This window comes from Nomascus leucogenys, chromosome 9, assembly GCF_006542625.1.
Source record: "Nomascus leucogenys isolate Asia chromosome 9, Asia_NLE_v1, whole genome shotgun sequence".
NCBI lineage: Eukaryota > Metazoa > Chordata > Mammalia > Primates > Hylobatidae > Nomascus > Nomascus leucogenys.
Genome location: NC_044389.1, coordinates 2992629 through 3114524, shown reverse-complemented (window position 1 = coordinate 3114524; position 121896 = coordinate 2992629). Strand labels below are relative to the sequence as shown.

At 38.6% G+C, this 121896-nt stretch overlaps 2 protein-coding genes and 1 non-coding gene across 8 annotated transcripts; 1 reads left to right on the top strand and 2 right to left on the bottom strand.

The window, feature by feature from the left end:
• Positions 1-245: 245 nt before the first annotated feature.
• Positions 246-70832, bottom strand: CCDC169 (coiled-coil domain containing 169). Of its 4 annotated transcripts, none has more exons than XM_030818525.1 (8): positions 70653-70735; positions 68819-68898; positions 56353-56463; positions 56230-56270; positions 28426-28524; positions 28173-28226; positions 22983-23059; positions 246-354 (listed from the first exon to the last, which is right to left on the bottom strand). In XM_030818525.1, the coding sequence occupies exons 1-8, from the start codon at positions 70733-70735 to the stop codon at positions 246-248; spliced, it is 654 nt and encodes a 217-aa protein (XP_030674385.1). The 4 variants fall into 4 exon arrangements, with proteins under 4 accessions (XP_030674385.1, XP_030674384.1, XP_030674386.1 ...); XM_030818524.1 differs by lacking the exon at positions 246-354 and adding an exon at positions 3557-4073 and having other exon boundaries at positions 70653-70824; XM_030818526.1 differs by lacking the exons at positions 246-354; positions 68819-68898 and adding an exon at positions 3557-4073 and having other exon boundaries at positions 70653-70832.
• On the top strand, positions 41639-41745 carry LOC115836870. Its single transcript, XR_004031862.1, has one exon. It is a non-coding gene; the product is annotated as a U6 spliceosomal RNA (small nuclear RNA).
• A 5205-nt stretch (positions 70833-76037) lies between the features above and the next one.
• On the bottom strand, positions 76038-113075 carry SPART (spartin). 3 transcript variants are annotated; one of them, XM_030818522.1, is made up of 10 exons: positions 112609-113075; positions 105611-105682; positions 104356-105167; positions 100759-100956; positions 98752-98907; positions 95952-96075; positions 89523-89717; positions 85650-85808; positions 85476-85566; positions 76038-77651 (listed from the first exon to the last, which is right to left on the bottom strand). In XM_030818522.1, the coding sequence occupies exons 3-10, from the start codon at positions 105163-105165 to the stop codon at positions 77384-77386; spliced, it is 2001 nt and encodes a 666-aa protein (XP_030674382.1). In that variant the 5' UTR covers positions 105166-105167; positions 105611-105682; positions 112609-113075; the 3' UTR covers positions 76038-77383. The 3 variants fall into 3 exon arrangements, with proteins under 3 accessions (XP_030674382.1, XP_003270321.2, XP_030674383.1); XM_003270273.4 differs by lacking the exon at positions 105611-105682; XM_030818523.1 differs by lacking the exon at positions 105611-105682 and having other exon boundaries at positions 112624-113075.
• Positions 113076-121896: the final 8821 nt, after the last annotated feature.

Genomic DNA, 121896 nt, shown 5'->3' with positions numbered 1-121896 from the left:
GAAGTCAGCTTGAGGAGAGTTGGAAGAAGTTTCATTCAGTTTGAGAGATGGAGCCACACTAAACCAGCAGAGTGGGTCCCAATCTTTTCTGCACAACTTCCTGGGGGAGGCTTAAAGAAATACATGTGAGATCACAATGCTGGGGGTGGGGCACATGTCTGAGTATTTTACTTTAAGCTCTTCAGGTGAGTCTGACACACAGCCAAGGTTGAGGACCCATGTAAGCAGGCGGGCCAGAGTGCTTTTTATCCGAGGCACGTCCTGTTCTCTGGTCCAGCCATACCTGCAGCACTGAAACCCAATGTCTCCAAGCAGCTGACCCCTAAAGGGTCCAATTCTTCTTTTAAGAGGGGGCTGTTTGAAGCGATGTGAATAGAACGTGAATAAGGGCAGAGAAGGTACAAATATGCTAATAAGGCAGATATTCCAACCAGTTTATTGTATTTTTACACACACAAACACACACATATACACAAAAATAAATAAATAAATAAATAAAGTAAGCTCTATACCCAGTAATAGCACTAGTGATGATGCATTTTTGTATTTTTAAGATCATATTTTTGAGAAAGATCAAATAATATTTCATTAACATTTATCTACTAATTAATATTTAAATGTTAATGTATATTTAACATTTTTTACAACAATGTTACTGAGGTATAAATCACAAAACATACAATTAACCCACTTAAAGTATACAATAGTTTTCATTATTTTCACAGTTGTGCAACTGTCACTGCAATCAATTTTAGAACATTTTCATCACCCGAAAAAGGAATCCTGTACCTATTAGCAGTCATTCTCCATTACCGACCCTTCCCCCAACCCTCAGCAACTATTGATCTGTTTTCTGTCTCTATGGATTTGCCTATTTTGGACATTTCATATAAATGGAATTATGCAATATATGGTCTTTTGTTATTCCATTATTTCACTTAGGATAATGTTTCCAAGGTTTACCCATGTTGTAGCATATATCAGCATTTCATTCCTTTCTACTGCCAAATAATATCCATTGTTGGAATATACTACATTTTATTTACCCGATCATCAGCTGATGAACATTTGGGTAATTTCGACTTCTTGGCTATTTGAATAATGGTGCCACAAACCTTCCTGTACATGTTTTTACGTGGACATAGGTTTCCATTTTTCTTGGGCATACACCAAAGAGACTTGCTGTGTCATATAGTAACTCTATGTTTAACCTTTTGAGGAACTGACAGTTTTCCAAAGTGGCTGTAACACTTAACATCCCCACCAGCAACATATGAGGTTTCCAGGTTCTTCACACTCATGTCAATACTCATGATCTGTCTTTTTTATTATGGCAGTATTTGTTTATTCTTTGAGACAGGGTCTTACTCTGTTGCCCAGGCTGGAGTGCAGTGGCTCATTGCAGCCTCAACCTCCTGGCCTGGCTCAAGTGATCCTCCCACCTCAGCCTTCTGAGTACTAGGCTACAGGCACGTGTCACCACAACTGGTTAATTTTTGTATTTTTTGTAGAGATGGGGTTTTGCCATGTTGCTCAGGCTGGTCTGGAACTCCTGGGCTCAAGCAATTCACTCGCCTCACCCTCCCAAAGTGACAGGAGGTGTGAGCCACCATGCCCAGCCAGTAATTGCATTTTCTTTATGACAAAATTATTTTCAGAGCTTAGAACTGGATAAAACTTTTTCTCTACTTGTATATTCCTTCTACAAAGGAAAGCAGTCATTGCTTCTTTGCACTGACTGGTAGAAAGCTTAAAACTAAAACTTTTCTTGGTTGGAAATTCTTGCTAAATTTTAATTTTTATTTTCATCTTTTATCTTGGAGGTATTTTTTGATACCTCTATATTAGTAAAAGCTAATTCACATCCCTTCTAGTGAGAAAGAGACTATTAAGAAGTAACGAAATAAATATGTGGTAAGTACCCTTGATCTGCACAGCAATCTCAAGGCAGTAATTATAAAGGATAAAACTGAGGATATGAAAAGTTATTTACCAAAGTCAGAAGCTTATAAGTGGCAAAACTGGTATTAGAATACAGATCTTGGAGTCCCTCATTTCAGTTCTTTATCCTCTCTCAGCATTCCATTATTCTGTTTAATACAGACATTTTATGGTATCTGAAAAGTACCCCAAAGTAGCTCCTGAAGAACCAACACTTAAATGTAATACAGTCCCTGTGATAAGATGTTCAACTAATATTTTATTCCAGTGATTGAGATAACTTTAAATGTTCCTCAATAGTCCCCACAATAGCTTAGCTCTGTATGAAAGAAAAAAATGTGTTTATTTTTCACTGATAATTATAATTATTATAATAAGGATTTTTTTTTTTTTTTGAGATAGAGCCTTGCTCTGTCTCCCAAGCAGGAGTGCAGTGGCATGATCTCAGTTTACTGCAACCTCTGCCTCCCGGGGTTCAAGTGATTCTCGTGCCTCAGCCTCCTGAGTAGCTGGGATTACAGGCATGCACAACCACTCCAGGCTAACCGTATTTTTTGTATTTTTAGGAGAGACAAGTTTTGCCATGTTGGCCAGGCTGGTCTCAAACTCCTGGACTCAAGTGATCTGCCTGCCTTGGCCTCCCAAAGTACTGGGATTACAGGTGTGAGCCACCACACCTGGCCTATAATTATTATTTAAATTATTAATTTTCTACTAATGCTGAGAAAGATGGTATAAGACATAAAAATCTAATGTTTGTCTAATGATATGGGTCAAGGCACCTAATATCAATAGTTAGCTAAAGAATAGGGGAAAATATTTGCAAATAATTCCAATGTAGAATAATTTATAGAAAGTTACTTTATATTTTTCCACATTACATTTTAAAGTAACTTAAAATATTTTTGGCTATATGAAATTTATATATTCTTCCTTAAAGAAAGAAAATAAACTTTTATGGAAGTAGTTACAGAAATGCACTTGGTATTCATTACTGGTGATACAGAATAGAATTTAGGTTTAGTGCCAGATATAGGGTGAGAACACCATTACCTGGAAACTATACTTACCTCTAGGTGATTTCTGTAAATTTGAAGTCCAATGATTTCACTTATTAAAGTGGACAAAAAAGTTATATGTTCCGGACCTAGGTGACAGTTACAAAAACTATCTAAAAGACAAAAACAGTCTAACCATGAATGAGAGGATTCAATACATTTTATAAACGCCTCAAAAAACTATTTTCTTACCCTCATTCTATCTCCACATCTGGACTTGAGTATTGTGAACAATTGCAGTTTGATCTAAAGAATTAGTCCATCACTATGAATTACCACACGTCACAAAATGACTTAAATCACCAGTGTTAAGTAAGTGGTAGGACCTTATGATTGAATAAATATTGGTTTTCTAGAATTGTAAAAACCTCAGAAAACGTATAGTTTTGCCTCAATCATTTTATAGGTGTAGGAAATAAACATGAGGGGAAGGGACTTGCCCAAGATCTCCTAAGTTCATGGCAGAGTGGAGACTACAAACAAGTTTATTTATGATCGAAGGTTGTTCTACGATACCATAATATTTCAAGTCAAAACTTAAAATGGACTTGATTTTTGGCTTTGTTTAAACCTGCAATTTAAAAAACTGAGCAAGATCCAGCCCAAAATGGCAAAAAGGTTTTATGAATACACACTTTTTGCTAACAGTCAACTAGAAACCAAATAGAATAGCAATGTTACTATCAGAGCAGATCATGGGTATATTATTAAAAGCAAGTGTAATGATGCTAGCCTTCAGATTCCCTAGGATATTTTAAAACTCTCAAGCACTTCTATTACATAGTTTAGGGTCACTGGAGAAAATTACTTTTATGCAGACAAAGGAACACACATCTGGAAAAGGAGCTAAAGAAAAATTGGGCAGTTCTTATCTATTTTATTCCCTGAAGAAATGTGCTGACCATTAACTTCATAAGTTGAATATTATAAATGAAAAAAAAAAGGAAGAAATAGAAATCCACCCAGTTCTGGAATCATGGATGGAGTTCTGGAAGATGGTTTGATCTTGTAATCTTTTTTACTGGTCCTCTCTTGGCACTCACTGTCTTCTGCTTAGTTGGATTATATCTTCCACTGAAATAAATAAGTGTTAATCATAATTTTTCAGTCACCATTATGTACAATAAAAACATTATAGGCCACACAGGGAGAAATGTATATTGCACCTTGTTCTCCCCCATAGACCTTCACATGGAAACCTTCCTGTGAATAGTTTCTGCTTACAGTGCAAATCTTAGGCAGCTTTCTGTTATAGCACATCATCTCCACAGCTACAGAGGCATACAGCTTAAGGGCAGATAATTCAAAGGCTGGAAGAAGCATGTCAGGTGCCCTAATGTGGAAAGTTCTGTCTAATGAGGGATAAGACAGATCCATGAATTCCTTTTCTTAGATTTCCATGAGATCCTTTTTCCATGAATGACTTATGTGGCATTAAAAAGCCAACCTTCCTTACACTCTGACTTGAGAGAGTAAAAGGCCACTTCAATTTCCTAAAAACTTTCTTAGGAGGTGATGGCAGCAAAATGACAGAGTAAGAACTTGTCATTTTCTCCTCATTAAAATGAAGGATAAAATTCTCTCCTCCATAAAAGTGATGACAAATTGGCAAATATGGTTAGAAGCAACTTTATCAAAACCCTGGAAATTAACTAAAGTGTTGCAACAATCCTGGAGAATTTATAAAATAACAACAGCAACAAATGGCTGAAACTTCAAACACTGAGCTTTGTAGCATTTTAACTTGCCCTATGCCTATCCCCTGCTCCCCTGGCTCTCATCCCCAGCTCCATGGTAGCCTTGAAAACCAACAGCACACAATTGCAGTGAAAACTCAGTAGCCTGGCGGATACCATAAGAGGCGGAATAGGGTTGGAGCTCCTTTAACACCTATTTCATTCCAAGAGGAATTTCATTATTTAAACAGTCTGGTGATTACTTGAAAGACCACTTACAAAGCTATCTTTATCTGACCTGACATGGAGATGGTCCAGTGTAAATAGCCTTTTCCCTAGGGGCATTTGCTGGAACAATAAGAAACCATTGTTTAATTTCAGAGCTGCCAGAGTTAGTAGATAACAATTGAGGCAAAAAGTAGGCTAACCAGGAAGCTTAAAAGGAAAAGCTGAGAGGCCAGGCTCAGTGGCTGTCACCTGTAATCCCAGCACTTTGGGAGGCTAAGGGAGGCAGGTGGATGACTTGAGGCCAGGAGTTTGAGACCAGCCTGGCCAGTATGATGAAACCCCACTTGTACTAAGAATACAAAAAAAGAAAAAAAAATTAGCCAGGCGTGGTGCTGCGTGCCTATAATCTCAGCTAGTTGGGAGGCTGAGACATGAGAATCACTTGAGCCTGAGGCAGAGGTTGCAGTGAGCCGAGATCAGCCTAGGCAACAGAGTGAGACTCTGTCTCTAAAAAAAAAGGAAAAGCTGAGAAATGAGTGTTAATAAGCTCCATTATATTTCTTGGAATCTAGAAGCCCATACACATGTGTAACTGTGGGTATGCATAGGACTGGGTGCATACTCAGGAAAGGCCTGAAAAGGCCCTAAGCTCTTGCCTCTGGCTCACCTTGAGTCTCTGCACAAGCGGGAAGTAAAGAATAAGGTAGAGTTGTAATTTGCCTGGCCGACTGTTGAAGGCATGCTCCAACACACACACAGAGCCCATCAGCAAAGGCTAGGAGATTTATTGATGATAGGCATTTAAATAAATCTGTTCAATCATTAGCTGACCCCTAAGCTAACTCAGCAGAGACTTCAGTGTCTATCCCAACAAAGGATACAGATTTTACATAATTATTTTAGAAAAGTCACTAAACAAGCAGCTGCAAAAACAGTGACGACAACAAACCCTGGGGAGGAAAAAGAAACTAATATACAGAGTGGCCATGTTATATTTTTTAAAACACCCAGTTTTCAAAAAAAAATTACAATATATGAGAAGAGACAAGAAAACATGGCTCTTATACAAGAAAATAAGCAACTAATAAACATTTTCTCTGAGGAAGTCCAGATGTTAGACTTAATAGACAAAGACTTTAAATCTACTATTTTAAATATGTTTAAAGAACTAAAGGAAAGCATATCTATAGAGGAAATTATGAGAATGATGCCTCACCAAATCAAGAATACTAATAAGAGATAGAAATTATTTAAAAAGAACCAAATAGGCATTCTGGAGTTGAAAAAGAAAATAACTGCAATGAAGAATTCACTAGAAGAGCTCAACAGCAGATTGGAGCAGACACAAGAGTCAGTGAAGTTAAAGATTTGTCAATTAAGATCGTCTGGTTTGAGCAACAGATAACAAAGAATAAAGTGAAGGAAATTAAAATATTTTCCCCAAAATACATTTCTTTGACATATTTTAAAATGTCAGTCTCTTGGCCAGCAGGCAGAAATGGCCTTACAAAGCTGTCTTAAGTGGGGAAAGTTTGCATTAATGTGGAGAATCTCCACTAATGCAGCTGTGCCACCTCCCCTTTCTATGCTTTTCCCCAGATGTAGGAGAGATTGAAAGTCTGACACATTTAAAAGTCTGAGAAGAAACATTTACCGTCTATTCTCTCTGAGGGTGGCTTCACCTACATAAAAAGTCCACCTTTGTTCGCCAAACCTTTTCTCCCTGCCCCCAAAACCTTTTTTAAAATCAGAATCTAAGCCCCCACTCTTTCTGTAACCTCAAAATGGTATATAAGTTTCTATAACTCATTGGGAAGTTGGGTCTTCATTCTGAAGACTCCCATGTATACATATTAAATAAATTTGTGTGCCTTTTCTCCTATTAATAAATCTGATTCATGTCTGTGATTTTTAGCAAACTTTAGGGGCCAAGAGCCTATGGCTCCCACTAAAGAAAACTGAACAGTCTCAGAGACCTGTAAAACACTATCAACTATACCAACATATGTATAATGAGTATCCCAGAAGGAGAGGGAAAAGAGAAAAGGACAGATAGAATATTTGAAAAATAATAGCTAAAAATTTCCCAAATTTCATCAAAAATATTGATTTACAAATTTAAGAAGCCTAATAAATTCCAAGATGAATATCCAGACACATCATAATTAAACTATCAAAAGCCAATACAAAGAGGGAATCTTGAAAGCAGCTAGAATGAAGCAACTCAGTCTGCATAAGAGATCTTCAATAGGAGTAACAACTGATTTCTCCTCAGAAACTATGAAGGCCTGAAGACAGTGAGATGAAATATTCAAAGTGCTATAAGGAAAAAGACTTTCAACTAAGAATTCTATATGCAACAACACTATCCTTCTACAATAAAAGAAAAATTAAACATTTCCAGATAAGTAAAAACAGAAGGAATTAATCATCAGCAAACCTGCCCTATAAAAAAATAGTAGAGACTTTTGTGTTGAAATAAAAGGACATTTGATAGTAGTGTAAATTCACATGAAGAAATAAAGAAAACTGGCAAAGGTAACTACATAGGTAAACATAAAAATAGGATAAATGTGGTTTTTGTTTGTAATTCTTTTTAAATCTCCTAACTGATTAAGAAAATAACTGCATGAGCAATAATTGTAAATCTGTTGATGGAAACAAAATGTATAAAGTTGTAATTTGTATGACAATAACAGCACAAAGTAAGGTGGAGGGAATGGAGCTACATAGGAAAGAACTTTTGGTACACTATTGAAATTAAGTTGTTTTGAACCTAAAGTAGATTGTTATAAATTAATATCTTAATTGTAATTCCCAGGCAACCACTGAGACCAAGACCAGATGGCTTCACTGGTAAATTCTACCAAACATTAAATCATACATATATAAAACCAATTCTTCACACACACTTCATAAAAATGAAATAGGAGAGAACACCTTCCAACTTATTTTATGAGGCAAATATTACTCTTATTTTCTTGTTTCTGCTTATTTGGGGTTTAGTTTGCTCTTCTTTTTCAAGTTTCTTAAGGTAAAAGATTTGATTTTTTATTTGAAATGACTTCTTTAAAAATATATTTACAGCTATAAATTTCTCTAAGCACTAAACCTGATAAAGAAAATCTATGAACAAAATTTACAGCTAACATTACATTTAATGTAAAAATCAAAAGCTTTCTCTCTAAGATAAGGAACAAGTTAAGGATGTTCACTATTACCACTTCTATTCAACATTGTATAGGAGGTTCTAGCCAGGGCAATTAGGCAAGAAAAATAGATAAAAGGCATCCAAATTAGAAGAAAAAAAAAAGAAGTAAAACAATCTCTATTTAGGTGACATGTTCTTATATATAGAAAATACTAAGGCATACACATACACATACAGACACAGACACATACATGCATTTATGAGATCTAATAAGTTCCTCAGCATTTCTAGATTTAAGATCAATATGCAAAAATCAACTGTATTTCTAGACACCAGCAATATACCGTCCTAAAATGAAACTTGAAACTTAATTCTGTTTCAAACTGCATCAAAAAGAATACAGTATTAGGAATAAATTTAGCCAAAGAATTGCAAGATTTGTACACTAAAATCTATAAAATATCTGTGAAAGAAATTAAAGAAGATCTAAATGAACAGAGAGAAATTCATGTTCCTGGATTAGAAGACTTAATAGTTAAGATGGCAATACTACCCAAAGTGATCTACAGATTCAACATACTCTCTCCATCAAAACACCAGCTAAATTTTGTGAAGAAATTGACAAGTGGATCCTAAATCCACATGGAAATAAAAGGGACTCTGAACAACCAAAACAATCTTGAAAAAGAACAATAAAATTGGAGTACTCACACTTCTTGATTTTAAACTCACTAAAAAGTCATCCAGACAGTATGGTATTGGCATAAGGATAGGGTTATAGATCAATGAAATACAACTGGGAGTCTAAGAGTAAACCCATATGTTATGGTCAATTGTTTTTTTACAAGAGTGCCAAGAGCATTTAATTGGCAAAGGATAATGTCTTCAACCTATGGTGCTAGGATAACTGAATAAATACAGGCAAAAGAGTGAAATTGGACGCCTACCTCACATCATATACAAAAATGAACTCAAAATGGGTGAAAAGGGAGCTAAACTATAAAACTCTTAGAAGAAAACATAGGTTAGGCAATGACTTCTTATGTATGACACCTAACACACAAGCAAGCAAGAAAAAGTAGATGAAGGTCTTTATCAAAATTGAGAACTTTTGTGTTTCTAAAGATATCATCAAGAAAATAAAAAGACCATCCATAGAATGGGAAAAAAATTGTAAATCTTTTATCTGATAAGGTCTCATACTCAGAATATAAAATGCTCTCAATGCAACATAATAGAGACAAACAAACCAATTGAATAATAGGCAAAGGACTTGAATAGACATTTCTCCAAAGAAGATACAGTTGTCCCTCTACATCCAAGGGTGACTGGTTCCAGGACCCCCATGGATACCAAAATTCACAGATGCTCAAGTCCCTTACATAAAATGGTGTCATATTTCCATATAATGTACACACATAATCCAGTATACTTTAAATCATCTCTAGATTACTTATACATAACACAAAAGTAAATGCTACATAAACAGATGTTATAAAGGATTTTAAAAAATTATTTATTATTATTGTATTATTATTATTATTATTTTTGATCCACAGTTGGTTGAATTCACGGATGCAGAATTCGTGGATATGGAAGGCTATCTGTATAGAAATGGCCAACAAGTACAAGAAAAGATGTTCAACGTCATTAGTCACTAGGAAAGTGCAAATCAAAACCACAGTAAGGTATCACTTCACATCCATTATGATGGTTAAATTTTTTTTTAAATAAAGGACAATATGTGTTGACAAGGATGTGGAGAAACTGGAACCCTGATACACAGCTAATGAGAATATAAAATGGTACAGCCACTATAGAAAATAGCTTGGCAGTTCCTCAAAAAGATAAACAAAATGGAATTAACCCAGCAATTCCACTTCTAGGCATGCACCAAAGAGAATTAAAAACATTTACACACAAAACTTGTACAGGTATGTTCATAGTAGCATTATTCATAATAGCGAAGAGGTGTAAATGTGTAAATGTTCATCAGCTGATGATTTGGTAAATAAAATCTGGCATATCCAAAAACTGGAATATTACTCTGCCACAGAAAGGAATAAAGAATTCGTATATGTTCCAACATGGATGAACCTTGAAAATGTTATATTAAGCAGCAGAAGTTAAACACCCAAGTTCACATATTGTATGCTCCCATTTACAGTTGGAAATGTGTCACATAACATTTCGGTCAGCAATGGACTGCACATATGACAGTATTCCTGTAAGATTATAATACTGTATTTGTACTGTACCTTTTCTATGTTTAGATACACAAATACTTCCCATTCTGTTACAATTGTTAGAGTGTTCCCTACAGTAATATGCTGTACAGGTTTGTAACTTAGGAGCAAGAGGCTATACCATATAGCTAGGTGTGTAGTAGGCTCTACCATCTAGGTTTTTGTAAGCACACTCTATGATGTTTGCACAATGACAAAATTGCCTTATGACACACTTCTCACAACATGTCCCCATCATTAAGGGACACATGACTGACCGTATATGAAATAACAAGACCAGAGAAAATCATAAAGATAGAAAGCAGATTAGTAATTGCCAGGAGTTTAGTGGAACGGGGTTTGGGAACTAACTGCTCATTCATATAGGCTTTCTTTTTGGGGTGATGAAAATGTTCTGGAATCAGTTAGCGGTGATGCTTGCATGACCCCATGAACATACGAAAAATCATTGAGTTGTACACTTTACTTTATTATTTTTATTTAAAAAAATTTTTTAAATGGGGTCTGGCTCTGTTGCTCAAGCTGCAATGCGGTGGCACGAACATAGCTCACTGCAGCCTTCAACTCCTGGGCTCAAGTGATTGTCCTGCTTTGGCCTTCCAAAGTGCTAAGGACATAGAGTTGTAGGCTAAAAGGATAATTTTTTTGGTATGTGAATAATATCTCAATTAAAAAAATTTTCTAAATGTGCTTTGGGAATAATCCATTTCCTGTTAAAATTTTATTTAGTTTATTAATCATGTCTAAAAATGATTTCTTCTGGTGAAATATGGAATTAACCACAATCATTCAATTATTATGTCTAATTAATATAGCTCATTATAGATATTTATTATTTATAGTACTAAATGATTTTCTATTACATTAAGGATGTTTTGAGTAGCTTCCAAAATATGGCCCATTTCTAAAAGATCTAACTAACATGATGACACAAATGTCTGAATAATAACTGACTAATGACACTAATGATGAAGCTGAGGTACTTCACTGGTAAAAGATATTTAATCTCCTAGATGTCTTTTAGAGCAGTGTTTTCCAAACTGCAGAATGCAACTCATTAGTGGATTGATTTACTGAATTACAATAGCAGTATAAAAATAACAGAAAAGGAAACAGAACAGAAGAGGAAAAAGAACATATATTAATAAAAAGAACAGAAAAGGGGCCAGGTGTGGTGATTCATGCCTATAATCCCAGCACTTTAGGAGGCCAAGGTGGGAGATTGCTTGAGCCCAGGAGATTAACACCAGCCTGAAAAACGTGGCAAGACCCTGTCTATATTCTCTACAGAAAATCAAAAAATTAGCTGGACATGGTGGCTCATGCCTACAGTCCTAGCTACTCAGGCGGCTGAGGCAGGGGGATCTCTTGAGCCTGGGAGTTTAGGGTTACAGTGAGCAATCATTGTACCACTGCACTCTAGCTGGGGCAACAGCACAAAACCTGTCTCTTTAAAAAAAAGAAAAAAAAAACAGAAAAAGAAATATCAACATGCATCACACATAGTAAGAGAAAATATTCTTTCATAAATTGTAAAATATATAAATATATGTGTGGGTATAGGGATGACAACATGGTGTCAGTCATGGTCAACAAAGTTTGGAAACCATTCTATGCTCCTGAGTATTATGGTTTTTAAATAAATAATAGTGGCTAAGCCTCCAGCAAGTTTATGTTATTAATAGCAAAACAGTCACTTGCAGTTCCAAATTACTGTCATATGTATTTTTCTGTCCTCCCAAATCAATACATTGTTACTCTGCTGATTCTTTATATTCAATAAAGCACTATAGTAATGATAATAGTTAATGTTTATTGAGTTAGGGATTTTTTTAAATAATCTCTAATTCTCATACCAATCATTCATTTTGGGTTTCAACTCTTCATCTTATGGGGGAGAAAATGGAATCTGAGAGTGGTTACTTATATAAAGCCACATTAAATAATAAGAAATGGAGGCAAAAACTGATTGGTCTATCTGCTCCAAAGTCAGTGCCAATTTTCATTTACACTTGTCCCCCCTTTATCCATGGTTTTACTTTCCACAGTTTCAGTTACCTGTGGTCAGCCACGGTCCGAAAATAGGTGATTACAGTATAATAAGCTATTGTAGAGACACCACATTCATATAACTTTTATTACAGTATGCTGTTATAATTAAGTTGTATTATTAGTTACTGCTAATCTCTTCCTATGCCTAATTTGTAAATTTAATTTTATCATAGATATCTATGTATGTAAAAAAAACTTAGCATACACAGAGTGCTGTAGTATCCATGATTTTGGTATCCACTGGTGATCTTTGGAATGTATCTCTCTTGGGTAAGAGGGGACTGCTGTACCACCCTGCTTCTCACTATGTTTTTAAACACTCTACTCTATTAGTTATACAGTATTGATACTGCTATTTTGACTTAAGAATTTCCATAGTCTATCTGGACTGTCTCTTGACTTTTCTCTTTTAATATAAAATTATTTAAAATGATTATAAAGTATACATATTCTTATATAAAACCTAAGAGGCATAAATATAAATCATCCACAATTTCACTAACCTATTTTGTACTGCAATTTTTGTTTACTATTATAGGTAAGCGTTTTTCTATGTCAGCTGTGTACTTTCCTAGAATGTAATTTTTGCAACTTCCTAGTATCAACAGAGTTATTGACTTACTCTTTTAATGTTGGATATTTTGGTTGTGTTATCTCTACTGTAGCTGCTTTTTAAAAAAATCAAAATCAGAAGGATGCGCCCCTAACAATCTGTCTCTTACCGAGTCCTAGCATCAATTTCCCTCAGGTTCTTTTGCTCCAGGGTACCAACGGCTCCTGGTTATTTTCTTCCTTTAGGGCTTTTAGTCACTTTAAAACTGTTCATAAGCAGAAAAAAATGAGGCTTCACACTAAAGAAAAAAAATAAACTTTGGTTTTCTATTTTTAGGAACTATTCCTGTGGTATCAGTTTTGAGCTCCTTGCTTTCGGGAATATGATTTTTCATAGTTAATACACACCATGGGCCACAGTCAATAAAGTTACCTATTAACTTGTCTAGACTTTTTTGGCAACTTACAAAACTTATCCCAAAAAGACTGTTTCTCCTATTTAATCTTAAAGAGACTTTTGTCCAATTGGTATACGTAAAGATCTCTAGAATACATCCTTCAACAGCAGTATAGATATCTTGTTCATTTGTGGTCATAATACATAGTATTATGTCTACACAGTAGGACTATAATAGCTAATATTAAATCTACATAGTCTACACAGTAGGACTACAATAGTTAATATTAAATCAGGCACTATCCCTTTCTGCTAGATTTTTAAAAGAGAATTTCACATTTACATGGGTATTTTCTAATGTTCTGATTTGTTCTGAATGTTAGGAAAAATGGGTAAGTCAATATTTTAATATTAGTACATATGAGAATATCAACCAAAGCAAATATTAAAAGCCATGGAGACTTGATTAAAAGTTCACAAATCATAAATGTACCAATCCATAAATTATAATAAAGCAAATACTGATGTAACCACCACTTAGGTCAGTCACTAGAATATTATTATCATACTGGAAGATGCCATCATGTCACTCACAATTATTATTCACTTCTTCCTTTCCATTGGTATTAATAATTACTAGCCTGTCTTCTGACATCACAGTTTAGTTTTGTCTGTCTTTGAACTTTAAATGAATGGGATCACATTGTACATATTCTTTTATTTCTGACCTACTTCACTCAATACTGAGAATTATCGATAATGTTGTATGAGTTATAGTTTGTTTTTATTGCTGTTATTATTCATATATGTATATATAATTTTTATCCATTCCATTACTGATGGACATTTAGGCTATATTCAGTTTTGGACTGTCAAGAATAAAGCTGCTATGAACATTCTTGTTCTTTTGGTGTAAATGTATGCACCATTCTATTTGATATACTACTGGAATTGTTGGGTTATAGAGAAGGTATATGATCAGCTAAATATAGAAAGTAATGCTAAAATGTATTTGATATGGTTTGGCCCTGTGTCTCCAACCCAAATCTCATGTTGAATTGTAATCCCTGGTGCTGGGGGAGTGACCTGGCGGGAGATAATTTGATCCTGGGGGCGGAACTCCCCCTTAGTGTCCTTCTGATAGTGGGTTCTCATGAAATCTGGTTGTTTGAAAATGTGTAGCACTTCCCCATTCACTCTCTCTCCTGCTCTGCCATGTGAAGAAGGCGCTTGCTTCCCCTTCACCCTTCCACCATGGTTGTAAGTTTCCTGAGGCCTCCCCAAACATGTTTCCTACACAGCTTTCAGGACTGTGATTCAGTTAAACTTCTTTTCTTCATAAATTACCCAGTCTCAGGTAGTTCTTTATAGCAGTGTGAAAACAAACTAATACAGTATTCCAAATTGGTTGTATAAATGTATACTCCTACTAGCAGTGTATGAGAATCCCCTATTCCTCCAGATCCTTGACAACACTTGGAATCATCAATCTTCGAAATTTGTAGCTGTATCTTGTAATCTTAATTTGTATTCTGCTGATGAGTAATGGTGTTGAGTCTCTCTTCACATGTCCTTTGGCCATTTGGATATCCCATTCTGTGAGGTGCCTAATACCATAACTTCCTTAAAAGACTCAAATTTGAGTCATCAACAAAAGGAGGATACTAACTTCCAGAGTTAAGCCAGTAAGAAACACAATATTTTGAGGTAGTACCGATTATATATACCTAATTTGGATGATTAGGGAGATATTTCTATGTTTCTATTAGATGAGTGATTTGCATTGTTTATAGTTTCAGAGAGTGAACAGGGTTTTTTTTTTTTTCCGTTTGACCATTTATTTAGTCATAAATTCATTCAAAAATTATTAAACACCAACTTATGCCAGGCACTCTATTCAACATTAAGTTTCATCAGAGATGGAGGTGATTGATCTGGGATCAAGCACAAGCAGTGCTGGAGGGCACAAACCAGCTGAATGGGCAGGTACACCAGACCGTGTCATCCACCTCCATGCACCAGCACCTTAAGCCCAGTTCAGACCTGCGGTGTGGAGGGCTTCACAGACAACCTGATCTCAGCCTGATTCACAGCTGCTGCTACATAAGGGGGTGGGGAGGAATGAGTTTGGCACCCAGGTGATCTACTTGGTTGTCCTTTGGTAGTAACTTGCCCAATTTTGACAGTAAGTGGACAAGTATCTTAGCCATGACTTGGAAAGGACATGATAAACAGAAGTTCAGATTCCCCAGGGATAAGAGTCTGGGTCATCCTGCCAGAGGAAGAAAAGGCCCACACTTGAGTCATGGATAAATCAGCTTGGTACATGGGACTGCAGCTGCGCTATAGCCCTACTCCCTCTGCCCAAACCTGGTTCCTAGCCTTCCCCCACAGGTGTTGATCCTAAGAACCCTCACTAATAAACTTCCAGGCCAGGTGCAGTGGCTCATGCCTGTAATCTCAGCACTTTGGGAGGCCAAGGCGGGAGGATCTTTTGAGGTCAGGAGTTCGCGACCAGCCTGGCCAACAAGGTGAAACCCTGTCTCTACTAAAAATACAAAAATTAGCCAGGAATGGTGGCACACACCTGTAATCTCAGCTATTTGGGAGGCTGAGGCAGAATAATAATTTGAATCCAAGAGGCAGAAGTTGCAGTGAGCAGAGATTGCACCACTGCACTTCAACCTGGGTGACAGAGCAAGACTCCATCTCAAAATAAATACATAAATATATAAGGCTGGGCGCAGTGGCTCATGCCTGTAATCCAAGCACCTTGGGAGGCCAAGGCAGGCGGATCACCTGAGGTCGGGAGTTCGAGACCAGCCTGACCAACATGGAGAAACCCCGTCTCTACTAAAAATACAAAATTAGCTGGGCATGGTGGCATGTGTCTGTAATCCCAGCTACTCGGGAGGCTGAGGTAGGAGAATCACTTGAACCCAGGAGGCAGAGGTTGCAGTGAGCCAAGATCGTGCTATTGCACTCCAGCCTGGGCAACAAGAGCTAAACTCCATCTCAATAAATAAATAAATAAATAAATAAGTAAAATAAACTTCCTACATGCTGATTCCTGTTTCAGAGTCTACTCCCTGAGAGATCCAACTCCCAGTAATATCCAGTGGAAAACCAAACTGCCCTCGTAGACCTACATTCTGGTGACATACATATGTGTATGTGCTAACATATGATTAGAATAAAGAAGTTTATTCCAATTCTGTGAAGAAAGTCATTGGTAGCTTGATGGGGATGGCATTGAATCGATAAATTACCTTGGGCAGTATGGCCATTTTCACGATATTGATTCTTCCAACCCATGAGCATGGAATGTTCTTCCATTTGTTTGTATCCTCTTTTATTTCATTGAGCAGTGGTTTGTAGTTCTCCTTGAAGAGGTCCTTCACATCCCTTGTAAGTTGGATTCCTAGGTATTTTATTCTCTTTGAAGCAATTGTGAATGGGAGTTCACTCATGATTTGGCTCTCTGTTTGTCTGTGATTGGTGTACAAGAATGCTTGTGATTTTTGTACATTGATTTTGTATCCTGAGACTTTGCTGAAGTTGCTAATCAGCTTAAGGAGATTTTGGGCTGAGACAATGGGGTTTTCTAGATATACAATCATGTCATCTGCAAACATGGACAATTTGACTTCCTCTTTTCCTAATTGAATACCCTTTATTTCCTTCTCCTGTCTGATTGCCCTGGCCAGAACTTCCAGCACTATGTTGAATAGGAGCAGTGAGAGAGGGCATCCAGAATCTACAATGAACTCAAACAAATTTACAAGAAAAAAACAAACAACCCCATCAAAAAGTGGGCAAAGGACATGAACAGACACTTCTCAAAAGAAGACATTTATGCAGCCAAAAAACACATGAAGAAATGCTCATCATCACTGGCCATCAGAGAAATGCAAATCAAAACCACAGTGAGATACCATCTCACACCAGTTAGAATGGCCATCATTAAAAAATCAGGAAACAACAGGTGCTGGAGAGGATGTGGAGAAACAGGAACACTTTTACACTGTTGGTGGGACTGTAAACTAGTTCAACCATTGTGGAAGTCAGTGTGGCGATTCCTCAGGGATCTAGAACTAGAAATACCATTTGACCCAGCCATCCCATTACTGGGTATATACCCAAAGGACTATAAATCATGCTGCTATAAAGACACATGCACACATATGTTGATTGCAGCACTATTCACAATAGCAAAAAGTTGGAACCAACCCAAATGTCCAACAATGATAGACTGGATTAAGAAAATGTGGCACATATACACCATGGAATACTATGCAGCCATAAAAAAATGATGAGTTCATGTCCTTTGTAGGGACATGGATGAAACTGGAAAATATCATTCTCAGTAAACTATCGCAAGGACAAAAAACCAAACACTGCATGTTCTCACTCATAGGTGAGAATTGAACAATGAGAACTCATGGACACAGGAAGTGGAACATCACACTCCGGGAACTGTTGTGGGGTTGGGGGAGGGGGGAGGGACAGCATTAGGAGATATGCCTAATGCTAAATGGCAAGTTAATGAGTGCAAGAAATCAACATGGCACATGGATACATATGTAACAAACCTGCATATTGTGCACATGTACCCTAAAACCTGAAGTATAATAAAAAAAAAGAATAAAGAAGTTTAACTTTCATTTTCAAAATATTTCCCTCTTCACTATTTAAGCAAATTTGAATAACAGAGGTAATATATTTTTAGAACAGATATGAATTGGAAAATAAACCTGAACTGCAAGATATTAATAAAAATATTTAAGGTGGTTGTGCAGAAAAGTCAACGTAGCAGGCTTTAGGCTACTGTCTTTGGAAAAGCCTGCTTGCGAGGTTGGCCCTTGGCTGGTATCTGGAAACTTACTGGTAAACAGTTCCCTACACAGATATAAACCTTTTCCCAAATGAAAAGAATGATTCACTGTGCCTATGCTGTTTGTACAAACAATGTGGTTTATATTGAACACCTGTTTTCCTTCTGGGAGTCTGGAATTTTGGTGCATGCCAGGCAGAGGAAGCCTATGTGATCTGCTCCCAATAGAAACATTAGATGCTAAGTATCTAATGAGCTTCTCTGGTAGATAAAACTTCATGTACTGTCATACCTGTTGTTGCAATTTTTTGCTGGAGGAATTAAGTATTTCTTATGTGACCCTAACTTGGAGAAAACTTTCGGAAGCTTGAGCCTAGTTTTCTGAGAATTCATCCCATGTGCCTTATCCCTTTGTTGATTTTGCTTTGTATTCCTTAGTTATAAATTCCCTGTGAGGCACATGGATTAGAGAAAGAAAGAAAAAAAGAAAGAAAGAGAGAAAGAAAGAGAGAGAGAGAGGAAGGATGGAAGGAAGGAAGGAAGGAAGGAAGGAAGGAAGGAAGGAAGGAAGGAAGGAAGGAAGGAAGGAAATATATATTAGCCATAAGTACAAATATATGCCAATCCTTATGAATTCTTCTAGTGCATCATTGAATATGGGAGTGGTCTTGGGGACTCTGAGAGTGTATGAATTCTTCTAGTGAACCACTGAATATGGATGGGAGTGGCCTTGGGGACTCTGACACAGTGGCATAATAGTTTTTCCAGGGAAGTCCTTTGTCAGAATTTATTTTAATACTTAAACTACATTATATTTCCAATAATGAAAATGTATAAAGGTAATTAACAATAATTTAAAGAATTTGACTATTCAAGAAAGAATATACTTTATCTAGCCAAATATTGGACAAAATGTTGCTACCTCATTAATCTCCACCAAGGAAACTTGCTATACTTGAGTGGCTCTTACCTTGACCTATATTTAAAAAGGATGCTGACTTATAGCTGATGCACATTTTGGATTAATTTTTTATAGGGTTAAGTTACATATTAATGTTTTTCCCTACATGGGATAAAGTTACTCAGACAAGGATTACCTGAGTAATTCTTCTGTATTTAGTACAGGACCAGGGAAAATTGTGTGTAGATACAACCTTCTAAACTCACAAAACATTCCTGTGTTTTTGGGTTTTTTTCTTAAGAAACAGTGTCTTGCTCTGTTGACCAGGCTGGATTGCAGTGGTGCAATCGTGGCTCACTGCAGCCTTGAACTCCTGGGCTCAGGCGATCCTCCTGTCTCAGCCTCCCAAGCAGCTGGAACTACAGTGCACACCATCACACCCAGTCAATTTTTCTAATTTTTTGTAGAGACAGAGTCTTGCGATGTTTCCCGAGTTGGTCTTGAACTTGAGGCCTCAAGCAATCCTCCCACCTCAGCCTCCCAAAATGTTGTACGACAGGCAAGAGCTACTGCACCAGGCCCTCTGTTCTTTATCTATCTTAAATTGGTTTTATTTGCATAGAAAAAACAGTTTGCACTGTCACCTACATTTATTTTAGTGTCCACTCCAGTGAACATATTTCCCGACTAAAAAGGGTAGAGCAGATGCTGTAATTATTCAGGCATACCTTGTCTTATTATGCTTCACTTTATTGTGCTTCAAAGATACTGCATTTTTTACAAATTGAAGATTTGTGGCAACCCTGTGTTGAGCAAGTCTATCAGCACTATTTTTCCAATAGCATATGTTCATTTCCTATCTGCATCATATTTTCGTAATTCTCACAATATTTCAAACTTTTAAATTATTACTCTATCTGTTAATGGTGATCAGTGATCTTTGATGTTACTACTGTAATTGTTTTGGGGAGCCATAAACCATGCCCACATAAAACAGCAAACTGTTTAATAAAGGTATGTACATTCTGACTGCTCTACCAACCAGCCATTCCTGGGTGTCTCTCCCTCTCTTTGGGCTTCTCTATTCACTGAGACACACACTATTGAAATTAGGCCAATTAATAACCCTACTGTGGTGTTGAAGTAAAAGGAAGAGTTGCACATCTCTCACTTTAATTTGGCTAGAAATGATAAGCTTAGTCATTTAGTGAGGAAGGTATGTTAAAAGCTGAGATAGGCTGAAAGCTAGGCCTCTTGTGCCAAACAGTTAAGCCAAGGTGTAAATGCAAAGGGAAGATTTTTTTTTTTTTTTTTTTTATTATACTTTAGGTTTTAGGGTACATGTGCACAATGTGCAGGTTTGTTACATATGTATCCATGTGCCATGTTGATTTCCTGCACCCATTAACTCGTCATTTAGCATTAGGCATATCTCCTAATGCTGTCCCTCCCCCCTCCCCCCACCCCACAACAGTCCCCGGAATGTGATGTTCCCCTTCCTGTGTCCATGAGTTCTCATTGTTCAATTCCCACCTATGAGTGAGAACATGCAGTGTTTGGTTTTTTGTCCTTGCGATAGTTTACTGAGAATGATGTTTTCCAGTTTCATCCATGTCCCTACAAAGGACACGAACTCATCATTTTTTATGGCTGCATAGTATTCCATGGTGTATATGTGCCACATTTTCTTAATCCTAGTGAACATACAAATGATAAGGAAGCAAAACAGCTTTCTTGCTGATATGGAGAAAGTGTGAGTGGTCTGGATAGAACACCAAAGAAGCCACAATATTCTCTTAAGACAAAACCTAATCAAGAGTAAGACCCTAAATCCCTTCAATTCTATGAAAGCTGAGAGAAGTGAGAAAGCTGCAGAAGAAAGGCTGGAAGCCAGCAGAGGATGGTTCATGAGGTTTAAGGAAAGAAGCTCCCTTCATAACATAAAAATGCCAAGTGAAGCAGCAAGTGCTGATGTCACACCTGTTGCTGCAATTTTTTGCTGGAGGAATTAAATATGTCCTAAATGTTGCAGCAAGTTATCCAGAACTAGCTAAGATCATTGATGAAGGCAATTACACTAACCAACAGATTTTCAATGTACACAAAACAGCCTTCCGTTGGAAAAAGATGCCAGCTGAGAAAAGTGGGAAATTCTGGCCTTCTCCATTATTATCAAGCCTCTAAAGATTCTGGAAATACCCCTATCTCAGCCCCACAGTCCATGTGACTTTAAAAAAAAATACGGAGGAAACTGTGAAAACCATATCACCCAGATATTCCTAGCTAGAGAGGAGAAGACAACGCCTGGCTTCAAAGCATCAAAAAACAGGTTGACTTGTCTAATGCAGCCGGTGACTTTATGTTGAAGCTGATGCTCAATTACCATTCTGAAAATCCTAGGAATTATGCTAAACCTACCCTTCCTGTACTCTATACGTGAAACAACAAAGCCCAGATGACAGCACAAGAGTTTAGAGTTTACAGCATGGTTTATTTAATATTTTAAGCCCAGTGTTGAGACCTACTGCTCAGAAAATAAGATTCCTTTCAAAATATTACAACTCTTTGAGAATGTACCTGGTTACATCCAAGAACTCTGTGGGAAATACACAAAAAGATAAATGCTGCTTAAATGCCTGCTAACATAACATCTATTCTGCTGCCCATGGATCAAGCAGTAATTGTAGCTTTCAAGTCTTATTATTTAAGAAATACATTTCATAAGGTTATACCTGCCATAGAAAGTGATTCTTCTGATGGGTCTGGAAGAAAACCTTCTGGAAAGGATTCATCATTCTAGATGCCACTAAGAACATTTGTGATTTATGGGAGGACGTAGAAAAATGTCAACATTAAGAGAAGTTTGGAAGAAGTTGATTCCAGCCCTCACAGATGACTATGAGGGGTGCAAGACTTCAGTGGAGGAAGTAACTGTAGATGTTTTGGAAACAGCAAGAGAACTAGAATTAGAAGTAGAGCCTGAAGAGGTGACTGACTTGCTGCAATCTCATGATAAAATTTGAATGGATGAGGAGTTCCTTCTTACAGATGAGCAAAGAAAGTGGTCTCTTCGATGAAATCCGCTCCTGGTAAAGACGCTGTGATGTCATTTTTGAAATGACAGCAAAGGATTTAGAATATTCTATGGACTTGGTTGATAAATCAGCAGCAGAGTTTGAAAGGACTATGCCAATTTTGAAAGAAGTTCTACTGTGGGCAAAATGCTATCAAACCAAAACACATATGACAGAGACATCTTTCATTAAAGAGTCAATCGGTGCAGCAAACTTCGTTGTTGTCCTATTTTCACAATTTGCCACAGGCACTTCGGCTTTCAGCAACCACCACCCTGATCCATCAGGAGCCGTCAGCATCGAGGCACGACCCTCCACCAGCAAAAAGCTGATAACTCGCTGAAGGCTCAGATGACCAACAGCATTTTTCAGCATAAAATCTTTTTAAATTAAGATATTTACATTGTTTTTAGACATAATGCTATTGCACACTTAATAGACTACAGTGATGGTATAAAAATAACTTTTATATATACTGAGAAACCCCCAAATTTGTGTAACTCACTTCATTGTGATACTCGCTTCATTACAGTGATCCGGAACCAAACCCATAATATCTCCAAGGTATGCCTGTGTTTATATCGTTGTTAATGGTGTAGTTTTAAGCTCTCCTAGGTACATATTATTTTAGTTTAAAAAATAATATATTATCATGCTTGAGGACCAAAAATGTATCTGGGATCTAAAAAAAAAATGTGTATAAATAGTGGAACAGATCACAACTTCTTTAAGTTCTCTTACCATCTGCAATTTTATATTGTTGCTATAAAACCTAGAAGTTCAACTTCCAAAATATAGTGGACACCTGTTTTGTCAGTGGCATTTATGTGCAAATGTAATTAATTAGAAAGAAAATATATAGCTAGACTTACGTTTTCACTAGATTCTCTTGCATCCTAGGCAGTTGATCCATCTGTTGCCTTTTAGAAACTTGATGTAAACCAGAACCCTGAAATACAAAAATTTGAGTGTTTATCCTCTTAGTTCATAATTGATTTCAGAAATAAGATAGTCAATTCTCAGTTAACTCCCCCATAACCAGGTTCTTTTGCAGCATGTGTAAGAGAAGCTGAGAAAAATGGGAAATTCTGGCCTTCTCCATTATTATCGAGCCTCTAAAGATTCTGGAAATCCCCATATCTCAGCCCCATAGTCCATGTGACTTTAAAAAAAAAAATACAGAGGAAACTGTGAAAACCATATCACTTATGTGGTATAGATCATTAAAACTTCTTGTAGTAGACACTAAATATAGATAATGCATGCACCCTGCCATTACAGTAGATAAGACAATAGAAGCTATAGTATTTTGAGGCAGAAATAGAAAGACAAGATAATATTTTCATTTTTGCCTATCTTGAAATTCCTCCAGGATATAAAAGTGGAGATTTCTAGTGGTCAGTGTAAATGTAATCTGCAATTCAGAAACAATTGAGAATGATGATCTTAGAGATGGCAAATGAAGCCAAGAGTGAATGAGATCATTCATTGAGGGTACACAGAGAAGTAAGAGAATCAATAACATAAACTTGAGAAAGCAACTTTTAAAGGATAGGACACTTACCAAAGATAGACAGGCTATCATTTAAACAGTAAGAAAACCCAGGAAAAAATACTATCATGGAAGTCAAGTCAGGGAGGGTGGGGAGTATTCAAAGAAGTGAGCATGGTTAGCAGTGTAAAATGCCTCACAGATGCTTCACCAAACTTGAGGAGTTGCTGTATTTGGCTATTAAGAGATAAACTGGGTGAAAGCATGATGGCAGGGTCACAAGAGAAATGAAAAGAGATAGAGAACTAAAAAGCAATGGCAATGAGTATATTCTTTTATTCATGAAGTTTGGCTGAGAAAAAGAAAGCTAAGGTGGTAGTTTTATGAGGACAGTTAATCGTAAAGTAAAAGTTTGTTTTTATTTTGTTTTGGTGGAAGAGTTGAGCATGTCACAAGCAAAGGATAAGCCAAAGGCAGTAAAAGAGAGATTAAAAATATGAGAAGGGATATTATTAAGTAAGTCCTAGAGGCAGCAGATAAGACTGGGGAAGAGGTTTGGGATCATTTTCCTTTAAGACAGGAAGAATAGGATAGTGAATTTGAAAATAAAAAGGAGGAAAATTGGGTTTCACACCTGATTCTCTTTTTGTGTGTGAGCTAAGATATTAGATCATTTGATATGAGTGACAGGTTTGGGTATATTGGAACAGAAAATAGAATTCATTCATTCATTCAGCTAATGTTATTGAGCATCTACTATATGCTGCCACTACATTAAGCACTCAGGTACAAAGACAAACGGGTTATGGTTCTATTGGGGAAACAGCAAAATAAGTAGGTGATTACAATTAAGTGCCTTGATGGAGATGTGCACAGGTGCTTTGCAAGCATACAGGAGATGTAGCTAATTGAGAGTACGGGGGGCTCCACCTGGAAAAGCAGCCAATTAAGAACCAAGGAAAGGATGTTCTAGGTAGAAGGAACAGTAAGGACCTTAGGTATAAAGCAGCAGATACATCCAAGCATAGCACATAGCATTTGGTGTAACGGCAGTCTAAGATATTAGCAGGGATAAGGCTGCAGAGACAGGAACAGCCAAGTTGAAGAGTACCCTGCAGAGACCACACCACAAGAGCTTTGCTGTGATCCTCTGGGTAATGCAAACTGCAGGTTTTTAACAGGAAACAACACTATTGTATCTGTATTTCAGAATGATAGGCAGCAGAGAAGAAAAATGGGTGTGGCAGAGTTAGTTAAGACTTTGGTAACTACGCTGTTGACATTATATCTAAAGTGCTAAATTTAAACCCAAGTACTACATTTAAACCTAAGTACTACATTTAAACCTAGGGAGCCACATTTTTAAATGAACAGTAACAGAATTGTCCAAAAAGGCAGCTGAAATACCTGGTCAGTCTGGAACCTATGTTATGAGGAATGGCTAATGTAACTTAATGTTTTAGCTCAGAAAACAAAACAAAACAAAACAAAAAACTATGGGAAGACTGAGAGTCATTTACAAATCTTTGAAAAACTATCTTGCAGGAGTGTAGACTTGTTCTTATTCTTCAGAGGATGTAACTAAAACCAGTGGATTTTAAGGAAGTTTCAGGAAAAGAGAATAAGAGGCATCATATGATGTTTTAACAATTTTAACAATTAGAACTCCCCGATAATGAAACAGAAAAGCCTCAGATTCCTTATCTGTGAGCTAAAAGCATTATATTCCTCAATCTCTCAGAGCCATTGCTAAAATCCTATGTTTACGAAGATAGAAGCTAAAACTTAAGTTTATTGTGTGTTGCGAAAAGCTCTAATCAGTCTTTCTGCCTGACTTTTAAGTAATGCAACATACCTATGTATTAAAAAGCAATGTCCGTAGTGTACTCATGTTGTGCATATCAGAAGACTCCCAAGAGTGGGAAACTCAGTTTCATTCAAAACAGTGAATCAAGAGTGAGACAAGGCTACAGAGAGGACAGCAGCAGAAGGATAAACAGCACACTCAGCAAATAGCTCTAGTTATCTACCAATGAATCAATTATTTATGTATTCAGCATGGGAAGAACTGCAAATCATCCATTAATCTTTCCAATCACCGTAGTATCCACATGGTTAGAACTGTCCTTCACTATAAAGATTAACAATTCACTCTAGAGTGAAAATCCTTATTAACATTTATACTGGGGACAGGATTAACATCTTCCTGGGAAGCTGTTAAAATAGGCTTTTCTCATATGTTCAGTGATCCTGTGGAGTCAGAGTAGGATTATTTCACGTAAGTGAATTTTTCAGATAAACAAAGGTAAATGAATGATTTGGGGACAAAAGACTTTACTTTTAACCTTAAAAAAAATCCTCCAACAATGTTTTATATATCACCTTTTTCTTAATAATTTGGGCTTATGATTATGAACGTAAATTTCTATTTTATGTTCAGTTCAGTAAATAATTTTTGCATATTTGCTTTTCGCCACTCTTTGTGAAAGAGAATAGAAAGCATGAGTCACCCTGACTGACCTCAGGGAGGAACCTACAGCTGAGTGAAGCAAACAGATATATCAGCAATAAGGGACCAAGAGGAAGGCTAAGGCAAGTAGAAATTCTGGTGCCCCTGTCACAGAGAGAGGGGCTAGGAAAACCAGAAAAGAAACACAGGAAAATGATATTCACCATTTACTGAAATTTAAAACCTATTACGTGTCAGAAACTTCACCCAGCACTTCACATACATTATTTCTCTACATACTCACAAAACCCCTGCAAGATACTGATATTTCCTTTTCACAGGTGAGGAAGGAAATTAAGTCCCAGAAAGGTCACACAGTAGTAAGTGCAGAGCTGGGATTCAAATTCAGATTTGCAATGCCACTATAGTCTGGTCTTTTCATCATGTCATGGCCCCATAAAGAGGTAGTGTTTGTGCTAGACCTTGAAGGAAGTGGAATTGGCACGTATGAGAAGGAGCACATTCCAAGCACATAGTCTGAGGAAAGGCATAAAGATGCCTGTGTTCTAGGAGGAATCAGTGCCTTCAGCCCAGTATCAAGGACCATGAAGTTTGAGCTAATCATCCATTTTACAGACAAGAGACTACAAGAACTGATCCTATCTTGTCTCAATTTCTTACTTACCTTAGTCAACACTACAACACATACTTCCCTTTACCTACAATAGAACTGACTTTCTCAAAATTTTCTAAATATCCCTCTATTGGCTCTAATCCCCAAACCTAATGCCCTTCCCCTCAATCCTTTCATTAATCCCTCTAGATATTCTGGATCAGTGACTAGCAGATTATTCTTCATGCCACTCCCATCCTCAAAATCCTCTACCTCCTTGTCTGACCTAGCTATGTCTTCAGGACTCCAACCCTCTTTTCGGCTCTTCTTCCCTTGACTGTCACTGTTGAACTTCTTCAGAGCAATATCCTAGACTATATTTTTCTTTTCCCACTGTATGTTCTCCCCAATGCATTTCATTCATTCAATGACTTCAGTTTTTATATGTTAATAATTTTCAAATCTTTGTTTCTTGAGATTCATATATCCAACTGCTCTTTGGACACTTCCATTTGGTTAACACACATTGAAAACTGAGTTTACATCCTAATCTTAAAACATATGCCAAAATAAGATTAATATTGATTAAATATTTAAATGTCAGACATTATGCTATACAAATACTAAAATATGTGGTGAATGCTATGAAACATTGAGATGGCCTTTTTAACTGTAACATTAGAAATCATAAATAAAAGAGCTGTGACAACCTCAAAACAAAAACGCTACAATACCAACAATATCATAAATAAAACTGAAAGGCAAATGAATAGCTTGAAAATAGATGCAACATCTCTCATAACTTACTGATCACCTCTTTGTCCTGTATTTATAAGTACGCACTTCTACCAGCAGCAATTCTGATCTCTCAAGATCTTACCACGCATAATTATAAAGTGAAGTGCCTTGAATTTCATGATAGCACAGAGATAGCAGCTACCTGTTTGAATTCTAGTGATTAGGGGTGAAACTAAAAGGATAATTAAGGAAGCAAATATGAAAAATAACCTCTTAATTTGGAAAACGGTTATGTCCTTTTTACTTTTTTTTTTGTTTTTCTGAGATGGAGTCTTGCTCTATCACCCAGGCTGAAGTGCAGTGGTGTGATCTTGGCTCACTGCAACCTCTGCCTCCCGGGTTCAAGCTATTCTCCTGCCTCACCTCCGAGTAGCTGGGACTACAGGCGCCCACCACCATGCCCAGCTAATTTTTGTATTTCTAATAGAGACAGGGTTTCGCTATGTTGACCAGGCTGGTTTCAAACGCCTGACTTCGTGATCCGACCACCTCAGCCTCCCAAAGTGCTGGGATTACAGGCTTGAGCCACCGTGCCCAGCCCCTTTTATCTTTTATATAAGTTGTATATTTTCCAGTCTACCCTCCATATTTAGAAACTTAATTCCAACATCTGCTTCTCTCCCAAATCAAAAACAAAACCTAGAAAAGTGAAAAACGTAATTTATAGTAAGAAGAAGCACTTAGAATTTGGAAATAAAAAAAGAGTTAACCTGAGACATTTCAGCTAGGTATGTACGGCGTTCATTGTTGATCTTCTGGTAAGCCTGTGTGAAGATACAAAAGCAAAGGGTCCAACATATGAGAAGATTAGCAATACTAGCAAGACTAAGTTAAGGTGTATGTCTCTATAGTATAGGAAATAGTTTTGTAAGCATTTTGTGATAATTATAGAGTAGGTTTGTAGATAACATTAGAAATAATGGCAGTTTCAAAGGAATTGCTAAGTATAGAGTAAAAACAAACCTTTGATTCTTGTTCCAGTTGAAGTGCATAGTATTTCACTTGACTTTCAAGAGTCCTCTTTTCTTTTTCTAGCTGTTTAAGTAATGTGTTTAAGGATTCCTAAAAATATAAATAGTAAAATTTTATATGTACTCATGTTCTAAACAAAGTAAGAAATGACCATCAATTTCTTCACTAGCAAATGCCTTGTATACCTAATATTCTGTGATTTCATAATTCTATGATGTGTACTTTTTTTTTTTTTAGACAGTCTCACTCTGTCACCCTGGCTAGAGTGCAATGGCGTGATCTGGCTCACTGCAACCTCCGCCTCCCAGGTCTAAGCGACTCTCCTGCCTCAGGCTCCCAAGTAGCTGGGATTACAGGCACCTGCCACCATGCCAAGCTAATTTTTTGTATTTTTAGTAGAGACGTGGTTTCACCATGTTGGCCAGGCTGGTCTCGAACCCCTGACCTCAGGTGATCCACCCACCTCAGCCTCCCAAAGTGCTGGGATTACAGGCGTGAGCCACTGTACCGGGCCGATGTGTACTTTTTAAGTAATAGTAATAATCACAATATTTATTAAACCCTAACAATATGTCACGTATTGTACTAAGTGTTCTTCTTTTTTTCATATTAAACTATCTTTATTTGAAAAACGGTATCGTACAAGCCTAACACTCTCTATCAAACTTCAGTAAGGGCAATTTCAACATCAACTAATGAATAGTAGCTAAACTAACAGGAGATCAATCAAAAGCGCTTTCAAAGAAGCAGCACCGGCTGATGTTCTGCTGAGGCTGTGGGCATTCAGGACCTGGCTACAGAGAAAACAGAATCAAACCAGCTGGTGCTTTGGACCCAAACCCTCACATCGTGACCTGCCTCCCTCCTGGGGGCCCTGGCACTTCCGGGTTCCTTTGGCACTTCCTGGCCCCTGTGGGGGCAGGAACTTGGCCTCACAGTTAGCTGGCTTCTGCCTGTTGTGGTCATTTTTTTTTCCAGAGTGCCCAGAGTGCTCTCTCAGTGGACATGGCGGTCATCCAGCTTTCCTGAGGTGTTTTCTCATAGAAGAGTCTTGCTATGAAAACTGGAAGTGTCTTTCTTCAATTCTTGGGCCAGTTCTTGGAACAACTTGTAGCAGTCTGATACAAGCAGTTCAAGTTTTCATGCACCTTGTGAAGCCTCTGGTTGGAGTCCAGGCAGTAGGTGTCCTCCTCCGTGGACTGCTGCTGAGGCCCCATCACGTGTTCTCCATGCAGTTCAGATAGAGTGGGGAGGGTCAGCTACAGCTTCAGGAACTCTCCCACAGGCTGTGCCCTTGCACCCTGCAGAAAGGCCTGCTCCCTGGCGTGCTGGCTTACACCTGTAATCTCAGCACTTTGAGAGGCTGAGGTGGGTAGATCACTTGAGCTCAGGAGTTCAACACCAGCCTGGCCAACATGGCGAAACCCTATCTGTACTAAAAATACAAAAATTAGCTGGCATGGTGGCGCATGCCTGTAATCCCAGCTACTCGGGAGGCTAAGGAAGGATAATTGCTTGGAACCCAGGAGGCAGAGGTTGCAGTGAGCCAAGATTGTGCCACTGCACTCCAAGCTGGGTGACAGAGCAAGACTCCATCAAAAAAAAAAAAAAAAAAAAAAGGAGAGGGCTGCTTGCCGATCAGACTTTGGACTTGTCCTGTGAGTTCTTTCCTTCTTTGGATTTCTTCCCATAATTGCATTCTGCTTCTCCAGCTTCCCCTCAGGAAATAAGAAGGATGCACCTAAGCTACCATTGTCATCCACAGTCTTCAGAGGAACTTGTGGCCGAGACACTGAAGAGGACCCACTATGTCCTGCTTCCCCAATCCCCATTCACTGCCAAGTCCCCATCCTCCACGTAGTCTCTTACCACCCTTGAGCAGATGCAGGGCGCTCAGCACGGTGTGGGCCAGGGAGGTCAGTTGTCTCACTCCAATATTCATGTGGGCTGTTTCATTCCTGTCTTGGCCTGCTCCAGCCTTTCCTTCTCCTTCTTTGCCTGCAAGCGTTGCTTCCATCTTGCAATTTCTTGGCTGGGCAGCTGTGCAGGTTGCTGATGGTCAGTGCTGTCATTCAGATCATCTGCAGTTTGCCTTTGAAGATCTCCAGCATGCTGTGAAATGTGAGGGACGTGATTTGCATCAGTCACTTGGGGAAGTTCAGGAGGCCTGTTTTTCCACGCTTTTCTCATAAGCTCACTGTTTTAGTTCGTTCTCATGCTGCTATGAAGAAATACCCTACACTAGGTAATTTATAAAGAAAAGAGATTTAACTGACTCATGGTTCTGCATGGCTGGGGAGGCCTCAGGAAACTTACAATCATGGTGGAAGGCACCTCTTCACAGGACGGCAGGAGAGAAAATGAGAGCAAGCAGGTGAAATGCCAATTATAAAGCCATCAGATCTTGTGAGAACTCACTATCACCAGAACAGCATGGAGGAAATAGCCCCCATAATCAATGACCTCCACCTGGTCTCGCCCTTGACATGTGGGAATTATTACAATTCAAGATGATATTTGGGTGGGAACACAGAGCCAAACCATATCACTCAGTCACGTCCTGAAGGGAAGGCCTGCTCATTTCATTTAGAACCCCTCAAGCAGAGGTTTTGGAGTGATCAAGGACTGACCTCCAGCATGGGTGATATGAGGTCCCCACGGGCCTGGTGTGCTGGCCACAGCTTGGTCCTGGCCTCTCTGTGGACCTCACCCCGGCTTGAACCCCTCTGGGCCGTCTCTTCCCTTCTTACTGCATGTCATCTCCTGACCATAAAGGCCACCACGGCAGCGCATGTCTGATCACCCAGAGTGTCCATAGGTTCCCTGGCACTAGTCCCAGGATTCTGCACATCACTAATTACTACTGCCCACAGGTAGGCCAGCAGCAGCTGGGTAGGCACTGTGTGGCAGGCAGAGGTGCTCTCTGACTCCTGAGGGCTCTGCAGCTCTGCTTCCATTTGCCAGTGGCCTGTGGGCCACAGCTGACCACTAGTGTTCTGTCTTTAACATAAACAAGGGCCTAATGACCAGGTAGAACACCCATTGAGCTGGGGATAGGGGAGGTACCCGGTGTTATAGAAAACTGTGCTCTTGATTCGGCTGTACAAACAGAAAGTGACATTACTTATGCAATGCCTTGGGGGAGTGGAAAGAGCTCATGGCCGCCCCTAGCTCAGGCCACTCCAGGCCCCATCTAGCCCTACAGCACAGCTAGAAGGTTAAAGCAGGGCTATCTCATAGCCCTGTGTCCACACATAATCCTCTCAGGGCACTGTGGTGGCCCATCCCTGGTGAGGTTCATTACCCTAATTTCAAGTTTCCTTCTGCTTCAGGGAAGCCTGGTCCTGCCTACAAAGAGTCTGTCTACCGGCTAGGCGTAGTGGCTCATGCCTGTAATCCTAGCAGTTTGGGAGGCTGAGGCAGGCAGATCACGAGGTCAAGAGATCGAGACCATCCTGGCCAACATGGTGAAACCCCGTCTCTACTAAAAAATACAAAAATTAGCTGGGTGTGGTGGCACGCACCTGTAGTCCCAGCTACTCGAGAGACTGAGGCAAGTGAATCGCTTGAACCCGGGAGGCGGGGGTTGTAGTGAGTCAAGATCACACCACTGTACTGCACCCTGGCAACAGAGCAAGACTCCATCTAAAAAAAAAAAAAAAAAAAAATCTTTCTACCTTACTAGATTGAGCTGCTTTACTGTAAAAGGGACTATGTTTTCTTCATCTCCATATCCCCAGTAGCTAGCCAGTGCCCAGTATACACTAAGGGCTCAGTCATTGTCTTATTTTGTTGTCTACTCTGACTTAGGACATGTCACTTCCCCTCTTGACCTCTATATTCAGATCTGTGAATGAGTAAGTGGGTAAAGTCCCTCTAGCTTTAAAACCCCTCCAATATAGACAGAACTCAGAAACCAGAACCAGAAGCTGAGGAATGGTGAATGGAACATTTTCCCTGGTGTGATGGATGAGACCGTAGATCTGGCTACTAGGGTGATTTTTTTTGCCACTTGAAAGCCTCTACAGAATTTGACCCTAGTTTTCAAATCAGACTCTAGAATGATCTTCAGTGTTGGTGGTTTTGCTTTTGAGACTGTTATTGACACAACAGCTTCTGGAAATCTTTTTCACGGAGTGTATGGGGGCTTCTTTGGCCAAATTGGGTGGGTGCAGGCTCCATCATCTTGGCAGCTGCTGTCTGGGCCACAGCCTGTCTGCTGAGTCCTGCTCCCCTACAGAGGTTTTTGTCAGAGGCATTTGAACTAGAGCAACTCCATCTTGAACAGAGGCTGGGTAACATAAGGCTGAGACCAACTGGGCTGCATTCCCAGGAGGCTAGACATTCTCAGTCACAGGATGAAATAGGAGGTTGACACAAGGTACAGGTCAATAAAAGGATGCAGTAAAGAAATGGGGCAAAACCCACCAAAACCCTAGATGGCAACAAAAGTAACCTCTGGTTATCCTCACTGCTCATTATATGCTAATTATAATGTATTAGCATATTAAAAGACACTTCTATCTGCACCATGACAGTTTACAAATGCCATGGCAACATCAGGAAGTTACCTGTATAGTCTAAAAAGGGAAGGAACCCTCATTTCCAGGAACTGCCCACCCCTTTCATGGAAAACTCATGAATAATCCACTCCTTTAGCATATATAATCAAGAAATAAGCACAAAAATAGCCAACCAACACCCCTGGGGGCTGCTCTGCTGATGGAGTGTCCATTCTTTTATTCCTTTACTTTCTTAATAAACTTGCTTTCACTTTACACTATGGATTTGCCTCTAATTCTTTTTTGTGCAAGATCCAAGAACCCTCTCTTGGAGTCTGGATCGGGACCCCTTTCCGTTAACAGTTTCTCCAGACATTACAGTGTGACTGGCCATGTCATCTGTCACAGGTGTGAAAACAATCAAAACCAAGAGCCTGAAGCTGCCGGGATGAGTGCCTGCAGAGGAATCCTGCTCCCTGCAGACATATCTAAAATGTGTTCCTGTGCTGGGGCCTGCTCTTTCCAAGAAGGCAGGCTCCAGGGACTCCCAGGATCCTGCTCCCTCGGATACCATGGCCTATGTAGGCAGCAGGACTAAAGTGGTGAGAGCCGACATGATAGTGAGGGCTGAGAGCAGGATGGCGGAATTAGAAGGCAGTGTCCTGCTCCCTGGCGATGAGCTGAGTCACTTGGTCCCTGTCTCCCCCTCAGAGCCACCATCTTGTCGTGGCTTCCCTCAGGAACATTATGAGCTCTCCCCCAGGAAGCGCTTCTTGGTTTCCCATTGTTACTGGATGGAAAGTCTTGACTGCCAGTTGTCCAGGTTCTTGGTGTATTGAACAAAGACTTGAACAAAATGCTCAAAGCAATGGATGACAGTGACATACATTTATTTAAGCAAAAGGACACTCCACAGAGTGAAACAGGCTTAAGTAAGTGGCTCAAGAGGTCTGAGTATGTTCCCTGGGGTTACTAAAAGAACTTGATAACACCCTTTAGAGGTTTCAAGTTGGTTACACCCTACGCAAATGAAGACAGCCCACGACCAACCAGAGGCTGAAGATGTGGCCTGCAATCAATCAGAGGCTGAAGTGGAGTTACACTCTATGCAAATGAAGGATAGGCCCACGACCAATCAGAGGCTGAAGTGAAGACTTGGCCCACGACCAATCAGAGGCTGAAGTGAAGACTTGGCCCACGACCAATTGGAGGCTGAAGTGAAGACTTGGCCCATGACCAATCAGAGGCTGAAGTAAAGACTTGGCTCGTGACCAGTCAAAGGTTGAAGTTTTCCTTTAGGTTTAATTCCAAGAAGTCAGAGACAGGTTGGCTTTAGGCTCCCTGTCTCCAGACCCTATTCTCCTGCCTCATCTTCTCCAGACTCCCACTACATGGTGGCCTCTCTGGCCCTGCCAGGGACTGGGTGCAGGGAGGGGAGGGGTGGCTGACAGGCCTGCCTGAGGCAGGTGGGCAGTTTGTGGCCTTCGGGCATGGCCTGCTCCAATGGTGGTGCCTCCTCGGCCTGCCCCAACACAGTCCATCTCCATGCCTCTGGGAGCCCTGGGCCTAAATGCTTTTCATAGATTATTTCATTTAATCCTTATTACAGTTGAAATGGCCAATATATTTCTATTTAACTGTTGAGAAGATTGCAGCTTATAGAGATTACATAACTGGCTCAAAGACACGCAGCTAATAATGGTAGATCTGGAATGTGAACCCAGGTAAAATGACTCCAAAGGCCACAGAGGGTAAACAATTATTATATGCCTGTTCATTTTATTGTTACCATTGTAACAAAAGCGGTACAGGCAAAGACATTTAAAGAGGATGTCCTATTGTTAACTGTATACTCTAAGTCGATTTTTACTTCCTGGTGAAAACTAACTTAGAAATCTACAGAAACAGGATCAAACAGGCATCCAAATATAGGAAAAAGTATATGGCACCTTTTTTATAAAAAGATGGAATGTAGTGAATTATCTTGATCCACATCAATAATACCATACATATACATAATTATAAATTGTTAGAGAAATATACAATTAAAATGTATAATTTTTATCTTCCAATCTGAGTTACACTAGTTTCCTGGTATTAGTGAAATAAATGTAAGCAAACCCTTATGTAAAAAACTCCAGCTATTTGTGATGAGGAGTATCTAGGTTAAGGTCTTACTTTCTACAACTGGTTTACTCTGTAATATCCTCACGATTCTCCTGATTACCAACCTTTAGTGCCTATTCTACCACTCTACTTCTTTCACTTCTTTGGCTTGATAAATAATCTCCTTTTCCTGATCATATTGTTTCTTTTTTGTGTGTGTCAGTGCATCCCTCACAAACTCTAGAACTTTCTTTTCTGAATCCTACTTTTCATAAGAGCCTCCTACCCCCATCTGTTTTAGCTTTTCAGAGAGGACCTAGAAGTGCACGGTTTCCTGGGTATCACATATAGAAATGTAGAAAAGCTTTCAAGAATCTAATAATCCTTCTACCTGGCCAACATTCACTGAGGGCAGAAATCTGTACTGATTTGATGACTGGGGATGAGGAAATCCGGGAAAGAGGTATGTGGATGGTCCTATAAAAGTGGGAACAAGGGTGAAATCTCTGTATTGTGCAGTAATTTTCACCAGAGAGCACCCACTATGTAAGAGGCATTAAACCAAGTGGACCAAAGGCTTAACCAGGAGATAGCATCTGGTTTCTGTTCTTGGTCACCCCAGTGGGTGGACAATGAGCTCATGAACAGTAACCACAGTGGCTGAGATGGCAACTTTGCATTGGCTCAACAGCATGGGTTCCTTCCCACCAAGACTAATCTAGTACTGCTGCTGCTCAATGTCTAGCCTGCCAACAAGAGACGACAACATAAGCTCCTGTTACTGTGCCATCCTTCAAGATCAATCAGCTGCTTGGTGGCAAGCTGATTATACAAGATGCCTTCCAACCTCAAAAGAGCAACAATTCATCCTGACAAGTGTTCCTGACAGTTTTACCTTTCCTACCACAGTGCCTCAGCCAGCAACATAATTTGGCAATCTATCAGTTCTGAGAAGGGAGTTTGTTTGTTTTTTCACTCAAAAGGGCTCCTTTAGGCCAAAAAGACAATCTTACCAACCTTTTCAGGTGGGACTGGCTGGACAGTCAACTGGTTGATATCCAAGACTGGCAGCCTAGCATAATTAGTGGCTCAAAGTATATGAGTTGAAGGCAGAATGCTAGGCATAGAGCTAATCTGTAGCAAAGAAAACCCACACTACCACTAGAAGATAACATGTGCCTGTTCTGTAGGAAAGCTGTATTCTTTATGATTAGACTTGCCTCCAGAGCCTGCCCTGTGATCACAGAACTGAACATTAGAAACATGCCACTGGGAACTTGCTGGTTGGAACTTATTGCAGTGCATTTGTGAGTTCAGGTAAATTTGTCAGTTGATTTTAGCTCAACAGACCCAGATGCCAATTTACTCTAAATCTGCTTAGGTCTGGGTTGTTTAATCATCCCACACTTTTTAGTTTTTTCTTATACTCTGGGAAAACCATTAAGAGGTGCCACTGCTGAGAGACTGTCACATGTCAAAAACTTTTTCAGGAAGTTCATATATAGGAATAACTGTCTACCCCTCTAGTGCTGCCCAGAAATGCTTGGCCCCACCCAACTTGAATCTACCACTCAGAAATGACTTATGTTAACAATTAAACCTCTTCTGCCAACACTTCAACACATAGTGTTCAGATTACCAAATACACAGCCCTTGGGGAGGTATATGATCTCATCCTTAGACAAAAAGGAGATGAGTGGCAATAATTTTCTAAGGCCAGCCTGATCAACTCTCACATAATGCTATTTGAACTGTACCAGCATGACTGCCAGCACCTGATGAATGATAAACACCTCCATCTCCTTCTAGGTGTGAAAGTACATTATATATTGATTTACTGCTAGATCTAGTCTCCTACTGGCCCTGTCCTGTTAGTCTTGGACTCCTAACATGTGCCACAAAGATTAGTTCTAATACCTAAACAGAAGTACTACTAGCTTTGAACTATACCTAGGAATTCAAGTCATGCTTCAAATATGCTTTTAATTGTGGCTCAAGCCTTCAATCATGAAAACCTGAAGATCCCCTGCCCCAACTGAAAGGATAAAGGTGGCTGGAGGGGTGAAGATTGGTATATACTGGATAGCCCAACATAGCATCTTTAAAGAATGATTTTTACCTAGGAAGTATGTTCTGGGCTCTGCTCTGTGCATAAAAGGGCCATCTAACTATAGGTCCAGAGCTAGTGGGCTTGCTTTCTTGAACTATGTCTCTGTGCCCAGCTCTGGATCAGTGATGGGGGTATCTCCTTTCTAAGAGATACTGTGGTTGGCCAGTCTATGTAAGGTCTCCACCTCTAGACTAATGAGCTCTGGGGACATATAAAGCAGTGAAAACTCTTTTGGTATAAAGCATATGACTGAAAGAAGGAGAAAATACAATTTGCAGAAGGAGGTGAGTTCTGTCCTAGAAGAAGCCAGAGGGAATGCTGATCAAACCAAATCAAAATGCCCTCTACAAAGGAGATGTCAAAGCCCCAGGTTTGGCCATGGTATCTGGGTTGCTGAAAAGGAGTAGGAGAGGGAGGGATTAATAGAATTAAGCAGTTCAAGGAATTGCGAGGCTATAGTATGTGTTGAATTTACAATCAAGTTCCCCAAAACATTGGTAGGAAAGTAGAGAAAAAAAGGGCTAGATAGAGGTCAGAGCAATAATACAGTCATTTGGTTTAAAATTTAATCCCCAACTGATAACTGATCATTTTCAATAACTCCAATTAGTTCTCACCTTCTTGCAAATTAAAGGGAAAAAATCTTCAAGTCAAATTCTCTCAATTATATTGGTCATGATCTAGGTCACTAAATCTATTAAAAGAATCATTCAAAGAAAAATGGAAGCAGCTGATTTAAATCTCCACAAAGCAAAACTGCAAAATATTTTAGAGTTCATACCTTCCTGAAACACAGCTACTTCTCTAAACACTTTATTCTCTCTTAGATACTTCTTAACAATTATTAGAATTTTAAAAATTATATTAAGAGAATAATTAGGTGAAACAGGGCAAGTTCCAGTCTCTGAAAATAATTCTAATGATAAAACAAATCCCTCAGAAATGACACATCCTCACTATATATATTTGACTAACATCCCTGTTAAAACATAATTGGGTGATATTTCTCAGGTAGGTATTATTGTTCTTCAAAAATTAATTACACACTAGTATCATGAATAGTTTCCAGTTCCCTTCCTCCAAACACAAATTTGCTCCAGAAGAAAATCAATAAAAGGTAAACATATGCAAGAAGCTAAACTGAGTCATTTTATAGAAAATTAAAGTCCTATGAAATAAACTGCTCAATATGAAGAGCTTTTGAAGGGATAATCAGGGGGTGAGGGAGGTAGTTCAAAATTCTGCCACATGGACGCTTGCTCCAAGAATTCCAAGTTTAGGCTACCATAGTAACGTAGATCAGTTACATAATTTGTTAAATACATTTATAGATGTAAAATGAATCCAACCCTTTTTAGTATAGTTTTAATGGAAAATGTATTCTAAGTTCTAAAAGAAGTTAGCTTACAAATAACTCTCTGGAACACAAATTATTTTTGTATTAAAGATGACCTGAATTAGATGGGATTCAAAACTTTAGAAATTCATACCCAAAAAAAGTACATTAGAAATAGCAGTTAAAATTACAGGCAATATATGATTAAAAGCCAAAATGTGAAACATAGACAATAAATACTTCAGAAGTTTTTAAAAGAAGTTGATCAACATGGGCTACAGAGTCCCTAAAATGAGAAGGATTTAGATGGAAAAAGTGAGATGAAAGAGCTATATATTGGTCACAGGCTTGAATCAGAAACGATTATTTAATGGGAGTGATAGAGCTGAAGCAAAATATTTGAGCAATAAATAAAAGACAAAGTAGGATACCTAGGGAAGGACCTGGATAAAGAAAGCTTAACATGTTAGGCTCAGGAGTCTAAGAACTGGGAGCTATTCCAAGTTATTAAAGAAGAGACATAATGAAAATAGGGACTTAGGAATATTAATCAAGTGGCAGTCTCTATGACAGAGGATGTTTTCTGTTATTTTCAGGTGTGAATTTGCAATTCTAACTCTTGAGGCTTAAAAATTTTTAATATACCTGTACTTCCTTTGTGACTTAGACTATATCTTGCTGCTATTCCCAACCTGACTAGATTCCTTGTCTCGTAGCCTAATTTTACAATTCATTCATTTATTAAAAAACTACCTATGAAGCACCTCTTATGTGTCAGGCATTGTGCTAGGGATAGCACACTAAGAATTACAAACCCAGACCCTGTCCTCATGAAGCTGAGAATCTAATAGGGGATTCAGAATGTGGTCTATCTTGATGAATGTTACATGTGAGCTTGAGAAGAATCTGTGTTCTGGTGGTGTTGGATGGAATATTCAATAAATGTCAATTAGATCAAGTTGATTGGTAGCACTGTTCAGGTCAACTGCCTGCTTGATTTATCAGTCACTGACAGTGGGATGTTGAAGTCTCCAACTTTCATAATGGATTTGTCTATTTTTCCTCCAGTAATTAATCAAAATTACCATTTAGATGCACCTACCAGTTTACAATTTTAGCAGCTCTCATTTTAGGTAAACAGATCTCAATTGTGACTGTCCACTTTTGTCTGTTTATCCAGATTTCAGGGTAGGAGTTTGCCCTGCAAATTCAATTTTCTAATGGGTCCAAGAAAAATCATTGATTTTCAGTTTGATCACCATTTTCTTGTTGTAATGACAAGACTGACAACTTTCAAGCTATATTCATGTTCTAGTTGAAACAAGGAGTCACAAACTTTGATCACCTTTTCTAACTGAAATGAAAAGAATGTATTCTCCAAATCAATGGCTGCACACCCTGTAACTAAAACCTTATTAATCTGCTCTGGCAGTGATATCACATCAGGCAAAGTAGCTGCAATTGAGGCTACTAATTGTTTAAGTCTGCAGTAGCCTACAGTTTTTCCCCAAGAGACATCCAGTTTCTGCAGCCATTAGGCTGGCAAATTAAAGAGATCTATGTTAGGCACCAGTATATTTGCATCTTTTAGGTCTTTAATTATGGCACTAATCCCTACTGTCTTCCCTGGGATAAGAGATGTTTTTGATTTACAATTTTGATCTGATGAAGGGAGCAGTTTCAGAAGGTTTTTTTTGGTCTTTTCCCTACCATGATAACTTTTACTTCAGAGATTAGGGACCATAGGGGGTAACTTTCAACTGTCAAGTATATCTATTTCAATTATGTACTTGGTGATGGAGATAATTATCACTGCAGGGGTAGGGGAGTCTGTGGGCACATTGAGCCCACTGTGATTTGGAATTTGGTCATAGATTTCCACTCTGGGAGTCAACGTCAACTCAGACTCTGTGCTCAATCATCCTTGAGAGATCTAGTTATTTCCTTTTCATCAGTGTACGGTCGCCTGTGTAAATGGCCAGAGGTCCCTTTTGGGAGGACTGTGGATACTGTCATAATATAAACTTTGACTAGTATTGCAGGGCCCTTCTTAGGAATCCAGCCACTTCTTTGGTCAGTAGTTTCTGGTTCTGGAAATTGGTTCAGGTCTGGGAAATGAGTAAAGAATTATGCTTTCTGCTGGGCTGACTGTCCTCAGCCTCCTGCTCCTCTGTTCTTGCTTTTCTTTCTTTAATTAGAGATGCTGAACAGCACCATTCTTAATTGGCTTGGCAGCCAGGGGAGGAGGTGGGTGCAGCTCCTGAGGGGGAAACCAGTTGTCTTGTTGGGAAGAGGCCTCCGCAGCATCTTCCAGCACAGTGGGTACTCTTCTAGCCCTTATTAGGGAAGGGTGGGCCACCTCTGCACACCCAGAGGGTTCAGGTAGACCTGTAGACTCCAGATCCTTAGGGGCACCTATCCAGATGTCCTGTCAGAGTTTTCAGGATCCCTGGTCATCCCTATCAGGGCCCTGCCCTTCACATAACAGACCTACCTGGGCTGAGCATTCAGATGCCTCTGGAGCTCTGCAACTCTCACAATTAGGTCTTTAGCCTGTTGTTTTACCCTGTCTACCCTTCCACTACTAGTATAGAGGGCCTCTTATGAGGCTACCACCAAGGCTTTCTGGTTTCACATACTTGTTAACAGTTCTCAGCCTCTCATTATCCTTATGTAGGGTGTCAATACAACTTAGCAGCAAATGCCTGCATCATGGCTTCTTCCACGGTATTCCACTCCAACAGGACATTTTCCAAGATCATCATCAGTGCAGTCTTTATGAAGTGAACTGCCACGTTGGGCCAGGATCTATTGCTGTCACATCTACCAATCAGAACAGATCCTGCTACATGGTGAGTGAGCCAGTTACAAATTACCTCCTATTTTCTCATATCACTATCCATACTCCTAGTTTTAGACCTGGTCTTCTGAGAAGCAGACACTAAGATGGGATTACATGTACAAGGATCATGTTATCAGATATGCCCATGTAAAAGGAAATAGAGAGGGAGCAGGAGGAGGCCAGGAGAGCAGTCTGACAATAATGCAAGTCTTAGTCCTAGTAAAGGACAGTGAGAGAAGGTTGGCTGAAAGCAGAAGCGTCCTAGGCTGTAATGTAGTCTAGGAAAAGTTTGGCAAAGCCAGCCAAGAGTGCTCACTTCTGCAGCACATATACTAAAATTAGAATGATACAGAGAAGATTAGCATAGTCCCTGTGCAAGAATGACATACAAATTCATGAAGAATTTCACATTTTTACAAGCCAGAAAACATTAGAGTCCTATCTTCAACCTCCTTAAACAGAGTAACTCTCAGCCAATAATTTTGTATCCAGCAAAACTAAGTTTCATAAATGAAGGAGAAATAAAGTCATTTTCAGACAAACAAATGCTGAGGGAATTTGTCACTACCAAACCAGCACTACAAGAAATGCTAAAAGGCGTTCTAGACCTTGAAACAAAAGCTCAATAAGTACCAAAACAGAACCTCTTGAAACCTTAAAACTCACAGGGACTATAAAACAGTAACACAATGAAAAAAACTGTTTAGGTAACAATTAATATGATGAAGAGAACAGTGCCTCGTATCTCAATATTAACACTGAATGTAAATGGTCTAAATGCTCTGCTTAAAAAATACAGAATGAATTTTAAAAATCACAAACCAAATATCTGCTGTCTTCAAGAGACTCACCTAACATGGAAAGATTCATATAAACTCAAGGTAAAAGGGTGCAAAAAGATATTCCATGCAAATAGAAACCAAAAGTGAGCAGTAGTAGCTATTCTTATATCAGACAAAACAGACTTCAAAGCAATAACACATTAAAAAAAAAAGCAAAGATGGTCACTATATAATGACAAAAGGATCAATTCAACAAGAAGATATTTCAATTCTAAATTCATATGCACCTAACACTGGAGATCACAGATTTATAAAACATTTAAAAATGTTTAAATTTTAAAAATTACTACTAGATCTAAGAAATGAGACAGCAACACAATAATGGTGGAAGACTTCAATACACCACTGACAGCACTAGACAGATCTTTGAGACAGAAAGTCAACAAACAATGAACTTAAATGACACTCCAGAACAAATGCACTTAACAGATATTTACAGAACATTCTTCCCAACAACTGCAGAGTATACATTCTTCTCATGAGCACATGGAACACTCTCCAAGACAGACCATATGATAGGCCACAAAATAAATCTCAATAAATTTTTTAAAATTGAAATCATATCAAGTATATTCTCAGACAACAGAGGAATAAAACTAGAAATCAACTCCAAAAGGAACCCTCAGAACTATACAAATACATGCAAATTAAATAATCTGCTCCTGAATATCTGGGTTAACAATGAAATAAAGATGGAAATTTAGAAATTCTTTGAAATGAATGATAATAATGATACAACTATCAAAACCTCTAGTATACAGCAAAAGCAGTGCTAAGAGGAAAGTTTATAGCACTAAATGCCTATATCAAAAAGGGTGGAAGAGCACAAATTGACAACCTAATGTCATACCTCAAGGAGCTAGAGAAACAACAACAAACCAAACCCAAAGCTACAAGAAGAAAAGAAATAACAAGATCAGAGTAGAACTAAATGAAATTCAAACAAAAAACCCCAAAAGATCAACGATACAAAAATCTGGCTCTTTGAAAAAATAAACAAAATAGAACATTAGCTAGATTAACCAAGAAAAGAAGAGAGAAGATCCAAATAAGCTCAATTAGAAGTGATCCTGAAAACATTACAACCAACACCACAGAAATAACAAAAGATCATTCAAGCCAGGCACAGTGGCTCATGCCTGTAATCCCAGCACCTTGGGAGGCTGAGGTGGGCCGATCATTTGAGGTCAGGAGTTCAAGACCAGCCTGGCCAACATGGTGAAACCCCATCTCTACTAAATATACAAAGATTAGCCAGGCGCGGTGGCGGATGCCTATAATCCCAGCTACTCAGGAGGCTGAGGCAGGAGAATCACTTGAATCAGCAGGTGGAGGTTGCAGTAAGCTGAGATTGTGCCACTGCACTCCAGCCGGGGTGAGAGAGCAAGACTCCAACTCAAATAAAAAAAAAATCATTTGAGACTGCTATGAATACCTTTATGCACAGAAACTAGAAAACCTAGAGGAAATGGATAAGTTCTTGGAAACATACAACTCTCCTAGGTTAAATCAGGAAGAAATAGAAACCCTGAACAGATCAATAATAAGCAATGAAATTGAATCTGTAATTTAAAAGTTGCCAACAACAATAAAAACACCCAGGACCAATGGATTCACAGCTAAATTCTACCAGGCATTCAAAGAAGAATTGGTATCAATCCTACTGAAACTATTTCAAAAGACTGAGAAAGAGGGAATCCTCCCTAAATCATTCTATGAAGCCAGTATCACCCTGATACTAATACCTGGAAAGGATACAACAAAAAAAGAAAACTACAGACCAATTTCCCTGGTGAACATAGAGGCAGAAATCCTCAAAAAAATACTAGCTAACTGAATCAACAGCACATCAAAAAGATAATGTACCTTGATCAAGTGGGTTTCATTCCAGGGATGCAGGGATGATTTAACATGTGCAAGTTAATAAATGTGTTATATCACAAAAAACAGAATTAAAAATAAAAACCATATGATCATCTCAACAGATGCAGAAAAAGCACTGGACAAAATCCAGCATGATTTTGTGATAAAAACTCTCAACAAACTAGACATAGAAGGGACTTACTTCAAAATAATAAAAACCACACATGACAAACCCACAGCCAACATCATACTGAATGGGGAGAAGTTGAAAGCATTCTCCCTGAGAACAGGAACGAGACAAGGATGCCTACCTGCACCACTCCTATTGAATATAGTTCTGGAAGTCCTAGCCAGAGCATTCGGGCAAGAGAAAGAAATAAAGGGCATCCAAATTGGAAAAGAGGAATCCGAACTATTGCTGTTTTCAGACAACATGATCGTATACCTAGAAAATCCTAAAGACTCTTCCCAAAAGACTCCTAGATTTGATAAACAAATTGAGTAAAGTCTCAGGTTACAAAATCAATGTACACAAATCAGTAGCACTGCTGCACAACAAAATGACCAAGCTAAGAATCAAATCAAGAACTCAATCTCTTTTACAATAGCTGCAAAGACAAAACAAAACAACTAGGAATATACTTAACAAAGCAGGTGAAAGATCTCTACAAGGAGAACTACAAAACACTGCTGAAAGAAATCACTGATGAAACACACAAAAAAGGAAACACATCCCATGCTCATGAATTGGAAGAATCATTGTGAAAAGGATCATATTGCCCAAAGCAATGTATACATTCAATGCAATTCCCATCAAAATACCAACATCATTTTTCACGGAATTAGAAAAAAAAAATCCTAAAATTCATATTGAACCAAAAAAGAGCCCAAATAGCCAAAGCAATCCTAATCAGAAAGAACAACTCTGGAGGCATCATATTACCAGACTTCAAATTATACTACAAGGGTATAGTTACCAAAATAGCATGGTACTGGTATAAAAAACAGGCACATAGATTAATGGAACAGAATAGAGAACACAGAAATAAAACCAAATACTTACAGCCAGCTGATCTTTGACAAAGCATACAGAAACATAACTTAGGGAATGGACCCTCTTTTTAATAAATGGTGCAGGGAAAACTAGCAATCCACATGTTGAAGAATAAAACTGGATCCCTATCTCTTATCTTACATAAAAATCAACTCAAGATGGATCAAAGACTTACATATAAGATCTGAAAGTATAAAAATTCTGCAAGATAAGGTTGGAAAAATTCTCATAGACATTGGACTAGGCAAAAAATTCATGACTAAGATGCAAAAAGCAAATGCAACAAAAACAAAAATAAATACATAAGACCTAATTAAACTAAAAAGCTTCTGCACAGCAAAAGACATAATAATCACAGCAAGCACACAACCCACAGAACAGGAGAAATTATTTGCAAACCACACATCTGATAAAGAATCTAGAATTTACAAGGAACTCAAACAAATCAGCAAGAAATAAACAATCCCATCAAAAAGTGGGCAAAGGACATGAATAGATATTTCTCAAATGAAGATGTACAAATGGCCAACAAACATATGGAAAAATGCTCAACATCACGAATCCTCAGGGAAATGTAAACTAAAACCACAAGGATGCTACCTTACTCCTGCAAGAATGGCTATTAAAAAGTCAAAAAAAAATAGATGTTGGCATGGATGTGGGGAAAAGGGAATGCTTATACACTGCTGATGGGAATGTAAATTAGTACAACCTCTGTAGAAAACAGTATGGAGATTCCTTAAAGAGCTAAAAGTAGATCTACCATGTGATCCAGCAATCACACTACTGGATATCTACCCAAAGAAAAAGAAGTCATTATACAAAAAAGACACTTGCACAGATATGTTTATAGGAGCACAATTCATAATTGCAAAGATGTGGAACCAACCTAAGTGCCCATCAGCTAACAAGTAGATAAAGAAAATGTGGTTATATATACACCATGGAATACTACTCAGGCATTAAAAGGAATGAAATAATGTCTTTTGCAGTAACTTGGATGGAATAAAAGGGTAATATTCTAAGTGAAGTAACACAGGAGTAGAAAACCAAACACTGTATGTTCTGACTTACAAGTGGGAGCTTTACTGTGAGTATGCAGAAGCATACAGAGTGATATAATGAACTTTAGAGACCCAGAAGGGGGTGGCTGGGAGGGAAGGAAGGGATAAAAAAACTACACATTAGTGGCCGGGCGTGGTGGCTCACACCTGTAATTCCAGCACTTTGGGAGGCCAAGGCGGGCGGATCACGAGGTCAGGAGTTCAAGATCAACCTGACCAATATGGTGAAACCCCATCTCTACTAAAAATACAAAAAAATTAGCCTGGAGTGGTGGTGCACACCTGTAATCCCAGCTACTCAGGAGGCTGGGGCAGAAGAATCGCCTGAACTCAGGAGGCAGAGGTTGCAGTGAGCCGAGATTGCACCACTGCACTCCCGCCTGGGTGACAGAGTGAGACTCTGTCACCAAAAAAAAAAAACCAAAAAAAATAAAACTACACATTAGGGACAATGTACACTACTCAGGTGATGGGTGCACTAAAATCTGAGAATTCACCACTGTATAATTCATCCATGTGACAAAAAAAAAAACCATCTGTACCCCAAAATGTATTGAAATAAAAATTTTTTGAAAAAAGACATCAGGGAACTTTAAGTCGAAGTCAGCTAACAATGGAGTCCCATGTTTTGCAGGAATGGGTCTGCTTTAGTAGCTCCACTGCACTTAATCATAGGCAGAGAACAGCCCTTAGGAAGTATAAACCTGATCCAAAAGTAGTAACACATGTAAAAATTTTTTGAAGCCCAGCACCTAGGGTCCTCAATTAACCTTCCTGTCCTGGGAAGTCTGTGAGGTTCATTGTTGGGTCACCACACTAACTTTTCTATTATTTTTTTTTTTTTTTTTGAGATGGAGTCTCGCTCTGTCGCCCAGGCTAGAGTGCAGTGGCGCAATCTTGGCTCACTGCAAGCTCCACCTCCCAGGTTCACGCCATTCTCCTGCCTCAGCCTCCCAAGTAGCTGGGACTACAGGTGTCCGCCACCATGCCTGGCTAATTTTTTGTATTTTTAGTAGAGACGGGGTCTCACCGTGTTAGCCAGGATGGTCTCGATCTCCTGACCTTGTGATCCACCTGCCTCGGCCTCCCAAAGTGCTGAGATTACAAGCGTGAGCCACTGCGCCTGGCCTTCTATTTTTTAAAAATTATTTTTCTCTCATTTTTTCTTCCTATTTCTTCCCAATCAACACACTAACTTTTCTAAAGGGCATTTCAGGTTTTTTGCTGAAGAATCCTCCAATCGCCTACCGCATAAGGTTTAATCCTAGCTGCTGGTTTATGGAGTAGGGCAAGAGAAGAGAGCTGAGAGTTCCATTATTCAAACTGCATATTTTCATTTGATCCCATCATTCTTAGACCTCTATCTCACTCACACTTCTCTGTCTGAAACTCCAAAGTACAAGAGCTATTGCAGTTTAATTTCTCCGGAAAATAGACTCCTAACTGAAGGAGAGTATCCCAGCTGCATGGGATGGCAGAGGGGTCCCAGTGACCAACTGTTCCATGTGTTCATCTTCAACTGTCTCCCATTTTCAGCTCCTTTCTCACCCCCACCTTCTTCCATACCTGCCAAGTTCTAAAGCACTAAGCAGGTCAGAAGAGTGAATGCATTATTTTCACCGATATTCTTCTCTGCAGGCACTCTGTTGTTGCTTCCTCAACTTCTATCAAGTCAATTTGTATTCTTCCAGCTATGAGCCTTCCAAAATGTTTAAATCACTCACCTGCTGAGATTTCTTCTTATCCATTAATTTCAATGATCAGCTATTATGCCTTGTCTAATAAATATCATATCCAAATATAAAAGTAGGCCCCTGGGTGCCTATTCTTAACATTTTCTTCACAATTCAAACTCAACTTTACCAAAATAAAAATTATGATTTTACTTACACCAATTATACCCACAATTTTCCAATTTTACATTTGTTATTGGATTTTGTCAGGTGGGAGTACTTTAGGAATTTTATACACGGGAAGAATATGGGTTTGTGAGACAGGAGCATGTAAGAGTGAACACACCAAATGATGTAATAGTCATAAAAAAAATTTCCGGAGGCCCCACACACATACTGCCTTACTTACTAGTTTCACAAGCAAAAAATGTTTTGACTAAAATGGGGAACATTCTAATTATGTGCATTTGCATTTTTTAAAGCACAATAATACTATTGCTTCAATAATATTTCTACTATTCTACTAGATTTAAAAATAATAATTTTATACTCAAAAACTGTCAATTCTAAAACAGATCATATTTGAGATTGTTAACAACCCACCCTGGTATTTGAGTTAGAAATTCCATCAATGTTTTTATTTAAAATTTTTTTTGTAATGTACTAATTTATAAAGCTTTATAGGCACCATGTGGAAAATGTATTAAGCAGCTTCATAGCAGTTGTGGTCTTCGTGCCTTGTCCTTCGTTCTTTCTTCACTATTATCTTTAAGCTTTAACACCTTGGTTTCTTCTTCCAGCCTTTAACACATGACTTTGTCTCCCAGCTCTGTGCGTGTTCATTCTCTCCAGGCTCAACAGAGAGACACAAAGTATTTTCTCTTCTGCAGTTAGCCTCAGCATTGCCCCCTCACACAGTTACAGCTGGTGTGGCCCAGAATTCCCAGAATAACCCACTTCACTCTCCTCTGTACCTGCTTCCTATGAGTTGCGTTTTAGACATACTATGCTTTGAAATTATACTATAACTCAGGAAGTTAGGATGTTTCATTGTGGCAATCTCATGGGAATAAGGCCACCATAAAAATAAATTATCCTGGGGAGACGACAAAAACACATTACAGATTTTGCAAAAACTACAGCAATCATGAAGTAACCTGGACCATTAACAAGAAGATATTTGTAATTATCCATTTATAAATATACATACCAGAGATCCCTGAAAAGTATAAAATTGTACTACAATAACTTTAAGCTTCCCTCTTATTTTACTGACTCCAAAATGAACTAGATATCTTTAAAACAGAAGAACAGACTCTCATTCCATCACTTCCAATTCACTGGACTACTCATAACTTAATGTTCTTGATCTTCCCAAGGAGCTGCTTTTATCTGATTATATAAATCAATGGTAATATACTAGAAAACTGCAGCCTGGAAAGACAAAGCAACGCCACAGTTAAACTGAAAATTCTACTAGATATTAACACAAACGAAAATCACATACATAAAGCTAATTCTCTATTATCATAAAAGAGCTGTTTTGTTTTGTTTCTGACACTAATAACTTCTTAGCATTCCAAGCAATAACATATTTCACCTACGATCTTGTTTTAATTTGCTTTTTAAAGGTCATTTTCCAAGAGTAGATTGAAACAACAGGGTAAGAATAAGAAATTTCAAGACAGTTTACACACCTGAAATAAAATATACTTAGGTTTTTAAAAAAGTCCCTCACCTCTATCCAAAGCAGAAAGAAAATTCCATTAGCTGCATATTTTTCTTTCTTTTTTTTTTTTGAGACGGAGTCTCCCTGTCGCCCAGGCTGGAGTGCAGTGGGGCGATCTCTGCTCACTGCAGGCTCCGCCCCCCGGGGTTCACGCCATTCTCCTGCCTCAGCCTCCCGACCAGCTGGGACTACAGGCGCCCGCCATCACGCCCGGCTAATTTTTTGTATTTTTAGTAGAGACGGGGTTTCACCGTGTCAGCCAGGATGGTCTCGATCTCCTGACCTCGTGATCCACCCGCCTCGGCCTCCCTAAGTGCTGGGATTACAGGCGTGAGCCACCGCGCCCGGCCTGCATATTATTTTTTAAACCAATAATTGCTAACAAACACAAAAAAACAAAAGTAAAAAAAAAATCACTCTACTGAACGCTTACAAAAGAAAAAACAGGAGAATACAATGTAGTTAAGCACAGCTCCTACGTATATAGTACTTTTCAATACAAGCAACGGCAACAATGAAAGAACACAGCCTTCTACATACTGAAATACCAAATGCCCCCTTGTGGACAGCACTGTTACTAGCTTTGCATATAAAATCTGTTCAAACGAACTTTTCTCTCTGTGATTTGAATCTGTGTACCTATCAATTGACCATTCTGACCTTGGAGAGAACACAAACCCAGTGAGGGCTGTTCACAGAACACCTCAGGAGGCAGTCTCAGAGATTATAGCATTTTAATAACCTCGCTACTTTAAAAATATATACTTACACGTGTCAGTAGTGCTCTAGGATCACTCATTTTAATGACTGCTTATCAGGCATTAAAAACAACATTTCTAAGAATTTTCAAAAGGCATAAACTACCAGAGTGAGCCCAGTGGGAGCATGACTAATTGGGTGTACAGTGAGGTAATGGGTCCCAGGAAGACCCAAATAGGGCTGTATGTCCATCAGGCAGCACAGCTAAAAGAAGAATCTGAATCATGATAAAGAAATTAGTATCACAGTCAGGAAAATGATGTGGGGCATCAGGATGAAGAAAAGATAAGTAGGTCAATGAGTAATAAGACTGGAAGTCAGAGAGTGGGACATGACATGGACCACAACAGAGAATAATAGAGGGGAGAGTCTTGCTTCTCTGAAAAGCCAGGTGTGTGATAAAAACAATGGCCCGATGGTTTAAAAGAACTATGACTTAAAACCATCTCTTTCTTCAGGCTTCTCTTGCTTTTGTAATATGTTCTTCTCCTGTTTGTCCTATGGCAAGCTGAAACATATGTCAGAAGGGAATATAGACAAACAGCCAAAGATTAATATTTCAAAAAGCCAATTCATCAAAGGATTAATTTGCAGGGAGACCAATCTACCTACGATTCCAAACTTACTAAAAATTCACTTTAAAGAAAATCATTCATATTTGTGAACTTATAACCTGAAATATACTCTTTTTCTAAGAATATTTTCAATAATAATACTAAATGCTAAACGATTTCTGTAAGTTTTGGGTTTTCAGCAAACATTTCTTAAAATGTTACTAAATAAAATCATATTCATTAGAACATATTCAAGGATTTGGATTTCGGCAAATTGGCTTCCTGTGAATTGGTTTTCTATAAATTGATCAAGAGTCTTCCAGAGAATGTTTGAGATGAGATTAAGTATTTTCCTAAATAATGTTTCTCTGTTTCTACACCTTCTCCCCCATTCTTTCCACCACCAGCTAGTCTTGTTAGCTTTAGGAACAGGATCCATCTGACTGACAAAGCATATGCACTGGTGAGAGATTTCCCTGAAGGATCCAAGCTGCCTGGGTGTAGTGGAGGACAAGGGGGAGGGTATTGATAGGAAAACTAGAGAAGAGAAAGATAGGGGTCATCACTTTTATGACTCTGAATGAGTCAAGGAATAGGACGTCCACTTTGCAATACAATTGACTGCAGGGATATGGTGGGGCTTGTTGATAAGAGCCATTACAGTAACTTACCACAAGCAAGGCTGTATTGCACATCTTTCTCTGAGGGATATAGATCCCCTATATCTGTTGATCTCAAGTTGTGCTCTGTAATAGAGCCTATTGTGATGTCTGCCAAAAAAATACAAATGTCCAGGCCTTACTCTAGACCTACCAAATTTCTGAGGAAATCCTCGGAACGTATACTTTTATATACATTATTAATATATACTTTTATATACATTAAGCAGCACTATTCACAATAGCAAAGACATGGAATCAACCCAAATGCCCATCAATGATAGATTGGACAAAGAAAATGTGGTACATATACACCATGGAATAATATGCAGCCACAAAAAGGAAAGAGATCATATCCTTTGCAGGGACATGGATGGAGCTGAAAGCCATTTCCGTCAGTAAATTAATGCAGGAACAGAAAACCAAACACCCCATGTTCTCACTTATATGTGGGGCCTGAACATTGAGAACACATGGACACAGAGAGGGGAACAACACACACTGGGGCCTGTCAGGGGGTATGGTGGGGGGAGTGGAGAGCATTAGGAAAAATAGCTAATGCATGCTGGACTTAATACCTAGGTGATGGGTTGATAGGTGCAGCAAACCACCATGGCACACGTTTACCTATGTAACAAATCTGCACATCCTGCACATGTACCCCAGAACTTAAACATTAAAATTAAAGAAGAATATACCTTTTATATATATTACTATGGCTACAGGTCTTTGCTGAACATACTTGGAAATTCTTGGAAGGAATTTCAGGTAGGCACTAAGTCCCTTTTTGGTGAATGCACATGTTAGAGACTAGAAAATGTACACCCAACTAGCTCAAGGGAAGTAAAGGTTCTGCACTTTTTGTTAAGAGGGTTAAATATCAGCCGGGTGAGGTGGCTCACACCTGTAATGGGAAGCTGAGGCAGGCAGATCACCTGAGGTCAGGAGTTTAGCCTGGCCAACATGGCAAAACCCCATCTCTACTAAAAATACAAAAATTGGCTGGGCGTGGTGGCAGGCACCTGTAATCCCAGCTACTCAGGAGGCTGAGGCAGGAGAATCACTTGAACCCAGGAGGCAGAGGTTGCAGTGACCCGAGATCGTGCCATTGCACTCCAGCCTGGGCAACAGAGCAAGACTCCGACTCAAAAAAAAAAAAAAAAAAGGTGTTAAATATCTAATGAATTCTATTATAGTTTTGAGAAGGTACCAAAAGATTCAGAAGATTCACAACTTACATAACAGCACAGCTTAATAAGTGAAAACAGATTGCACATCTTTGGGCCTTATGCTTATCCCTTCCAAGTTGATTGGGGTTAATTTCAAAACAGACTTGTTTTAATAAAACAGTACTTTTCCTTTATCAAGGGAAAATAGAACAGGAACTAACACAGAGCTTACTATGTCAGGCACTATGCTATTTGTTTTATCTATCTCTAACAATCTTCACAGTAACCCTGCATGAGAGTTTAATTAACTCAATTTTACAGATGAGGAAATTAAGCCTCAGAGAGATGAAGTAACTTCCTCAGTGTCCCATAGTCTGAATTTGAGCCATGATGGTCTGATTCCAAAACCTACGTTTCTAGGGAAAATAGGTTATACTCAGTACACTTTCTCACCCCCACTCTTCCACTACACACCACATCACATTTTCTCCTAACATCCTAGCCTGTAATTGGCACTTCTTTCTTTGCTTTTGAATAATTTGCCTGAACTCTGGACAATGTGTTTTATCCTCTCCTACAGCAGAAGTTTCTAGAACATTCTTTTGCTGAACATTCATAAAGCCTTCCCCTTCTTAACTTCTGTGATACCATTCTTCCAGTTGTCCCCCTCATCCTTTCTCAATATTTTTCCTTCTCAATAATATTCCCTAAATTGCCTCCTAACACTTCAAATGTCAGCATTCCCCAGGGTTTCAACCTCAATTCCTATTTTTCAGACTGCATATTTTTCCCGAGCAATCCCTTGTAGTTTCATGACTCCATGTGACACTTATGACTTGGTGATCTCTATTTTCAGAGAAGCAACTTTCCATAATCCAAAACTATTTTCAGTTGCTTCCAAACCACTATCACCTGTGTAATATACACAAACAAAACTAAACTTACCATTTCATAACATCCTAACTAGTTTCAATGTCTATTATCCTGTTCATTGTAATCCATGAAGTTATTCAAGCCAAAACTCTCAATTGTCATTAAATTCTCTTGCAGTCTCACCCAATATCTAAGTATTCATGAAATCCTCATTCCTAAATAGATCTTTAATCTGTCTCCTCTGCTCCATCCCCATATAATACTGCCCAAGCAAAAAAAACCCACCTTCCCTTACCTAGACTACGACAAAAGCATCCTAACTGGTTTCTCTGATTCACTTCTAACCCACCCTGAGGAATCCTTCTTCATGGTGGTTGGGGTGGGGGTGGGAGGATCTTTCAATCTCTATATAAAATATTTCAATAGCTTCTTATCATATATAAAAAAATTCACACTCCCTAACATGAATACCAAACCCTTTATTATTTAGCCCCTGCATATTATTTCCAGCTTCATCGCTCATCATCCCTCTTATTTATTCCAGACATATTGAACTAACTGTAGAGCTGGGGTGTCTTTAGACAGACTGACCCAGAAATACTTTATAATAATTTGAAAATCTACCTATCTTATGATTTTAAAATTCCACTTCTAAGAACATGTATACTTGAAGCAGTGGTTCTCAAACTTTTTTATTAGAATTACCTGAAGAGTTAATAAAAATATAGAGGTGGCAAGTGGGTTGAAGGATAGGACTTGGCCTTTGTATTTTTATGAAGTGCCCTAGGTGATTCCATAACCTACCAAAGTTTATGGATCACTGCCTTAAAGCAGGGGCTGGCAAACTATAGCCTAAAGATCAAATTCAGCTTCTGCCTGTTTTTGTAAACCAAGATTTTTTAGAATACAGCCCACCAATTAGGTATTGTCTATGGCTCCCTTTATACTACAGCAGCAGGGTTGAACAGCTACAACAAAGATCAGAGATCATACAGCTGCAATGGTGAAAATATTTACTATTTATCCATCTACAGAAAAGTTTGCTAATCCTAGAGCCACTGCACCACCCCTGGACTGCAAACCTCATACTTTCTGTCACGTGAGGAAAAAAAAGAAAAGAGAAAAAAAACTTTACTTGTTTAAACCTTTCTCTTACATTCTGCCAGATGCAACCCTTAACTGATACATCATGCTAAAATAAAATTTTAATAAATTACCCCACTGAAAGACACTTAGAAGATAATATAATCTATCTTACCTTCAGAGGAGAAAAGTGAACCTCAAGAAAAAAAAAAAGTTGGAGGCACCAACCTAATATCAGAACAAAGACTAAAGCTTCACTCTCACTTATGTGAATAATTTTTTCTAAAATATTAAAATCATACCGAACTTTACATTTCAAAATGGCTGAAACAGGTGGGGTGTGGTGACTCACACTTGTCATCCCAGCACTTTGGGAGGCGAGGCAAGTGGATTGCTTGAGCTCAGCAGTTCGAGACCAGCCTGGGACACATGGTGAAACCTCGTCTCTACTAAAAATACAATAATTAGCCAGGCATGGTGGCATGAGCCTGTAGTCCTAGCTATTCAGGAGGCTGAGGTGAGAGGATTGCTTGAGCTCAGCAGGCAAAGGCTGTGGTGAGCCAAGATTGAACCACTACACTCCAGCCTGGGTGACAGAGTGAGACCCTCCCTCAAAAAAACAAAAAAATGCTGAATGGTAAATTTTACATTATGTATATTTACCACAATAAAAGAGAGATAAAATTATATTAAAATGAAGTCCACTTTAATGATCTAGTTTAAAGAAAACATTTTATATATTTTTGTCAAATAACATATAAAATATTACACATAAACTAGTCAACAACGAGTGCCCATCCTTTTGCTACTCATAAGCAAATCTGCAGTTTGAAGAAATAAATGTATTTTCTCCAACATGAATATGTTCCAGAGTCTCAGGTAGTAGTTAGAAAACCAATTAAATGCTCCTTAGATATGCCCTAAGGTATTTTACCAAGTCATACCAGCACTTGTTGCTACTCTCCACAAGAGTGGTGATATCCACTCTCTTGAGCTAGGACTGAGCCTCAGTTATCAAGAAGCCGGTAGATAGAATATTTTATATCCAGTAGGTAGTAATAAAATTCTACCTGCAATTAAGAAAAGGCACTAAGCTTAACATAGCCTTAGCAACTATTTCTAAATGCCACAAGAGGGCGATATAACTCTATGACAGCACATGGGAAAACACAATTTTTTGAATTAAAAAAGAAAAATTCCTGACTTTCCAAGATATGGAAATAAAGGCATGTCTGGGTTGAAAATAACAAGTGTGCAAAAAGACTTATTTCTCCTCAATTCATTATTAGCAAAAACACAGTATTTGTCTATATCTTTCTCTGAAGGTTGGCAGTGATTCAAAAAGCAATATCCATACATGCTCTGCTCTTCAGGACACCTGTGAATATAGCCGGCAACTTAGTGCTCCACCTATAGCTACTCAAAAATTATTTGTAGTTACTTCAAACAGGTCCCTTGAACAAAATAGTTTATTTGGACCTTGCCCTAGTCTTCAAATTTCTGTTTGAAATATGTCTGGAAAAAATAGACATAATTTCCTTCAATTATTTTTTGTGTTTAATCACATTTCTACTCACCACTGGCATTTGTTCATAGACACGAATAGAAGATAGTCTATCTACAATAAATCAAATATGAGCACTTAATGTTTTATCAGTCTTAACTCAAATTATAAAACGTACATATGATTGGTTTTGTACCTGAAGAGTTTCCACGGATTTTTTCCATCTTCTCCTTGAGATAAACAATTTGCTTTTCTAGTTGATCATTTAATTCAAGTTGTGTCTCATAACGGGTTTTCCATTCATTACCTGAGTAAAAACAGGGGGAAACAATCAAGATCACCCCACCACCTCTCATTTATTCATTAAAATAACATGATGAGCTTGATCTTACTCTATTACTATATTTGACTTCATTGGCAATACAGATCAACTAGAAGGAAATAATTATTAAGTCTGTATTTCTGTTAGTAAGATTTTCCAGATTGCAAGAATTAGACCCACACTCAGGCTACCACACAGCCAAACCTTATCACAACTACTGCAATTCCTCTTCTTCCCTACTTCCCACCCCCTTTTTTCTTTTACTTCTTGTGCATCCTTACAATGAATTCAATTAGAGGGAATATCAGGACATGTTTCTTTCCTTGGAACTTGAAATACCCACATATATAATATTCATATATTTCATATATGATATTTCATATATCTATCCATAAATATATATGAATATTTCAAGTTCCAAGGAAACTTGAAATATATATTTATATATTTATATATTTTATATATGTTTATATGTATATAAAATATCCTAAACATTACTAACCTATCCAATGTCATGTTCATTTTTTTCCTTTGAAAGCAATTCTGAAGTCTGCTTAATAACTATCACTTATGTGTCTGCTGTGTGTAAAGCACACAATGCTTTACATACATTAACTAATTTAATCCTCATTTTAGAAATGTAGTTACCTATTTTACAAAGATGAGGAAACCAAGGCTCAAAGATGTCAATGTCAAATAACATTCTTAAGATGACAGAGCTAATAAATAAGGGAACCGGGTTTTTAATACAGTTTTATCTGCCTTTGAAATCATATCCTCTTAACTGCTAAGCTGAAGGAACAATGTACATTTAGTTATCTTCTCAGGCATTTTCTCTTAACCTTAAGCAGTTTTCTTTCACTAAACCCCTTTAGTTATTAAAGTCAAAGCACTTTTCTTATGTCTGGGGAAAAAGAAGAATACAGCCTAAAATTAAAAGGTCTTTGTTCAGATTCAAAGCCCAAAGCTAACTTTTTCGAGTCTTTAAAGTCAGGCTTTGTAGAGGGCCAAAAGATGGCTTCTTTTTCAACTTTAAATGATATTCACATGTCTGAAATAACTACTGCTACGTAACAGTTGGTGGAAGAGTTCAGGAGAAAGAGTATTGGCACATACCACTACCAACCTCCTCACCCCTGACACAGGTCTCCCTTACACCCTCATCTCTATGCAAATGCGGTCTACCAAAGGGGCTGGAACACCCTCCCATACTGAAACTGAAAGTCATTAACCCAAAAGCTTTGGAAAGGAACAAGAAGAAAGGAGAAGCCCTGAAAAGACTAAACATTTACCCAAAAGATACAGTAGAGCTCAACTGTATGGAATCATCTTTATAACTTGCTACCTAAAGTCTCCCTTTGTCATGGTATCCCCTTTCCTACCATGGTAACGGATGCTTCAGAGCAAGATGAGAAAGGTTACCAAAAAATTAAAAATGCAATTTATTTTTGGCACATCTGAGTACAGTTTATAAATTTTGACACCATTTTATTTTAAAATATTATTGACTTTTAAGTCAATCATCAAATTTAGATTATCAAATATAGACAAGCCAGCCAGGCACGGTGGCTCACACCTGTAATCCCACCATTTTGGGAGGCTGAGGCTGGCGGATCACTTGAGGTCAGGAGTTCAAGACTAGCCTGGCCAATGTGGTGAAACCCCGTCTCTACTAAAGATCCAAAAATTAGCCGGGCATGGTGGCAGGTGCCCATAATCCCAGCTACTCAGGAGGCTGAGGCAGGAGAATTGCTTGAACCCAGGAGATGGCGGTTGCAGTGAGCTGAGATCACACCACTGCACTCTAATCTGGGTGACATAGTGAGTCTGCATCTCAAAAAAATAAAAATTTTTCTCAAAAAAAAAAAACTAAAAGAAGATAGATAGATAGATAGATAGACAGATAGATAGACCTATTAGTATACAATCATAACCAAATGGAACCCAGCTACTCGCCACTTACAGAGTCCAATTAATAAGAGCAAGGTCTGGCAGAAAGTGACTTTATTAACCCCAGCATCAACATGGGACAACACAAAAGACCCAAGATAGACACCAAAACAAGACACACAGACCTTGTAACCAGCACAACTCCTGCATGCCTCCCATATTAAGTTTCCCTTTATAAGCCCCCTGCCTTTTCCCTAGAAATTGGACATGGTTATTTTGGATGGGCATCTGGCCACTTGTCCATTATTAGTTTTGGTCAATGAAGTCACTTTCTCTCTATCAGACCTCGCTCTTGTTAATTGAACTATGCAATCAGCACTTACAATTGCTGGTTACAATTTTAGTGTCCCATATGGTGAGTGCTGTATGCTCCAGGGCCTGAGCCTGCCAGTCTAGTTTCTATCAGATGGGGCATAGGGCAACCTGTGAATACTAGTTGCTGATGGCTAGCTGACCCCGGCTAGGATATTAGGGAATTTCTCAGCAGCTGCCAAGAATCTTTTGTCTTAGGGATCCTCTCTTTTCTTCCTGCTATGATGTCTGCTACCTTCAATGCTTCACTGGTGCAAAGAAGTGACCTCTGGAGAAGTTGACAAACTTTGGAATTAGGTGCATTAGTCAGAGTACTAATCTGTACCCAACCACCCTCTACCTCTTTTGGGGTGTCGCTGGGGCTCTGCTTTATTTAGACTTCGCTGCCAGTGACACTATATGAGCGTTTTATGCATTGGTTTTGTTTGTATTTGCTGCACCCTTGGGCCTTTGCTCAGTTCTGACTCAGTTGCCTGGGGGAGCCATTTGAAACTGAAATGAGGGATTTGGGAGTCTACACAGCCCCTTAACCAGGGATTTGTTTGGAGGCACACCACCTGTTTGTCGGTATGTGAGATCTTTGTGCACCCTGATCTCTTTCTCTCTCTCTCTCTCTCTTTCCCCTTTTTTCCAACTTCATCATCCTGATTATCTCAGAAGCCATCTACAGCCCTACTCTTCTCAGCCAAAACCACCCTTAGCTCCCTCTGGCTGGAAACAGTTTACCTTGACTGGTGACTTGAGGAAATGGGAGGGATTCATCCCACACCCTTCAGGTCTAGGGTGCTGAGGCTCTCCCTAAGAGGAGATAAACAAGAGAGGTAGGGGTGCTGTGCAGTGGCTGGAAGGCTCATAAACTTCCCTTCCTTCTTTTCTCTTTCCTCTTCCTGCCCATAAAACTTGACCTCCTTTCTCCTCTCCACTCCTTTCTTTTTCTCTTTTCCTGTTCAAACCAGGAAACCAGTACTGAAGAGGAAAAACAATTTTCAACATCCTGGCCCCTGAATTGTCATCCTTTTTGGGACTCCAGCTGATTACATATGATGCATTTTTGTGTACATTTTAAACTGACGGGCAAATTACAGCCAGAAAAATTCAGAACTCAATAACCTGAAGCTATAGAGTTAAGTAGAGTCTTCTAAAGCTATCTTCCCCTCTTTTCTGCCTGCTTTAAATCTGCTGTTACTAAGCTGCTGGTGCTAAGACTCATTTATGATCTAACTAGAATGTAAACACTGGAAAGTTGTTTGAAACTGAAAATAAAAAAAACAAGGGTAAAAGGGGTTTAAAAAATTGCCGTAGAGACTCCTTTACCCAAAATTTTGGTTCACAGATTTCCTTGGATTACCTATTAGGGCAAATGAAGTTTGGCCATATGAACAGGTACCAATTTTGTCAGAAAAAGAACTTGAAGCCAGCTATCTTTTGTAGGTCTGTGAGTTTGTAATGCTGTCTCATGGCTGGAGTTCCAAGGTAAAAGCTATTGGTTATTTCTTTGTGCATGTATGTATACATGTTTAGATATATTTATGTAATATTCATGTATTATGTTCTGTGTTGTGTCTAGCATGCTATCAAACTGGCTTATAAGTAAATGAGTACTCAAAAATTAAGTCCAAATGCTTTTCAAGTGCATGTGAATTTTTCATAAATGAAACTGGTTTTAAAATTATTGATAAAACTAGAAATGTCTTCAGAATTGTCCACATACATTTTTGTCTAAGTGGTTTTATATTTGTATCAGTGTGTATACAAAGGTGTCAAGGGTTGACATAAAGGTTCTAAGACTTTAAACTCAACCAAAAACAGAATAATCTTTGTGTATTTTTTTTTTTTTTGACAAATAAGACTAACTTGTTAGTTCAATGAAACAGCTAAATCTTCAGAGTCATCAGCAAATACATTTAATTTTAAGGTTCTTAATTAGGTGCTCACCATTTAGTGTTCAGTTTTTAAAAATGGTTAATAGGGGGCCGGGCGCGGTGGCTCATGCTTGTAATCCCAGCACTTTGGGAGGCTGAGACGGGCGGATCACGAGGTCAGGAGATCGAGACCACTGTGAAACCCCGTCTCTACTAAAAAAATACAAAAAATTAGCCAGGCGTGGTGGCAGGTGCCTGTAGTCCCAGCTACTCGGAGAGGCTGAGGCAGGAGAATGGCACGAAGCCGGGAGGCGGAGCTTGCAGTGAGCCGAGATTGCGCCACTGCACTCCAGCCTGGGCGACAGAGCGAGACTCCATCTCAAAAAAAAAAAAAAAAAAAAAAAAAATAGGTTAATAGGGAAATAATTTTATTATTTATTTTTAATTTTTTTTTTTTTTTAGATGGAGTCTTGCTCCATAGCCCAGGCTGGAGTGCAGTGGTGCAATCTCGGCTCACTGCAAGCTCCGCCTCCCAGGTTCACACCATTCTCCTGCCTCAGCCTCTCCGAGTAGCTGGGACTACAGGCGCCCACCACCATGCCTGGCTAATTTTTCTGTATTTTTTTTAGTAGAGACAGGGTTTAACCATGTTAGCCACCAGGATGGTCTCGATCTTCTGACCTCGTGATCCGCCCACCGCGGCCTCCCAAAGTGCTGGGATTACAGGCATGAGCCACCGCGCCCTGCCTGGAAATAACTTTAAATAATGATTAGTTTTGTGTAATATCTGTTTTCAGAAGTAACCTAGATAAACTATTAAGAAATGGAAAAAGTGAATACATGTAAATGAGATAAATGCTTGTAAGTGGACTTTTTGTGTAATTTAAAATCTTAAAGTTATTTTGAATTAAGTAATAGATGCTCCAATCCAATAGATAATAATTTGATTTCTGGGACATTTCCAATTAAGAAAAGATTATGATATGGGAAAACATATTTCTAAAATTGTAGAATGGTTTCATCCAGAAAATGCTAACATCTGATAAACAGTTCAGGATTTCTTGCTTCCTAAGTTTACACTAAAATTTAAGGTTACTAAGAATTCTAATATATAATTCTGCAAGCTGTGTTCTCATTTTTTAAAAAAGAGTAATTTAAGTAATTGATGGGTTATTTAAAAGTTATTTCTAAAAGAAGGTAAAAAAGAATCAGTGAGTAGGGGAGAGAGATATAAATAAAGTTGTGGATACAAAAATGTATTTATAATAAAAAAGTTATAAAACAAGCAAACAATTTTACATGAGAAAGATTTTATATAGTAAATTCTTACTCTAAAATAAAATGGCTAGTTATTCAGAAAACAGAAAATTTTAGGACAAGTCAGAAAGTACAAGCATGTAATAAATGGTCTATGTAAGTTATGATAAGGTTCATAAAAGGAAAATTACAAAAGCTATTTTATATATTAAGTTGGCTATAATTAAAAGGGAATTATTTTTAATAGTCTTTCTAAGATTGATACCCTATCTTAAAACAAGGTTTTCTTAAGGTATTACTTTTCTCTTAATAAAATTACAATAGATTTTTAAAATTTTAGAAACTGTTTCTTTTAAAAACTTCTCAGAATCATATCTCAGAAGTTCAACTTTTGCTGTCTCACTGCTTTCAGCTTTTTCTCCCTCTGAGAGGGTCTGAGATGACAGCTCTCTCCTTCAGCTTTTAAATTAGCTTCTGTAACTTTTTTCCTCTGGTTCCATTCTTGTGGCCTAATGCTAAAATGTTTTATCTTAAAGGTCTAGAAAAGCAATATTTTCCTTTAGTATAATTTGATTCCGTACTCTTGGCTTTCTTGATAGGTTTAAATTTTTCAATGTAATCAAGAAACTTCTCATGCAGTTACTAAGACCTATGTATTCCTCTGCTATACTCATAACACTGAACACATTCTTCCTGTGTCTGATTAAATTCAAGAACATTTTTCATCAGGTTTAACTTCCAGGTTGTCTAAATAGGCTTCCTATAAGGAAAAGTAGTCATGCTGCAGGTTTTTCTTTGCCTTTCTAGTAACCGGCGTAAGAAACAACATTTTACTTTTTATCAAAATAATTCATATGTTGTCTTTATTAGATTTTTAACTGCTTAGAAAAACTGAGACCTAAAAGGCTGAAAGTTGTTACATGCATGTAACCTTCTGTATTTCCTTTAAGTCTTTCAGTGATCATTTTGGTTAAATTAGTAACTATTGGTTTACAATGACCTGTGGATCTATTTTAATCAAATATTTTGAGCTCTTTAACATTTTTGAGAAACATCTTCAAAATTGAAACCAAAATTAAGTCTCTGGCTTATTACTGGTGTTTATCAAAGCTATAAAAGTTAATCACTGCAAGGTTATAGAATCTTTCTACAGCTTCCAGTCAAGTCATGGACTCCAGTGTCACCACCTCCAGCCCCTTAAAAAGGTCCTTATCAGGTGCTACTAACTAATCCTTGTGCTATGAAGTTACAGGGCTTTGACTCCTGGGTACACATATCTCATCTAAAGAAGGCAGTGACTCCTGCCAGTATCTGACAGCAAATCTAAGTTAACCGAAGCCCCATTTTTAGATCTGGGCAAAGATGATAATCATAGTAAACTACTTTCATGAGACACAGGGACACGCCTGTACCACAAAAAAATTAAGATTCACTTAATAATTTTGCCTCTATCTAAAATAATATAATTTATTCTGTGCCTAAATAAACTGATACTAAATAATTTAAATGTTTAAATTTAGTGCCTAAATTGATACTAAATAATTTAAATGTTTAGCTACCTATAAGTTTCCTTTCCTGTAACTGTCAGAACTAGGCAGGGCTTATGACCTTTTTGTTTGAAACACGGCTAATACTTTACATTTTTTTTTACCTCCAGAATTTGAAACTATTCAATCCCTCCAGGCCCAGGGGCTATCGCAGAAGTGTGTCATTGTAAGGGCCAGATTTTGAGGGATAAAATTAATTAAGACCCTCCAAATCAAGGACAGACACACAGATGCCTAAACAGCTGAACAATATGCTTGTGTTTTGTACAGCTAATTGCTACAAGTCAAGATTACAGTATCTCAATGCAGAGAATTTATAGATAACTCAACTTTATAACCTTATTTTTTGACTTTTGGTTTTTGACTCTTATGTTGCCTAAAAGGGGTTTTAAAGATTACTGAATACCTGCTCACCTCCACTCCCGTCTGGCCTAAAACGTTTAATTGGATGTAAGTCTTTGACTCTAAGTTCCTTGGCAATAGGGGTCCCACTGAGAGGCATGATGGACCAGGGGCAAGTAGCCACACCACCCCAGAACTTAAGTTAATAAAAGCTTAGCTATGGATACTACCTCTGCATACCTTGACCAAAAAAGGGGGAATATAAACTAAAAAAAAAAAAAAAAAAATCCTAAACCCCCCCAACAGATTGAATGTATCCACCTCTTGGCCAAACGGAATCCCAAAGAAACCTGAAAAACTAGTTCAGGCCATTATGAGAAGTGGAGGGTTGGACATGCCACACTATATCTTCCCCCACTTTGGAGTTTAGGCACAAATGACCAGCATTAACATTAAAATACAGATCACATAAGATGACAAGACAGACTCTTTGTAGCAATAAGACACACACTGTTATGTTTCACTTACTAACAAAGTCTCTCAGAAGCTCAGCAAACGTGTTAATGCTGCAAAGCTTTCTCAAATTCATTTTATTCTAGGGTTTCCTGTATGAAATCTCATATGTTAAACAGGTAAGAATTTGGACTCAACAGTTATTCCTTTATAGTTATAGTCTTCTGTTATCTCTTCATATAGGTCCTCATATTTCTTGTCAGGAATATTGTCAGATCTTTTATGATTTCGGTTGGAATTGTGGGTGGGATCATTTAAAAACCCTATTTTCTAACTGGTTATTGCTGGCATTTGTTTTTTTTAAATAAACATTTATTTCATTATTGTATCCAACCATTTTCTAATTCTTTATTAATACACTAATCTTTATAATTGTATCACTTCCTCTCTAATCGCTATAACTCATTTCTATTTCATATTTTATTGCTTAATTAGAACTTTCAAAACTATATTGCATTTTAGTAATGGCAGCAGGCAGCTTTGGTATTTTTTCCCCCAAGAATGGAAATTTCTCTACTATTTCATAGTTAAGTATTATGCTAGTTTGAGATAAATAGAAGTATTCTTTTCCTTGTTTTGAAATAAGAAAAACAAATGGAATTTTATTTTTAAAATTTTAGCATTTACTGAGGTGATTTAAAAAAATATATTGGATTTATTAATATATTACCCACTAGCCAAAGGTATTTGGGCATAGAAACCAGCTTATAAAAGACTCAAAGGAGAAATCCAGGATGAAGACGTAAACTTGTGTGTTGTCAATAAGTCTTCATTTTTTTTTTTTTGGATGGAGTCTCGTTCTTATCATCCAGGCTGGAGTGCAATGGTGCAATCTTTGCTCACTGCAACCTCCACCTCCCGGTTCAATCGATTCTCCTGCCTCAGCCTCCAGAGTAGCTGGGATTACAGCCACCCACCACCACACCTGGCTAATTTTTCTTTTGTTATTTTTAGTACAGACACGTTTCACCATGTTGGCCAGGCTGGTCTCGAACTCCTGACCTCAGGTGACCTGCCTGCCGTGGCCTCCCAAAGTGCTGGGATTACAGGTGTGAAGTGCCACACCCGGCCTCCATTTTTCAATCTATAAAACAGAGGTAATGATATTATTTTCAAAGGGTAGTTGTGAGGTTTCAATTTTTTTAAAAAACGTACTTAAAGCTCTACACAAATAATAATTCTTCTTGCTTAAAAAAGTCACCTGAACATTTTCTTTACCATTTTCTTATTACTAAACTTTGTTGTGAAATTCAAATTAAAACATAAAACCAAATTTTCTACGTATAGTTTCCTATGAATCCTAAAAGGCTTCAAGAGGTGACTTTGAGAATATAAAGCTCTCTGGAGTTGGCTGTGTTTACCGCCTGCCTAAAAATTAATCCAGTGACAAGCAAGATCAAACAATAAGCAGATGACAGAGTAAAAATAAAAACTACTCTTTTGAAGTCTTTTGCTGTAAATGGGGCAGGGACGGGGGATGCTAGCTGAAGGGGAAAAGTGGGGCCAAAATAAGCCTATCATTTGTTGTTTAGATAAAATAAATTCAGCATGTTGGTCTGCTGTTGGGAATGATCCAGGAGAGCAGGGAAAACAGACAGTGTAGGGAAGAGAGGGCCATCACTAGAGTGATATCCTTGAGTAGGTGCGAGTAGGTAGGATCTACTGCACAAAGGGAGGAGATAACCTGAGACAAGAATAAGGACAGATCATTCATAGAAACAAGAGGGAAGAGGATGTGCAAGGGTGCAGGCAGATGGGTAGCTCTGTTGGTAGAAACATGTAGAAGTCCTCTTCTGATTGCTTCTCTTTTTTCTTTGAAAGAGGAGGGTAAGCTCATTACCTGAGAGTGTGATTGAGTGGAGAGGTGGTAGAGGTTTGAGAAGAAAGCAGAAAGGGTGAAAAAATTATCTGAACAGTGAATGTACCCCTATTTGTCGCATGTGCACATATTTCCAATAATAAATTCCCTTTAAAACACCATTAATATTGCCCCACTGCCTTCAGGATAAATGTAAATTCATTAGCATCATGCAATCTTCTTGATTTATCTCCTTCATAAACTTTAATCTCATCTCCTAACGAATTCTCATTATGACCTATGTTCCATTTTTGTCAATTACTTAGTATATTCCCCAAATGGCTTTATGTTTAATGGTCCTATGGCAGACTGTATTTTCCAAAGATGACTGCCAATAATATATCCCATCCCATGTGTTGCTCTGTAATGTGACCTTAAAAGCAGTCTACCTCTCCAGTCCCTTGAATCTGTGACTATTATGACCAACAGAATATAGTGGATATACCCCCGTGCCAGTTCTGGGAGTAGCCCTTGACTGGCCTGGCAGTCTCTACTTATGTCTTTTGGAATGCTTGCTCTTGGGATACATCCTCTTGGAACCTAACCACCATGCTGTGAGAAGAAAAAGGTACAAGAGGCATTTCTGACAGGCAGCCCTAGCTGAGCTTCCAGTCAAAAGCCAGTGTCAGATGTTAGCCATGTGAATGAGTCATCACGGAATGACCAGCTCACTTGAATCTTCAGTATACCTGACTGCAACAAAACAAGAGACCTCAATCAAGAACCATCCAGGTGAACCAACCCAGTTAGTCCACAGAATTATAAGAGATAGTTTGTTGTTTTAAGCTCCTAAATTATAGGGTGATTTGCTATGTAGCAAAAGACAAGCAGAAGTGTTTTGAGTGTGATGTGGTAGATGGCAGTTGTATTATCATTTACTGAAGGCATGGTAAATAGATGATCTAGGATCAAGTCACGGCTCTGCCACTCCCTGGCTATATTACCTTATAAGTTATTTAAATTCCTGAATTTCATTCTTCCATATATGGGGATAATAATAACTACCTCACCTGACACAGTCCCTGGCTTTAAAGGAGTAAATGTTTCTGCCCTTCACCTTAGGCCTTACTTTTGGCCCACTAAGGAAAGAACTTTCTCTCCTATCATTCTGACGTTTTCTCTTTATACCCACGTACTAGCTCCTTCTTTTGAGAACTGCTACAACTTGTTGAGCCACATTTTACTAGTGGGCATAGTTATTGCATGTGTACCTGTGAGCATGCCTTCTGTTTTTCCTGTAACTGGGTACATGAGGAAGTTCCAGCTACCCTGCCAACGCAGCTATTTGATAAGTACACTTAGAGCCTGCCCCCAGAGACTGAGTGACATCTAAGATATAGATATGGAGATAGACGAAGCTACGTCAGCCTTGGGACAAAGTAGTATTCTGCAACCAAGCTTTAACGAAGCATTGGGTACTTACAGAAAGTGGCATTTTATTTCCCATATGGCCACTAATCCTTTTTGTTCATGGCTCCCCAGTTGAGGAAGAGTATAAATGTAGCAGGACGAGCCGCAGACAAAACCCCTCAGACACCGTTAAAGAAGGAAAGGCTTTTTCGGCCGGGAGCATCGGCAAGACTCACGTCTCAAAAAACCAAGCTCCCCAAGTAAGCAATTCCTGTCCCTCTTAAGGGCTTAGAACTCTAAGGGGGTCTGTGTGAGAGGGTTGAGACTGATTGAGCAAGCAGGGGGTATGTGACTGGGGGCTGCATGCACCGGTAATTAGAGCGGAACAGAACAGGACAGGGATTTTCACAGTGCTTTTCCATACAATGTCTGTAATCTATAGATAACACAACCGATTAGGTCGGGGGTCAATCTTTAACTACCAGTCCCAGGGTGTGGTGCTGGGCTGTCTGCCTGTGGATTTCATTTCTGCCTTTTAGTTTTTATTTCTTCTTTCTTTGGAGGCAGAAACTGGGCATAAGACAATATGAGAGGTGGTCTCCTCCCTTATAAATACCCACCCTGATAACCCTAATAAACTCCTCCTGTTCTTTAGCATTCAGTTCAAGCAATGCCTGTTCTGGAAAGCCTGTCTTTATTAACTCACCTGAATTCTGTTAGGTTTCCCTTCCCTAAGTTTTCATTTATCCTTACGTAGAACTTATACGACTTCTCATATCCATATTGTGGTTTGATACTTTCTCCCAATAGTCAATGAACCTCTTTAGAACAGGGAAAACAAAGGTCTTCCATTTAAAGTGTTGACATATGGCAGGGTCATATCTTGCAAACATTACAAATTTTAAGGATATATGAGTGTGTATGTACACAACACCCTCCACACCAAACACACATTCTTCCAACAACAATAGCTAAAACCCAGATATGGATTTTAAACATATCCCAAATCTAGAAGTTAAGATATAAAGAGTGTAACTTGAGGCGAATAGAAAACTGGTGGTATTTATTTAATAAAGAAATAATATATTGATGTCATGTAACAAAGGTTTTGCTAATTAATGAACATTTTGAACGTGAAAGGTAGAAAAATAATTAAATAGTAATAGGTTTGATATTCTGAAGTATCAGTTTTAAAGCCTCTATTATAAACTACTATGAATGTGGCCAAAAAGCAATACTGAAACGTTGGTACTATTATTCAATATATGGAATTTAATGCACCATAGATATCCTGGTAAAATGAACAATAATTATACAGGAGTCACAAATATAAGTATTTACTTATATACCTTCATTGTCAGTATTGAGTTTGGCTTCCAGTTCCATAATCTTGTGTCTTAGTTCAAATATTGAGAGTTGCACTGCATCCCTGTTATTTAAAATATTTTTGTTGATTATAATTCAATTAAAAATAACATAAGAAAAATAATACATAGTAACCTACTACTACTTCAGGAACAATTTACTATTACACTTCATTTACTGAAGGACTGGTTAACAAATAAGACTCAGGCAAAGGAAGGCTTCCAATTAGTTCTAGGACTCAAATATGCACTAAAGCTCAAAGACCCCCAGGCAACAATTGGAAATCTTTTATTTATTTTTTTGAGACAGAATCTCGCTCTGTCGCCCAGGTTGGAGTGCAGTGGTGCAATCTCGGCTCACTGCAACCTCTGCCTCCCGGGTTCAAGCAATTCTCCTGCCTCAGCCTCCTGAGTAGCTGGGATTACAGGCGTGTGCCACCAAGCCCTGCTAATTTTTTTGTATTTTTAGTAGAGACGGGGTTTCACCATATTGGCTAGGCTGGTCTCGAACTCCTAACCTTGTGATCCGCCCAGCCTCGGCCTCCCAAAGTGCTGGGATTACAGGCGTGAGCCACCACGCCTGGCCCTTGGAAATCCTTTATTTTTAACTTAAATATCATCCTAAAGAAGTTAGTTATTTGGTTTTTCAGAACCAAGCAAATTAGGCACTGCACATTATTACAGAAAGGCATACCTAGGGCAATACATAACAGCTGACAAACTGAAACAAAGAGAAAAAACAAACACTAATTTAAAAGGTTAGCTATTTAGAACATCAGTAAATAGAACATTATGACAGGGCCATTTATTCAATAAATATTTTTGAGTGCCTATTATGTTCAAGGCATTGTATTAAATACGGAAGAATTCAGTGAACAGTGAACAGAAAAGTAGCAATAGCGGCAGCAAAGTTCCACTGGATGCGTATTACAAGCCAATGCTAAGTTATTTATAGTGCATTTCATTCCAACCTGGGAACAACTGCAGGAGGTATGAGATGGACTATTTGTATGCCAGTCTTAGAGCTGAGAAAACTGAGGATTAAAGAGGTTAATTAACTTGTCTAAGATTGCATAATTACTGAGTGACAAGAGATGGGGTTTGCATTTATGCAGGACTGTCCTCAAGTACTTGCTCTTATTCTCCACTTCCTCAGAATACACAGAACCTGTCCTCAGAACGCGTGTAGCTTGGTAGCAAAACAAGAAATAGGCAATTAAAATACTGTGACTGGAGCTACAATAGAGGAAAACCCAGAACTCTATCTAGGCACAAAGGAGAGTCCAATTCTCACGGGACTTGTGGATGGAGTTGGGAGTATGTCCAAAAAATACTTTAAATGTTTCAAAAATTTAACACGAAGTACGAATACTTTTTTTAAAAAACATAAAGGAGGAGTAACAGTTTTACTAAATGTCATTTTATGAAGTTCCCCTTAAAGGGATGAAAGAAAAAAAAAACCCGTATAACTAAATAAAATCTTTGGAATTTTAAGCAGAAAACCTGGATTTATGGAGACATCAAAACCAAACACAACTTTTGACGTTACAGTATATGGGCAAAATACACGCCATATGATTGGATCCTTAAGGGCAGCACATCCTACCCCGAAAGCTGCCTACTTAAAATACCAAAGGCTTAGTCAAAGAGGCACGTGAATCTTTCGCACGGAACCCTTTTGGAACCCAGACCCAAGTGCCCAGCGGTTAATCATGGCGCCGGTCTCACAGCATCCTCAGCGGCTTCGGCCCTGAGACTCCGCAGGTGAAGGCTCGGGGGGCGTGGACGGGACCCCACACCGCGCCGCCCCCCGACTCACTTCTTGCGGATTTCTTCCAGCAACTGCTGTTTCAGGCGGTTGGTGCTCACACCGTCGAAGTTGTAGCTTCTCTCTTCCTCCATAGTGTCAGGCTAGAGACCTCCCGCGTCTTTCCCCTCAGCACCTCAGAGACATTAAGGGCCACCCAGAAGCGAGTACAGCACGAGGCGGTGAACCGCAACCGCGCCCCCGGTCGCACCTCCCGCGCCTGCCCACAGAGGCACGTGGTGACGTCATAAAGCGATGCCCGCAGGCGGCAGGGGGTGGGGCGAGGGCAGCCGGGGAGACTGGAGAAGAAACCTACTCTGTCCGGTGGAGCGACCCTGGAGAACAGCTCGAGGGACACTCCTTGCTCAAGACGCTGGGGTTAGACGTGCTCCGGCTACACATCGGAGTGTCAGGGGGCCAAGAATATCCCTCTCCTTTTTCTTCCCTCCTGCTGGCTTTGGTTGCTTTCCTAAACATTGCCCCGGGCGGCAAAGTCGGCTTCACTCTTAGCCCCTGTTAGGGAAATGCTGGATCCAAGAGTAGCTGCGCCCTTCTTTGCTTCAGTTGAACAAGCACCAGAGTCGCTGATTTGGCAGTGTCGGAGCGGGAGGAACTGGTCTTAAAAAGGTACCTCCTGAACTCGGGAAGACTGCTAACCCTCCAGATTATTGTTTTGCATCTGTGTGCTGTTCATGAACATACCTCAGAGCTGTTTACTGCAACTTGAAATTTCATTATATTTTTAATCACAAGGTTTGCATCCTACCCTTGATACATCTGTGTTTCCTTGACAAAAAGAGACATACTCTGTAAAATATTTGAAGAGATTTATTCTGAGCCAAATGAGTGACCAATGGCTGGTGACAGCCCTCAGGAGATTCTGAGAACACGTGCCCAAGGTGGTCAGGGTACAGCTTAGTTCTATACATTTTAGGGAGACATGGGACATCAATCAAATACATGTTAAGATATACACTGGTTCCATCGGGAAAGGCAGGGCAATTGGAAGGGATGGACGGGGTGGGGGGGAGGGGGGGGGTGGCTTCCAGGACACAGCTGGATTCAAAGATTTTCTGATTGGCAATTGGTTGAAAAGTTACTGACTTAGGACTGTCTTTAGAAAATAAAGGGGTTGTGGAGACCAAGGTTTTAGTGAGAATGGGATAATTGATTGGTGTGGAAAACACAATTTGGTGTCAGAAGTGTTGTGAATACATAAATAGTTTTCCAACTGAGTTTCTGGATGAGATTAACATTTCAACTGGTAGACTGAGTATAGTACATTGTCTTCCCCAGTGTGGGTGGGCCTCAGCCAATCGACTGAAGACGGAATAGAACAAAAAGGCTGACCTCCCAGGAGTAAGAGGGAGCTCCTACAGCCAAACAGCTTGAGCTGGAACACTTTTCCAGCCTTGGGCTCAGACTGGGACTACACGTTTGCCTGCATCTCCAGCTTGTCAACTGCAGACCCTGAGACTTCTCAGCCTTCATAATTGTATGGGCAAATTCCTTATAATAAATCTTTTATACGCACACTCCCTATTGGTTCTGTTTCTGTGAATTACCCTCATATAGGAGGTATGCTTATCAAAATTTTGTCTAGCTGTTAAGTCTGAAAGGGCAACTCACAACCAAGTAAACAGAATAGAATGAAGTGAAAAGGACTAGATTATCTGTTGACAAATCCAAATGTACAGAGGATTTCTTTTTTGAGACGGAGTCTCATCTGTCTCCCAGGCTGGAGTGCAGTGGCACAATCTCAGCTTACTGCAAACTCTGCCTCCTGTGTTAAAGCGATTCTCCTGCCTCAGCCTCCCAAAGTAGCTGGGACTACAGGCATGCACCACCATGCCCAGCTAAATTTTTTTGTGTATTTTTAGTAGAACGGGTTTTCACCATATTGCTCATGCTGGTCTTGAACTCCTGACCTTGTGATCCACCCACCTCTGCCTCCCAAAGTGCTGGGATTACAGGCATGAGCCACTGCACCCAGCTTTCTTAAAAAGGATTTCTTAAAAAGATCTGTTAGCAGGATCTCACTGTGGGAAATTAAGAGCAAAGGCAAGCAGAAAACAGGTTTGTCAACAACTACAGAAACCACAGATTTGTGTTTCTGGCAGAGATGAAGGAACTGAATTTACCCTCCTGCCTGAAACAACTAAAAAACTAAGAGGAACAAAAAAAGAAACAATGGTTTTCAAGGCATTGAACATCAGGCAATAAGGGACAATGATCACCAAGAGATGAGACACAAATGAGGCAAGCTCCCAAATTGGCCTGGGCCTGCCAGGGTACAAAGCAGAAACGGAGAAAACAGGCAGAGGCTGGCGGTTGCCCTAAGTTGAGGAAACGGAGTTTCTCTAAGAGTCTAGGGAGAACAAGGCAGCTAGACTTTGCAGGGCAGATATTGGAGAGCGGCGCAGGGTGTTCCCAGACCAAACTGAGGGTTGGGCTGGTATTTCTTGTGACCCAGTAACAACATGTAGATGAACTGGGGAGGAAGAGAGTTTTTATTTCTGGAACCAGTTACAGGGAGGCGGCCTGGAAATTATCACCAGACCAACTCAAAATTACAGTTTTCCAGACCTTATAATATCTTCTAAACTGTATGTCTAAGTGCGCATTCATCTATAGACATGTGGTTAACTTCTTAAAATCTACAACTAAGGTCTTGAGTCCCGAAGACCTTCCTCTGGAGCCTCAGTAAATTTACTTAATCTAAATGGATCCAGGTGCTAGGGTGATTACCCTTGTCTCCTGCTAAATCAGGGAGGTCTGGGGATTCCTTCGGACCCCCAATAAACTTGTTTAATCCTAAATGGGTCCAGCTAAGAATTCCTCCTTTTTTTTGTCATGCTTTAAGGCCTAGTTCTTGGTGGGCTTTTGTTACATTCCAGCCTTTGTATAAGGGCCTTGGTTTTTTTAGCTTTTAGTATTTAACTTAGCCACTCAGTCAGTACTGAAACAGTTGTTATGGAGGCCTGTGTTGAGACCTGGCCTGCCACAGGGTACACTCTGCAGCAGAGTACTGATGAATGCACATACATGGTGGGACAAGTACTCAGGCTGGGGAAGGAACCGTCATAAAGGATTAGAGGGGAAATCCTTACAGTTTATAGAGGTAGGAATAATACCTGCTACCATCCACCAGAATGGAGAACCTCTGAATTCACAGGGCATCAGGTACACAGAGGATTTTGATTTAGGAGTGGAAAAAACACTAGCCCTAACAAGTTTAAAAGAAAGATCCAAAAGTATCCAACTGGTTCTAAGTAACTTAATCCCCTCCCAAGACAAAGCTCGAGAATATTTATAGGAACACAAAACATCCAGTACCCAATAAGGTAAAATTCACAATGTCCAACAATATCTTTAGTCTCGTTATATTGCCCAGGCTGGTCTCAAACTCCTGGACTCGAGAGATCCACCCAACTTCAGCCTCCCAAAGTGTTGGGATTACAGGTGTGCGCCTCTGCACCCAATGTAACATTGTTTTCTTAAGGAATGTTAGAACTCACCTGTATTCTCAGTCCATCTGGGGCTGATGTTTCTTTGTGGGAAGATTTTAAACTCCTTATGGAACTTGTTTAATCAGCCAAAATACTCTTAAAGAATTTGGTCGAGGGAATTGAGCCTCTTGCCCTAACAATCAGTAGGACTTACTAATTTACAATGATGACAGTGTGGGACTGGCACAGGAACAAAAGAAATGACAGATGGAACAAACGCCTCTGAGCCCAGAAACACTCATACTTGATATATAAAGACCTGTGGGAAATTACTGAAGAAAAGAACTATTCAATAAATGGGGGTTAAATAACTTATTATCTACGGGGTGGGGGAGGAGGGGAGGAATTAGATACCTTACATCTTGCACACATATACACAATTCTCAGTAAACACCTAAACTTGAAAAGTAAAACTGTCAGCAGTGACAACAGGCAAATTTTACAGTAGAGGGAAATGAATGGCAAATGAACTGATCTAAGGTCAAGAAAGGAGGTCAGGAAACACAAAATTATGAGATACTTTTTTATATATGCTACATTAACAATAAAAACATTGCAAAGGGAAGTACTACTCAAGAGAATATCATCATTTTGGAAAATATCTGGCATTATTTTGCAAACCTTGACAAGCCAACAACTCCACTCTTATGTATAAAGTCTCTTGCCTATGTGTACCAGGGGACAGTCAAGGATGTTTTGAGTGTACTCTTTGTAACAAAAACAAATGTCAACTGATAGGAAAATGAACACTTAAGTTGTGGTGTACTCACACAGAATACTATAGAGCAAGTAAACCATCCATGCATAAAAGCACAAGAATGAATTTTAAACATAAACTCAAAAAAGCAAGTTGAGTAAGACTTCACATTCAGACACTATATGTAGAAAGCTTCAAAAAATGAAACAGTATGTTTGGAGAATATACATGTGATTAAAAAAGGGCAAGGAACAATAAAAAATGACGTGGGGAAAGAGGTAAGGAAAGAACATACATATATGTAATTGGCAGCTTTCCATGTCTTTAGTTAGGTGTGATGAGTTTTTAAGTGTTGTTATTCATCATACCTTACATGTAATATACAATTTTATCTGTGTATCAATTATTACACAATATTAAAAAAATCTTTAGAAGATGCCTATCTCCTAATGATTCAGTGAATGGTGGGAAAAGTCCATTTTCTATAGTCTAAGGCAGCACACTTTTTCTGCAAAGGGCCAGAGAGTGAGTAAGTTAGGCTTGTGGACCATATAGTCTCTGATGCAACTACTCAACTCTCACGTTGAACTAGACAGCAGCCATAGCCAATATGTAAACAAATGGGTATGGCTATGCTCCAATAAAACTGTATTTATGAAAATAGGTGGCCATCTGGATTTAGCCCATGGAGGGTATTTGCTGACCTCTGGTCAAAGCTAACTTTTTAAAGTTTACGTTCCATTATTTGCCATTCCATTTCTTTAAAAAAATTTTTTTTAATTTTTATGGGTACATGGTAGGTGTACATATTTATGGGATACATGAGGTATTTTGATACAGGCATATGATTTATAATAATTACATCGGGGTGTATCTACTGCTTCAAGCATTCATTTGTGTTACACACATCCCAATTACACTCTTTTATTTTTAAATGTATAAAAAGTTATTGTTGACTGTAGTCACCCTGTTGGGCTATCAAATACTACAACTAATTTGTTCTAACTAACTATATTTTCATACCCATTAATCAACCTCACTTCCCTCCCCATACCTTCAATGCCTCCCAGCCTCTGGTAACCATCATTCTACTCTCTATCTCCTTAAGTTCGATTATTGTAATTTTCAGCTCCCACAAATGAGAATATATGAAGTGCCATTCCATTTCTTAAACAAAGCATAGACTGTCTGTAAGCTATTTACCACTTCACTTTTATTTCCATTTTAACAACTAGTACATTATCCTTGGCCTTAGGAAAAGCCTCCATCAGTTCTATGTGTTCCCAAAATATAAGCCCATGTGATAATGAGGTCAGGCAATTCAGAGTTTTTTAATTCATAAAGTACATTCTTCAGACAGCTTCAAATAATGTCTAATTAAGTAGCCACTAGAAGATCAGAAATTATTAGAATGGACTACAGCTATGAAAACTAATACCAATCTCTTAAATTAGGTAAACAAAAATAAAATACCATTAGGTATTTAGTTACATAGTTTTTTAGCCTATGTAAGTAAATAGGGCTGTGAATAGTCTGCCTTCTGCCAAAGTGGAAACCATAATGCCTATCCACCATGGATTACGCCTAAGGTTTTCATATTCTTTACCCTGATTATGAATAGAACCTTTCCTTTTTAACCACTTGTCTTTTAATATAAATTCCAATGACTGAATCCCAGAATAAAAATGTTTGCCATTAGTAAACTCAATCCTGTTTATTTTTATTTTTTTACAAGTTTTAACCTTTTGGAAAAACAGAAGCAGATATAATAAATTTCTTGAAGTACTTTTTTAATCCAATTAAGCTGATAATAATCACTTCAAATTTTAATACAATCAAATCATGTTTCCAAATTTCCTAGGCTCATAACAATAGTCTCAATACAAAAGACGTAATAATCTATTTTTATTCATTTTAAATCAAAGAGACCATTCCATTTTCTAACAAACAGGTAAGTTACACAAGTAGTCCATTTTACTTTTCATCAGTCTTTCCCTGTTTTGAACAAGTCTTTTTGAGAATTCTTAGTTTAGGATTAGTTTTTGTTTAGCTTACACACTGAAAATTTTGAGAAGCATCTAAAAAAATCCACAATTAGTGCAAAAAGAGACAATACTTTAAGTCATTCCTTCTGTGAAAAGAATTAAGGTTACTAAATGCCAATTTTTAAGCAAATATATAGTTTCCTAATTTGCTTTCTGAAAGATAGCAGATATAAAAATAGTTCAATATTAGGTTTAATAAGGTTTGAACAACACATGTATTACTAGCTTTATTTTACCTGCAAAAATATTTTAGCTACACTTGGAAAAAAATAAACTTGAGAATATAACTTCACATTTCTAAGGCCAGATGCAAGAATACTTATTCTTTTCCTTTTAAATAGAAGACATGCCATAAAATTTATGAAAGTTAATTTGTAGGAATGAATACATTTAAAAAATACTGGTTAATCTGTGAGGAATTCCACATTTGCCTATTTAACAAAATTTCATCCATTTCATAAGGCTTTGGTATAGGTGATTCCCAGCACTTCATCATTTATCTTTCTTCTTTGCCTCCTTTACTTCTTTCGTCTGCTCATCCTTCTCCCCTCTCACATTGACATTTGCTGCTCCTTCTTGATTTTCCCTCTGAGAATTATCAACTATCTGATAGTCCTCAAGGAGAGTGTGTCCTGTTTGTGTTGCAGTTTTCTTTACCATTGCTTTGATACCAATGTTGTTAATATTGTAGGCAGTTACGCCAACATTGACCGCAGAATCCACCGCGTGGTGGGTAGCTTCTCCTGCATTATATCCGTATCTTTAAAAGAAAGATTAGAGGACATACAATGAAACGATAAGTATAAAACAAGGTCTTCTGAATTAGTATTAAATAAGTCAAATGATTACTGTGTTACCCCTGAAAGCAAAATTAAAGCTTAGGTTTCAATTTAATTAGTAACTTAAAACACAGTAGAGAATGAAACCACACTCTGTGACAAAGCGGTACTTTCTCCTTTAGTAAAAACAGTGTGTGAAAATAAACCCAGACTAGCTGAGAATGATGTAATAAAGACTGTCAAGTAAAAATAAAGTGTAAATTATAATATAGGTCATTAATCAGTCATTTTTTTTTAATCCTCCCTTTCTAGAAATATGAGGGAAAATATTCACAGAAGCAACTAATCTAGAGTCACGTAAGTGGTCTCAAGTTCTATCTTAACCAGACTTTGGCTACATGTTTTAATTATGGGAATCTGAGTTCATCTTTAAACAGAGATTCTAAGGCATTCTCCCCTGCATCCCACCCTACTGCACACTCACTGGCCTCCTTGCTGTTCCTTGAGCCCACCAAGCACTCAAAGGCCTTAGGACCTTCGTATTGGCTGCTCTCTGCTTGAACTTCCCATAGCTCTGTGCCTCACCTTCTTCAAGTTGGCTCAACTATAATCTTCTCATTATCTAACCTGTTTAAATTGCCTTTTTCCACATGCCCACCTCCACCTCTTGACAATCGATTCCCCTTTAAACTGCTTTTTTTCTCCCATAACTTACCACTTTCTACATACTATAGAACTTATTCATTATCACTGTTCATATCTTGCTTGTCTCATTAGAATACAAACCCTATTGGAGAGGAGAATCTTAGCTTTGTCCTTTAACATATCCTAAACATTGAGAATAGTGCCTGATAGTCAATGAATATTCACTGAATGAATGAAATCAGTAACTCCTGCCCTATCTGCCTCAGAGTTTTTTGAGCATCAAATGCACAGCAAGTGCTTGGGAAATTACAAAGCATATACAAAACAGGTTATTATTGATAATAATAATATCTGCATTTAATACTATTTCTATGATAAAATACAATTTGAGGTCCTATACAAGCATACCAAAACACATTTCTATACTGTTTTGTTTTACTCTTTACCCCATTTTGGTAACAGGCTTTTAAAGCTTTTCTTGTCCACAGATTTCCCCAAATAGAGGACTGTTTAAACAACAAACAAAACAAAAAGGCAAAAGTTTACATTTTCTCCAGGACACACTGAAGTTTCCTAGATGCTTTATGACCTATATCTGGACATCTTATATAACACTAGATCTGCCTTTTGAATTAACAAGTCCTCTATTACTAAACAGCCTGGCCTAGAACAGTGGTTTGTGATCCCACCAGCTTGTTTGTGCTTGGCTTTTTTAACCCCAGTGTGAAATAATCTTACAGTGCCCCTAAATGATAATTCTATTCTGTCCTTTGCCTAATGTTAATAATTATATTAGAGCTAGCACACAGCAGAGCCTAGTCTGTCAAAGCTTCCAAGTCTGTACTACTCTTAATTGGGGGCCCTTTCACCCGTCAACAGACAGAAAAGCTTCCTACAACTGCTTTGGACAGTCCCTGTTATGCAACCCCTCAGCATTCCACAGGATTTGCTGATGATGCAGGAGATGCACCATTGCTGATGGTGCCTTCTCATCGTCAACCAAGCCCCAGTCACAAATACTACTGTCAGGTGGTAATGGCTGTGTCTATACAAAAAGAAAGAGGTATCAGCAGTTTCAGCACTGAAAAACAGTGACCGTAACTCTTGGTGGAGCTGGTTTCCCCGAGGGCTTATTTTTCCAGGACCATGTGAGCTACAATGAAGTGACACCATAACTCAACATAACTCACAGCATAACTCACAGTCATGTTTTCAAGTATAGGAAATCCTCCATATTCACAAACTTCCACTTCTGAGAATTTGGAATGTTCCCTATTCCACTGATACAGTTTGACAGCTCTAACTGCACTCATATTTCTGTATGTAACACAATTCTAAAAACTATACTGTCTTTAATAATGTACTAAAAATGAATTTGTTTTGGCACTTTGTTAATTTTGTCTGTTTTTCTATGCTATCTCCAATGTCAGTAGCAATTCCTATTAATTTGGGAAAAAAAGAAAAACCAGAATATTCAGAAAACTAGATTCTAATGCCAACTATGCCAGTAATTAGCCATATGACCTTGGTCAAGTTTCTACCTCTTTGCATATCATCAACTTTCCCTTCTTTATCTCAAAAAAACGACGTATATGTGTGAAAGCAGTTTTAAAATTCTAAAATACTAAACATGTATTTTTAAAATATCCTATAAAACGGCTTTTCATCAGTTGTATTTATTTTTTAATATATCTTCAACTATCACTCCTGCTTTCCAATATGCCTTAGAACTAGTTTTCCTAATAGGCATCTATTCTTCTCTTCATAAATAACTGTTTAGTCCTTTTCTTCAAACTATACTGCTATAAACTCCTAGAAAGCATATGTCTGGCAGGAAGTTAAATTTATTTTTGATCTCTTATTTTTAAACAAATTTACTTTAATTAGAGCTCATTAAGTTGGATTTTATATACTAACACTACCAATTGAAAAATAATAAAAAATGAATATGAAGCAGGCCTAAATAAGTCAATGAAGATTCAAAACTACAATTGAACCAGATTTTTCTGAAATTTCTCCAGTGTGTTCAGTTATACAAAATTGGTTTTGGGTAATATGACACCTGTCATTGAAGTTACCCCTTCATCCAGTGCAAATTTAGGGGGAATTTTAATTAAATTTCACTAAACAAACCAATAAACCAGCTACACTTAATTATAGCATAGTAACAAAAACCATAAAACAGTAAATTTTCTACAGGAAAAAAAGTCTATTATTAAGCTTATGTTCCACAAATATGTATTCAAAGAAAATATTGCTGGGGAAAACAAAAATATATCTAACTATCAAAGCTATACTATTATTTTTTAAACACTTTAAAGTGGAATAAAAGAAGCTTAAAGGTGAAACTTAAGCTTCATATGTAGATGAGTGATGAATTATTGAATAGGTACTATACTGCAATTAAGTGTAGCAGGTTTACTTATTGTTTTTCATTATTCCTGTATGTCTTCACATCCCCAAATACAAGACAAAAGTATTAATGTAACTGACAAAAATAAACTGAATTTTAATGAGTAGTTTTTATGCATTTACCTAAAAATTTTAAGAGTATAGTTATTTAATCCTCTGTACTGGCTTATCCACCTGAAATCAGATAAGGAAGTTTATATAATACATTTGGTTTTCTCCCAAGCATAAAATTAAGGGACATTTAAAATAACTACTTTGAAGAGCAATCGCTTATCACAGGCAATTAAGAACACAAATTTCCCTTATTATACTACGATCAGTTCGATTCAAGTACTCCACAAATAGTCATTCTATCAAATACTTTTTGATAGTAAATTTAAATACAGAAGAGTGTAAATAAACCTAAGTGTATGTAAACAAATAAGAACAAAATAAAACAAAGGTACAACAAGCTTTTCCATTTCTTCAGTTCTATCACTAAGTTATTACTGGTTTAATACTTTTAGTTTCTTCTCTTAAAAGACATTTTCTACTTTGGGCCAGATTAGCTCCAAAGATGAGAAACAGTATTACTTTCATAAAATCTTTTATTCCCTACTGCCTCTCCCATCTTTCTAAATTTCTAATAGCAGAAACTAAATTACTGCTAAAACTGAATCATCCTCATAGTTAGAAATACAAAGCTATTTAACTAAATTCTCACTTACCTGCTTTTTATTTAAATTCCATGAATCTTCGGAAGAAAGGATAAAAACAATAGCAATAATACCATAATAGAAATAAATGAGCTGAGAATCACTGTTAAAAATATGCTATTTATCATATTAAGTTCTTATTAAGGACCAGAAGTGCAAAATCTACATTAAAATCCAGTATTTCCTAGTTATGTGAATCCCAAACTTTTAATAAGCTAATTGTAGTTAGGTAAGTAATTTTTTTTTCAGTAGAGTAGGCCATGAAACAAACCCAACAAAGCACTTCCTATTTTCTAATATGATAATCTAAAAATAATTCACTTTTGGCCTAAAAGGCATTTCTGAATTTCTCCTGTTCTTGCTACAAATAAAGAACTATTTTTCTAATTATGACTGATACAAAGTAACCTCAGGGTCATAAAACAATGAATGAATATTAGAGTTCAGTGCCACAGGTGACAAGAAGTGAGTTGGAAGACTTGAGTTTTATATTTCTATCAGAAGAATTTGAGATCTATTGTATGTTTTATCTCTCGACTCTTTTGGTAAAACTGACACTCTGGCCAGGTGCGGTGGCTCATGCCTGTAATCCCAGCACTTTGGGAGGCCGAGGTGGGTGGATCACGAAATCAGGAGATCAAGACCATCCTGGCTAACGCAGTGAAACCCCGTCTCTACTAAAAATACAAAAAATTAGCCAGGCATGGTGGCGGACGCCTGTAGTCCCAGCTACCAGGGAGGCTGAGGCAGGAGAATGGCGTGAACCCGGGAGGCAGAGCTTGCAGTGAGCCAAGATCGCACCACTGCACTCCAGCCTGGGCGACAGAGCGAGACTCCGTCTCAAAAAAAACAAAACAAAACAAAAAAACTGACACTCCAAAATGATATGCCATATTGCTTTGATTTGATTCAAAGGTATGTACGCCCCAGAAGGTAAACTAGTTCAGCCACTTTTGGGAGATTTCTCAAAAAACTTAAAATGGAATTACCATTTGATACCCAAAAGAAAATAAATTGTTCTATCAAAAAGACACATGACTCACATGTTCACTGCACTATTCACAACAGCAAAGACATGGAATCAACCTAGGTGCCCATCAACGGTGGACTGCACAAAGGAAACATGCTACATATGCACCATGGAATACTACACAGCCCTAAAAAAAGAATGAAATCATATCCTTTGCAGCAACATGGATGCAGCTGGAGGCCATTATTCTAAGCGAATTAATGCAGGAACAGAAAACCACATGTTCTCACTTATAAATGGGAAATAAACACTGGATACTCATGGACATAAAGATGACAACAATAGACACTGGGGACTACTAGGCGGGGGAGGGAGGAGGGGAGTGTGAGCTAAAAGACCATCTATTGGGTACTATGCTTACTACCTGGGTGATGGGATCATTTGTACCCCAAACCTCAGCATCACACAACAAATCTATGTAACAAGCCTGCACATGTACCCTTTAATCTATAATAATAGTTGAAATTATAAAAAAAGTAAAAATAAAGCAATTCCTATTTCCTATCTTAAGGCAAACAAACAAATGTATACATGCCCCAGACAGAGCAGATCAAACCAATTAAGGATGGAAATTAAATTAGCACTATAGAGCACAGGTTCTGATGACAGAAACACTTGGTTTATATTCCAGCTCTACTACTCACTAGGAGAGTAATCTTTAACAAGGTATTTAACTTTACATTTCCTCATCTGCAAAATAGAGATAACAGTGTTGAAAATTAATTAATATGTAGGAAAAGCAATGATCACAGTGCCTGATACAAAAGTATGAACTCAACTAAATGCTGTCAATAAGTGGATAATTAACATAAATAACCAAGAGTTGTGAATACTATTGCTCTTCTTTTTTCTTTCTAAATAAACAGTAAGATCCAAACTAATTCAAGGCTAAGAAAGCAACTCAGGTCCTTCCTACTAGATTTATTTTTTAGACCTTGATTCTTCTAGTATTGTATAAAGTAGAGTCAGGTAGAAAGAATAAAGAGCTAAAAGCAGAAGACCCTGCTTTACTCTCACCTTCAATACCACTTGTCATAATTTGTTATATAGTTGCTGCTTCAGCATTTATTTTTAGGCCTGACATAAGTTGCTTGAAACCTAGTTGTATCCCACCACCTTTGGCCTGGTTAAAACTTCCCCCTCCCCATGTGGTTGTCTGCAATACAGTATACTTGTTTCTCGTCTCACTGACTCAAAACCCAACACACCCCCACAGCTGCTGACCACGAAAAAATCCAATGGTCAACACTAGAGTCATGTAAAACTAGAGTCATGTAAATGTTCCCCTGTTCACACTTGTTTTCTGTAGTCAATCCACAGGCCCCACTGGAAAGCCAAAGGAAGAACACCCATGGACTTTCGTGAAGGCAGTCAAACAAGTCGCCTCTCCCTTGCTCCTGCTCCCTGTTCGCCCACCCTCGCCCCACCCACTGGTTGAGCACTCTGCTATCTCCAGACTTCCTGTTGGCCCTCGTGGGTACCCCTCTTCTATCAAGGGTCTGTGAGTAATAAAAAGTTTCTGTTATTTCGTGTGTTTGGTTGTGCTGCCTTCTCTGTGTGTCACCTGACCAACACCCCCAAACCTCGCTCTCCTCCTATTCAGGGTCTCCTACAGAGTAGCTATCTTAGTAGGAATAAACTGGACACAGGTCAGAAAAGAGCCACAACGGCATCTGCCATAAACAAGTTCCCTGAGAGAGGGACACCTGGTCATGGGTGTGCCAGGATAAAGAAGTATCCTGTGAAAGGCACACTGAAAACATCCATGAGCTTTTCTCCTCTTGAGCCAAGACACAGCAGGACTAGAATCTATAGCCACTCTCCAGAGACAGACCTTAAGGCCAAATGAGAAAGCAATCATAACACCAATCAGGTGAGTTTGTGCAAATCATTCCTGTTTGTCCATTAATTAATATAAGAAATTGAAGATATACCATCTACCCATTCCAATACAAATGTACAGTGGTAATCAGAGTCAAGTAAGATGTCACATAATTTTTAACAGTCTGTATACTGAGTGGGCTAATATTAACATGGGGTATAAGAGTTTAATTATAATTCAAGTTTTTGGCCGGACACGGTGGCTCAAGCCTGTAATCCCAGCACTTTGGGAGGCCGAGGCGGGCGGATCACGAGGTCAGGAGATCGAGACCATCCTGGCTAACACGGTGAAACCCCATCCCTACTAAAAATTCAAAAAATTAGCTGGGCGTGTTGGCGGGCGCCTGAAGTCCCAGCTACTCGGGAGGCTGAGGCAGGAGAATGGCGTGAACCCGGGAGGCGGAGCTTGCAGTGAGCCAAGACCGCGCCACTGCACTCCAGCCTGGGAGACAGAGAAAGACTCCGTCTCAAAAAAAAAAAAAAAAAAAGAAAAAAAGAAAAAAAAAAAATTCAAGTTTTTTCAGGCAGATATCACCCATCAAAAACATGTAGTCAGTTAATAAGGTATATAGAAATTCCAGGCTTTTAAAAAAATTAAACTTATTCTTCACAGTAACGATGAACAAATGTTTGTAACGATTAGTAATATAAAGCAAAGTGACAAGAATTCTGTTATTATACTAGAAATACTATTCTCCCTATTTAAGAAAAGCAGTGAGTGAAAAAAATTATTTTATCAGATACTTAATAAAAATATCTTTACCATCATGGATTTTTACGAATGCTACAAGAGATTTAGTTGGCCAGGCGTGGTGACTCACGCCTGTAATCCCAGCACTTTGGGAGGCTGAAGCAGGCAGATCACCTGAGGTCAGGAGTTCAAGACCAGCCTGGCTAATGTGGTGAAACCCCATTTCTACTAAAAAAAAAAATTAGCCAGGCGTGGTGGCGTGTGCCTGTAATCCCAGCTACTCAGGAGGCTGAGACAGGAGAAATGCCTGAACCTGGGAGGTGGAGGTTGCAGTGAGCCGAGATCGCACCATTGCACTCCAGCCTGGGCAACAAGACAAACTCCCTCTCAGAAAAACAACAACAACAACAACAAAACAGAGATTTAGTCATTAAAATAAAATTCAACTTACTTGTATCTGACAGTTTGTACAGTTTCTGCTGAAACATTGTTAACAATGCATTTAGCTGCACATTCCAATCCTTGCCAGACAGTTGAAAATCCTGTAAAAATAATATTTAAAACTATGTAAATCTAGTCCAAAGCAAACGGACCTTCATAGTTAAAATTCTGGGGCCTTTGTTACCTTGAACACTACTTGCTGCTACAACCATAGCACCATCCAGAGGAGATTTCCCATCTTTGTCTTTTTTAAGAGATTCTGGAACAAGTTTGCTTCCATGCTTCTTGACGTGTGGAGCTAGTTCTTTTCCAACGCAATTTGCTACAGTGCAAACTCCATCAACTAATATGACCATAAAAAAAAGAAAACTTAGGAAAAATATATTATTCCCTTGATTTTTACCACTCATCTTGCAACATTCTTAAATGAGGAACTAAATTGTTTTACTACATAATGTTACAATTTCTACTTAAGGATATGAAGCTTAGAGAGGAGGTCTCACTATGTTGCCCAGGCTGGCCTTGACTTGTACTCCTGGGCTCCAGTGATCCTCCTGCCTCTGCCTCCTGAGTAGCTGGGACTACAGGCATGCAGCATAGACTGGCTATTTTTTAAACGAAGGCTTTTGTTTGCTTTAAAGCTGTGCTTGCAGAGCCTACTGATATTTATAACCTTGCCTCTCAGATATACATGTTCTTGCACTTCTGCTTGAGAAAATCAGCCACCTTTTCTATCTTACTGTTGCAATGCAAGATTGGCTGGTACTTTTAGCTTATTCCAGCTTAGTGTATTCATATTTTTCTACTGATAAATATCTCAGTTATCTCAGTGAAATAACAGTAAAGTGTTTAATTCTATAAAAGTAAACAATCCAAAATCTGATTCAAAAAATACTAAATACCAAAAAAAATAATTTTACTAAATTTAATGGTAATCCATTAAGGTCCTATCTACCCACCTCAAAACACCAAATTTCAGTGCTGTGATTCTCTAAGAGGAAGGAGTTAGAAGTATATTGCTTGGGAAGGCTGGCGCCTGAATCACTAACTCAGCTTTTCTCAAACAACAGATCCCTCCCTCTTGACCCTCAACTGCTAAGCAGTAAACTGCTCTCCTTGAAAGAATGTGTCATATCCCTTAGAAGGATTCAAGGATTCACATCCAGTCACGCTGCATAATGATGTTTTGGTCACTTCAGACATTTCATGGTCCCATAAGATTATAATGGAGCTTGTAAGTTGGATTCCTAAGTATTTTATTCTCTTTGAAGCAATTGTGAATGGGAGTTCACTCATGATTTGGCTCTCTGTTTGTCTGTGATTGGTGTACAAGAATGCTTGTGATTTTTGTACATTGATTTTGTATCCTGAGACTTTGCTGAAGTTGCTAATCAGCTTAAGGAGATTTTGGGCTGAGATAATGGAGTTTTCTAGATATACAATCATGTCATCTGCAAACAGGGACAATTTGACTTCCTCTTTTCCTAATTGAATACCCTTTATTTCCTTCTCCTGCCTGATTGCTCTGGCCAGAACTCAATATCGTGAAAATGGCCATACTGCCCAAGGTAATTTATAGATTCAATGCCATCCCCATCAAGCTACCAATGACTTTCTTCACAGAATTGGAAAAAACTACTTTAAAGTTCATATGGAACCAAAAAAGAGCCCGCATTGCCAAGTCAATCCTAAGCCAAAAGAACAAAGCTGGAGGCATCACGCTACCTGACTTCAAACTATACTACAAGGCTACAGTAACCAAAACAGCATGGTACTGGTACCACAACAGAGACATAGATCAATGGAACAGAACAGAGCCCTCAGAAATGATGCCGCATATCTACAACTATCTGATCTTTGACAAACCTGACAAAAAACAAGCAATGGGGAAAGGATTCCCTATTTAATAAATGGTGCTGGGAAAACTGGCTAGCCATATGTAGAAAGCTGAAACTGGATCCCTTCCTTACACCTCATACAAAAATTAATTCAAGATGGATTAAAGACTTACATGTCAGACCTAAAACCATTAAAATCCTACAAGAAAACCTAGGCAATACCATTCAGGACATAGGCGTGGGCAAGGACTTCATGTCTAAAACACCAAAAGCAATGGCAACAAAAGCCAAAATTGACAAATGGGATCTCATTAAACTAAAGAGCTTCTGCACAGCAAAAGAAACTACCATCAGAGTGAACAGGCTACCTACAGAATGGGAGAAAATTTTTGCAACCTACTCATCTGACAAAGGGCTAATATCCAGAATCTACAATGAACTCAAACAAATTTACAAGAAAAAAACAAACAACCCCATCAAAAACTGGGCAAAGGACATGAACAGACACTTCTCAAAAGAAGACATTTATGCAGCCAAAAAACACATGAAAAAAATGCTCATCATCACTGGCCATCAGAGAAATGCAAATCAAAACCACAGTGAGATACCATCTCACAGCAGTTAGAATGGCCATCATTAAAAAATCAGGAAACAACAGGTGCTGGAGAGGATGTAGAGAAATAGGAACACTTTTACACTGTTGGTGGGACTGTAAACTAGTTCAACCATTGTGGAAGTCAATGTGGTGATTCCTCAGGGATCTAGAACTAGAAATACCATTTGAACCAGCCATCCCATTACTGGGTATATACCCAAAGGACTATAAATCATGCTGCTATAAAGACACATGCACACGTATGTTGATTGCGGCACTATTCACAATAGCAAAGAGTTGGAACCAACCCAAATGTCCAACAACGATAGACTGGATTAAGAAAATGTGGCACATATACACCATGGAATACTATGCAGCCATAAATAATGATGAGTTCGTGTCCTTTGTAGGGACATGGATGAAACTGGAAAACATCATTCTCAGTAAACTATCGCAAAGACAGAAAACCAAACACCGCATGTTCTCACTCATAGGTGGGAATTGAACAATGAGAACTCATGGACACAGGAAGGGGAACATCACACTCCAGGGACTGTTGTGGGGTTGGGGGAGGGGGGAGGGACAGCATTAGGAGATATGCCTAATGCTAAATGACGAGTTAATGGGTGCAGGAAATCAACATGGCACATGGATACATATGTAACAAACCTGCACATTGTGCACATGTACCCTAAAACCTAAAGTATAATAATAAAAAAAAAAAGATTATAATGGAGCTGATTAAGTCCCACTGCCTAGTAACATCACAGCCACCATAACATCATAGTGCAATTACTTTGTTTTTAAAATAAATTTAGTGTGGCCCAAGTGTACAGTGTTATAAAGTCTACAATAGTGTATAGTTATGTCCTAGGCCTTCACATTCACTCACCACTCACTCACTGACTCGCTCAGAGCAACTTCCAGTCCTGCAAGTGACACTTCTGGTAAGTGCTCTCTACAGATTTTATGCCATTTTTTATCTTTTATATACTGCACTCCTACTGTACCTTTTCTATGTTTAGATGTGTTTAAATACACAAACACCATTGTGTTACAATTTCCTATAGTATTCAGTACAGTCACATGGTGTATAGGTTTGTAGCTTAGGAGCAACAGGCTGTATCATATAGCCTAGGTGTGGAGTGGCAACAACGTTTAGGTTTGTGTGAGTACACGCTATGATGTTCACACAATGATGAAATCACCTAATGACACATTTCTTAGAACTTACCCCCCTCGTTAAACAATACATGACTTTACATTCAGAACTGTTTTTCAAAGATACACACATTCTCCTCTCCAACACATTATAACAACCCTTTAACCAGTTTCTCAAACTTTAAGGTGCAAATAAGAATCACCTAGGGATCTTGTGAAAATGCAGATTCTGAATCAGTAGGTGTGTCTGTCCCTAAAATTCTGCATTTCTAAGGATTCCAGATAGGCTGATGTGATGTTGCTGGTCCGCAGGTCTCACTATGAATAACAAAGAGAAACTGCTTTGTCCTAATTCTTTATTCTTGAGATTAAACCATCTAAATGAACATGCAGATTAACCCTGGATTAAGACATTATTTTAAATATAACTTTAAAGAAGTAAAGTTATCCAGAATTACTTTACCCAGGAACTGACTGACTTTTGCTGCTCCTCCTGTAGCTTGCTTCGCTATATAAAGTCCCTTGGTAACAGCTGGACTAACTTCCACAGGTTTTTCTTCCGGTTGAATACGCTCTCGGAGTTTAGAAGCACCTTTCTGGATTGCTTTGCCAGTAAACTCAGCACCTTTGACTAAACCCCAACTCACCCAGGAAGCACCTTTTTAAAAGAAAATTTAAAATTGCACAATATTAGGGCTAATTATGCTTTTAAACACTTTAATAAATATTATCAACCAGAAAAAAATAAAAGGAGTATGATATTCAGATGCTAAATGTGCCATGTCATAAACTTTCAAGCTGACTTTATACCTACAGTTTTCTTCCTGAATACTTAGTGACACAGTTCTGCGTTACTCTATGCTGCCACTACCTAGTACCTAGGAGGCCTGAGATGTAGTGGCAGCTGATAATTTCTGAAGATGACCACAAACAGTATCTCTATATGTTACTTACCACAGTATATTACTGTTACATATTAATTTTTAGTTTTGGTGCCATTAAGATAGAATTTGGCTAAATAACCCAGTTATTCTTGTTCTTTTTGCCTTAGGCCAGGCACCACTTTTCCCCATGAAATCCTGAGGGAGAAAGAAACATCACAATATGGAAACCAAAGAAACTGCCTCTCAAACACCAAGGCAGAACTCTTACTTTCTTCAGGCTAAAAGCTTTATAGTCAGGTGGTCCTGTTCCTTCCTGAATCCTAAACCCAAACTCTTGGATCTCAGCACCCTTTAGCTTGCTACACATACCTGAATGACAAAAACATGAGAACACTCAAATGCATGAGAAGAGAAAATCTAAAAGAAGAAGAGAGAGGCCCAGATAATTTAGCCATTTCTCATGACAGTGGGCCCTAGCCCTTTGCTTTGCTTATTTTCTCGCAGCTTGAATGACAGAAGTGCTCACCAGAGGGAGAGAGGGATGGAAGGGCCTTCTCTAGTGAGGACAAAAGGTCCTCAGCCAGTGGAAATGTGGGGAAAGGAGTGGGAAAGGGATGGGAAAAGAAAAAATACGTAAGAACAGTGTCCCCTAAGATGGAAGAAGTATTACCCTACTCTGCAGAGACTTTCAATTTCAAATATTTCTTTTTTGGCTAACACTTAACAATGAGCTTTCAAAGCTGAACATATGAAATACTTAATTATATTCTCTCTAGGTCTGTGGCATGGTTTTACATGATTACTCCAGCCCATGAATAAGCATCCGGCAATCATGTGAAAACCACAGCAGTTTATTTTAAAATGTTAACAATGAAAAGTGACATGTAATAAATAATTAGAAATTTTATGTTTCTCTTCCTGTTTTAGTCAACATCTCTACCTCCAGCTCCAATTCTACCCCCACTGTCTTACCTGACAACTTCTGGGGAAGTGCAGGATTCAAACCCAAGCAAACAGGCTTCCATAAACAACAAAAGGCTTGAAGATGTCCATTTAAAAAAATTTATCTTTTTAGATTAACTTATAGGTTGAAAAGTTTTAAGAAACCAATTGAACATGAAGACTGAGAAATCATAAAATAAATGACAATGAAACAAAGGAGACTATAATCCTATAATGAAACTATAAGAAATAATAGGGATGAAGTCAAACGATGACTGAGAAAAATAAATGGAAATGAGATAAACAAAAAGTCACAGCACTAATAAAGAGAAATACTAGATGCAAATAATCACGTATCACCATGGAAGTATACAGTATACATAAATATGTCAAAACTGTAAACACTGCAAAAGAAGATAAGGAAATGCAATATTTCATTGGTAGCTATGTAGATATTTTAAATGACATGTACAATGCCAGATATAGATTGATTCTGTTCACGTTTGCATCCTATGCACTGAATTAATGCTGCCATATGGCAGACCATGAACGTTTGCTAAATAAATAAGACATTGGCAGATGTTAAAATTACCTAACTCAAACCTAACTACTACAGCTTGTGGGACACTGTCCACTTTTACTGAACTAAAGAAAGCTACCATTTACAGTTGTTATTAAAAACAGAAGTCCCTGACCAGGTGCAGTGGCTCACGCCTGTAATCTCAGCACTTTGGAAGGCCAAGTTGGGCAGATCACTTGAGGTCAGGAGTTCAAGACCAGCCTGGCCAATATGGTGAAACCTTGTCTTTACTAAAAATACAAAAATTAGCTGGGTGTGGTGCCGTGCACCTGTAGTCCCAGCTACTCAGGAAGCTGAAGCAGGAGACTCACTTGAATCCTGGAGGCTGAGTTTGCAGTGAGCTGAGGTAGTGTCACTGCACTCCAACTTGGGTAACAGAGCGAGACTCCATCTCAAAACAAAACACAAAAACACTGAAGTCTCAAATCACAGCTTTCTCTCCTGGTAAAAAGCTAGCTGAACCCTAAGATTATATAGAACCCAACTTTTCTGGTAAGTTTTAATAATTTTATCATGAGAAATATGAGTTTAAAACACTGATCACTGATCTTTTTATTTTCAGCTTTTGATATTCTTTATCTCTGGCTAAGAGAGGGGGAAAATTGGCAGAAAATTGGCTAGCACATGGCTACTACTGAATTTCCAATCATATGACATGTATCTTACGTTTGATGTAGTCCTCTAAAAACCTAGAAATGATTTGTCTTAGCACTTAACCACCCTATACCCATCAAAGTATAAATTGAATATACGATTGCTCTTTGCTGTTTTGTTCATTCTGTATAATTTATGCTAGAATAAAGGTCTTTGTGGATCTGACAGCTGGGAGACTGCACTAGGCCAATGGAGTCCCAGAAAGAATCTACTGAAGAATAGGAGGACTTGTTTGTCTATTCTTTAACAGACTGAATAAACCAAAATGGCAAAGTTTTTGCCAGGGCCTAGAAGCACAAAATGGCAGCAAAAAATGCATAATCTTGGAGAAACCTTAGGGAGGCATCATAGTTGTCTCCGTTCTCCGTTCTGCTCACTCGCAGCCCTAGGATGATATGTTGGAATAGGTAGGCAGAAAGTGATCATTCCCTCTCACTCCATGTCAACTTTGCCTAGCATTCCAGAGTCCATCTGTAAATTAAATTAGGAAAGATTAGGGAGTTGAGAGGGGACATTCAAATACCCTTGATGATCTTTTGCTATCTCACAAGTACTAAAGTGTTTCAGAATGGTTAAAGGTAGATTGCTCCAAAGGTGGGCTCCATCAGTCTGTTGTCAGCAACCCTCTACCTTCTCCCAAATTAGCTTACTAGGCTCTACTCCATTGATACTGCATAGCTGCTGCCTTCTTAAAGTGTTAAGTCTAGGTTTCTCAAGCCTATACAGGTAAACTTTAGGAATGGTTGTTTTACTTTTTTCACCTTTTATATTAGGAAAACCTCAGACTAGCTTTCAGTGATCTTTACTTATTCTTTGACAGTGGACAGGCACCAATTATGGGCTAAGATGAATGAGCTCAATTTATATCTCTGGTTACTCATTTTGTACATAGACTGAATTACTCAGGTAACAATAGTCTCTTGATAAATCAGATAATTTTCCCTGGAGTAAATCTTTATTAATTTTCTGTCCCCCTTTGTTTTACTTGTACCGTAAGCATTTGACAAACTATTCGTTCTACCTATTAAAAAGCTCATAAAGAGACATATACTCTGATAGGCAGTTAAATGGTTTACCGTTACCAACTATGAGGACATTACTAGAACCCCAGCCCTGAAGGTATAGAAAAAAAGGAAAAGAGGTTCTGGCATGAAGAAACTGAGGTCTTAAGTAATAAAGAAGGCCTCTGAGTGTTACCAGAACACAGTTTTTGCTTGTTTTAAAATTATGCACTGCTGAAAGTTCTTTTAAAATCTCCAGAGAGACCTCTTCCCACGATTAACTGGCTGTACTGCTTCTGGTAGCACCATGGTGTGGTATCTATAGTACCTAGGAGGCCTGAGATTTAGTGGCAGCTGATAATTTCTGAAGATGACCACAAACTGTCTGCCATTCTGAATGTTAATCTTTCCACAAGATTTTGACATTCTTCCCAGAGGGAAGTGGGGTCTGTGTCACATTCCTTGCATCTGGGCTGGCTTGTTGCTTGCTTTTAACCAAATGATGCTGGAAATTTCCAAGAGTATGTCAGAAATGGTAATGCGGCTTCTGTCTGTTTGCTGGATGACTCACATTTGAAGCCCCAAGTCACTATGTAGAAGCCAGACTAGCCTAAGGCCACCATGCTGGGTTTCAGAAGTCCAGCCATAAGAGGCCATGTGTAGGCACTCTATTTGGCAGTCCTAGACTTTGACCTCTCCCAGCCTAGATGCCAGAGGCGTCAGTAATGATTCCAGTCTTCAGCTTATTGTCAAGTCACTAGCTAGCCTTTGAGTCTTCCCAGATGAAGCCCTTAGATACCATGAAAGAGATATAAGCCACTCCTGCTGTGACCTTTCCAAACACCTGGCCCACTGAATTCCACAGAAACAAATGTTTGTTGTTTTGTGCCTTTGGGTTTGGGGCAGTTTGTTACATAGCAACAGTAAATGGAATAAACTTATAACAGTATTTTCACTCGCGTCCGTGTGAAGAGACCACCAAACAGGCTTTGTGTGAGCAACAAGGCTGTTTATTTCACCTGGGTGCAGGCGGGCTGAGTCCGAAGAGAGTCAGCGAAGGGAGATAAGGGTGAGGCCGTTTTATAGGATTTGGGTAGATAAAGGAAAATTACAGTCAAAGGGGATTTGTTCTCTGGCGGGCAGGAGTGGGGGTCGCAAGGTGCTCAGTGGGGGAGCTTTCTGAGCTAGGATGAGCCAGGAAAAGGACTTCCACAAGGTAATGTCATCACTTAAGGCAAGGACCGGCCATTTTCACTTCTTTTGTGGTGGAATGTCATCAGTTAAGGCACAGCAGGGCATTTTCACTTCTTTTGTGATTCTTCAGTTACTTCAGGCCATCTGGGAGTATACTTGCAAGTCACTGGGGATGCGATGGCTTGGCTTGGGCTCAGAGGCCTGACAAGTATAAATTCCAAAAACTTGGGAAAATGACCTTTGAATTTAGTGTGTGGGAGTAACAGGCAAGTTTTCTGAATAATGGCCTCCTAATAATAATGCTTAGCAGCCTATAAAGTTGGGGGGTAGGGTAGTAAAAGTGAAAAGGTTTTTCATTGCAGTTTCTTTGTAAATCTCTTTCAAGGGTCAATTTTAACTATCGCAATTATATTTTAAAATTTGGCTTTATCTTTTCTTCTTGTCTCAAGCATAGTTCTTTGGCACTAGGAAACGTATTTTATTAGTTCCTAGCTAGCTAATTATTTTAGCTTGTTGGTTTTTTATGTTGAAGATTTCCTCTGCTTTAGACATCTTTTAAAATGGATTTTAGTGGACATGGAAATCTGAATTGACAGTCGTTTGAATGAGTCAAGACCCATTTAATGGGGTAATTTGACATACTGAATGGCAATATTTAAAAAACAAAATAAAAGGTATAAATCAGAGAGTTACTACAGCTAAAAAGCTACGTGAAATGTTAACCAATTAAGGTAGAAAGACTTGTCACTAATGATCATTCTGGTTTCAGAATAATTGATCTGAAGCCCTTTATAACCATAATTAAACAGCAGAGACTACTTCTCAAAGAGCTTGGCTATAACCCTCAGATGTTCTCATGTCTGCACTGCTGTACAGTTATACAGTGCTGCTTTGCTTCCAAAGATGAATGAACATGTTCTCATTTTTTGGGTGGGTATCTGAGTCCATTTGTGCTGCTACAACAAAATATCATAAACTAGTAGCTTATTAACAACAAAAATTTATTTCTCACAATTCTGGAGGCTGGGAAGTACAAGACTAAGGTGCTGGTAGATTTGGTCTCTGGTGAGGGGCCCACTTCCTGGTTCATAGAATGACACCTTCTTACTGCTTCCTCACATAGTGAAAGGGACAAGGCAGCTCTTTGGGATCTCTTTTTTAAGGGACTAATCCCAGTGATGAGGGCTCCTCCCTCAGGACCTAATCACCTCCCAAAGGCCCCACCTCCTAAAACCATCACCTCAGGGGTTAGCATTTCAATATATGAATTTTGAAGGGACACATTCAGACCACAACTGAGAGATAGGGGTAGGGGGAGGTTAAGAGGGAGCTTCAAAGGGGAAACGAACGTAACTAATTTTAGATTCAGAACTATTAAGAGTTTGAAGATTCCTGAAGCTTTTCACTATCCATTTTCCCAATAGTAAACAGAATAATAGGCCAGGAAGAATTTATACTTATATGACAATATCTGATGTTTCAAAAGACTAGTTCCTTCTACATTTATTTCTAAATTGATCATTTAAAACCAAAATACAAAATATTATCTTTCTCAGTATTCCCTAATAAACAGTATCTTTATTTGGTTCCAAAGGCTTAATGTCATACAAGGAAAAAAATTAACATTACTGTAATACCTGACAAAATGTTGTGAGCCACTTTTTCACTCCATTCAGGTAATTCTTTTGGTTTTTCTTCTGGAACTGGCTCACATGGTACAATGTGACTCAGGTTAACTTCCTCACTTGAAGTATCTTTAGCCTAAACAGTCAAAATGTTTCGAAATGTGAAGAGTTAGTACTAAGAGGGGGAAAACTGTAAGCATTATATAACAAACATGAAGCCAACAAATACTAGACGTAATTAATGAAAAATATCTCCAGCCAACCTAGTTACCAGTATGGTCTTATGAAGTACAATACCAGAACTGCCATGAAGTTGAAAACTGTTCTAGTCCATATAAATCTTGACTGGTAAGATTTAAATACCAATATAAGTCCAATATGACATTTATCAAATCATTTAAATTGACTTTTTTCTTTTCTGGACTGGACTGATTTCCTTCAAACAGATATCATCCCTAGATACTGTGCACATGGTACTCAGTAAGATTAAAAGATTTTTGTTAAATGATTCAATCAGTAAGCAAAGATGAATTCGTAAACTGGTTTTGACAGAGATCAAACAAATGTCTAATTTGAAACAAGAAGGAATATATAAACACAGAATAATCTGCTATTCCATTTAAGAGGAAATGGAGAACATATATCTGTACTTTGCTAACTGAACAGCTGTGATGAGAGCCTGGGCCAACGCCCAAACTCTTAAAGCTAAATGAACTCATTCTAAGAAATAAGACACAGGCTAACTCAGAACTCATAGTATTAATATAATAAAATAACTTGAAAATCAAAGTGGCCAGTAATACAAAGAATGTCACATAAAATATAAAAACAACATTAAACAAAACAACTTCTACGTGGGATAAAAGTCACCCATAAGTAAAATCTAAAGCTTTTCACTGCATATACTTTTTAATATCATTTCATTTTTTTAGAACAAGAAATTAAATTTTAAAACATGAAGTTCTAAATGATATGGAAGAATTTCCAAATATACCATTAAGTAAAAAAGCAAGCAGCAAAACATTATGTTTTACATGCCACCATTTATGTTAAATATTATATGTCTGTGTGTGTGTGTATGTGTGTGTGTGTGTATTTAACTATGCATAAAATATATCTAGAAGGACAATAGAAGTTAATAATTTTGTGTCTGAGGCCAGGCATGCTGGCTCACGCCTGTAATCCCAGCACTTTGGGAGGCCGAGGTGGATGGATCACCTGAGGTCAGGAGTTTGAGACTAGCCTGGCTAACATGGTGAAACTGAAACCCCGTCTCTACTAAAAATACAAAAATTAGCTGGGCGTGGTGGCGGGCACCTGTAATCCCAGCTACTCGGGAGGTTGAGACACGAGAATTGCTTGAACCCGGGAGATGGAGGTTGCAGTGAGCTGAGATCGCACCACTGCACTCCAGCCTGGGCGACAGAGTGAGACTCCATCTGCGGGGGTGAGGAGACAGGGGAAGATTATGTGTCTGGACAAGGGAGCTAGGTGGTTGGTGGACAGGAATAGGGCCCAGACTTATTTTTTACCATATACTCTTTTGTACCCTTTAACTTTGGTTTCTTGTGATTAATTTTAAAACAATGTTTTTAAGTAAAATATGTATCTTGGAACCATTTTGGACTCCCGATATCCTCATATAGCTGGTCTAAGATGTTCAACATAAACCACAGTGACACTTTGCAAATAAATGTAGAATATTCACGTGATATTCATCAATTCCAAAGACAATTATTGAGCATTTACCATGTGGAATACAGCAATGAACAATACTAAACTGCCTATGTGATACTCAAGACAATGCTGTCTTATTCATGTACTTGCTTATATTACCACTTCTGCCTAGAATCCCCTTAAATTTGCTATTCATATGGCCAACTCTTCTTTATCCTTCAAGACTCATTTTAGTCATAATGTCCTGTAGGAGGGGGCTCCTCACTGCTTCCCACACCACTCATCCACCCACACTTATCTGTTAGGCTAGGCTGCATCTTCTAATAGCCACATTGGATAGAAATGATCTCTTTGCTAATCTGTCCTTTCCATTAGACAGTAAATTCACTGAGACAATAAATTAAACTTTTTCCACTATGTATGCCTAACATTCTAGCACTCAATAAATATTTCCTGAACTCTAATCCAAATTTACCAGTTAGAATATATTACATACTCAGAGCCTATGAAATGAAAGAAGAAACCACTCAATATATTTTTTAAAATCAAATCTCTGTCCTGTTGCCCATCCATAAAAAAAACAGGAAACTGAATAAAAATGGCAGAGTGAAAGAAAAAAAGAGACAGTAGCATATCTAGCCCCCAAGCTCTTGGTGAATATAGAAAGGCAGAGAATAACACAAAACAAATAAGAAAGTATGTGCATCATTAATGCAAATATAAAAATATTTTGGCCAGGTGTGGTGGCTCATGTCTGTAATGCTGGCTACTCGTGGAGGGTGAGGCGGGAGGATCACATGAGCCCAGGAGGTCAAGGCTGCAGTGAGCCATGTTTGCACCACTGCACTCCAACCTGGGTGACAAGGCAGGATCCTGTCTCAAAAAAGATAAAATCTCTCAAGTGGTGGGAAAGAAATCTATCCCCCAAACACAGAGTATCTTTTAAAATAGTTTAACACACACTTTAAAAGGGAAATATTACAACTGATTCTAATTGTTTTTGCCAGTGATCACTTTGTTGACTATGCACAAGTTGCTTTGCTTTAGTATATGGGAATATGATCATATAAATATACAAAACTGGAGAAAGGTACCATTAGAAGACAACACACACACTTATTACTCTTTTATTTACCCTTTTTCCACGTTTTCCTTTATGACGTACATCCTTATTGCCTTGGTCCAACTGTTTCACATCAGTGCCAGAAGCTTCTTTTAATTGGTCAGAGGAGGGTCTAGTTCTTCCAGGGATTTGGAATTCATTTTCTTCTTCTGCTCTGTTCCAGTTGGCCTAGAGAATAAAGGTTTAAGCTTAGCTCTAATCAGAAATTTTCTTAGATGACTTTCTCCCAGCTATATTACACCATGCTCAAATGACATACTTGTTTGAATGTCAGTTTGGCAGTCTGTAAGTAACAACTACTTTTGCTTTTTTCTCTACACTTCTCTTTTGTCTCATCACCAAACCCCAAACCTCTGAGTTCTTTGGTTCATAGCATATGCCTAAGTAAGTTTCAAAAGACAAAGTATAAAAGACAACTTATAGCAGTTGGTGGTATAAGTTATCTTTGAATCAGCTGCAGCTACATTTAAATTTAATTAATGAATAAATTTTAGGTAACATATACAAGAGAAAATGAATTTAAAGGCAATTAGCAAAACTCATGTCCACTACATTATGCATTATTGGAAGGTTTATTTTTTAATTTTCTGCACAATATACACTTTGCTGAATGAATGCTTAAGAGTAAAAACCAGTCAAAATTATAGGCTTATGTTTACAGTTGAAGTTCTGGGACAGTAAAGCAAGCTAAAAATAACATACAAATACCAAAAAATAAAATTGAAGAGAGAAAATAAACATACAACCTAAAAGTCTGCTTAGTTTCTTTCCTAAAGCCCAGTAAATACAGGTCCAGTTAATGTAGGGGTGAAGGGAGAAATAGTTCCACATTAGGTCTGTGAATACTTCAGAGCATCATTTCACTCAGCTAGTAAACAGTGAAGTGAAGATGAACTCCTTCATTTGACCATATTCCTGCCTTTGTGAATTCCTCCTCACAAGTACAATGAGGCTACACACTTCTGTATGCTGATCACGTATTTTGTTAAATAATTGCTGCTATGCTAAAGTATTGGTTTGTTGACCACCAGGTAGGTCATTCTCAGGTGAACAGGGGCTGATTTTATATTTTTATACACACACACATCCCCCACACCTTTGTGGTCTCCTGTTCTCATACTCTGCCCATCCCACCACTTAACACAGTAACTGGTTAAATAATGAATTCCAAGTATCTGCTGATTGAAGGAGAGAATAAAAGATTATACTATTATAATGCCCACCTCATTCAACCCTTGATGACTGTCAATGTTCATAATCAAAAATACTTTTTCCCTGTTGCTACAACAATATATAAAGAAAGTCTCTCCATAATACTCTATTCAAGTTCCCTGTTAAACAGAAATACTCTATTTCTACAGGTACGCATGTGGGCAGAGGAAACATGGCAAATAAGGAAAGTTCCAGGATGATCATATTTTAAATCATATTTTCTTTTTTTTTTTATTTGGCCTTTATTTACCACAAGAACAAAGATAATTATCTCAACCAAAGCCTGTTTCTTCCTCAGAATGCCAACCATACCCCTTAAAATGTCCAATATAACCTATCTACTAAAGCTAAAATTATCTTCATGTCACCATTTAGACCCATTAGTACACTTTTCCAGCTGAGCAGTAAAACAGTGGTGAAAACAATAGCTAACATTCACAGAGCATTACCACTCACTCTGATGTAAGTGCTTAACGTATTTTTAATTTTCACCACAGCCCAGTGAGGTGGACACTGTTATTATCCCCATTTTATAAGTAAATTAAAGTATAGAGAAGAGCAGTAACAGCTGAGCTAAACGGCTATTAAGTGGAAGAGTTTGAATTCATATACAGGCAATTTGACTCTAGAGCTCACAATCTTAACCATTATTACAGCAAATTCCAAGCACGTAGCTGTGAACACACAAACAAATGATAAACTGTCAGTCTCCTAACCTTGATCACAGTAGAGGTTATTACAATTTCTCTAAAAGCTGAAGTGCTTATGTTAGATTTTTTTCACCCTAAAGATGATCACACAAGTTACCTGGAGCCGAAGGTCAGACATTTGCCTTAACAGATCCTCAAAGAGCTCTCTATCATCCTCTGGTAACTCAGAGGACAGGACGACCCCCACAAAGCATCCTGCTGCTTGTAGCATTGTATCAGGAAACATGTAGGCTCCCGCAGTACATTTCAGAACCGGAGATCTATCAGGAACTAGAGGATATAACCAGTCACAAACCTGAAAAGATTCATTGGAAGAAAAAAATATATACATATAAATTAATGAAACTAGATTTTCACTTATATTTTAATAAAACTGTTATACTAGAAAATAAACACTTCCAAGTTGGAAACGTATTTTAAAAGGCTTTATAGAACCATCAACATCAACAAATCCCCAAGAAAATTAATCATTTGCTAGTCTGATCTTCCTGCAATAAGGACTGTGCTAAATATGCCATGGTTCCACTAATTACACAATCTTAAAGCTGATGGCCTTAACTAGCCCAGTGTTAACCAATAATGACTCTAGCTTTAAATAAATAATAATCAAAGTAAATTAAGGTTTTCTTCGTATTTGAAATTAGATATTCCTTTTGTGGTAAATAAACTATTTTCAGGTATTATTTACTTGAAATATTTACTGAAATAATAGTATTTACTGATTTAATCCTCCTAACAATCCTATGAAATCAGTTACTATGATTGTCATTTTATGTACAAGAAAATTGAGGCACAGAGAGGTCAATTAAGTTGCTCAGAACCAACAACTAAAAAGTGGAGCTTGGATTTTAACACATGTAGTCTGGACCAGAGAAGCTGAACAATTATTTTAATTAGAAACCCAGCACTCACAGGCCGGGCACAGTGGCTCACACCTATAATCCCAACACTCTGGGAGGCCAATGGGGGGTCGGGGGATCATTTGAGGTCAGGAGTTCAAGACCTGCCTGGCCAACATGGTGAAACCCCCATCTCTACTAAAACTACAAAAATTAGCTGGGTGTGGTAGTGCATGCCTGTAATCCTAGCTCTAGCTCCTTGGGAGGCTGAGGCAGGAGAATCACCTGAACCCGGGAGGTGGAAGCTGCAGTGAGCCAAGATTGTGCCATTGCACTCCAGCCTGGGCAACATAGCAAGACTCTGTCTCAAAGAAAAAATAAATAAATAAATAAGAAACTCAGCACTCACTCACAAGGTGGAATAATTTTTTGTACTAAACCCAAGAGAACCTGACATAACAGAATAGATAAATGTTTATGGATTATCTATCTATTGTGAAATTAAAAGCAAAATAACAAAAGCTCTCCTGCAATGTCATCTGGGGAGGTCAGCTTGCCAGTACATACACAGACTTAAGCTCACATCCTGGCTGCCTAATTTATTTCTAATGCAATACATTCTTTGAGAAACCAAAATATAACTGTGCTCAAAATCAAAACAGTCTTACCCACAAACTTTTAACATTTGAGTAGTTATATATTTTAATATGAGAAAAATACATATTTCCCTTAATTTCAGTTATTATTAAGATAAAACTGACAAGTGGGACAATTTAGTAAAAATATAAAGCAAGTAATAGCGGTATGGAGTTGACAAAAAAAATTGTAAAAGTTATTCTAAAATAAAACTTAGGAAAGGTTTTTTTTTTTTTTTTTTAACTATTCTATGGTTTCTTTCAGATTATCCATATCCTGGTCACCTTAATTGAACTGGAATATTACCAAATTGTCTTTAAAAAAACCAACACTTTATAGACCTTTCCTAGGACAGGATATTACTACAGATAAGTGAGTCATCCATCATAGGCTGATTTTTCCCAGTTTCATTTTCAGAGGGCAATCTCATGTCCAATTTCTGTAACTATAGATTTAACAGGTTTAAAAAGTATTTGGTATTAAAACTAAAACCAAAAGAAAAATCTTTTTCTGAAGTTCTAGAATTCTAAAACCAAAAAATCTTAATTTCCTATTTAGACCAATAGTGATTTTAACAGTGATTTTTAGCATAGGAAATATCTAACTTCTAGTATTTAGTTGGTTTATTATTGTACTTTTTTTTTTGGATAAAAACATTCAGTAAACACATATGTTAACTCCTTTTAAGGACACTCTGCTACAAATACCTGAACACAAGCAAATGAGAACCTGTTAAAGAGACTTACATTAAATTTTGGGTGCAATTTTACTTTTCGTTTAGGCCAAAAAATACACGAGAAGGATTAAAAACAAAATTAAAAGCACTAAGGACAAATTTGTATTAAAGTACAAGTCATTTCAATGGATGAGTGAATGTAACCACGGTACAGTATTTCTGCCATTCACTGCCCCATCTCCAGTTGCTAAGGACCCAAAGATTTTTTAATTCCATCTTTACAGTGCAACACTATTAGTAGAAATTGTTATAGCTTTTATCATCCCCCACTACAAACCCCAATCAATAAGCCTACTCTTTGCAACCTTAAGGCTCCTTCCCTAAAATAAACTACAGAATTCACAATATTCTTCCTGTCCAGTATCAAATATTTCCTTTCAATAATGCCCTCAAAGTGTCTCCCTCACACATCCCTAGTAAGCCTCGAATTGTCTTTAAACAACTTTCAAGTTGACTCCACATAAAAACTACATAAGAATCAACAGGAGAGTATACCAAAAGAGAAAACGAATAGAGATACGCTATGCTATTACTAAACCACATTATTTGGACTGTGGACAAAACATCTGTTTTGCTTAAATAGTGATCTTTCTTCAATGCAAACTCCTTTGTTATATTCAACGTATACTGAGTCCTCATTTCAAGAACTCATCTTCCCATACCTACATCCAATCTTTTAAAACGAGACTGTCACTGGACCACTATCTTCAGAATACCTCACTAAATCCACAGGAATGCCCTGACATCAGTCTTTATGTAGCACTCTTTACTCTTGGACCAAGTGCATTCTGGTAACTTTCTCTGCTTGGACTGTTGGAATTACATCTTAAATTATCACCACATCTCTGCTTCTAAACCAGGGTCTCTCAACCTTGGCATAGTTGAGATTTTGGGCAGGATAATTTTTTTTGTTCATGAGGGCTGCCCTGTGAAAATGTGTGGCAGCATCCCTGGCCTCTATCCACTATGCCAGTAGCAATCAACCTCCAGTATGACAACCAAAAATGCCTCCAGACATTGTCAAATGTTCTCTGGGGAGGCAAAACTACCCATGGTTGAGAACAACTGTTCTGGACGATGGGCTGGGTCTCGCCCAGTTCAGATCCTCAGCTGAGTCTTCACAACACTTGTGAATATTTACAGCTATACATCCACAGGAATTACATAAATCCCTTTTGAAATTAAACTTATTAGGTTTCTTCTTCAGATAAAGAATTAAAAATGTAAGGATGACCACTCTTCTCAAGTTTTATCATTACAAACTTAATACCAAAATAAAACTACTAATCTATCTTTTCTAAAAAAAGAAAAAGACAAACATAAACAGATGTTCAAGGCTCATAATTTCATGGAATATATTTAAAAACAAAGTAGAATTTATCGTTATCTTTTTGCACTTATACTGGACAAGTAAACATTAACAAATAAAAATGATGTAGTCTACACATATTTCAAATTATGCTTTCATTTTTCTTTGGCTTACCTGAAGAAACCCGGGAGGACGGTTTAGAACCGTATCAAGAGAATTATCCAAAAACCTCACAATTCGAAGGTACCCAGGATACGAAGGTGCACTAACCTCCCCTGCAGGATTTACAAAAAAAATCTGTACTCCATTTGGTATCAAAATCAATTCATCTGCATCCAGCCCTAAGGTCTCAAGAGGCGGCGGCTGAGAATGATTCCTATAAAACTCTTCTCCAACTGATGAAAACTCCCCAGAATCTGTTCCATAGGATACAGTGTAGTGACCTTCAGCAGCTTGAGGAGTATAAGCAGGAGGAGCTTCTGCTGGACAACTTTGTGATGGTAATGAGAGAGAAGCAGGTGCAGCAACTGCCCCTGCCCTTGGAGTTGAGGTGTTTTCATTTACTTCAGCATGCTGAGGAGCTGAACTAGAAGACTGAGGCTCTGGTAATTTTTCACACATGTCTTTAGGTGGAAATTCTGGATATAACTTGGGCACCTCCTGAAGATCATTCTGTAGAGAAGTGGCAAGACCCTTCTCTAGAATTTCCAGCCTGGTGCGTACATTCTGTAGAGTTTCTTTCATTTTCTGTTGCATCTGTCTAGCAGATTCCCACCCAGGGCCTGTGTGTTCAGACTCTTTTGATGAAATGCTGATTCCTCTGAGCAGGTGTCCTATTCCTTGCTTATAGTAGTTCTTTGCTTCTTCTTTCTGACCTAATTCATCTGTATTCAGACCTTTGTTAACAAATAAAAAGGCCTTCTTATATGCTTCTCTGATGATCTTAATTTCAGCAGGTTCTCCATTTTGTGGCTCTTGCTCCATTTCTGCAAAATTGGAAACATATTTAATTATCTTGCTTAGCTATTGTTTACTTATTATCCATATCTTCTACCTGAATATGAAGTGCCTCGCTTATCTCTGTTTTGTTCACTATTATACTATCCTTTAAGCCTACTATTAGGTCTGTCATAAAGAAAGCACTTTACACGTATTTGATGAATGGATAAATAAATGAAAACTCTTGGTCCAAAATACCTTAATTTAAAAACTTAAGAGAATAAATCAGAATACATCTATTAAATAATTTTCTTGTTCCAGTTTCTTATAATAGTTTCCTATCATACATCCTTATGGTTGAACAAGAGTCTCATTCTAAAATTCATTATAATATAAATCCAGATTATATCCAGCCAATAAAAAAATGAATTGAATCATACACTGGGGAAAACAGAAATGAGAAAAAAAATGTGAATGAAACTTTTGTTACCTGATTTCCACTTAAAGGTGGCAGGTTACCCCATACAGCCCTGTTGCTTTCCCAAATCCCACTAAGATGACTCTGGAAAGATTATGAAAAAGGAACCACCATTTTTCTTAGTGAGAAAAATACATGAATAGGCACTTCACAGAAGAAAACCTTTAAAAAGCATCTGAAAAGGTGTTCAACATACTATTCCCTCAGAAAAGTGAAACTAAAATCGAGTGATACCAATTAGACACTTAACAGATGGCTAAAATTTAAAAGACTAATTAGTGCTAAGTGAAGACAAGTGGAACTCTTCTACCTTGCTGGTGAAAGCTGAAAAATGATACACCATTTTGACCATTTTGGAAAACTGGCAGTTTTTACTAAAGCTAAACATTCACCCACTCAATGACCCAGCAATTCCACTTGCAGGTATACAACCAAGCGAAATGGATGCATGTGCATGCCAAAAACAGGTATGGCAATATTCACAGCAACTATATTCACAAAAGGCAAATCCTTAAAACAACCCAAATGCTCACTCATTCATACAATGCAATAATACACAGAAAAAAATTTTTAAACCTGATTGCCTGCAACATCAATGAATCTCACCAATTCTTTGAGCAAAAGCCAAATACAAAAGACTTCATATTGAGACCACATACTATGATTCTATATGAATGAATTAAAGAATGGGAAAAACTGGCCTATGATATGACATAAATCAAAATAGTGCTTGTAGGTAGAGGCTATAGACTTCACAGGTACAGGAAGGAATCTCATGGCCTTTGGAAATGTTCTCTGTTGATCTGAGTTATGACTACAAGGGTGTACAGTGGCCCCCCTTATTTATAGTTTCATTTTCTGTGGTTTCAGTTACCTGCAGTCAACCATGATCTGAAAATATTAATATTAAATGGAAAATTACAGAGATAAATAATTCATAAATTTTAAATTGCACATTCTCAGTATCATGATTAAATCTCCTGTTGTCTCTCTCTGTGCCCCCTGGGGCATGAATCATCCCTTTGTCCAGGGCATCCATGCTGTCTATGCTCCCCTCCCATGAGCACTTAGTAGCTGATATGGTTTGGCGATGTCCCCACCCGGATCTCACCTTGAATTGTAATACCCATAATCCCCAGGTCGAGAGGGACCCAGTGAGAGATGACTGGATCATGGGGGCAGTTTGCACCATGCTGCTCTCCTGATAGTGAGTTCTCACAATATCTGATGGTTTTATAAGGCAGTTTTTCCAGCTTTTGCTAGCTCTCTCTTTCCTGCCGTCATGTGAAGAAGGTCTTTGCTTCCCTTCACCTTCTGCCATGACTATAAGTTTCCTGAGGCCTCCCCAGCCACGCAGAACCGTGAGTCAATTAAACCTCTTTTCTTTATAAAGTACCCAGTCTTGGGCAGTTCTTTACAGCAGTGTGAAAACAGACTAATACAGTAGCCATCTTGGTTATCAGATCAACTGTTCCAATATTGTGGTGGTTGGATTCAAGTAATTCTTTTTACTTAATAATGGTCCCAAAGTGCAACAGTAGTGATGCTGGCAATTTGGATATACTGAAGAGAAGCTGTGAAGTGCTTCCTTCAAGTGAAAAGGTTAAAGTTTCCAACTTAACAAGAAAAAAAATCATATGCTGAGGTTGCTAAGATCTACCGTTAAATAACATATTTTCTATTCCTGAAATTGTGAAAAAGGAAAAAGAAATTAGTGCTAGTTTTGCTGTTGTCCCTCAAACTGCAAAACTTATGGTCAAAGCATGTGATAAGTGTTTAGTTAAGATGGAAAAGGCTGAGATATGAACAGAAACATGTTTCAATTGAAAGCAATTGGGTGCCACACTATCCATGGTTTCAGGCATCCACTACAGGTCTTGCAACTTATCTCCCTTGGATAAGGGGTTGGGTGGGACTACTGTATATATACATAAAAATCATTAAACTATACATTTAAGATCAGGGTACTATATGCATTTTATGTGATTCCTCAATAAAACAGATAAATAATAAAGCCATAACTCACAAGGACAAATAGGGAGGATGAAGAGTCAACAGTACTTGGTGCCAAAAAAGGAGGCAGACAAGTGAAAACTCCCAAAACACACTTGAGAAAACAGATGCCTTAAACTGTCAGTGGGAAAATCAGAGATGCAGCTGCACTTACATCACATCAAAAACCTCCAAAGGCATAAGAATTGATGGAATTCAATCTTCCTATGGAAAGGAAGTAGAGGTAGAGCTGAAAAAAGAGGACTGGTTGAAAGCCTATTTACAAATTAGCACCCTCAGATCTTTCCAACACCAAGCACTCAGGACACTGTTTCTCTACAGCCCTGAAAGACTGAGTGCTTTGATCTAGAAGAGTGTAAAATAAAGAGTGGATAAGAAACTATCAGGCATGATTAAGGGTAAAAACCAAAAGCAGGGGGATTAAATGAAATGTTACACATTGATTATTGAGACCCACAGCCTTCATCCCCACAACTTGGTAATTAGAGTTCTGGCTGCCAGGTACCCCTCAAGAAAGGAGACTGGAAGTTATCTTCTTGAGGAATCTGATCACCACCAAGAAGAAAGACACAAAGAATAGTGACAGTGAGAGTTCCCTAAGGAAAACTGTCCAAGCAATTCACCGTTCAGAAGCCATAGTTGATAGATTCTACCCATAGAATCTCAGAACAGCTTTCTAGTGCTTCATTCATTCACACACACACACTCACACACAGACACACACACAGCCCAGGATCACAAAACATGACGCAAACATCCAGTATAAAAGATTAAAATAAGAGCAATGCAATTTGGTTGAAATGGACAATGTGCAGGAAAAGTAAAACTTATAAAAAAAAAAAAAACCCTATCATTTATATCAACATAAAGAAAAAGAAAATACCGCATCCATAAAATAAAAAGTGGGATGCATGCACGCTGACAAAAGGATATTCGAGGGACAAAAGGAACTCCGGGAAATTAAATATTTAAAAAGCAGGAAGGAAAAACTCAAGAAGGATGAGGTCATACAATTACAGAAAATGCCCAGAAAGCAGAGCAAAAAGACAGAGATGAAAGATAGGCAAGAATAAATAAGAAAATTAGGACCCAGTCTATAAGGCATATCATTTGAATAATAAAACTTCTAGAAATACGGGGGGCCGAGGCGGGCGGATCACCTGAAGTCAGGAGCTCGAAACCAGCCTGACCAATATGGTGAAACTCCATCTAAAAATACAAAAAAATTAGGAGGGCATCATGGCATGAACCTGTAGTCCCAGCTACTCAGGAAGCTGAGACAGGAGAATTACTTGAACCCGGAAGGCGGAGGTTGCATTGAGCCGAGACAGTGCCACTGCACTCCAGCCTGTTCACAGAGCGCGACTCCATCAAAAAAAAAAACAAAAAAAAAAAACCCAACCAACAAACAAACAAAAAACCTCCTAGAAATAAAGAAAAAATAAGAGATGAAAGAACTAAAGAAATAATTCTTAGAATTTCCTAGAATTGGAAAACATGAATTTTCTAATTTAAAAAGACCAACAGGTTGGGTGCAGTGGCTGACACCTGTAATCCCAGCACTTTAGGAGGCTGAGACAGGAGGATCGCTTGAGTACAGGAGTTTGAGATTAGCCTGGGCAACATTAGTGAGACCATCTCTACAAAGAAAACATTAAAAATTATCATGCTGGTTTTTATTCCCCAAGATCCTTTCACAATCTTCCACTTTACAAAATAAAGGCATGCTTCTCACCCACTCCTATTCTTACTATGGTACACTGCCCCAGGATGGAAGAGCCTCCCTACCAGCAAACAGTAAGTCGAAGGGCTCAAAGACCCTCCTTTAATTTAGGCACAACTCCCACTATCCATTCCATTAAGACCCAGATTTCCAGTAAACTTCTACCCTTAATAATTATTATTCATTAAAATCCATCAAGTTTTTATGCTATTCTGAACAACTATTTATAATAACTCAACCCAAATGAAAAATTACAACTTACAGAATTAGTTATAGGAAATTTTTAAACTTAGCTTCAATTCATATAACTATTGTTATTAAAGACATGTATCACAGAGATTAATAAAAAGCTTTCAAGCATAAAAATACATTACCTTAAGATAATATTCTGTGGGGTGGGGGTGATAAAAAAGTAAACTTTTTTAAAAAAGGAAGTGTGTAAAATATAATGTATTTTAAAAATTGACGGTGATAGATATAAAACTACAAAGATATGATAACCCACTGAATACAGCTGAAAGAATGATGTACCAATATTAAAATGCTAATATCAATACCATGTGGGAAATTGCATCCTTTTCAACTAACGCATGATTTAAAATGCTGTAAGTTAACCAAAAGTGTGCAAGAGGGACAGTTTTACAAAAATTTTTTGGGGGTTCACAAGCAAATTAAAAGTACTGCTTTAAAAATCAGTCACTATTATAATATATAGCAAAGATATAATGGACATGGTCTGTCTCTGGCCCTCAGAAGCACCAAAATTTACTATCTTTTGTTAAGTTCTCTATATGTGTCTGGCACCCTTCTAAGGTTATCCAATCCTCACTCTTGGAGGTTGAGATCTGATTTTAAAAATGTTTTACAAATATTGAGCAGCTTGCCCAAGAAGAGGGCTAGTAAATGACAGATTCAAATCAGTTCATGGATAAGAACATTATCTGTCAAGAAAATTAAATGAGCTTTCTCCTGTAATCCCAGCTACTGCACAGGCTGAGGCCGGAGGATAGCTTGGGCCCAGAAGTTCAAGGTTGCAGTGAGCTATGACTGCACCACTGTACTCCAACCAGCCTGGGTGACAGAGCAAGACCTTGTCTCTTAAAAAAAAAAAAAGAAAGAAAAGAAAAATGAAAATGAAAATTAGAAGAGATGTGTTTGATTCCAAATCTAAAAGTCCTACTATGTTTACAAGTCAGCAGAGTGAGGGAGGGGTGAAGAAATCCCAGTGTCCCAAGGTAGAAAGTCATGTGGCTTAAATTTTCAACAGGTAGCATTTGAAAGTAGAAGCGAGGCATAATGAAGGAATATAGCTAGAAGCAATATTTACCTTGGGTATACGTTTATTTCTAAGCTTATTTTACATACAGTGTGATGAAAGATTTCCTAAACAATGGTCAATGGAGGGAACAAGATGGCTACTGAGAAGAGTGTGCCTGTGTGTAGGGTGGAGTGGGAGGGCTAATTCCACAGGATTGCTTAACAACCTTCCTTGCTACATCTCCATCTTAAAGAGAAAAAAAGGACACACAGAGAGAAGAGCCTGGATATCTAGAGGTTATATATAAGTCTAATGGTCAATTTCAGTCTAATCTCTGGGGAATCTCAGTACAGAAAGAAAAAGGTTTATATTAAAATATCACATTTTTATTTTGTGACTGGGATTTGCTATATCCTCAGCGGTCTCAGAAAATACATTTCACAGAAATAAGGATTGGAGGATGGTGACTTTAAAAAAAGCCTATTCTATTCCTAAGCACAATTAAGTGTCAATCAAATGTCCTGAAAAGATAAAAACCATTATCACATTATTTCACATTATTTAATTTTCAAAGTTAAGAAGACAAAGTCTTTGAATTGACAATCTGATGTATTAAACAGTACCTACACCTGTGTAAGAGTCTCCAACAACAAACCAAAATCTGTTCCTAGATACCAGTAGTTCACCTAAATTCTAATTTTTTAACGTTCTAATAAAACACATTTATTTCAACATAACTATATGTATATGTCTTAAAAAAATACCCAAGAGAAAAGGTAAAATTCTGAATTAAAATACCTAGCAATTTAGTTCGATTCCACAAACACTGAAAGAAGTTAACACTCTCACTTAACAGTCAACATTACAAGCAGTCTTTAATAATACCTCATTTATCTCCTTAGAGCTAGCAGAAGTTGATCTAATGCCTATTTGGCTCTTTACCAAAAAAGCGGAGGGGGCTTTGTCTAATACCTGTATGCACCTCCCTCCGTAGCATCCCGCTAATTCTAGCTTGTTAGGGAAACCACAGACAACGACGTTTCAAAGAGTGCCAGAGGTGAAGCCCACCCGAAACCACATTACAGAAAGGCTTCCTGTTTCAAACAGATCCAATAAAGTCACCAAACTAAGTCTACGATTATAAAGACTGCGAATCAGAAAATATTTCCATATAGGTGCAGTCTTCTATTAACTTTTCTCCCCACTTTCGGAAATTTCAAAGAAAAATTGCTACATTCTTAAATATGAGGCCATTATTTCAAAGGCTGTAACACCCTGGAACGCAAATTCGTTAAATTAGAATACAATAAGGCCAACCTCGAGGATCGCCGGTGGGCTACTAGGGCACTTCCTTACAATTAGAAAGTGGAAAACTGGGTCAGCCCTACAGTCACGCAATAATGCCGCGTCACGAAACTGCGCATTCCAAGAGAAACTTTTCTCAGGCCCAGAATTAAGTCGGAGGGATCCTGCGCGCAGCTCAATCCCTAGGAAGCACGAAAGAATGTACTGTAAAGAGTCAAATCACGCGCAATCCATCCCAACAGAACTGCAGTTGTTCGTGGGCCTTCTTGCAGAGAAAGGCTGCCCAACCTTGACGGGGCCGTGGGCGCTGCGGGAGGGCAAAAGACCACAGAGATCTGCGAAGCCAAAGTAAACAACGGGGTTGGGGCCGCGAGAATGATCTATAGCGATGCTCCGAAAGGACCCCGCGATAGGAAGCGAGCGCGAAGGGTTCCCTCCATTCTAACAGTCCCTGGGTAAGAGGCCGAAGGTTCCCTAAATACCACACTACCGCGGGGGAAGGGACTGAGAACAACTTCTCAAACTATACTCTCTCGAAATCGCTCCCTTCCTCGAAGGTTCCACCTCTGAGACTCGGATGAGGCCCCGACCCCCTCCGCCCTTGTCCCGTGACCGTCGTCCGCTCAGCCTCCCAGCCGAGTCCGCGGGGCCTGGGGCGCCCACCCCGCCCACCCAGGGGACCGCGCAGGGGTGAACTCCCCCGCGCCCCACCTGCGCCTTCCAGACCTCGGGCGCCCCGGCGTCGCCTCGAGAGCTCCCCGCGCGGCCGCCGCGGCACGGGCCAGCTCCAGCTCCCTCACACGGGTCGCCGCTGCCCTCGCCGGGGGCCGGTCCCGAGGTTTCCAAGGCCTCGCGCGCGCGCTCGCCGTGGCAACCAAGACGTTCCAGGACGCGCGCTCTCGAACGCTTCGCCCCGCCCGTCGGCCTCGCTCCCGCCACAGGGCCCGCAGCACGCCGCCGCCGCAGCCTAGGTCACGTGAGTGCCCACGCGCGCGTCTTGCCAGCGGGTTCGTCACCGGCCTGCTCAGACGAGGTTCTGCCCACTCTGACCTTCTAAATGGTACGTGGGAGGACGTCCGTCCCCTTCGGACCCAAGAGTCACCGTAACACTCTAGAAAGGGAGAAAAGAAGCGAGGGCGGCAGGCGACAGAGACCCTCGCGTGTCAGCGGCTCCGCGCAGACCCCTGGGCACGGTCCCCTGCGGCCACGTCGGCTGCTCCGCGCCTGCGCATTCTCTTTCTCCCCGGCGAAACCGAGGCCTCCGGAGAGACTAGAAGAGAGTGTGGGCAGTGAGCGCTTGTAGCCGCTAGAGGGAGCGCTGGGCACAGTGCACAAGACAATAAAGGCTGATTATCCCCTCAACGTCTCTGCAGCCTGAGCTTTGTGACTTTTGTGTCCAGAGCGCAGTTAATTTCCAAAATCCCGCCTGCACCACTTGTTTTAAGTCTCGGTGTATGTGTAAAGTCTATCACTATCATAAAACTGTTAGTTCCTGATTCCAGGATACAAAGAGTAAAATCAAGATGAACATACTTTACCTTTCTTGACAAGTGTTTTTAAGTTAGTAAAATATTGTAGATGACAGACTTGTACTCTTCAGTAGGGCTGCCTTAGGAAAAAAACAGAAAAAAGAAAAAGCAGTATGTACTTGCCCTGAGCATTTAGGACCAGTTTTGTTGTTGTTGTGTTTTTGTTTTGTTCTGAGATACAGTCTTACTCTGTTGCCCAGGCTGGAGTGCAGTGGCGTAATCTCGGCTCAGTGCAACCTCCGCTTCCCAGGTTCAAGCGATTCTCATGCCTCAGCCTCCAGAGAAGCTGGAATTACAGCTGTGCACCACCACTCCCGTCTAATTTTTGTATTTTTAGTAGAGATGGGGTTTCGCCATATTGGCCAGGCTGGTCTCGAACGCTTGACCTCAAGTTAGCCAGGCTGGTCTCTAACTCCTGACCTCAAGTGATCCACCTGCCTCGGTTTCCCAAAGTGCTGGGATTACACGCGTGAGCCACTGTGCCTGGCCTTAGGACCAGTTAAGTGACCTTCCTAAGGATTGCAGTGACTTATTCCAGATGAATTAATCAGATTAATTTAATCAAAATTAATTAGTGATGGGGACTATTGGACTGGAAGAGGGTTTTAAATTTAAAACTGGGAGCCATTTGGTACTTCCCTCAAATCTCAAAAAGGTAGCAGTCAGTCATCCCAAAAAGCAAAACCTATTAGGAATATATTAATACAGTGGTTTCAAAATGATTTTGCTCTTATACCCCCAAAGGAATCCCCAGAGACTATGACTGTATTCTTACTTCCACGTTTTTGGAGTGACCATCACAATTTCTCATCTGACTTAAATAGTTACAAAAGAAGCAACTTCTGTTTTATTGTAAATTAACATTTTAAAATAAAAGTTATATGACTTTTAAATGTAGCCAGTGGAATCTAAATACCAATTTAATATCTAAAATCATAAATTTTTAAAACTGCGTGAACAAGCTTTTAACAGAAGGAAACTTTACATCATTTCTTTTCCTCTTGAACTCATATTTCCTTTCCATATTGTGAAATTGTACGTCAGTATTTCTTTAGTCTTGCAAATATTGGCCAGGCTTGGTGGCTCATGCCTGTAGTCCCAGCTACTCCAGAGGCCGAGGCGAGAGAATCGCTTGAGCCCAGGAGCTCGAGACCAGCCTGGGCAACATGACAAAACCCGTCTCTACAAAAAAACACAAAAATTAGCTGGGCATGGTGGTACATATCTGTAGTCCCAGTTACTCCAGAGGCTGAGGCAGGAAGATCACCTGAGCTGGGGAGGCAGAAGCTGCAGTGACTGAGATTGTGCCACTGCACCCCAGCCTGGGCAATAGAGCCAGACCCCATCCCCTCCGGCCCCCACCAAAAAAAAAAGGAAATCTTTTATTGGTCATCTACTCTACTTCTTTACATTTAAAAAGTACATACATTTAAATAGAATTTTTAAAATTTCCAACAGCCATAAAGATGAATGTGTGGTTTTTTTTGTAGAATTTCTGTACACAAAATTGTTATGTACAGAAAACCCTAGAGAATTTACTACAACACTATTAGAACTAATAAATGAGTTCATCAAGGATTCAGGACAACAGGTCAATGTACAGAAATCAATAGTATTTCTATACACTGGCAATGAACATTTCAAAAATGAAATTAATTCCATTCATAATATTATCAAGAAGAATAAAATACTTAGAAATAAATGTAGTAAGTGCAAGACTTGTATGCTGAAGACCATACAATGTTGCCAAAAGAACTTAAAGACCTAAATAAGTGGAAAGACATCCCATGTTAAAGGGTTGAAAGACTTAATATTGGGAAGATGGCAATACTTCTCAAATGGACCTCCAGATACAACACAATCCGTGTCAAAATTCCAAAAGACTTTTTTGCAGAATTTGGCAAGCTGATCCTAAAATTCATACAATCCAGGGAAATATAAGGACCCAGAATAGCCACATGCGCACACACACACAAATCTTGAAAAAGAAGAATGAAGTTGGAGGACTGATACTTTCCAATTTCAGAACTTACTACAAAGCTGCAGGCCAGGCATGGTGGCTCACACCTGTAATCCCAGCACTTTGGGAGGCTGAGGCAGGCAGATCACCTGAGGTCGGGAGTTCGAGACCAGCCCGACCAACATGGAGAAACCCTGTCTCTACTAAAAATACAAAATTAGCCAGGTGTGGTGGTGCATGCCTGTAATCCCAGCTACCCGGGAGGCTGAGGCAGGAGAATCACTTGAACCCGGGAGGTGGAGGTTGCGGTGAGCCGAGATTGCGCCATTGCACTCCAGCCTGGGCAACAAGAGTAAAACTCCAACTCAAAAAAAAAAAAAAAAGTCAGTGTGGTTGATTTTTGTTTTATGAGATACATTTATGTTCACAGTAGCTTCCATGTACGGTTAAGTTACTGCTAGCCATAGTGGTCTACTGCTGACTTCTAGGAATATTCATACTACTGACTGCAGAATTACGTGGCATCCTAACAGAAAGACACTGGTCAGGCATCATATTGCTTTCTGTTTGGGTCCTACAGTGCCCAGTACCAGAAGGATGTGGGAGAAGAAACAAGTAAAGTGAACAGGCCAGAAGCTCATCTGTAGAAAAGTGTAAGCAAAGGATTCGGTTTGCTCATCAGTACCTGGTGAAAACCTGTCTTAGTGGTCCTTCCAAATTTGGTAATAATTGTGAAATTCTGTGACATTCTTAATACTGAATTATGGAGCTGAACTAAGCTTTCCTAAATTATATTAAAAAGCTAGTCTTGATAAACTATGATAGAGGAAAAACTGAATTATCTGTTATCTCTGTGGAATATGTTGCAAAATCATTTTCATATGAAGAAGCAATCAACATAGAGCCAAGAAAGGTGGGGAAAAGTATTTTGGGCTGTGCCAAGCACCTGAATAATAGAATGATGTTATTTTTCTGGATTTTGTGGTATCTGTAGTATTTGTCAGCTTTTTTAAATCAGTAATTTTTTGATTCACTTTTATTCTTTTCCTACAGAAGGATTCAAACTGTGAAAACTGCAAGCATCACAAAACTTCGATCTGCTTAGGCCAAAGGGGTGCTTGAGATTAGCAGAAAATAATTGCTTATATTTGGAAACATGTAAAAATCCATTTTTAACATTTAATATATCTTATTGAGGTAAAACAAGGCTTGGATTGTCAAATCAGACTGACAAGATTCAGAGCTTTTACCCAGTCACAAGAAAATAATGGCAGTATCCAAAAAGACTAATCCAGGTCCCCAGGGCTTCCCCGAATTCCTTAGAACACATTCTGGCTTAGATCTCGCAGGTGAGGTCTCTGAGTAAGCTATGCCAGTGAACACTTACACAGATGGAGCCCTTTCAGTCAGGAACTATCTCCATTTTATACTGAAATAATTATGTGGTGGACACTGACATTTTCCACTGGGGCATTCCATGTATTAATATATCCATCAATTCCAGGTTTATTTACCTTAGGCCATCTAGACAGCCCAGGTGTACCCTGCTAAAAAGCATTTCATAGACAAGGACTCCTCATTCTATTTCCACCAGAATATACCTTGCATGTTTACGAGGAGATTTGACTTGGTCATTTCCACCTAGCCATCTCAGGCTAGGAATAATTGGCTAAAGACCAGCTGCTATCACTTAACTTCTAACTTTTCTCCCGTCTTTTTTTCTCACCAGATCCTTCTAAAAAAAATATTTCTCTAAAACTAGTGAATAATTGTGGCTGAGGTCTTTAAATGAAAATTACCATCATACCATTATAGAAGAGAACAATATTTTGAAATCGTGGCACTTTGGGGGCTTTTACCCCTGGGTAATGCACCAGAGTAAGATTTAGGGAGCTGAGGGCTGAGTATTTCTTGCATAAAGTGGGAGAAGTTTTAATATGAAAAGAGTAGGAAAAAAGATACTAGGAAATAGCACATAAGAAATTAAAATCTGGATATTATCTTATCTTATATCCCTGTAAATTTTCTGCATACCTCCAGTGGTATACATACCACCGTCAAATATTTTTATATCACATACTTGTAGCAGAGAGTCTGGGACCACTAGTTCTAGAATCCAAGAACCTGAGTTTGAAGCCACCTTCATCTCACAGTTGTTGCCACTTAAACACTCTGACCTGTTTTCTCATCTGTAATATGGGGATGTGATAACAGAATCTGCCTCATAGGGTGGTTACCTAAATTAACTGAAGTAACTCATTTAAAGTTTGCACTCAAGCCAGGTGCAGCAGTTCACACCTGTAATCCCAGTACTTTAGGAGGCTGAGGCAGAAGGATCACTTGAGACCAGGAGTTCAAGACCACCCTGGGCAACAAAGCAAGCCCTCATCTCTAATTTTGAAAAAGTTTGCACTCAATAAATATTGGTAGTAATATAGGAATTTCTTCTCTTCTTGCTGACATTCTTTAATGATTAGCAAAGAGCAATTTGGTTCTAAGCAAATCTTAATGTTTTTTAAAGTCTAATTGTCTTCCTTAAGATCGATGTTGTTTTCTCTTGACAAAGAATTTATTTCACTGTACAAAAAATGGTAAATATGAATACTATTGTAACCCTGTCACAGTGCCATTAATAAAACAGTAGTATTATACATAGCATTATTTTAATAACATAAATGTTCTCGGAAGAAAAATCTACTTGTTAATGGACTTTAGGAATAATATATGCCTGTTTGGGTTTTAGGCATGCAGTATCCATTAGACTTACAAATCCTCCGTGACTATGCCAAAGGCTTTTGTGTAGAAGCCTGTAGTTTAGTTAGATGAATGTGCTAAAAGTTGCATCATAAATTATGCTAGATTCAATTTCATTCAGGGTGTCATTTCTTTTGTTCACATGCTGAAAATATAGTATTTTTTCTTTTCATCTATTATATAATATTGTCAGTGGGTATTAGAAAACCCAGAGAGTATATCACATAATGATGAATACCATTAAAATGAGAAATGTCCAAATTACTTTAGCCATGAATTGAGTTAGATGTCAGGGTATCCATCTCACGAAGTGAACTTAGGTTATCACTAATGATATAACCCAATTGCTCCAAGCTCATGTTGAAATCAGTGGGATGATTCGGTGTAAACTAAAACTCCTTGTGAGTACATTATGTTGAGGGTTAATGTTTTAATAATGTTCTAAAAGTTGTACATGAGGTAAGGTTTCCGACCTGTGATCTCATTACATTTTTCTTTCTTGAACTCTACATTATATGAAAAGCATGCATTTGACAAAAAATCAATAATTGTGATGTTCTTAGTAAAGTATAACTTTCCTCTTACAGACCAAATATAGTGGATGATGGGCAATTTATTGATTAAAAATGGAAAACAATTTCTTTAACATTTCTTACTGATCTAATTTGACTTTGTACTAGCTAAATTGTACTTTTTATATTATGTTATAAATAGGCTAATGGGTCGGCTATCTTATTTTCTATTATATGTGTAACAGAGCAGTGGAGTGGGATTTAAAACCAGACACCAAAATTCTTCTAGTAACTGCATTCCTTTAGGAAAATACATTGGTAAGCTACCTAGATTCAAGACGAGTCACCAAGGACACAGGCAAAATCAGACAGATAAATGAGAGAATACTTACACAGCATTTTGTAATACTGTCACTACATCACAAATGAGCAAAGATTTGCACAAGTGGAGTAGGGAATGAGAAGCAGTGAAAACTGAGAAGAGGTCGGGCGTGGTAGCCTCACGCCTATAATCCCAACATGTTGGGAGGCTGAGGTGGGAGGATCAATTGAGCCCAGAGGTTCAAGACCAGCCTGGGCAACACAGGAAGATCCTGTTTCTAAAAAAAAAAAAAAATTGAAAATTAGCCAGGCATGGTGGCACACACCTGTAGCTCCAGCTGCTTGGGAGGCTGAGGTGGGAGAATCTCTCAAGCCCGGGAGGTTGAGGCTACAGTGAGCCATGTTCACATCTCTGCACTCCAGCCTGAATGACAGAACCAGAACCTGTCTCAAAAATAGAAAATTTAAAAATTGAGAAGAGAGCCAAGTAACATGACACACTGACAAAAGACTCAGAACGAAATTTCCAAATTTTGCATTTGAGGTTGCTTTTGCTGTTGTGATGTATGAAGCCTACATTTTCTGAATACTTTAGAGCAGTTTGCCAAAAAATGCTGTGTTTTGTCTTGTTTTGTTTCGTTTTGCTTTGTCTAGAAATGTAAGAAAAAGGCTCACCATTCATCTTGTTTACATGGTACAGAGCAAGACAAATATGTAAAGAATGAGACGAAGAATGATGCTGAGAGAACCCAAGAACTGAACTCCTTAGGGAAACGAAGGGCTCAGAGCCAAAGATGTCCTCGAGACTGTAAGCCCCTAGAGAGACCCTTGGACATTTTGAAGAAGGCATTAGATTTTCTATGAGAGGTGGGAATGGAAGCTCAAAGCAAATGTCAATGCCCTCCAGCCAAATACAACCAAGAATACACTGGAGGTTTTAGCAAACTGGGTTTATTACTCATTGAAGTGAGGGAGAACACACACCATGGGGAGTTAGGAGACGTCTCGGTAAAAGGGTGTTAGAAAGGCCCAATTATAGCACTTGGGCTAGTTTTAGGTGATTTTGGTTTGGTATAAGGAACTGGGCTTTGCTCTGGGTTGGGCGCTGTCAGGAATCAGGAGTAATTCTATGATTGGGGATTTTAAACCTTATCTAGGAGGAAGACGAGAGCCACACCAAACCTGTAATTAGGAAAGAAGCAGCAGTCCCTGGTATTAGCCAAGACAGGTAGATGTTTGACCATTTTTGTGGTTTCGACAACATTCAAATTGTCTGTTCAGACATGATTTCAGAGTGGTGGTTTTTGTCTTTATCCTTCAGTAGTCACAGAGTGGTCTTGTCTGACATGCATGTTCTGTGAATTGTTTATGTTCAGTTGGGTAACTCCAAGGCCTAGATAGAGGTAACAGGTCAGCTCCTGGCAACACCTGGAAAGCTAGGCCTGTTCCAGATGTCAAAGGATGCTTTCTTTCTTTCTCACAGACTTTACGAAGTAGAGTGACCTTAGATGACACTGGGTTAGATCTATTTTATCAGATTGAGGGCTGGTTGATTAAATTCTATTCCCCCCTTTAAACCATGTCATTAAAAAGAAAACCTATGTCATGTTTTAATCAGCCAATTAGTTGATTAACAATGTCTATTCGATGTCCTTTGTAGGTAGAGGACTATAACAAAAGAAGCATAAAGGAGGTTTTTTTCTACATCATAAGATGTTCTACCATGACCATCCCTTCCTTAAAAAAGTAATCTCTCTCTGTCCAGGAAAACGTGGATAACTTAGCAAACCTTGATTGCTCAGACCCTGCACTGTCCCAAGAAAGTCCTGGTCTTCAGGACTGTCCTCCGCACTTGAGGAATATTCTGTTCTGATAAGAATGGTTTTTTTAATGCCTTTTGCCTGTGGGAGCTGGATTCTGAATTGCGGAGGTCAACCCTACAGGCACTGCATGCCTATAAGGTTGATCCCCAGTAAAAATCCTGGACACCAAGGCTCAGGTGAGCATCCCTGATTAATAACACTTTGCACATGTTGTCATGAATTATTGCTAAAAGAATTAAGCATGCCTGTGCAACTCCACTGAGGGAGGATACGTTGGAGCTTGCGCCTGTTTTCTCCTGGACTTCGCCTCCATGCACCTTTTCCCATTGCTAATTTTAATGTATATTCTTTTGCTGTAATAAACCAGAACTGTGGGTATAATTGCTTTCCTAAGTCCTGTGAGTCCTCCTAGTGAACTGTCAATTCTGAGCATGGTCTTGGAGACCCATGATTAATTCTCCAACTGTATGTCTTCTTTACAGCCAATTCTACTCTATGTGGATTTACTTCTTTAATCTTTTTTTCACAAGAAAATAAGTTTCAGTTTTGGCATACTTTTAATAATAGCTGAAGAGGAAACTAGACCTAGGGACAGAAAACTTAAGTAAAGAAGACAAGGTAAAAGTAGAAATGTTTACAACAAAAATCTTGAGAGAGATAAAGTCTGCTTTTTAGGATTGTATTGATTCATTCATTCATTCAAACAATATTTATTAAGCACCTGCTTTGATAATGGAGCCACAGTGATCTTTAGAACAGATGTGGGTATGTGGGTTCACAACACATACTTTGCGTTTTTGTTGTTGGTTTTCTTTCTTGAGTCAGCACCTTGCTTTGTTGCCAGGCTGGAGTGCAGTGGAACTATCATAGCTCACTATGGCCTTCAACTCCTGGGCTTAAGTGATCCTCCTGCCTCAGCCTCCTGAGTAACTGGGATTAGAGGCATGCATCACCATGCCTAGCTCTACAACATGTATTTTGTATTAAGTTATCATGGCAGAGCTAACTCTATACAATTCTGAGTGCCAGAAAGGAAATGTGGGAAACACCCAAGAGGTCATATCTGTTTTCAGTATCCACATAACAATCTTGCTCTGAAA

What these genes read in the sequence shown, in the direction of transcription:
- SPART (XM_030818522.1), bottom strand. Translation starts at nt 105,165, where the DNA reads ATGGAGCAAGAGCCACAAAATGGAGAACCTGCTGAAATTAAGATCATC. An exon ending in GGCTCACAACATTTTGTCAG is followed by an intron (nt 89,718 to 95,951) that starts GTATTACAGTAA and finishes TCTTTTAAAAAG; the next exon opens with GTGCTTCCTGGGTGAGTTGG. An exon ending in GTACAAACTGTCAGATACAA is followed by an intron (nt 77,652 to 85,475) that starts GTAAGTTGAATT and finishes TTTCTTTTAAAG; the next exon opens with ATACGGATATAATGCAGGAG.
- CCDC169 (XM_030818525.1), bottom strand. Translation starts at nt 70,735, where the DNA reads ATGGAGGAAGAGAGAAGCTACAACTTCGACGGTGTGAGCACCAACCGC. An exon ending in AACTGGAACAAGAATCAAAG is followed by an intron (nt 28,227 to 28,425) that starts GTTTGTTTTTAC and finishes ATCTTCACACAG; the next exon opens with GCTTACCAGAAGATCAACAA. An exon ending in CAAGAGAATCTAGTGAAAAC is followed by an intron (nt 355 to 22,982) that starts GTAAGTCTAGCT and finishes CGCTTCAAACAG; the next exon opens with CCCCCTCTTAAAAGAAGAAT.